Source organism: Zeugodacus cucurbitae, chromosome 4 (assembly GCF_028554725.1).
Source record: "Zeugodacus cucurbitae isolate PBARC_wt_2022May chromosome 4, idZeuCucr1.2, whole genome shotgun sequence".
Classification (NCBI taxonomy): Eukaryota; Metazoa; Arthropoda; class Insecta; order Diptera; family Tephritidae; genus Zeugodacus; species Zeugodacus cucurbitae.
Window position 1 is genome coordinate 39,941,429 of NC_071669.1, and position 119,039 is coordinate 40,060,467.

Consider the following 119,039-nt stretch of genomic DNA (forward strand, 5'->3'; position numbering starts at 1 on the left):
TCACTTGAAACTTTAAAGGAATAGTTAATAGGTTCGAATTAATTTAAAAAAAAAATTAATTTTTTTGGAACCGAGAACGGGATTGATATGTATTTTTCAATTCATTCTATTAACCTAAAAAAAGTACTGTGATATTATTCTACAGACCCAAACCTAGTAAATATATATAGATAGCTTCAAATCGAATTAATACTCTGCGACAAATGTTGCTTCTGCCTTATACAGATGAACGATGGTCTCAATACCATAGGTAAATGAAGCCGTAATTAAAACCCACAACTGACAGAGTGTAAATTGCCGCAGTAAAGAAAATATTTTTAATTTAATTTGATTTTCGACAGATTTTAGCATAAGCGGATACATTTGAGATGATGAGAAATAATTCCACAGTAGCATAAGGACCGCGGAGGATCAGGCCATTAAATTGAAGTTCGTTAAATCGCATGAAAGCATAACTATGTTTTTCTTGTAATCCTAGCCTCTTCACTTAATGGTCATAAGTTGTGGTAGGGACCATCACAATTGACCTTTCGGCCTAAGGTGTGTATACTTTCTGCTAAGCTCACACGTTTACTTGTTTTATTATCACTAGTCGTATTATCTGTTTATTAATTTGTTGGATAAACAGCTACTCCAGCAACAAACTCAATGTACCCATTTAACTACAATGAGCAGCGACACACCCTAATGGGCGGCAACTTTAACGTAGTCAGCGGCTGCAGTCTCACGGACTTCGAGTTCGCGATGAATGAATGAAGAAGTCTGGCGATATGTTGTTTAAAGAGAATGATGGTGGCAACTACTACTGCATTTCGTAGCTGCCACATTTGCCCCGGGCGTAGTGCGTGGTGCAAATTTAATGCAATTTCGGCAGAGAGCTGACATCATAGCCTGATAAATGCAGTACAATCCAATGACTTTTATGCAATAAGCTGCAATACATTCGGCGAGTAATAGTTCAATTTGATCGGCTGTAAAAGATTATAGCTCTGCTCACACACACAAGCGCACACATTTTGATGAATGTAGAAACATGGCCAATGATTGTCTTTGCAAGCCATTATACTTACATATTCGTATTTTACATATCTACGATGTCTGCTAACTGCTTTGCAATTCATTTTCACCGGAGAAAAAACTAGGTTCACTCTAATGTATTCTACTTCTTTATTGAGCGATGCTATTATTATTAACGAGCAAACGGTTAAGTGCGTTTTGAAAACTAGCAGGCAGGTGTGCCGAACGCGACACTAGAAAGAATTAAAGACACTTTACATACAATCAGGCATATGTTCATGTACATGTGTATGAATGAATAATGCAAATGATTCTTTGCAATTAAATTTGATATTTTAATTAAGTTTGAAGTTGTACGCAACTCCATCTCATAGGAATTGAATTATGTATATTGAATCTATAAAACGACTTAGCAGTACCTCATTGCTAAGAAAGACATTAGAATTTGTCTTGATGTGGACATATTTCGCATATTAATATTTGATATTAAGGCCATGAAAATGTTTTTCATTTCTTTTATCTTAGTTTAAAAAATACCTAAAATTCATGCGTCTAGACCAGTATACCCGCTTAGGGCCATTCAATTTGGAAAGGAACAATTAGTAATTAAATAAAAATCACACAAATATATTTTCAGGTTGGGGTCTACTGGCGTTTGTAAAATTGTCCCTGACAAAAGTTAGTTTTACAAGTATAATAACAAATGTATACTCCTTCGCAGTGTGCTTTAACAATAATCAAAAATATTTAGCTGTAAGGCCGGTCGCAGCGGAATCGTTGGTAACTGCAAAGCAGACCAGCTTGCTAGAGAAGGTATGGGAGCTGGTTGGCAGTCTATGGCTCACTTGCGCAAGAGCGCTAGACATACGGACATCGCATGTGCTAGCCAAGCGCTGGACAACAAACAGCACTTGTGCAGTGGCGAGATCCTTTTGACCCACATTGGAAAGTAAGAGGTCCTTCGAACTAGTAAGGGAATAATAAAAAAACAAGTAAGGAAGGGCTAAGTAAGAAATTCTATTAAGTTAATACACAATTTAACCATAAATTCGGCATAAAGTTTAATAGAATAACGAAAATCTTCATATATAGTATATGAGGACTTAGGTATTTCCTGAACCGATTTCATTAATTTTCACCAGCAAGGTGCACTATATCCAATATACGCTCACTTAATTTTGCTAAGATATCTCACATATTAACCAATACATATATGCGAAATAAAGCCCACCGTATTTTTGAAAAACCTATAATTAGATATATGGGAGCTAGGAGATGTTATTATCCGATTTTAATAATATTTGAAACAGAATCACACTATTAGAAGAAAACAATTTCCTCTGAATTACATTAAATTATCTGAGAGATTTACCCATATTTTCGGTTAAAATTTACTCTTAGGCGCTGAGTTCAACATGTTCGATATCTGGGGCATTGAAAGTTATAGTCCTTTTTCGAAAATTTTTCGCAAGTGAAGCCAGAGATGATATGCACTATCTGTGTAAAGTTTTATTCCGCTATCTTCGTTGGTTCCTTATGTATATATTATAAAGTGAAGTAATCTGATGGAATTCAAAATTGAGTTATAAGGAAAGTAGTCGTGGTTGTGAACCGATTTCGCCCATTTTGTCCGTGTTATCAGGGTGTCAAGAAAATATTATATACCGAATTTCATTCGAATTGGTCGAGTAGTTCCTGAGATATGGTTTTAGACCCATAAGTCGGCGATGCCACCCCCATTTTCCATTTTGTAAAAAAATCTGTGTGCAGCTTCCTCCTGCTATTTCTTCTGTAAAATTTAGTGTGTCTGACGTTTTTCGTTAGTGAGTTAACACACTTTTAGTAATTTTCAACCTATCCTTTGTATGGGAGGTGGGCGTGGTTATTATCCGATTTCAATTATATTCATGGTGTGTAGTGGAGTACGTACGATAATCGACGGCAGAAAGTTTGGTTTATATAGCTTCATTGGTTTGCGAGATATATACAAATAACCGATTTGGAAGCGGGGCCATGCCCACTTATCCAAAAAATTACATCCAAATATGCACCTTCGTAGTGCGATCCTTTATTAAATTATCCAGTTTACTGTTTATTTTATTTACTTTTTTATTTAATTTATGGCTTAGTTATGACACTTTATGTGTTTTTAGTTTTCGCCATTTTGTGGGCTTGGCAATGGTCAGATTTTGCCCAACCATGCACGCAACCCTCTCACGGTACCAAGGAACATGTGGTCCAAGTTTCATTAAGATATCCCGTCCCAGACGGACGGACAGACATCCGGATTTCAACTCCACTCGTCATGCTGATCATTTCAGTATATATATACATATAACCTCATATCTAACTCTTTTACTTCTTGATGACACAAACATCCGATATGTGAACAAAACTATAATATTCTCTTTAGCAACTTTGTTGCGAGAGTATAAAAATATATTCCACTGAAGATATCTTTATTGAAATCATTATTTGAGAGTTAATATGAACAAAACTACATATGTGGAATATTAAAAATCTTTACTCTACTACAAAAAAAGACTTGATAAATTTTGATATACCTAGTGCTCATTTAAAAATTATCGAATTTAGACTACAACTTCTCCATACCTCAGATACCGAATTTAAAGACCTAACCCTAAAAATGCCCCGGTGCTAATTAATAAAATCGAGCTAATACTTCATAGAAAATCGTTATCTTACGACCCAAATGCTCTATATTCGTTATTCGAGTGGACATGATGCCGACTATAAACATACATACATGATGAAATTAACAGTCGTTGCTTGATTAAACCGTTAAGTTTGATCGATTTACCAAAAGAATAATCTCATTTTACAACATTAATTTTTAATCGAATACAAATAGAGTTGAGGCGAGAAATTTGGTTGTTGGTGTAAGTAACCAAATCCTATTGCGCAATACACCAACAGGTGGGGCCCTTGTGCCTTACTTCCACTTAAGTAAATGTGTATTTATCGGTGTAAACATATTCGCTTAGCTTTGTTAATCGCTCGTATTAACTACTTAGTTTAGTAGGTTTATGAGTATCAAACTACATGGAAAAATATGTGTGTATGTGAGTTTACTAAAAGTTTTGTTGTGCCTCCATAGGCCGACATGTACAAAGTATCAATTAACTAACTCCACCTTCTTTTTAATTACAGCCGCCGGCCAAACACGACAAACCTCACCAGCAACAGAACGCTACTGGCAACAAAATTTCATATATGTATACTCTATTACATATAAATATATGAAGGGGCTCAGGTGCGTAAACGTTTTAGCGACTTTTTACTTGTGACAAGCTGAAACATTGTACTTGATTTAAATTCATAACGCAAAGTGAACAAAAAGCTAAATTGGTGGCATGGAAAGTTACAATTTATTTAATCATACTAGTTTAAGAGTTGCGACAAATGCTGCGGGCTGCTACACACAGTAAATGCACCTATGGGCGTATGAACGCATTAAAATTCGAGTATGTCGATATATGTGTGTATATACAAAACTTAAATACTGCTGGAATAATTAAGAAGAATTAAGCAATGCACTTAATTGCAGCGAACAAACATTAAGGCAATTAAAACGACAGGCGTATGAAGTCTTAATATCATTTTCGCTCTCCCGCACTTGACTATTTAAATATTTCAGTTGTCTTGTTATTGCAAAAATTTCTAAAATTATAGTTCCTTGCTCCTTACTCTATTTCCAACTGTCTCGAAAGCTTCGAAAAGTAGAGCTTAAATAAGTATTTAAATCACTCATCCAAATCACTTTTATTTATTTTTTTTAATATTAAATTTAAACACGAAATTCCACAACACCAAGCTTCCACATAAGAATTTCATATGTGCGAACTCAAGCCTTTTGTGCAGTGTAAGGTGTGCAAGCAATGTAATTACAAATTTAACCACAACCATTCATAACGCATAAAATACTTCGCCTTCATACATGTATGTACCTCGGCTTTACATGCCATTTATAACTCGTGGAATTAGCGGAATATCCGTCAAAGAGCCCGTGAGCTACCAAATCAACGCCAACAGTTTGGGAAGCCAATCAAGCTGTTACTTGTCATGCGAAAAATATCACGTGAAGTTGCAGTTTTTTACAACAACAACAACAAAGGTTACAACGGTAGCAGTTGCGGGAGCAGGAGGAAATTGCTGCAAATTTTAATTGCAGCATGCAATGCCTCGAGCGTTTCGAAGAGTTATTCATAATAAAATTACCCGTGAGAAATATGTAGGCTGAGCCGAACGAAATCCAATTGTGAACTAAGACGTTTGCAAAACGAGAAAATATCTTCTCTTAAATATAGCGCTGGAACGTGATTCAGCATTTTTCAAATGGTTCTGCTTAAGTGGATTTCTATCTATTGATATACATATATTATTAGTGACATATGAGCCTAGAGATATATATATTGACAATCGGTAAATTTTTTAAATACATTAATAGTGACAGGATTGATTGTTCTCCATTGAGACTAATCAATATATTCTTAATTACATTATTTGCTAAAAATATTCTAAAAACTACCTAATATTTATATGGGAGATCCAAAATGTGAGTTCGTTTTAAGCGTCTAACATCCATACTGTTGTCCAGTAAATTTATTGCACATAAGTTTTCATGGTTAGACAGTCTATCTAGGTATCTTCGACAGGCTTTGCCAATTTCGTCTTTGACAAAGGTATGTATAGGAGCACTTACAATGCTTCTTAAAGTTTTCGTTTGATATCTTTGGAGGATTTCAATGTTCGATGTACTCGCCGTCCCCCATAACTCATACATGTTTCAGAATTGATTTGTACAGTGGTACTTTATTTTCAAGGCTAAGTTGTGATCGCTGACCTAAAAGCCAGTACATTTTTTTAGTTTTAAATTTGAGTTACTTCGTTTTCTCTTTTATATGTGTCTTCCAAGTGAGTCGTCTGTCCAAATAAAGACCAAGGTATTTGACAGTTTCACTTTCAGGTATTGTAGAGCCATTTAATGTTACAGGGGGCATTTCTCAGTCCTTAATATAAACGTTATCTGAACGTATTTCTGTGCATTTATCTCTATCTTCCAATTCTTTAACCATTTTTCGACAATATTAAGTTGTTCTTGTAAGTGAAGTGAGACATCACTAGGATAAAAACATGTGGCAATAAACGTCGTATAAGTTGCTACCTCCAATACCCCTGACAGACGGAGGCGTTATTTCGGAATAACTGCTTTAATCGGGGTTAATTCGAGAGTTATCTCAGTTAACTCCGTTTGCTAACTCCCATTTAATCCTCAAAATTTTAGAGAGTTAGTGGGAATTCGTGGCATTTTTCGTTGGCAACATTGTTAAACATGGCCGCTTTTAACCTATTGTGAATGAAAATATGCAATACTGACAGCTGTTTTACAGTGAAATGTAAACAAAAACATATTCATGCAATGAAATAGCTATTTTTTTCTAAAATGGAGGTTCTAATAATAACGTATTTATGTATATTTTTTTAGTAATTAGTAATTTTGTACTAATTGTGCGGCTAACAACCGCATTATTTGCTTCCTATCCAATTTTATTTGACTCAAATGGAAATATTATTGCCAATCAGCTGTTTATGGGAGTTTATAACTCGCTTTGCTGCCGTCTGTCACCTACATATTTAGAACTGATTAAACTGTTAATCCGAAATAACTTTGTCGTCTCTAGGCTATAAGACGCTCCCTTGGGTAACTCCAATGTCAATCGAATATAATTCAGAAGATGCCCATTTTTCCTGGAACTTACGATTGCTGAAAAATTATTTTATAAGTATATAGTAATGCGCCATATGAATTTAATGAAATGCATAAACAGATGATATATAAGTATGTACATAGATGGTGATATCTTCCAGCAGTGAAACATAACTACAGGAGTGGTTCTGATTTCACAAAGAACTGTCTCGAATAGTCCAAGTGTTATCACCTTTTTAGGTATCAGACGTAAATTCTAATCTGTATATACGCTAATGAGGTTGTGAAATAAAAAAAGTAAATTTATATGTTAGGCTATTTGTTATTTAACTGTATCTTTCTATAGAATATTATCGATACTACAACCTTCGACTGTCCCGCAGGCTCACGCAAAAGCAAGTGCGTAAATCAGTGCAGAAGTGGTAACGCCGATTGGTGCCTAGAGGCATTATTGGTAAGCGATCGAAAAATACATTTCTTTGAATATTTTGGCCTTTGGCTGCTACAAACGTGCGTAAATGAGCCGCTGGAGGAAACAACAGCTGCAACAGGCCGCAACAGCTCCGGTAACAACGAAAAAAGCGCCAAACACATGTTACGATTCTAGTGCGTTGTTGCTTTTGTTGTAGCGCTTTTGTTAGTAAACAGTCATATTTTATGTTCTCCCCGCGCATCGACCCGCGGCAAAGCTGTTGATGTTACGCCTCGGCGAGCCCACCGGTTCTTTCACCGCGTTCACTATATTGGCAATATATGAAATATTGCTGCGCTTGGCCATTATGTCGCAACACAATTTCATATGCACAAGTGTACTACAGACAACATTATAAATTTGCACGTAGGTTTACTTATGCATTTGTCTGGGAAACTGCACACTGTAAGCGCCTCCGGCTGTGGCACGTTGAAGTAATTGTATCGGCGCTGCATTGTAAATCGTTTGTAGTCAATGTAAAGTGTGTTGCATTGCATATTCTCGGTTTCCATTTACACTGAAATATTTATTTATAGCTCTTGTTAGAGTGCCACAATTCGAATATGATGAATATACATTTAAATGCATACTTCATTGTGTTGCAAAACGTTGCGGCAAATGTGACACAATATCGTAACAGTTAATCATAACAGTTAATTTGAACTAGTTTGGAAAACGTTGGTCGAAGGAAAGGACTAAGTTCATGCCTTTGGGCACTCGGTACGGGTATGATGAAAATGAGAAATTCAAATGAAATGCTAGTATATACATATATTTGTTTGTGTACTTGCTAGTATTCATCGATTTTAATTAAAATTACATAATTCAACTATTGGAGCAAAGCGCAAGCCCCTTTTCAATCATTGTACTTTGTTAACTATAACTTTACTGTAACTTAGCTGAGAAACATTTGCGAATTATGAATTTAAATAGGTCAACATAGTTGCCTTTGAGATTGATACATCGTTTATAGCAATATTCCAACTTTCCGAAGGCATCTTGTAGCACTGTCTTGAGATCTAGGCACAAGAGAAGATACTGAAGGTCATATCCACTGAATACGTTATATACAGAAGCATCGGGTCCCAATCCATCCAAATTTGCCATCTATTCATTAGGTTTGCTATACGGGTACCTTGATTTCCTTGATGTAGGTGTAGAAGACAGTACTTCTCCTTCACAAGTTTCCCTGGATTTCGCCCTAATCTTCTGCTAGCTATGAAGCTTATAATAACATTAGCTGCCATCGATTGGTCACTTCTCTGCTCGCTATCTTTGGGCGCTGCTCGTCTGTCAAAAAATTTACATGTGAAAGCAACAACAAAGTTATCTAGTTGAATTCGTACAGGAGAGTATGCATCCGCATATCATTAAAAATGCTATCGCCGCTAGCTGAGTGCTGCCAAATTTTGTTTTACATATGTATACTATTCACAATGGTAAAAACGACTCAAAGTACAAAAACGACAATACATATAAATATGTTTGTTGTTTTTACTTTGAAATACATTTTAATTTATTAAAGAACACGTAAAGGGATACAGAAATATTTTTGTACAGATTCAAGTATTTCTCCACCTAAGCAAATTGTTCAGCACTATTGCGTATGCTTAAGAGGACATTTTTTAATTACTGGATAGTGCGTTCTTTTGGCTTCTCTATAACGCTTAGCCAATCGATGACAGCTATTATGTACAAGTTTATAATTTCATAATAAATATACGCACATCTACTTTCGCTTGAGTTACTTAGTTCGAACATACTTTATTTTGCGATAAGTTAATTAGTACAGTAGTTTTCCGAAATAACGAACACATTAATTGTCAGGCCTGTTCGTTACATCAAATTTTTTGTTAATTCGAGTACTCACTTAGAGATATATTTTTCAATAAAAATGCGTTAAATATCCGTAAATTGCAGTTTAATAAATTGTTTTATTAATTACAGAGTTCGAGTTATGGAGAACTTCGACTTATAGAAATTCGAGTTAGAGAAGGGAATCTGTATGAAATTTGATTGCTAAACGATATTGCCAATTCAAAAGTTTGTTATTTCGGATGATAGAAGAACAGATTACGATAGAGATTTTCAGTGAAAAAACGCGGAAGCAAACAGTCATATAAAACAGTCGAAATTTATAATTCTAAATGAAATACAGTGGAACTTCTCTAACTCGAATCACCATAATCCACAAAAAAACTTCGAGTTAGAGAGACTTCGAGTTATAGAAAATTTCATTGAAACATATACATTTTCAAAAGGCTGTAAAATAAGATTTATACACTGTTTTATTTATATGTGATTGGCGTTGCAACCGTTTAGCCGGTTATAGCCGAATCGACGATAGTGCGCCACCTGTCTCTCTCCTTTGCAGTTCGGCGCCAGTTGGAGATCCCAAGTGTAACCAGGTCGCTCTCCACCTGGTCCCTCCAACGGAGTGGAGGCCTTCCCCTTCCTCGGCTTCCTCCGGCGGGTACTGCATCGAACACTTTCAGGGCTGGAGTGTTTTCGTCCATTCGGACAACATGACCTAGCCAGCGTAGCCGCTGTCTTTTTATTCGCTGAACTATGTCAATGTCGTCGTATAACTCGTACAGCTCATCGTTCCATCGTCTGCGGTATTCGCCGTTGCCAATGTTCTGAGGACCATAAATCTTGCGCAAAATTTTCCTCTCGAAAACTCCTAGTGTCGTCTCATCTGATGTTGACATCGTCCAAGCTTCTGCACCGTAAAGCAGGACGGGAATGATAAGTGACTTGTAGAGCTTGATTTTGGTTCGTCGAGAGAGGACTTTACTGTTCAATTGCCTACTCAGTCCGAAGTAGCACCTGTTGGCAAGAGTTATTCTGCGCTGGATTTCGAGGCTGACATTGTTCGTGTTGTTGATGCTGGTTCCCAGGTATACGAAATTATCTATGACCTCGAAGTTATGACTGTCAACAGTGACGTGGGAGCCAAGACGCGAATGCGCCGACTGTTTGTTTGATGACAGGAGATATTTCGTCTTGTCCTCATTCACCTCCAGACCCATTCGCTTCGCCTCCTTATCCATGCGGGAAAAAGCAGAACAAACGGCGCGGTTGTTGCTTCCGATGATATCAATATCATCGGCGTACGCCAGGAGCTGTACACTCTTGTAGAAGATTGTACCTTCTCGGTTTAGCTCTGCAGCTCTTATAATTTTTTCCAGCATCAGGTTAAAGAAGTCGCACGATAGTGAGTCACCTTGTCTGAAACCTCGTTTGGTATCGAACGGCTCGGAGAGGTCCTTCCCAATCATGACGAAGCTTTCACTGCCATTCAGCAGGTCGGAGAAGTGTTCCCTCCATAATCCCAGTATGCCCTGGACATCGGTTACCAGATTACCACCTTGGTCTCTACATGAGGATGCTCCGGTCTTGAAACCTTCGTTAAGTCGCTTCATTTTTTCATAAAATTTTCGAGCATTCCCTCTGTCTGCCAGCTTCTCAAGCTCTTCGTACTCACACATTTCGGCCTCTTTCTTTTTTTGTCTGCAAATGCGTCTCGCTTCCCTCTTCAGCTCTCGGTATCTATCCCATCCCGCATGTGTTGTGGTCGTTTGCAATGTTGCGAGGTAGGCAGTCTGTTTTCTCTCCGCTGCAAGACGGCACTCCTCATCGTACCAGCTTGTTTTTTGTCGTTGCCGAAAACCAATTGTTTCGGCTGTAGCGGTACGCAGTGAGTTTGAGATGCCGTTCCACAGTTCCCTTATACCGAGATGCTGATGAGTGCTCTCAGAGAGCAGGAGTGCAAGTCGAGTAGAGTATTTCGTGGCTGTCTGTTGCGATTGCAGCTTTTCGACGTCGAACCTTCCTTGTGTTTGTTGACGGGCATTCTTTGCTGCACAGAGGCGGGTGCGTATCTTCGCTGCGACCAGATAATGGTCCGAGTCTATATTTGGTCCTCGGAGCGTACGCACGTCTAAAACACAGGAGACATGTCTTCCGTCTATCACAACGTGATCGATTTGGTTCCGCGTGTTTCGATCAGGAGACAGCCAAGTAGCTTGATGTATTTTCTTATGCTGGAATCTGGTACTACAGACGACCATATTTCGGGCCCCAGCGAAGTCGATCAGCCTCAGGCCGTTTGGCGATGTTTCGTCATGGAGGCTGAATTTTCCGACTGTTGTGCCAAAGACACCTTCTTTACCCACCCTGGCGTTAAAATCACCAAGCACGACTTTTACATCGTGGCGGGGGCAGCGCTCATAGGTGCGTTCTAGGCGCTCATAGAAAGCATCTTTGGTCACATCGTCCTTCTCTTCCGTTGGGGCGTGGGCGCAAATCAGCGATATGTTGAAGAACCTTGCTTTGATGCGGATTGTGGCTAGACGTTCATCCACCGGGGTGAATGCCAGGACTCTGCGACGGAGTCTCTCTCCCACCACAAATCCAACACCAAATTTACGCTCCTTTATATGGCCGCTGTAGTAGATGTCACAAGGACCCACCTTCTTCCGTCCTTGTCCCGTCCATCGCACTTCTTGGATGGCGGTGATGTCAGCCTTAAGTCGTATGAGGACATCAACCAGCTGGGCAGAGGCACCTTCCCAATTAAGGGTCCGGACATTCCAGGTGCATGCCCTTATATCATTATCCTTAAAACGTTTGCAGGGGTCGTCATCAAAAGGGGGGTGTCTCATCCGAGGCTTTCGTAGATTTTTCATTGGGGGGTGTTTTTATGTGGTGGGTCCCAAACCCTACGCACAACCGCATAAGCGGGCTTCGCCTTCTCACTTTAGCTCGCCTTCAAACGGATGTCTGTTGGCTACCCAGAGGATACTTGGTCTAAAACCGGAAGTCGTGAGCTGCTTGAACCATGTGGAGAAGAATCGTTTCTGGCCACTCCCAAGTGAGTGACAATCAAAAACTTTCCTCACTTGCGTGAACTTCTACACATGATCCCATCCTCCTATTATTTATATACTTCGCAAAAATTTTGATGGACATACTTTAAAAGATGTTTTCTGTAATTTTGTTTGTTTGCATTTTGTTATTGTTTGCCTCTTGGTGTCTATATCCTATGCCTTTGTTACAAGATTTATGCAATCTATAAGTGTAATATTAAGGGTATTCGTTTAAACGTGTAATGTTACCCATCGCATAAATTTATGCAAATACGCAGTGTGTTACATGAACGCACTTCAAATTCTTTGTGTAAATGCCACTTATTTATGTATTAAACAGCTGTTTGGGTGTCAAAATATTAAAATGCCGAAAGTTAGCGAAAAAGCAAAATTTATTCAACTTTGCGAAAAATCACTAGTATTTGATTTGTTAATGTTGGAGCTGTTTGGAAAACATGACGGTAATTGTTTTGCGTCAATGCTACATTTTTTAAAGGCGCATATATACATAAATATATAAATGATTTCAGAAATCCAACGCAAAAAGGAAGATGAAATTATGGAAGACTTTAGCTTTGCATTGGCAGCTGCTGCATATTTTAGATATGGATCTACATTTGTTCATCATTCTGTCCCAAAATCACCCAACTTTTTAATAGATGTATTACCGCATTTGGATGAAAACAGGTTTCGAGAAATTGTGCGAGTCAGCAAAACCACATTTGATTTTATCATTGATCTGATAAAGGATGACGAAGTGTTCAATGGTCCACGTTCATGTAAACAGTTTCCTATCCAAATTCAATTGGCTGTAGTAATGTACCGACTGGGTTCATGTGGAGAAGGAGCAACAATTACTAAAATTGCTAGTTTGTTTGGTATTAGCGATGGTGGAGTAATACAGGTGAGCTATTTACATATGTATCGGTTAAAATTTGTGTTTCAGCTGTATTTTAAATTTCTCAATAGGTCATGACCAACAGGGTATTTGATGCAATTATTAAAAGGAAAACTCAGTTTCTGTTTTGGCCGGACCCTGTAGAGCGTAGAGCTTTAGTTGTTCAAACACTCAGTGAGCTACCACATTGTGTTGGCTACGTAGATGGAACGGAGATAAAATTGGCGGAAAAACCCACTGTAGATTGCGAAGCATATTTTTCTCGCAAGCATATATATTCACTTAAGGCTCAATGTGTGTGTGACCACAAACTAGTAATTCGTCATATGGTATTGGGGTATCCCGGTAGTGTTCACGACGCTAGGATATACAACAATTGCGAGCTATCCACAAACGCCACTGAAATGCTAACAGGATCAGAGTGGTTAGCTGCAGACAGTGCATATAAATTAACTTCGACCCTTATTACTCCTTTTAGAATAAACGCAACGGAAGGCACCTTGAATCAACGAATTCTGTTCAACAGAACGTTCAGCCAGTACCGAATAAGAATTGAGCATTGCTTTGGTTTATTGAAAGAACGTTTTAATAGCTTGAAAGAACTCAAAATTCAAATAAAGAGTGATAATTCGGTAAAGTTTGCATGCCGGTGGATATTAGTTTGTGCGATATTGCACAATATTATATTAAAAGAAAACGACGGTGGTTTTGATGTTGACGAAGAAAGCATTAGTGAAAACAGTGAAGTCGACGAGCCTGGGGATCAAAACTTACCAACAGTTGAAGGTGCATCTAAGCGCCTTTCATTGTTATCACTAATGGAAACTTAAAAATAAAGTATTGAAACTCATGTTTACATATCTTTAAAATCCATTAATATATGCTTTTATTTACAGAAAAATAAAAAGTGCTTCTGTGCCTATTAACATTTAGTTACATTCAAATATACATGTATTTTGCTATGAGATCTTTTAAATTTGCGAAAAAAGTACCATGTGAAATCTCTTAAAGTTTCACATTTATTTTGATTTTAACTTTAACTCTATTTCAAACATTTTAATGCGTTCTTCACTAGCAAGTTTCAGTTTTTCAATTTCCAGTTTGGTTTCTTTTTCTGATTCAGTTTCAATTCTTTTCATTTCTAATTGATTATTCAGTTCAATTCTTTTCAACTCGACCTCATTCTTTTCTTTTTCTTTTTCTAATTCTATTTTCTTAACTTCTAATTCCAACCTTTTCTCCTGAATAAAAATCAATTTATTGAACGGGGCTTCACTCTTTCTTTTTGGTTTTTTTGTTGAACTTCTAAAGTCCAACGAACTTTGTGGTGTAGAAGTTGCCGCGGCGGCGGCACTGCAATCGCTACTTATACTTATAGGTAATATTGGGTCAACTAAATCCTCACAATCGAGCGCACACAAGTCGTAGGAATCGATGGTATCGTTTAACGAACTATCAGCACAAGGGGAATCAGCCAGTACTTCAATGCTGTCAGTGCTTTCAAAAATTACTCCGGGATTTACATTTTTGCGTTGCCCGAAGATAACTTCCAGTAAGTCAAAGTTGGGACAAATTTTGTTGACATGCGCTGATACGCTTGACTCGTCACCATTAGCGAGTAGTCCAGACCCAGTTTTGTTTTTCCAGGCTGCCGCGGCAACGTACAACGCTTTGAGATACCTCATTTTGCTTTTCATAGCTACGCAAACGACAGATTGAAGTGCCGGTGTATTTTGCTGCAATTTTTCGTAAAACCTTTGGGAGGTCGGTTTCTGGAAGATATGCGTAAATTCGTGTTAAAACAAACATATGTACCTAAACATTTTCACTTTTCTAAAACCCTTACCTCAAAAGATTCTGGACTGTCTTTAATTGCGTCGGATACTGCTTGCAACAGCTGCAGGGACTGCGACTCTGTCCAGCGATGGGACGGTTTCAGCCGTAGACGCTTTTGCTTTAACTTTTTATCCTGAAATATAAAACAATTGCAACAATTAAATAAAATTTATGTTCCGAGTTTCATTCTTACCTTTTCCATTTTAATTTTCACAATAATATTCATCAGCTGGTCGTTTGGTAGGGTTGCTTTTGCAATATCGTAAATTTACAAGTGTTCTTTACACACTGACATTGGTGCGTAATGTGTTTAAATGAATTTCCATATAAGTTGCTGCCAGATTTTTACGCATTCGTAAATATACACGGTTTAAGAGGTTTACGGGGCTTTTACACGTTTAAACGAATACCCTTATTATATTTTTTGTTCCCCTCCGTAAGATACAGAGTGACTCTTTTAAAATTCTGCCTCGAAAAATGGCAATGAAAATGGGCGTAATCGGACCACTGCCACGCCCAAAAAATGACGAAAACAGAAAACACATAAAGTGTCATAAGTAAGTCATAAATAAAGATATAAAAGTAAAATTTTGTACAAAGGATCGTCCTAGTTAGGGCCATATTTTGATTTTTTTTTTTTTGGGAAAAATAGGATTTTTGTATATATTTCGCAAGCCAATGAAGCTATATTAACCAAACTTTTTGCAGTCAGTTCCTTTACGTACCCTACCATACACCAATTGTTGAAATCGGATAATAACCACGTCCCGTACAAGATTAGGTTGAAAATTACTAAAAGTGAGTTAACTCACTAACGAAAAACGTCAGAAACACTAAATTTCACAGAAGAAATAGCAGCAAAAAGCTGCACTCAGATTTTTTTACAAAATGGAAAATGGGCGTGGCATCGCCCACTTATGGGTCAAAAACCATATCTCAGGAACAACTCGAACATTTCAATGAAATTCGGTACATATAACTCAATTTTGAAGTCCATACTTTCCTTCACTTTATAATATATATATAGAGAACCAATGCAGATAGCAAAATAAAACTTTACACAAATACTGTATATGATCTGTGGCATCACTTGTGAAAAAATTGTCGAAATCGCACTATAACTTTTCAATGCCCCGGATATCGAATATGAAGATCTCAGTGCCCCACGGTAATTTTTCACCGAAAATTTCGGTAAATCTCTCAGGTATCTTAATTTAATTCAGAGGAAACATTTTTCTTCTAATAGTGTGTCTCTGTACCAGAAAAGGTTAAAATCGAGTCATAACTTCCCCTTGCTCTCATATAGCTAATTATAGGATTTTCAAAAATACGATGTGAAATATCTTAGCCAAATTAAGGGGTCATCCATAAATTACGTTACACGAATTTAAGGACTTTTAACCCCTCCCCCCTCCTTGTCACAAGTTGTTACGAATTTTCGCGATAGGTTACAGCTCTTGTTTTTTATGTGATTGTTCGTGTTGATTGGTGGCTTTATATGAAGAAAAATATAGGCCACATATGCTACACGATCTTTTAAATAAGTATGACTCGACGCTAGGGCAATGAGGAACTTGTTTAGATGGGATGATGCTTGGAGATTTAATAATATCTGTAGTCATAATGGAGCAAACTTAGCGTCGTTGTCATCACTCCCTGTGACTCCATAACCTTCTGATGTCTGTTTAATCGATGAATGAAAAATCCTTCTTTTAATAATTTCCTACACTAGAACGTCTTACACCGCAACATGCAATATTTTCACATTTAACTATTTGTAAAAAATATCACGTACATGCTTAGCATACCAAGTTGCATTATTTTTCAAGATCATAGCCTGTTCAATATCCAGTCCAGTAACAGTTGGTGCAACATATTCAGCAACGACTGGAAAATTATCAATGACTAACTTGCTCTTAATCTCAGCCAACACATTGCCCGCACTTTCGAAGTTTCGTTTTTCTAGATCTAAGTCAGTAGTTCGATTAATTGAATCAAGATGTGACCCAAAAGCATCATGTTTTAATAGTTCACCAGTAAGTAATCGGCGTGGTACAGAGCAGTCAGTCGTCTAGCACCCAAGAGCGCAGCAGAGCGGGAAACGATATTGCTCTAAATTTTGAAATATGTCGCAAAGTTATTAACCCCCCTGCCCCTTGTCACACAATGTCACTTCTGAGTGATAACCTCCCCCCCCCCCCCCCTTCAAGGTGTGACGTAATTTATGGATGGCCCCTAAGTGAGCATATAATCTTATATATAATGTATGTTTGTGATGATTTATGCCAAATATATGGGTCAAATTGTGTGTTATCTTAATAAAATATAGCAATAAATTGCGCAAGTATACTAAGTTCGGTTGCACTTGTTTACTTTTATATTTCTTACATTTCCGGTACGTATTTTCGATTTACAATAAATTGAACAACTTTTCATGTTTCATTTTATCATTATAAATTGTGTGACGTTATTCTCTCCTAATCTTGTGTCTATCATTCATTATTTTCAATTGTATTCAATCACTACATCAAACAATCATATGCACACATACTTGGTCTAATTTATACCAGTTAACAAGCTAACTGTTCATCTTCGTTGACATGTTGACATCTTTAATGAAGCACCTAAAAGTATGTGAAGCATATCATTCAAGTCTTCTTATTCGCACATTACGCTCGAATAAACGTAAATGCAAATGCCTATACATGCTCAAGCGAATGAGTGAGTACTGACGAATCATATTTATAAATATAATAAATAAATATTATAGAACTATTAATAATATATATGCATATACTTATATTAACATCATGATTGAATTATTTAAGCAATTTTTTCCTTTATTTATCACAAATCGCCGCCTTATATGATGGACTGTAGAGTTTTTATAGTTTTAACTTTTTTGTTAATATACGGTATACGCAGCCAAGGACAGAGATTCAGGGCACTTTCTGAAAGAAAATACATTATTCTAAAGTTGCTTCATTAAAAACTAAAATACTACAAAAATACACAATTTCTTATTACAAATACAACGTTTGATTCGGTTTTAGCTTGTGATAAAACAATTGAACATTTCACGGACTTTAAAATATCCGTACGAAAAAATAAGTATTATTAATTACAATAGGAAATTCTCTGATATTATAACTTACAAGGTCTATACTTTACATTAATTGTTGAAGATTTGAGTAGCCAAAGCCAAATCCAATTTGTGTGTTTAAATTTAATTTAAAACTGCAGCGTGAAAAACTCCGCCCAAATAATTTCAAGCTAACCTGAACCCAGATATTACATGTGCGTGCACTGTCAGTCATTAAATGCAACAGTAAATTTCAATGAAACACGAGCCTGCAGAGCATACAAATTAAGGCGAGCCGTACTCGCTGGCACACACGCGCATACATATGAATAGAGCTGAGTAGTGAAAACAACAACAAAGCGTAAATGCAGGTGTAAATAATGTTCGCGGAGCCCCATAAATGGAGCGAGGAGAGCTGAGAAGTGTGAAACAGCTTGGAAATTAAGGCATCAACAGAGAATTGGCTTAAATGCGATGTTAGCAGGCGTATGTATATGTGTGTGTGTGCACACTGTATTTGATACTTTGGAATTACATAACTGCTTATCCAAATCAGTCTAGGAGACGCGAAGACAAACATCTACACCTGCTAGACTGACAACGATGTAATGTATATTTTTAACTTTCTAATTCTTTTCGTTAGAATTTTTTAGCCATTCGTAAAAGGATACGAGCTGTAGAATATACAAATATAGAATTATGTCTACATACATATATGCAGGTGTGTGAGTGCTTTCTCTTCTTCTGAAACTTTCTTTCACTTTCACGTTAAAGCATTTTAACAACTAACTACGGTCCTAACTAATGAGGCTGCCGGGCATGCCGTAAACGTGAAATGTAAACCAAACCAGCGCAGATAGATGTACCAGATAATGAAGACCCTTTCCGACAGAAAAAGCGGAACGAAAAACACAGAAAGCTGATTTACTGATACTTTCGTTTGAGTATGACAAATTAGCAATATTTGCCTGGCTTATTCAATTTCCTGATTTATGGCGTTATTGAAACGGGATAAGCCGACGAAGGTGTGCTTTTTACAAAGCGCAAACTCCTTGCTTCATTGCAGTATTCTGCTGCAGTATTCTTAACCTCTTTAAAAGCTAAACAAAAGAACAGTCTCCACAAACTGAATTAAATTACCTAAGACACCGCCCTTCAGCATCGCAACGATCTAATGGAACGTTTGAAATTATTCAATGACAAAACAAATGTTTCGAGGCTATTTTATGTAATCTTCAGGTTCATTTTATTCCGCTTCGCAACATTTGGCGTATCAGTTCTAGAAAACAGAATTCTCCTTAAGCAAGCATCACACGATTTCATATCTATTTGCGGAGCAAAGCAACCGCGGGCGCTGGGGCAGCAACTACTGGAGCAGCGGCATAGGCAGCGGGGAAAGCAGCAGAGTGGGCGATCGAGTGAGCATTGTAGCTGCTGGCATAGGGTGCGACGTAACCAGCATATCCGGCGGTGTAGGCGAGAGGAGCGGAGTAAGCAGCGGCAACTGGAGCGGCATAAGCATGAGCAATGGGAGCAGCAGCTAATGGAGCGGAGTAAGCCAATGGAGCAGCCAACAAACCGGGCTTAGCAGCACCGAAGGCAACAGCGAAGAGAGCCAAGAAGCAAACAGCGAACTGCAGAGAGAAAGAAAGTAATATTTTACAATATAAAAACCTTTCAAAGGCTGTCATTTGCAATGCAGAACTCACCAATTTGAGCATGTTGATTATTTTGGATTGTACTTCGTTACGATTGAAGTGTGGAGTGAATATTGATATTTTCTGTTTAGACTACTGGCTTTTATATGAAGTTCACTTTGCGAACCAAATAATTATTCGCATACTTTGCACGCCCAAGCGAACCTTGAAGTGACCAAAACCAACGGGTCTGTAATAACAATCGGATGCGTCATTGTTTGCTATTGACTTTGATTTTAAATTAGCTCGGAAGTTTCCAAAATGTGCGTGTGTACGATTGTAAGTAATTGACGTTTATTATTGACTTTGAGTATGCAAGTATTTGTAGCAATGAAATTTGCATGCGCTAAGGTTAAATACCAGCAGACACCCAGTTCCTAATGCTAAGCGGGTGTACGCATTTCAATGCTTTACCAAACCATAATATGTAGGTATGTGGACTCATCTCTTAATTAAAAATCACTCGGAGCTAAGTGCATTTAGCACGCCGTGCGTAATTCATAGTTCCAAATCAATAAATTGAAACGAAATTTCGTGCAAACATTAAAAATATGCAGTAGAAATTACTTGATATTACAAATCTTAAGGTATCAAGAGGACGGCTTAAGAATATAAGGTTTACGATTGATATGAAAGTTTTATGACAAAATTCAATCATTAATTTAGCGGTCGGGAATGTTTGACCTCTCACTAGGGCAAAATAACCCTGCTAAATTGTAGCGATAATTATAATTAGCACATGGGGTGGCCTTGCGTAATGATTAAAGGTGGGCACTAACTCTAACAAAAAACTGGGGATTCTACTTAATATATATTTAAAATCCATTTTCCCATTATTGGAATTTTGGTTAATTAAGGATTATTGGTATTGTCTTAGGCAATATAATTCTCTGCCACTAACTTTGGTTCCCTGCTACTAACTTTGGTTCTAACAGATAAATACTCCAAATCTACTAAATACTTAAGACTGTACCTCATTTTTGGACAGACAACTGGGTATTCTGCAGTATAAAATTGGGTGAAATTTTATAATCATAACGCCCAACCCAATAGAAAAGTTATGTTGGAAACTTCTAAAAGTGCTTTAAATAAATATCATAAATTGTCAGAAGCGGAAGTGCTAAACTTCATAGTAAAGATGGCACTGGCAACCACAAGAACAGGATCATAACATTTCAAGGTCAATGTACCGAATATGAGTACCTCAGAGTCGAAAATATTCGTAAATAGATATCAGATATCTTAATGAAACTCAAAGGGTATGTTTTTCCGATAATAATGTTCCCTGGGTATAAGAATAGATAAAATCGGTTCAATAATTCTCCTAACACAAAATACCTTAAAAATTTTCAAACTTTAAATTGGCTATAACATATATACCAGATAATACATATGTAAGATATCTTAACAAAATTATATATAATATATTGGATATAATATAGTTTGGTGCCGTAAATCGATAAAATCATTTTATTAATAAACACAAGCTCATTTACTACATTTAACGATTTTCGTTATTCCAGTAAACTTTATGTGGAATATGAGAGGACGGGTGATGTAGTGAGCTATCTCAATAGCTCCAATATATCCAAAAATGTTAAAATTCGTATAATTACTTTTGTTCATCTAGTAGACTTTAGACGCGTATAGCTAATAAATTGCATATAGTATACTATGTCTGAATAGAAGAAGTCTCACCAAAAATTATGTAAGAACTTTTCGATTAGTATTATGTGATTCAATATTAAAAATTAAGCTAATGTTGTGATCCTTCCTACTACACTATAATCATCAAATCAATATCTCTAGGCAAATATTATGTTTGTTATAAAATACTGATATGAAATTCTAGTGAGTCGTTTTCTTTTACAGATAGGCTGCAAATATACCTCAAAAGAAATGAGTTTCAATAAACACACACCCTTACTGGTTTAATCTAATACCTGGAGTTTAAATAATTTCAGTTGAATTAAAGTTTGGTAAAATGAATATGCACAGGTTTTGAGTTATTTGTTTCTGATCTTCAGCTTTATTTCATCGCAAAGGTCCATATCAGTTTCGGTAAATGCTTCTATTTCTTCAAAAGAGCAACAGCTGGGGCGGCAGCAACTACTGGAGCTGGAGCGGCAACTACTGGAGCAGCATAGGCAGCTGGGAAAGCGGCGGAGTGTGCGATCGAGTGAGCATTGTAGCTGCTGGCGTAGGGTGCAACGTAACCAGCATATCCGGCGGTGTAGGCGAGGGGAGCGGAGTAGGCAGCAGCGACTGGAGCGGCATAAGCATGAGCAATGGGTGCAGCTGCCAATGGAGCGGAGTAAGCCAATGGAGCAGCCAACAAACCGGGTTTAGCAGCGCCGAAGGCAACAGCGAAGAGGGCGAGGAAGCAAACCGAGAACTGTGGAATATAAAGTTATATTAATTTTAATGAATATATTCAAATAATACGATTATATTTTACTTACCAATTTGAACATTTTGATAGGTTGTGGGTTTTGCTGAAGATTAGACTTCTTTACAATTGAAAAGATTAACGAATTGTGATAGCAGTTGTTCAGCAACCATTTGCTTTTATACGAAATCTGTCATTCAAATCAGCACGCAATTAATGCAACGAACGCCCTTACAATTAACCTTGATTACCGTTAGAGGTACGCGTTGGTACTATCAATTAGGTAGCTATGAGTCAATGCTTATTGTAAACATTGAACATATTTGAAAGCAGAGCACCCCTCGTCTTGTGTGTTGGGTAGTCAACGTTTCCATTCATTAACTTGCGCAGAGCACAATCCATTATAGTTTTAATAGTGTGCACCAAATTTGGTAGCAATTTATTGCTGTAGTGATCTATACAAGACTGGTAGCACCTGTAATATTGATATATGTTTGTACTTATGTGGTATTCATTTACACGGGTCTTTCCACGGTTAAAAAAATACAATATTACACTGTAGTCAAATGTCATACAGTCACATTTTCTTACACATACAACGGAAATTTAATTAAAAACGTATTCTAAATTTTCTGACGTATTTAATGCCGGAGCGTTGAACTCTTTTAGGCTGTACGAAATGATTATATGTTCGCATAATTGGGAGGCCGTCTCTAAATTGTCAATCTTATACATCATTATACAACGTAACAAGTCATAAGAGCAGTTCTGAGTTTTACATATGTAAGGCGAGGAGAGAAATACTATATGAACCTATAAGTTGTAGACACCTTTATTTCGTTATTTCCAGATGTAGTATTCTTATTTGAATTAAATTTCGTGAATTTGAATTTGATGAATTTGGGGGGTGATTATCAGGGTGAACAAAATATACTCAATTCATTACTAGATGTAATATAAATCTGCTCCAAATCGAGTCTTTTAAGAAAAATAGCTCTAACAATATTTGAAAAAAATTTATATGAAGTAAAAATTTGAAAATGTCCACGTCACACCTGCTAGTTAATTTTGCATAGGTCGTCTAGTAGGAGAATTTAATTCAAATGTGAATTTGGTCCAAATTGACACATACCATCTCCTCGCCCCCATATACTTAACAAATTGATCTACATGAACATGTTATTTGATACCCAATAAGAACAAATAAGGAAGGGCTAAGTTCGGGTGTAACTGAACATTTTTATACTCTCGCAATTTATTTATTTAATTTTATAAATTTAAAACACAAGCTGGCCCACATTCGGCATATACATATGTATGTATAAGGCAAAAAGTGTACTGAAGGTTTCAAAACCCCAATATTTGGTATATGGGAGCTTGGGAAGTTATGACCCGATTTCACTCATTTTTGCCATTGGGACATATTATTGGAAGAAAAATATTCCCTTAGAATTCTTCAAAATATTTGAGAGACTTACCTATATTTTCGGTAAAAAACTTTATTTGAAGCACTGCAGTGCATATTATTGGAATGCCAGGGAAATATTACGAATCGAATTTCATTGAAATTGTTCGAGTAGTTTTGGAGATATGGTTTTTGACCCATAAGTGGGCGGAACAACGCCCATTTAAAATTTTGTATACCATTTTGAGTGCAGCTCTTGTGTACCATCTTTATAATGAAATTTAAGGTTTCTGGTGGTTTTCCTTACTGAATTAAAGCATTTTTAGTAGTTTTCAACATAACTTTTGTATGGGAGGTAGGCGTGATTGTAATCCGATTTCCTCCTTTTTTGAACTGTATAAGATAGTATCTAAAAGAAACGACTCTAGAAAGTTTCCTTGATATAGCTTTAGTAGTTTGCGAGATATGTACAAAAAACTTAGTCCCCAAATAAAATTACATCCACGTATGTATGTATGTATGTGATTGGCGTTGCAACCGTTTAGCCGGTTATAGCCGAATCGACGATAGTGCGCCACCTCTCTCTCTCCTTCGCAGTTCGGCGCCAGTTGGAGATCCCAAGTGTAACCAGGTCGCTCTCCACCTGGTCCCTCCAACGGAGTGGAGGCCTTCCCCTTCCTCGGCTTCCTCCGGCGGGTACTGCATCGAACACTTTCAGGGCTGGAGTGTTTTCGTCCATTTGGACAACATGACCTAGCCAGCGTAGCCGCTGTCTTTTTATTCGCTGAACTATGTCAATGTCGTCGTATAACTCGTACAGCTCATCGTTCCACCGTCTGCGGTATTCGCCGTTGCCAATGTTCTTAGGACCATAAATCTTACGCAAAATTTTCCTCTCGAAAACTCCTAGTGTCGTCTCATCTGATGTTGACATCGTCCAAGCTTCTGCACCGTAAAGCAGGACGGGAATGATAAGCGACTTGTAGAGCTTGATTTTTGTTCGTCGAGAGAGGACTTTACTGTTCAATTGCCTACTCAGTCCAAAGTAGCACCTGTTGGCAAGAGTTATTCTGCGCTGGATTTCAAGGCTGACATTGTTCGTGTTGTTGATGCTGGTTCCCAGGTATACGAAATTATCTACGACCTCGAAGTTATGACTGTCAACAGTGACGTGGGAGCCAAGACGCGAATGCGCCGACTGTTTGTTTGATGACAGGAGATATTTCGTCTTGTCCTCATTCACCTCCAGACCCATTCGCTTCGCCTCCTTATCCATGCGGGAAAAAGTAGAACAAACGGCGCGGTTGTTGCTTCCGATGATATCAATATCATCGGCGTACGCCAGGAGCTGTACACTCTTGTAGAAGATTGTACCTTCTCGGTTTAGCTCTGCAGCTCTTATAATTTTTTCCAGCATCAGGTTAAAGAAGTCGCACGATAGTGAGTCACCTTGTCTGAAACCTCGTTTGGTATCGAACGGCTCGGAGAGGTCCTTCCCAATCATGACGGAGCTTTTGGTGTTGCTCAACGTCAATTTACACAGCCGTATTAGTTTTGCGGGGATACCAAATTCAGACATCGCGGCGTAAAGGCAACTCCTTTTCGTGCTGTCGAAAGCAGCTTTTAAAATCGACAAAAAGGTGGTGTGTGTCGATCCTCTTTTCTCGGGTCTTTTCCAAGATTTGGCGCATGGTGAATATCTGGTCAGTTGTCGATTTTCCAGGTCTAAAGCCACACTGATAAGGTCCAATCAGTTTGTTGACGGTGGGCTTTAGTCTTTCACACAATACGCTCGATAGAACCTTGTATGCGATATTTAGGAGGCTGATCCCACGGTAATTGGCGCAGATTGTGGGATCTCCCTTTTTATGGATTGGGCAGAGCACACTGAGATTCCAATCGTCAGGCATGCTTTCTTCCGACCATATTCTGCAAAGAAGCTGATGCATGCACCTTATCAGTTCTTCGCCGCCGTATTTGAATAGTTCTGCCGGCAATCTATCGGCCCCCGCTGCTTTGTTGTTCTTCAAGCGGGTAATTGCTATTCGAATTTCTTCATGGTCGGGTAATGGAACATCTGTTCCATCGTCATCGATTGGGGGATCGGGTTCGCCATCTCCTGGTGTTGTACTCTCACTGCCGTTCAGCAGGTCGGAGAAGTGTTCCCTCCATAATCCCAGTATGCCCTGGACATCGGTTACCAGATTACCACCTTGGTCTCTACATGAGGATGCTCCGGTCTTGAAACCTTCGTTAAGTCGCTTCATTTTTTCATAAAATTTTCGAGCATTCCCTCTGTCTGCCAGCTTCTCAAGCTCTTCGTACTCACACATTTCGGCCTCTTTCTTTTTTGTCTGCAGATGCGTCTCGCTTCCCTCTTCAGCTCTCGGTATCTATCCCATCCCGCACGTGTTGTGGTCGTTTGCAACGTTGCGAGGTAGGCAGTCTGTTTTCTCTCCGCTGCGAGACGGCACTCCTCATCGTACCAGCTTGTTTTTTGTCGTTGCCGAAAACCAATTGTTTCGGCTGTAGCGGTACGCAGTGAGATTGAGATGCCATTCCACAGTTCCCTTATACCGAGATGCTGATGAGTGCTCTCAGAGAGCAGGAGTGCAAGTCGAGTAGAGTATTTCGTGGCTGTCTGTTGCGATTGCAGCTTTTCGACGTCGAACCTTCCTTGTGTTTGTTGACGGGCATTCTTTGCTGCACAGAGGCGGGTGCGTATCTTCGCTGCGACCAGATAATGGTCCACGTATGCCTATTCATTTTACTTAAATAGTTTAATCTATGGCTTAGTTATAGCTCTTTATATGTGTTTGGTTATTGCCGTTATGTGGACGTGGCAGTGGTCCGATTACGCCCATCTTCGAACATAACCTTCTTATGGTACCAAAAAATACGTCTTCCAAGTTTCATCAAGATATCTCAATTTTTACTCAAGTTATCCGTTGCACGGACAGACGGACAGACATCCGGATTTCAAATCTATTCGTCACCTTGATCACTTTGGTATATATAACTCCATATCTAACTCTTTTAGTTTTAGGACTTACAACCAACCGTTATGTGAACAGAACTATTATACTCTCGTAGCAACTTTGTTGCGAGAGTATAAAAATAACACCAAATTCCCCTAGTCTTCTGTTTTTCTCGGAAAAGTTATGTGATTAAAGAGCAGGGAGAATGTAGGTGCCAAATAATAGGGCTATGCATAAATTACGGTAAGCTTCGTTGTGTTTACCATATTGAACGTGTCCTCCTTAACAGTCAATGGTATGTAAAATTGTGTTTCTAACAACAATTTTGAAACAGTAACGCTGTTGAAACGTGTTATCCTGATCGGTTTGGTATATATAACTCTATATCTAAATCGTTTAGTTTTTGGTGTTACAAACACTCGTTATGGGAACAAAACTATTATGTGTAACATGTTGCCTCACTATTGAGATCGTATAAAATTGAACGGCTTACGATAAACTATTGAATTTATATGAACCAGATTTAAAAGCAACATTTCTTCCAAGTATTTCTTTAAATGTTATAAAAAATAGCGAAATTCATGTTAGCCTCTCATATAAAGATTATATTCAAACTACTGAAATGCGATATTTATTTAAATATTAGTACAATAAGCATTATATTATTCTACGACGATGTTACGAGAGGTTTGCATGTGAACATTTCTTTATAAAACCTGGGACGTGGTATTGTCCACTTTTTAGGTGAAATCTCCTATCTCTGCAAGTGCCTCTATAAACTTAAACCAAAATTTAGTGAGTTATCAAGATGTCTTTATGTCACAGTTTACCATTGAAGATAGTATGTATTATAACTTTGCACAAATAGTGCAATAAACTAACTAAAAATTTGGGAAATTCGTTAAAATGTCAATGTCAAAGCTTCCAGATACCGAATTTGAAACCTCAGTGTATATACTATGGCAAATACTAATCACTATAGATTTATTATTGTTTTGAATATTTGTTATTTTCTTGGATATCGTTTAGATTGGCTCCGAAATCGGTATATGGACTATCCCAATCTCCTAATTAATGCTTACGAGTATACAGATTTTTCATATTCTTGTTGACTTGATTCTGAATATATCAGCCAATGTGTCAAAAGTAAATGCTATCAATCTAAATATTTCCCTAACCTCGATATGCCAATATAGTGTTTTTCGGTTATCCAGTTCCGAAATGAATATTTTTGCCGTCAAATATGAATAAAATCAGTAAGAATCTTAGTCTATTCCCCATTTTCATAATATAATAATTTAATGAGGGAATCAGCCTTCATTACATTTCGCTCTTTTTTTGAGTTTATATAGGACCTGACGATATTAGCACAATATTTCGATCAATAATTCAACTGTTAATGCAAAACAGTAATATGAATACGTATCTTCCCATAGTACTAATGATAGATAAATGTAGTGATTTATGTAAGTTACCTTGATTTAGATATACATATTCTGGATATAGAATAATATGTAGACAAAAAACTAAGGGAAACTATGACCTATATTATACGTTATAAAGAAACAATTTTCAAATTCGTTGATTATACAGCCACACAACAAAAAATTTGCTATTACCAATATTGAATTCATATGGCTCCCCTGGAAATATTTCCACTCCTCATATTCTTATAAATTGCGAATGTATATAATGGCGCACTTGGATCCATTTATCCTGACATAAACAACCCAGTTATAAAAATACGTTTCAACAAATAAAATTTCAAAGTATCGTTAGTTTTATTTTGTCAGAAGTTCGGTAGACGTGTTCATTTTCTACTTCTTGAGGACAGCGACAGCTGGGGCAGCAACTACTGGAGCAGCATAGGCAGCTGGGAAAGCAGCGGAGTGGGCGATCGAGTGAGCATTGTAGCTGCTGGCGTAGGGTGCGACGTAACCAGCATATCCAGCGGTGTAGGCAAGGGGAGCGGAGTAAGCAGCGGCGACTGGAGCGGCATAAGCGTGCGCAATGGGTGCAGCAGCCAATGGAGCAGCCAAGAGACCGGGCTTAGCAGAACCGAAGGCAACAGCGAAGAGAGCCAAGAAGCAGACAGCGAACTGTAAAAACGAGTAATTCGATATTATATATGTAAGAAATATATGTAAGAAATTGACTTTTAGAAGTTATGCTAAATTATTTGAAACTTACCAATTTGAACATTTTGTTTATTTTCGGTTATTGGTCTTCCTTACAAATGAAGAGGTAAGTGAATTGTGATAACAATGGTTTAGAAGCCCCAGGCTTTTATACACTATTCGGTATTCACGGATAAAAATGGTACAATATTCAAAGCAGCAACGAAAAACGGTTCTGCAATACTAAATAGACACAGGTGTATCACTCTTTGCAGGCGACATTGACTTTAAACGCTTTTGGCCTTCAAGTGTTTTGTTAATATTATATATACATATGTCCATGTATTTGTTTTACCGTTTCAAAGTTGCACAAACCGTTGGAATTTGCTGTAAATGATAATGTGGTGTAAAGAGAAACACATAGCTTTTGTCTTGTATACTTCACAAAATTTAAAATTATACCCAGTACTTTTTATCGGAAATACTAACATTTAAATTCCATATGTAGGAGTAATCGCAGGTCAATTGGATCGTGAGATATATTAATTTGTTTTGTACGGTATGTAATGCTTGTAAAAATATAGACCGATTTCGACATTACACTACATTATGTGTACTAATTTTGATGCTGATATCTTCTCTCATTATTTATCCGTAAACTATATATGGAAAGAATCCGATTAATTTGAAAATTGTGCCAAATCGAAACTAAAGGTAGTTGTAGACCGATTTTGGCCCCGATCAAATATAAATAGTAGTAGGTTTTTGGTTTTATTCAATTTTCAATATTCCGAATCAAATAAGCGCTCTTTACTTTCATATTTAATGATGATATATACGATAAAATCTCCAAATCAAGAGTTTGCTTTTTATGGTTCGTTCTACCAAAAACTCTAATTTTTGTTGGATTTCCACAAAGTACAAGCGAATAATTTCTGGATTTCAAGCTGGATTCAGCAGAAATAGATCCATAGCTATTATTACTGGTTGCCTCTTAATATTTCCTTTCGTTGAAATCACCCCTCCAGTAATTTTCTTTCGGTCAAGTTTATATGTATTAATATTCGGCATAAGGGTTTACAATTTAATGTACAAAAAAATAAAAACTTTATATTTTGAAAAAATGTTGAACCATTTTTGTATAATCTCGCAACAAAATTGCTAAGAGAGTATTATAGTTTTGTTGTTGTTTGTAAGTGTCATAAATAAGCCATAAATAAAGTAAAAATAAAATTTGGTACAAGTGATCGCACTAGGAAGGGGCATGTTTGGATGAAATTTTTTTGGGGAAGTGGTCGTGGCCTGGCCCCCAAATAGTTTTTTTGTATGTATCTCGCAAGCCAATAAAGCTATATAAACCAAACTTTCTGCAGTCGTAACTCTTTAATGAAAAACATCAGAAACTCCAAATTTTACAGAAGAAATGGAAGAATGGCAGCCTTAAAAAAATGAAAATGGGCGTGACGTTGCTCACTTATGGGTAAAAAACCTTATCTCAGGAACTACTCGGGCGATTTCAATGAAATTCGGTATATAATATTTTCTTGACACCCTGATAACACGCATAAAAAATGGGCGAAATCCACGCCTACTTCCCACATATCGCTATTTTGAATTCCATAACTCGAACTCCTATAACTCGAAGATCTCCATAACTCGAACTTTTGAATGGGCAATAGAAGTAAAATTTCATAAAAATTTCCAACTATAAATCGAACTTTTCGACCAGGACATAATACAAAATTTAAAATTTTAGTATCGAGGCACAATTTTAAAAGAGTCCTATGGAAGTATGGAAGCGAACAAAGAATATGATATTACACTAATGGATTTCATAAATCATGTAACAAAGCCATGGGAATAGACGTCAAGAGCCAAACAATAGCAAAGTGCAACGAACAAAACTACAGAATATATGTTTTAATGTATTTAAATAAAACTTTATGCGAAGTAAATAAATACAACTGTGTATAAATCTATATTTTACAGTTTTTTGAAAATTTATGTTTTAATAAAATTGTCTATAACTCGAAGTCTCTCTAACTCGATGTCTCTCTAACTCGAAGTTTTATTGTGGAATATGGTGATTCGAGTTATAGAAGTTCCACTGTATTTCGATTTTGGAAGCTTTATTCGAAAAAAGGAGAATACACTGTTCATTCTCATTTTCCCGGTAAAAAATTCTTTGGTTCAATACCAAAAAAATTGGTTGTCCCGTATGGTGTTATTCAATATTGATCAAATGCCTGTAATCTATACTAATATTATAAAGAGGAAATGTTTGTTTTTTTGTTTGTTTGTCTCGAATAGGCTCCGAAACTACTGAACCGATTTGAAAAATTCTTTCACCGTTGGAAAGCTATACTATCCCTGAGTGACATAGGCTATATTTAGTTAAAAAAAAATTGGGTTCCTTACCAAAACTCCGATAATGTAAAAAAATACCAAAAAAACCTTCTTTAATCGCGAATGCTGCGAAAACGATTAAAGATATAACAAAGTGATGTACTACAATTTTGTAGAACTTATCATTATCTACAAAAAACGTCCCAAAATCATATCTCTAACTATTCTAGTTTTATCACTATAAGCGATTTTATATAAAAAAAATTAATTAAAAAACCACTACTTAAAAAGGCTTTTTATTTGTACCTTAGTATTAATCCTTATCGAAATAAATGATTTTTTATTTAAGATCGCTTCAAAACCTTTATATAACTTTTTGAATTATTAGATTCTGACATTCCATTCAAAAGATATCACAAGTTAAAAATTTTGAAAAGCCGCTCGGCGGCTAACTATGCGTTGTATGTAGATTTGTAGGCGTCACTCGGGCACGGTGGTACGGGAGGGGGTTAAGATCACTCGCGTGGTCGATTCCCTACTGAATGGTCCTGTGCGGAATTAAAAAAAAATTGTCGCTTGATAATAATAATATATAAAAATGAATTGCTGTTCGTTTGTGCCGCAAAAAAACGAGAACGGCCAAACCGATCTGGCTAATTTTAGTCTTGAAATATTCGTGGAAGGCCAGAAAACGATTAGAAAGTGAGTACATATGAAAAAAATTGCGAGGAAGATAATAATAAGAGAATTTTATTCGAGTTCACAAGAAAAATATAAAAAGAGAAAACAAAAAAATAATATTTTGAAGGTTATCATTGTTGCTTTGTTAAAATATCTTTGTTATTGTTCAATTGTATAAGGTTGTGTCGATAGCCCAAAACAATTTGTAACAAATAAGGAAAGGCTAAGTTCGGGTCCAACCGAACATTTTATATTCTCGCAATTCATTGATGTAATTTTATTAAGATAACACACAATTTGACCTATATATTCGGCACAAAGTCCAATAGAAAATCATCATATATAGTATATGAGGGAACCAATTTAACTCATTTTCACCACCAAGGTTAACGGATATAGGGGCAACTTGGCACCTGTTAGTAGGCAAACAAACGGCACATTCAGCCTTGAAATTACTCCTAAATTGCAAATGAACGAAACACCAGTCGGCAAAATCGCCAAAAATAGCGCTATAACGAAGATTTCCGAAATATTCAAGAAGTCGCTGGAGGTACTGCACAGGACTTTAAAAGATCTCGATTGTCGATGAACGTTTTTGGTGGAATCAGGATTCTGTTAGTAGGTGATTTACGCCAGACTCTTCCAATTATTCCTGGATCAACTGTTACTGACGGGCTAATCGCATGCCTAAAATCATTTAATTTGTGGCGACACATAAAGAATCGCCAATTAACAACTAACATATGAGTGTTTTTGCAACAATACCAAATTGCGATTGTAGAAATAGTTGGCAGTTGACACCTCGATGGATTAATAGCATTTTCAACAGATTTCTTTCACTTCATTGACTCGAAAGAGAAGTTTTCCTGACATGAAACCTCAATATGATAACCATAAATTACTGATTGAATGACCTATATTGGTGGTAAAAAAAAATATCGATGATCTTAATGCGACAATTTAGAATTTCGGTCCAAGAGAGTTGACACAGCTACAAACCAGAATGACGTAGTCAATTATCCCAAACTATTTAAAATTGCCTGTACTTTGCAATTAAAAGTAGTGTGAGTTGTAATCATGCTGCGTAACATAAATCAACCTCGAGTAATCAATATCGTCGCCGAAGCCAAGATTGGACCAACTTAATTTAATGTATACCTTAGCCACTACAACGTGTGGCCGGGTCTGCTAGTATAAATAATAAAATTGGGAAAGAAAAGCTGAAATACTCGTGTATGTTCGTGTGTATATATATACACAGTTACCGATATCATATCTGGTATGAAGATATTAAGGGCCAGGGAATTAAGATAGAATTTATCGATAAGCAAAAAAATCCACAAAATAATTCGTTCCTGTTTTTTTATTCAGTTCGCGTTGGATCAGTCCATTATAGTTTCAGTAACAAAATGTTCCTTGTTGAATATCTATTTCTTCAATACAGCAACAGCTGGGGCGGCAGCGACCACTGGGGCTGGGGCGGCGACTACTGGAGCAGCATAGGCAGCTGGGAAAGCGGCGGAGTGAGCGATGGAGTGAGCATTGTAGCTGCTGGCGTAGGGTGCAACGTAACCAGCATATCCGGCGGTGTAGGCGAGGGGAGCGGAGTAAGCAGCAGCGACTGGAGCGGCATAAGCATGAGCAAGAGGGGCAGCAGCCAATGGAGCGGAGTATGCCAATGGGGCAGAGTAAGCCAATGGAGCAGCCAAGAGACCGGGCTTAGCAGCACCGAAAGCAACAGCGAAGAGAGCCAAGAAGCAGACAGCGAACTGTAAATATAACATAGTTAATATTCTGATGTTGCAAAAATTCGAAAAATGTTTTGGACTTACGAGTTTGAACATCTTGATTGTTTTGGGATTTGGACTTCTTTACTAACGAAGCGGTAGACGAGTTGTGATATAAAACACTGGCAAAACGTTTGTTTATATAACTAAGAGGCATGCAGAAATACCGGCATTGGTTCAGACAATATTAACTTTAATGTACAAGTGGTAAGTGAAGGTAAAATACGTGCTTATACTACAAATTATGCATTGATATATCAACATTGGTCGTCACTGTCATTAGTAAACACACTTTTAGTTATTATTTTTATGCAATAGACATAAGTCTACCGGTGATAAAAATTCACAGTGTTGGACTTCTTTATACATACATAGTATATTTACTAAAGGCCCCTTATTTTTTGAGTTGATATAATAATGAAATGATATAACAATTAAAAAAATATTTTATATTTTATTATATTTTTAAGAATGTCAACGAATTATTATAGAACAAATAAATTTCTTCTTAATTCCCAGCAATTTATCAATTTATCACAATTTATTCAACAGTGGACAATGTTCTCATTGTCGTGGCCAGATTTAAAATTAATTTATCTTACTAGAAAGAAAAAAGGTCTTACGATAATGAAAATCAGTTATTCGATAGAATTGTTTTACACCAAACTATGCCACACCCAAAAATATACAGAAATATTTTTTGTTAAAGAAAATTACGACAAACTTAAAATTCTTTTTTTATTCATTAATAAATGTAGAAAAACGGAAAAGCTGAAAACTTTACTAAAAACCTGAAAAGATTTTATGTCCGAAAAAAGAAAATTGAAAACATAAATTTTACTCGCATGTAGAAAATTGCATATTTTCATTATTCTATTCTATTCCTACACAAAATATATACAAAATGTAGGTTTTTATTATACTCTCGTAACATAAGTTGGTAAGAGAGTATTATAGTTTTGATCACATAACGGTTGTTTGAAAGTCCTAAAACTAAACGAGTTAGATATAAGGTTATATATATCAAAATTATCATGATGACGAGTATAGTTGAAATCCGGATGTCTGTCTGTCTGTCCATGCAAGCTGTAACTTGTGTTAAAATTGAGATATCTCGATGAAGCTTGGTACACGTGTTTCTTGGCACCATAAGATGGTTAAGCTCGAAGATGTGCAAAATCGGTTCCAAGTTTCATTAAGATATCTCAATTTTTACTCAAGTTACAGCTTGTCCGAACGGACAGACAGACATCCGGATTTGAACTTTACTCGTCACCCTGATCACTTTGGTATATATAACCTTATATCTAACTCGTTTAGTTTTAGGACTTACAAACAACCGTTATGTGGACAAAACTATAATACTCTCTTAGCAACTTTTGTTTCCGAGAGTATAAAAATAAAAAAATACCATGTGCCCCTCCTTATGCAAATCTCTATCGTATAATAAATATGTATTTTAAAATTATCTTTGTGGCTTAGCAATATCAGTTTATAGCTTACGGGTAATAGGATTTGGTGGGGAATGCAATACAATCCATGGACGGACAGACCTTTCAGTCTTTCTGATATATACTGTATATATGGTTAGGGAACTTATAGTTTGGTGAAATTTAGAACCATAAAGTGGTGAAACGCAACGTTCCCACTAAGCAATTCAGAGATTTTCGGCTGTACTGTGTTATTGTACTTAATATTTTTTAAAGCCGATTAGAGACTAGCCGATAGCATGTATATCAATACCAACCTCCTCAAAGAGCCAAGGAAATCGTAACAAATTTCAGCTTAAAGAGTAGCCGGGCAGACAAACGAATCGATGTGCAAATATACAAATGAAACTCGTCTCGTCTTTCCAATAATTATAACTCCATACACATCCATTTAATCCATATTAAAGGTTATTACTCGATTTTGCATTATAACAACGTATAATGATATGAATAAAACATAATGTGTCCACCTTGATTTGTTAAGAGAGCTACACTGGTGTAAATGTACATTAAACATCCGAAATTGTTCACTCCGAAACCAGACGACTGCTTTTAATCGCTTTAAATACCGAATATGTCACTTCAAAGTAGATGAGATCTTAGGATCATCTAATAAATAGCGTTGGAAATCTGCTCATGTATATTAAGCTAGTGAATATGATGTTACACCAGTACATACAATAATCAACTATGTCAAATAATCCTTTCATTTAAAAATAATAAAAAATAAATTTAGTATTTATCGATTTTCATATTTATTTCATTACAACTCGCATTAGGTCAGTTCATTCCATTACCATTCATACAAAGTTTGTCACTGGTCCTCTATTTCTTCAATACAGCGACTGCTGGGGCGGCAGCGACCACTGGGGCTGGGGCGGCAACTACTGGAGCAGCATAGGCAGCTGGGAAAGCGGCAGAGTGGGCGATCGAGTGAGCATTGTAGCTGCTGGCGTAGGGTGCGACGTAACCAGCATATCCGGCGGTGTAGGCCAGAGGAGCGGAGTAAGCAGCAGCGACTGGAGCGGCATAAGCATGAGCAAGAGGGGCAGCAGCCAATGGAGCGGAGTATGCCAATGGGGCAGAGTAAGCCAATGGAGCAGCCAAGAGACCGGGTTTAGCAGCACCGAAAGCAACAGCGAAGAGAGCCAAGAAGCAGACTGAGAACTACGGATACATAGAATTTAATATTAAAGTTATTTATATATATATTATAAAGGTTATTTATAAATGTAAAGCAAATATGCTTATTGGACTCACCAATTTGAACATTTTGATAGTTTTGGATTTTTGGACTTCTTAACGAATGAAGAGGTAAACGAATTGTGATGTTAATTGTTGAAAATCCATCAGCTTTTATACCATAGTATTCGGATTGCAAATAAGCTAAACCATTAGTAGCCTTGAGTAAACCCACAACCAACCAAAATAACAGTATCGTAATATTAAATAGACTGTAGTGAACATGTGGACTTTTAAACAGTTCAACGGCTCTGCATTTTTAATTTTATTACAATACCCTTTAGGTTGCTTATTGATTTGCATGTAATTATCGAAAAAAAAGTCGATGGGGCCCATTTTAACCTTTTATCTTTACTTATTTGAAATTTTTTAAATGTCGCAATAATCGAGTTGGTTATTTTTTTAGTGCAGTGTATATATTATAATAGCACATTTTTCAAACATTTTTCTTAATTTTGAAATGTTTTTCGCTCTTCGGGAAATGCAACATTTAGATAAAAAAGGATATATTTTGCTATATTTATTTTAAAGGGCTTAAATACGTTTAAAATACATAAAAAAAAATATTTTAGCAGTATCGCATCAGTATAGCATCTGAAAAATAAAAGCTTTGCTTAAAAATACTGTCTTGCCCCAAAAATTGTTACAGACGACATTAAATGTAGACGAATTATTTTTTTTTTCAAAAAGCCAAAATTACTTTTATTTTTGAAACGGCCTTGACGAACAATGTTCCCTTACCGCAAGTTTCCCGGCACTATTTAAAGTAAGGAAAGGTTAAGTTTTTTATTTTATACTCTCGAAGAAATTTTATTAAGATAACACACAATTTGACACATATATTCGGCATAAGGTTTAATATAATAACGAAAATCATCATAGATATGTATATAAGGGCTGAGGTAATTTCTGAACCGATTTCGTATTTTTGAAAAGCATTTAATTAGGTACAGAGACACACTATTAGAAGAAAACAATTTCCTCTGAATACATTAAATTATCTGAGAAATTTACCATATTTTCGGTTCAAATTTACTCTTAATCGCTGAGTTCAACATGTTGATATCAGGGGCCTTGAAAAGTTATAGTCCGTTTTCGACAATTTTTTCACAAGTGAAGCCAGAGATGATATGCACTATTTGTGTAAAGCTTTATTCCGTTATCTTTATTGGTTCCTTATGTATACATTATAAAGTGAAGGAATCAGATGGTATTCAAAATTGAATTATAAGGAAAGTAGTCGTGGTTGTGAACCGATTTCGCCCATTCGTGTGTCCGTGTTATCAGGGTGTCAAGAAAATATTATACACCGAATTCGATTGAAATCTGTCGAGTAGTTCCTGAGATATGGTTTTTGACCCATAAGTCGGCGATGCCACCCCCATTTTCCATTTTGTAAAAAAAATTGAGTGCAGCTTCCTTCTGCTATTTCTTCTGTAAAATGTTTATGTTTCTGATGTTTTTCGTTAGTGAGTTAAAGTGCTTTTAGTCCTTTTCAACCTAACTTTTGTGTGGGAGGTGGGCGTGGTTATTACCCGATTTCAACTATTTTCATGGTGCGTGGTGGGGTACGTAAGGTGACCGACTGCAGAAAGTTTGGTTTAAATAGCTTCATTTGTTTGTGAGATATATACAAATAACCTATACGGGGACGGGACCACGACCACTTCCCCAAAAAAAATTACATCAAAATATGCCCCTTCCTAGTGCGATCCTTTATTTCAAATTTTGCTTTTATAACTCTATTTATGGCTTATTTATGACCCTTTATAGATTTTTGGTTTTCGCCATTTTGTGGGCGTGGCAATGGTCCGAAAACAGCCTCCTCAGGGTGCCAAGGAATACGTGTCCAAGTTTCGTTAAGTTATTTCAAGTTATCCGTTGCACGGACAGACGGACGGACATTCGGATTTCAACTCGTCTCGTCATCCTAATCATTTTGATATATGTAACTCTATATCTTTTTTTTATATATTCGCAACAAAAGTTGCTAAAGAGAGTATTATAGTTTTGTTCACATAATGGTTGTTTGTAACACCCAAAACTAAACGAGTTAGATATAGGGTTATATATACCAAAGTGGTCAGGGTGAAGAGTGGAGTTCAAATCCGAATGTCTGTCTGTCCGTCCGTCCGTCCGTCTGTGCTAGCTGTAACTTGAGTAAAAATTAAGATATCTTGATGAAACATGGCACACTTTTTTCATGGCACCATAGGAAGGTTGCTTTCGAAAATGAGCAAAATCGGACCACTGCCACGCCCACAAAATGGCGAAAACCGTGAACACATAAAGTCCCATAACTAAGCCATAAATAAAGCTATGAAAATAAAATTCGGTATGAAGGATCGCACTATGAAGGGGCATATTTGGATGTACTTTTTTTTGGGGAAGTGGGCGTGGCCCCGCCTCCTACTAAGTATTTTGTACATATCTCGCAAACCAATACAGCTATATAAACCAAACTTTCTGAAGTCGTTTTTTTTTAGCCAATTCCTAATACAGTCCAAAACTGAAAGAAATGGGATCATAACCACGCCCACCTCCCATACAAAAGTTAGGTTGAAAATTACTAAAAGTGGGTTAGGTACGAAGGCTGTTTCCCTATATGGGGAAACCCACTTAGACTATCGAGAGCAGTCTTTTGTGATGCCATAAAAATTCAACCCCATCACTTATTTATGAATCGACAAAGCGCTTGGAGCCTACCACCTAATCTGCAGAGGTTTTTAACTTCTGTATCCGCTAGTTCGCGGGGGTGCCCAATAAAGTGAGATCCAAGGATTTTTTGTCTAGATCTCGCAAAGGCGGGACATTCCAAAAGGAAATGCTGGGAGGATTCTACCTCACCTTCTTCTAGGCAGCTTTTGCAGCTAGCATCCGATAAAATTCTTAATTTGACCGCGTGAGTCCCAATGGGACAATGGCCAGTTAGAACACCTATAACTTGGGAAGGGTTGATCTTGTTTAGGGCAAAGAGTTCCCTTGACCACTTGCGATTTTCTTTGGGCCAGAATGATCTTGCGACAGAACAGGTGCTAGTGACTGTCCAACGCCTGCTCAGTTCGACTGAGACCCATTCATCCAGAAGCAAGTTGCAAGAGGACAGCGGCGCCCCTGTTTGTTCCCATTCCACTGTAAGTGTAACAGAAGTACCTGTCCTAGCAAGCTCATCAGCCTTGCAGTTTCCTGCGATTCCGCTGTGGCCAGGCACCCAAACTAGTATGATAGCAAAGTGCTCCGATGCAACTGATAGCGAGGACTGGCAATCCTTAACCAGCCTGGAGCGCACAGTCATTGAGCTTAAGGCTAATATTGCCGCCCTACTATCAGAGTGGATCGTTACCTTTTTGAAAGCTGCTGCACTCCGCAGCAGTGAATCCGCTGCAACCTTTATGGCCGCCACTTTTGCCTGGAACACGCTACAATGGTCCGGAAGCCTAAAGCTATAGTTAATGAGAAGTTCCGGACTATAAACTCCTCCTCCAACTTTCCCCGCTAACTACAACCCATCCGTAAAGAAGCTTACTGCGTCTCTCCTTCAGCGACTTCTACCCACCCAACCCTCTCTTGAAGGTATGAGAGCAGAGAATACGCCGCCAGGGTAGGGCTCTTCGACAGGAAGGTAGTCCAGTAGCCTCGGAATGAAGTCGAAGCGCCTGAGGATACTAGAGTGCCCAGGCGCGCACTCTGTTAGGTACCCAGCCTCCCTCAGCCTGATAGCGGTTTTCGCGGCCATACACCTTCCGGCTATGTCCACGGGTGCTATATGAAGTAAGGAATTCAGTGCCAAAGTCGGTGTGGTCCGTAGCGCACCGCACATGGATATGAGAGCCGCCCGTTGCACACTCACTAACTTTTTAGCTAGTGAAGTCTTTTCAAGCGCCTCCCACCATACGTGAACCCCGTAAAACATTAAGGGTTTGACTATGGTTTCATATAGCCAAAGAACTACTTTTGGTGAGAGGCCCCATCTACTACCAATGGCTCCCCTACAACAATACAGGGCAACCGATGCCTTTTTTGCTCTTTCCGCAATGTTGGCTTTCCAAGAAAGCTTTCTGTCCAAGACAACACCTAGGTATTTTACACTGTCGGCGGGATGAAGACAGACTCCTCCCATCGACGGCAGAGGCGCATCCGGTATTTTGTATCTCCTGGTGAAAAGAACTAGCTCAGTCTTACTAGGATTTACAGAAAGACCGTTGTCCAGAGCCCAACTTGATACGACATCAAGGTAACTTTGAGTCAAATCATACACGGTATCCAGAAACTTACCTTCAACCATGAGAATCACGTCGTCTGCATAGGCAATCGCCCGGCATCCGATCTCATTAAGCTTTCCCAGAAGGTCGTCTATGACCATGATCCAGAGAAGAGGTGAGAGGAGCCCTCCCTGCGGAGCACCCCTATTTACCTCCCGTCGTACCCGTGTCGTGCCCCATTCTGCCACAATCGTTCTATCGCAGAGAAGAGTGAAAATAAGATGCTTTAGGTTGGACTCAACCTCGAATCTATTCAGGGCCCTTACTACCGCTTCCGGCAGTACGTTGTTGAAAGCCCCCTCAATGTCGAGGAAGGTTCCCACTGCATATTCCTTACGTCCGATAGCTTTCTCTAACCATGAGACGACCACGTGTAAGGCTGTGTCCACTGACCTGCCTTTACAGTAAGCGTGCTGCGCTTTAGAGAGACGGTTTCTGGGAATCCTACCCCTTATAAATCGATCGATCAGTCTCTCCAATGTTTTCAGTAGAAAAGAGGAGAGACTGATAGGCCTGAAGTCTTTCGCCGCGACGTGCGAGCTCTTTCCGGCCTTGGGTATAAACGTCACTCTGACCTGCTTCCAATCCCCCGGAATGTGACCAAGTCTGATGCAGTTTGCATATATTGGTAACAACCAACTACACGAAAGGCTGAGGACCCGCTGCAGCTGCGCCGGTATGATACCATCCGGTCCAGGGTACTTGAACGGTTTGAATGAATTGATCGCCCATACCAGAAGTCTCTCATTCAGAAGGTCCGGGAAGGCCACACAGTCTGTCTGGAGTGCTCCAAGTTGCACTCCTCCAGGGGAGGGATTGCTCGGAAAGTGAGTGTCCAGGAGCAATTTGAGGGTTTCCTCACTACTCAGTGTCCAATTTCCATTTACGTCCTTGAGGTATCCGGAGGACATGGGTTTCTTTGCGAGAATGTGCCTAAATCTAGACGCTTCTTGACACCCCTCTACTTTTTCGCAGAAAGTTTCCAGGACGACCTCTTAGCCCTCCTTATCTCGGACTTGTACACGGCGAGTCCCACCCTGTACAAAGTCCAGTCATTAGCTGACCCGCTTCTATGAGCTTTGTTGAAAAGTCTTCTGACAGATGCCCTTATTTCAGAGAGCTCCAAAGTCCACCAGATCTGTCTCCCTCTGCCCTTCGGCTTCGTTAATGGACACGAGCTCTCCAGGGCATAGTTGCACGCGGAGCTGAAGATTTCTACGTAATTCTCCACCGCATTAGTTGTAAGCAAGGATTTCCCCTCCGGGGTATCTCGGAGACCAAAACGGAGCCTTTTGGAGTAAAGGTTCCAATTTGTTTTCCTAAAGTTCCTATAATATTTGTTGGATGGACGTGTTTCGTCCAGACTAAACCCGATGTACCTATGATCAGAAAAGGAGTGGTCCTCTAGGATCTTCCAGTCTGAGATCAAAGGTGCAATCGAGTTAGAGGTTAAGGTGAGATCGAGGACCTCCTCTCTACCCGCAGTTACAAAAGTTGGGGAGTTTCCCCTATTACAAATACATAGATCTAGATCTACTATAAACTCGAAAAGTGACTCACCTCTCTGATTCGTATCCGTGCTGCCCCAGATTTCAAGCCGCGAATTAGCATCAGAACCAACAATGGCCCCGATGTTCTTTCGCTGCGCCTCCAACAGCGCTTGTCTCAGCAGCATGGGGGGTGGATCCACCTCGTCATCGTGGGACATATAGGCCGAAATCAGCCATATCCCTTCCACGTCGCACTCTAAGTTAGCGGTGACAACGTCTCCGTTGCTGAAATTAGGCAGAAGGAACACATTTAGTTCGTTTCGCACTAACAAACAGGCTCTGTTTCCAGTCCAATATTTTATAACCTCCTCGATTTCACCCGCAGAGGAGGGTTCAACTGGAAGCCAGACGCGAGCCCTAGGACGCAGTGGCAAATCTGCCTTGTCTACAGCCTCCAATCTGGCTCCTTCCCAAACCTCCCCCACGAGAGAAACCGCCTCTTTATAGAGCACTGCCGATCGTTCATCCGCACACCTAATCAGCTTGTGAAGCCCGTAGTGCCAACCAGCACTTTCGCAATCCGGAGGTGGCCCAGGGTTTCCCCTGATCACCTTCAGGAACACGGCAGAGATGGACCCGCCACCCTCTTCCATTCTTCACGGCAGATGGCACCATCCCCCCTACTGCGGTCCAACACGCCGATCTCGATGGAGCCCGCCGACTTAGCGTTATCGCTGAAAGTTGGCGCAGCTCCCGTCCGCGGCCTCTTGACGAGGGAGGATTCACCCTCCAGCGACCTTTATCGCTTGACCGGCGCGGCTGCATATATTTCTTTATTTATTGAATCTGCTGTTTGAAGCCTAACAATAAGTTATAATATCTTAATTTTAATTAAAACTAGACAAGCTCAACCAATTGATTCAGTTGTTTTGGTGAAACGTTACTCCTCAGTGTGCTGGCATATCTCTTATTTTTAGACGTGAGTGATTACAAGAATGTAATAAAGCATTAGCCAATGGGTTTGGGTGATCTCGGAGTTTGGATAAATATTTGTTTCTGCTGTTCTCTACTTCTTTCTTTACCATGAGAATACCAAGATCTTTATGGATATTTTCATTACGCATGTACCACGTGCTCACCGTGATTGTTCTAAGCATTTTTGATTGGAATCTCTAAATTATATCGATATTGGTTGCACAGGTCGTACCCCACAGTTGGATTCCGTACATCCAAATCGGCTTTATGACCGCGTTATATAATAGATCTTTGTTGTCTAGGCTAAGTTTTTTAATTTTTATTTAAAAGCCAATTTAAATTTGCTGCCCTTATCTTCATGCAGGCTATTTTGCTCGATATGTGTTTTCTCCACATGAGCCGTCTATCCAAGTGAATACCAAGATATGTTACTTCAGTCGCTTGGTGTAATAAAATATTGTTAATTTTAACTGCCGGGCACGTTTTTGGTCTTAGGGAAAATGTAACATGCTTGCACTTCTGTTCGTTTACATTTATACGCCAGTTTGCTAGCCATTCTTCGACAAAAATCAAATGCGCTCCTAATACTTTTGATGCTATAATTGGGCATTTGTTTCGGCTCACTAAAGCTGTGTCATCCGTCAAGTTGATGACCTAAAACACTGCCCTGAGGTACACCAGCTCTTATTGGTCGTTCTTCAGATATGAAGTCTCCTACTTTGACAGTAAACTTTCTATTTTTTAAATAAGACTCCAAGGTTTTATGCATTTCGAGAGGTAAGCTTTTTTAATCTTATATAAAAGCCCGTCACGCCACTCTTTATCGAACGCCTGAGCCACATCTAGAAATATAGCAGAACAGTACTCTCTATACTCGAACGCCCTTCTGATTTCGTTAGTGATTCTATTTACTTGTTCTACAGTGCCATGTTTTGCACGAAAACCGAATTGGTGCGTTGGTATTACATTATTTTCATGGAGACATCTTTGATAGTAACACTTGTTCAAATATTTTAGAAAGACAGGGTAGAAGACTGATTGGTCTGTATGAAGACGGCTGTGTCAAGTCTTTACCTGGTTTCTTTACTCTATATCTAACTCGTTAGCAACTTTTGTTGCGAGAGCATAATAATAATAAACTCTTGTAATCAATAACCGTACAAAGTTGACATCAAGGGATCATATAGCTCTTCGATTTCACTGCCATAAACAAAAATATCATCGCCGACACATATTGATCTTTTCTAATTTTCTAAAGAGAAAGTACTACAAGATTGTAAATTTCTCTTGCGGTAAGTCTCTATGCATTTATTCATATATGCTGAAGGTGCTAAACTATTCGAGAAAAGTTTAAGCGAACGAACTTGATTGTAAGCTGTTCAACAGTACTTGCTAAAATTAGGTGCAAATGTTTCTTTTAACATAAATAAATGCGTTCAAATTGGTAAGTGTGAGGCTATTTTCTAAATATAGTGAGAATATACCATATCTCAGAAACTACTTAATCAATATCGACTAGGAAAAAACATTTACAGCCAGCTCCACAAATCCCTCTACAACTAATTCATGTTACTCATATCAATAAAGAAAACATAATTTTATAGATTATTTTATATATTTGTTATATCGTATTCTTAGTTTCATCACAGTCTCTCAGCTTAAAGTTTCTGCAGATTCAGTTTATTTGCGCAAGACAGCGACAGCTGGGGCAGCAGCGACGACTGGGGCTGGGGCGGCAACTACTGGAGCAGCATAGGCAGCTGGGAAAGCGGCGGAGTGGGCGATCGAGTGAGCATTGTAACTGCTGGCGTAGGGAGCGACGTAACCAGCATATCCGGCGGTGTAGGCGAGGGGAGCGGAGTAAGCAGCGGCGACTGGAGCGGCATAAGCGTGAGCAATGGGGGCAGCAGCTAATGGCGCGGAGTATGCCAATGGAGCAGCCAAGAGACCGGGCTTAGCAGCACCAAAGGCAACAGCGAAGAGAGCCAAGAAGCAGACAGCAAACTGTAAAAATAAAATAGAGTAATATATTACTTAGGAATGGTTTCGAAAATCCTTTTTCGGACTTACCAATTTGAACATTTTGTTAGTTTTGAGTTTTGGACTTCTTTGCAAGCGAAGAGGTAAACGAATTGTGATATCTATAGACAAGCTGTCGCCAGCTTATATACGAAATTCAGTATTCATACTAACACTGAATGAATTACTGAAAAGTATGGTAAATTAACGGAATTGTAATACTAAGTAGACATTGGTGCGTCACTCTTTTCAGTTGACATTGATTTTTAAACACCGCAAACCTCAATACTTCTTGCGTTTAGTACTTTGTTGACAGTGGGCAATTAACATTATTGAAATGGGCATTTGAACCCAGCGATTATGTATGATACATACCAAAAACTTTACATGGTTAATTCGTTTAGGTAATTGGCAATATCTGAATTCGATCCAATTCGATCCATTTTTCCTAAAAATTATTTCCGGAATAACTAAAATAATTATATTACATATATGTTTACAGTTGGCTGAGGTAATTCCTGGACCAATTGTACTCATTTTCGCCACTAAACTACATCTTATCCAAGATTATCCGTTCACACCATTTTACTAAGAAAATCCAACACATTAACCGATATATACTATATAAAGCCCACCGGAAGATAGGAAATCTAATATTGGTATATGGAACTAGAAAAAGTATTTAGAAGAAGATATTTCCTCTGAATTTTTTTTTAGAATATATGAAAGATTTAACGATATTTTTGGCAAATAATTACCCTCAGGTATTGAGTTGTACCCGATTTCGCAAATTTTTAGACAAGCGAAGGTTATTCCATTGACATCATTACGTTACAGTTTAAAAAATTGAGAAAGAGTAATACAAGAGCCAATGAAGATATCCGAAGCGTCAGTAAAAATTGTGTTACTACTGTGTGTCGAAGTAAAACTATGATACAACGTTTTTTTTTAATCGGGTCAGAGTAAGCTTCCTTACACACGTTTTAATTTTGAAAATATGAGTGTCCCATTTCTATTTTGGTTGATTTTACACCTAATTAATTGTTAAATTTGCGAAATGTCTTTAACCCATTAATTCCCAAGGGTAAAAATAAATGCATATTTTATGGTTTTATTGTTTATTACGTTTAAAAATACATAAAAAAAGAGAAAATCATTAAAAAAAAAATATTGATTAATTATTTTTCATTCAGTGAAATGTTGCGCCTACGCAACGTTGGGATTACTGAACTTATATTATACAAGCAAGTCATAAAAATACATTTAAAATATTTCACTTACGCTAATACTATAGCGATTTTTTACACATATAAATTGTTATACTTCTACACTATCTACATCTTCTTCGACATTTATTTTCGTGCTCCTCTATGACATGACCAATATTATCGAAGCGAATATTGGAAGGTAATGCGTTTTTGGATGGTCTTCCTAAATTTCTATTTGAATTACCCAAAAAGTGAGAATTATTTGCAACTTGGGCTTCTTCGGTTTTCATCAAACTAACAGCAACGTAAGATTTAAATTCTAATTGAGTCATAGATCGCTCATTTGCCAGATTGTAAAACTTCCACGATTTTACTAAAACACTATCTATCAAATTAAGGAACAGTGGCCACCACAACTTTTTCCCTCTTACTCGAATCCTATAATTGGCAATTCCATTATCATGCAGATCGACGCCTCCCATATTTTTATTATAATCTGCTATAACCTGGGGCTGAGGCACATTCACCATTTTTTTTAGTTTTCTATCGTAACGTTTTGCTGTAACCAATGGTTCAAATTTTTTTTTCATGTTTTTGGTCAAAGCTGAAATCAAATGACCCTCTCTCTTTTTTCTTAAGAGTTTTCGTATTTATCATGGTTTTATTCATTGTTCTATTTTCTCGAATAGTACCACTGGCAAAATAGTCTCGTATCAAGTTATCTATGCTATTAGCTCAACGTTCTAGAACCAACTGAATAATAAAAACAAAACAGAACTACTCCTTTAATAGCGAGAACCCATTATTGACAATACATTTCTAACATAAATGGCATGCTGAGTAACAATAACAACTGACTATTGTTACTCCCAACGTTGCGTATACGCAATGTTTCCAAGAAATGTAAGATAAACAACACGTGTAGGTAGTTTTGCCCACCAAAATGGTTTATATCACAAATAAGATATTATTAAAGCTTGGTACAGTGTAAAAAGTAAAGCTTTATTTAAATTAATATTTTTTATGATTGGATGAATATTTCGATCCCGAGATGACTCAAAATTTTGTCTATCTGTTAGTTCTTCTTTTTGAGAGTGGCTTAGATTTCATAAATTTATTTCCTTATTTTAGAAATAGCAAAAAAAAAACAAATTTGAAATGTTGCGCTTGCGCAACGATGGGTAAAGATGGGTTAAGAAACCAAGCGAATGCCTTTATCAGATAACAATGTTGTCTGATCTTCCTCTGGCACCAGTGTACCTAACATAATGTTTTTTATACTCTCGCAACAAAAGTTGCTAAAGAGAGTATTATAGTTTTGTCCACATAACGGTTGTTTGTAAGTCCTAAAACTAAACGAGTTAGATATAGGGTTATATATACAAAGTGATCAGGATGACGAGTAAAGTTCAAATCCGGATGTCTGTCTGTCCGTCCGTCTGTCCGTCCGTGCAAGCTGTAACTTGAGTAAAAATTTAGATATCTTATACCTGAGACAGACATGTAGTACCTATTGTAGTATGCTTCAGGAACCATATGTGCATCACCGGTTTTCCCAATTTTGTTTAAAAGCAAATGGTGTTCCAAACTACAATAGAGTTCTAGAAACCATTAAAATTTTGTGATGTTGTAAAATGTACTACAATGGATTGCATTGAACACACCGAAAGCTTTAAGCTCTTCTGCCACAATCATATGTTTTCTGACATTTTGACATACAGAAAATAAATTAAATTCAAAATTAATTGAAATCATAAAACAAAATTTGAAAAAAATTATGTGAAAAATATGTAATATGTATGTAATAATATGTAATATGTAATAATTATATTTGATAATAATATTTTAAGATTGCTTGAAGTTATAACTAAGTCAGGATCAATTTCCCTGCCTGTTATTCATAATTACATTTTGCTTGAATTTATTTGTATCAGGTGATGAATGTAAACATAGTACAATATCCTATATGTGTGTCACTATGCTGGTTCATGGTTTCTAGAGCTTTTATTGTAGTACCTATTATAGTATGGAAACCATATGTCTGTCTTAGGTACTAATGAAACTTGGCACAAATATTCCATTGCACCATAAGAAGGTTAAGTTCGAAAATGGGCGGAATCGGACCATTGCCACGCCCACAAAATGGCGAAAACCAAAAACCTATAACATAGGATCTCATTAGAGAGGGGCACATTTTAATGTAATTTTTTTGGAAAAGTGGGCGTGACCATGCCCCCAAATTGTTTTTTTGTATATATCTTACAAACCAAGAAAGCTATATAAACCAAACTTTTTGCAGTCGTGTCTTTTAGCCGTTTCCTTATACAGTCCAAAAATGAAAGAAATCACAACTACGGCTACTTCCCATATAACTCAATTTTGAATCCTTCTGATTCTTTCACTTTATAATGTATACATAAGGAACCGATAAAGATAGTGAAATAAAACTTTACACAAATACTGTATTTGAGCTGTGGCATCACTTGTGGAAAAATTGTCAAAATCGGACCATGACTTTTCAAGGCCCCTGAAATCAAACATGAAGAACCTACTGCCTAAGGGAAATTTTTCACCGAAAATATAGGTAAATATCTAAATAAATTGCGAGAGTATAAAATGTTCGGTTGCACCCGAACTTAGCCTTTCCTTACTTGTTGTTATTCCGATTAAGTAAGTATAAAGTACTTACTTACTTAATATCAACACACTTTTTCTAATATGTCAAAGAATTTCACACTATATTCTCGCATTCCGGTGGCCAGAAAGTTTTGTAGTTTTGTTCACCTAACGCTTAATTTTAACAACTGAATGGACATGTATATGGATCAACATTATCGGTGCGAAACGAACGAATACAAAACAATTTTAATTACATTCACTTCAACGGCACAGAAATAATGACAATATAATATATAAATAGTAAGGCCAATCTCAAGTCAATCATATGTTTCCGTTACCAGCCATGATTGATAATGAGGACTTACATGTGAATCAATTACAAGCAATATTCCATTACTCCATTTGAACTTAAAGGTACTACCGACATTAGATGCCGAACAAGATATCATGACAATAATAGGACTCACTTACTGTAAACCACAGCAAACATTATGTTTCAGCGATTAATACAAACGAAAATAAGACTAGACATATGTATCCCATCCAATATCTGAGTACAACCTCCTTACTTTTTTTCTATTATTACAAAATAATTGCTATTATGCCCTTATAGCAAAAGCTCAGCCTGCTCATATTATGTAGAGCTCATATGATCAAAAAATAAAGAAAGCAGGAAGTTCTAGTTTTCCTTTACGTTATTTTATATATTTAGTATATCGTGTTTTCAGTTTTAATTTCATCACAGTCTCAAAAATTATAGTTTCAACATATGCAGTCTATTTGCGCAGGACAGCGACAGCTGGAGCAGCAGCGACTAATGGAGCTGAGGCGGCAACTACTGGAGCAGCATATGCAGCTGGGAAAGCGGCGGAGTGGGCGATCGAGTGAGCATTGTAGCTGCTGGCGTAGGGTGCAACGTAACCAGCATATCCGGCGGTGTAGGCCAGAGGAGCGGAGTAAGCAGCGGCGACTGGAGCGGCATAGGCAGCAGCAAGAGGAGCAGCAGCTAACGGAGCGGAGTAAGCCAATGGAGCAGCCAACAAACCGGGCTTAGCAGCACCGAAGGCAACAGCGAAGAGAGCCAAGAAGCAGACAGCGAACTGTTAAAATATCAATATATATATTATAAGTTACATAATTTTATTAAAGAAACAATTAATTAAGATTTCAAACTCACCAATTTGAACATTTTGATAGTTTTGTGTTTTGGACTTCTTTGCAAGCGAAGAGGTAAACGAATTGTGATATCTATAGTAAGAAAGTCACGAGCTTTTATACCAACTTCGCTATTCACTCAATAAAATGAATTAATTAAAAGTTCGATGAAATAACGGTTTTGTAATACTAAGTAGACATTGGTGTGCCACTCTTTGCAATTGACATTGACTGTTAAACATTGTTCCAATTCCAATTCCAATGTTTTTAGCACATGTTTTGATAATTGGGAATATTTGCTTTTAAACCTTGTCTTTACTAAGACTAGCAGTAATTAGAGAAAAAAGAAAATCTAACAAAATTTTAATATTATACTTAAGGCCTGTCCATATATTTTTATACAGTGTAGTTCTTCAAAGCGGACAGTCCTCACAACCGCACAAGTTCCATTAACATATTACTTGCGTTAATATTTTCATACAAAAACAATTCCTATAACCGTTCGCTTCATTAACTGTCGCTAGACTGGGCTGAGACACTAAATTTAAAAATATTTCCTTCTAATCAACTCTAATAAACGGTCAAAAATAAATTCAACGTACATTTTTTGTTTAATTCTTAGTAAAATATAGTGCGATATTCTTATTCGAGATCTATTTCATTGTGGATAAAAGGAGCTGCTTTTAGTGATAGGAAAATGAGTCCGACCTCGAGCATTTAAACAGATTACTTTCTTTTGTTGAATGGAAATGAAACAAAGAGATTAGAATGACTTGGGAAATAATGACTGAGTGGCTATAATAGTTTCTATATTTAATTATATATTTCGATTACAGCATAACATCCAAGTCAAATAAAATTTACAAACATTAAACTATTCATTTGCCTCTTCCAAATACAACCGCAGTTGGGCAAGACTCCGTCAGAAGAAAAGCGATTTGCAAGTGGTCGTCCGATTTTTTTGAAACTTTGGGAAATAATAGTCTTATATAAATAACTTTTAACCCCAAAAAGAATTTTGAAAAATTTTCAAAATGGCGGCCGCTACGCCATGTTGAAAAAGAGTGCAGTGTTTTTTTCAGAAATTAATATCTCCGAAACTTCTTAATCGATTTTAATGAAATTTACAGGCGATATAATTAATAGTACGTAGTTTAATGTTATATTATGACCAAAAACAATTTCCAAATTTTGACCAAACAAATGTCAAAAAAATATTTTGAGTTAATTTTTAGTTAATTTGGCCACTTTTTTAAACTTTCTAATAAAAATTTTCGATTCCTTATGATTTCACCTTTCTTTTAAAAAAAAAAAAAGTTTGGAGACTTGAATAGTTTTCGAGATATTGAGATTTTAGTGGGAGCGCGCACCGCGATTTCTATGTACTGCGTTCCCGTAAACGTTAAACGTGCACGAACCTGCATTAGCTACCCTGCACATTGAACGCGTATAACATAACGCTGTTTGGCTCGCACCTACATCGTTGGAGATTTATAAAAAATAGGTAAGTTTAAATAGATTTTAAGTTGAACGGCACCTAAAGCAAGATTTGGGTTTCCACAATGCCACGATATAAATGCTTTAATCCTTCTAAAAAACAGCGACATGCTTTAGTTGATAAAACAAATGTCCGCCCTGTTTCAAAAGAAATAGTTGAAACATTTTCAATTGAAAAATTTTTATTAGAAAGTTAAAAAAGTGGCCAAATTAACTAAAAATTAACTCAAAAATTTTTTTTGACATTTGTTTGGTCAAAATTTGGAAATTTTTTTGGTCATAATATAACATTAAACTACGTACTATTAATTAGATCGCCTGTAAATTTCATTAAAATCGATTAAGAAGTTTCGGAGATATTAATTTCTGAAAAAAACACTGCACTTTTTTTCAACATGGCGTAGCAGCCGCCATTTTGAAAATTTTTCAAAATTCTTTTTGGGGTTAAAAGTTACTTATATAAGACTATTATTTCCCAAAGTTTCAAAAAAATCAAAAGACCACTTGCAAATCGCTTTTCTTCTGACGGAGTCTTTCCCAGTTTACAAACTTCTTGATAAAGACATAATTCAATATTTTAAAGTTTTTTAGAAGCTCAAAATTGCAACACTTGCTACCAAAAATCAATACACCGAGTTTGTCAGAGTTGTCAAAATTTATTAATGGTCATAAACCTTCATACTTTAAAAGCCTCTCCCATCAAAAACTGCTTTCTTAAAACTAGTCACTTACAAAAATTTAAATTCCTTCTGAAATCTTTGATGACTTTTTTACGAAGATTTTGAAGAAATTGCTGAGCCAATAGCATCGTTTAACGACGCAATGAAATACGTTGTTCTATTAAATAATTTTTGCCAGACATGATTTTGTTACATTCAATCTCTTAAAGAAACTAATTTTAAAGCTTAACTTATTAAGTTCAACCAATATATTTGCTAGATAGTTTTAGATAATTTTTTTGTGCTATAGTTACTAAAAAGGTGTCCGTGGTTATTTCAGATTTCGCTCGAATATAAGAACAATCGAGATAGGTATCTGCCAGCCTCGGTGAAATATATTTTAAGTAAAAACGTTGAAAAAAATATAACAAATTTTATTAAATAACCTGCTGATTAAATAAGCCTGCTGAAATTTTAATACACCTATGTATATAAATTAAGTTGCAACGGTTATAAAATTGGTAAATCTTATTTCTCACATAACGCTCTTTACACTTAATAATTCAGCTCTGAAATTAGATAAATTATTTCTATTTTAATAAATCTATGTTCTGTCCGAGTTCTTACAATAACTACCTTCGTATTATAAAGACATTACTACGGATATTTACGATCAAAACAATCTGACAAATTTTGGCTCCACATTGCCGCTCGATTAAAATACTAAAACTCAATTGCTACCTATTAGCTCTTCTAAGTAAGAATATGGAGGATGGGATCATGTGTAGAAGTTCACGTAAGTGAGGAAAGTTTTTGATTGTCATTCACTTGGGATTCACGACTTCCGGTTTTAGACCAAGTATCCTCTGGGTAGCTAACAAACATCCGTTTGAAGGCGAGCTAAAGTGAGAAGGCGAACCCGCTTCTGCGGTTGTGCGTAGGGCTTGGGACCCACCACATAAAAACGGAGTACCAATGAAAAATCGAAAAAGGTTCAGCGAATAAAAAGACAGCGGCTACGCTGGCTAGGCCATGTTGTTCGAATGGACGAAAACACTCCAGCTCTGAAAGTGTTCGATGCAGTACCCGCCGGAGGAAGCCGAGGAAGGGGAAGGCCTCCACTCCGTTGGAGGGACCAGGTAGAGAGCGACCTGGTTACACTTGGAATCTCCAACTGGCGAAGAACTGCGAAGGAAAGAGAAGAGAGGCGCGCTCTCATCGATTCGGCTATAACCGGCTAAACGGTTGAACGCCAATCACATACATACAAGTACGAATATAAACATGCAAACCACTTTGGTAGAATGTTTTTCCCTTTTTTTCGTAGACAAATTTGCCTTTTGATCTTTTAGAAAATCGTCAGCAGATCTGCAGATGGAAATTACAGTTTCTAGTAGTACTAATTCAAATAATAGAAAGAAAGTTCTAACATATAGGATTGGTTTACGTTAACGCATATATTTGTTATATCGTGTTTTCAGTGTTAGTTTTATCACAGTCCGAAGAATTGAAATTTCGGCAAATTCAGCCTATTTGCGCAAGACAGCGACAGCTGGTGCGGCAGCGACCACTGGGGCTGGGGCAGCAACTACTGGAGCAGCATAGGCAGCTGGGAAAGCGGCGGAGTGTGCGATCGAGTGAGCATTGTAGCTGCTGGCATAGGGTGCAACGTAACCAGCATATCCGGCGGTGTAGGCAAGGGGAGCAGAGTAAGCAGCGGCGACTGGAGCAGCATAAGCATGAGCAATGGGGGCAGCAGCTAATGGAGCAGAGTAAGCCAATGGAGCAGCCAACAAACCGGGCTTAGCAGCACCGAAGGCAACAGCGAAGAGAGCCAAGAAGCAGACAGCGAACTGTAAAAATAAAATAGAGTAATTACTTAGGAATGTTTTCGAAAATCCTTTTTCAGACTTACCAATTTGAACATTTTTCTAGGTTTGAGTTTTGAACTTCTTTGTAAGCGAAGAGGTAAACGAATTGTGATATCTATAGTAGGGAAGGCACCAGCTTATATACGAAATTCATACCAAAACTGCATTAACTGCTTAGATGTGCGATGAAGTAACGGTTTTGTAATACTAAGTAGGCATTGGTACGTCACTCTTTGCGGTTGACATTGATTGTTAAACGTTGTGAACTTCTTTTTTAGTTAAATACTTTTTTGAATACAGATAGCTTGAAGCCGACATGGTATACATACATCAACTATATTGTCTTGTGAAATCCCGTCATAATTTTTTTTTGTTGAATACATTTCTTGAATACGTGTTAAGACTATTTATAGTTTTTGTAAAACCATCTTTGATGATATTTGAAAATTGGAAGAAAACAGAGTCATTTCAACAAGGGGTAAGGAAAATTTTATTTTTTGGAAGGCGATCTCTGTAAATGAACTATTATTAAATTGTGTAAGCAAGCCAGATAAAAAGTGCGAGTACAACTGTGTGGTAATGACATTGATACCATGATAATGAACAACCAAACCCTACCAACGCAATCCATACTGAAATATAGAATGGTTGTAGATTCGATTAAAAACACAAAAAGATCAATGATCAATGCTAATTGCTATCCCTTAATGATAGCTGCTATCGATTGGTCACTTATCTGCTCGCTATCTTTGGGCGCCGCTCGCCTGTCAAAAATTTTACATGTGAAAGCAACAACAAAGTTATCTAGTTGAATTCGTGCAGGAGAGTATGCGGATACCTCATTAAAAATTCAATCGCCGCTTGCTGAGTGCTGCCAAATTTTGATTTACATATGTAGACTATTCACAATGGTTAGAACAACTAAACGGACACATTTTTGATAAAAATGACAATACAAATATATATTTTTGTTGAAATAGATTTTAATTGATTAAATAAAACGTAAGGCATAAACGCAGCTCGAAACAAAAGGAATAACAATAATATTTTTGGGCAGATTTAAGTATTTCTTCATCTAAAAAAATGGTACAACACCATTACACTTGATTGAGAGGACATTTTAGCGCAGGCTTGCACCATAAGTGCTACCTGTCTGTTTGAATTACGGGATAGTGCATTCTATTGGCTTCCCTATAACGCTTAGCCAATCGATGACAGCTAATATATAAATATAAAATATCCGATATTTCAACAATCTCTTTTTGATAAATCAACAACGAAAGATTTCTAGCACGTCAAATAAACTTTTTAACCTTTAATTATACCTACTTTCTCAACATAGTATTCTCGTATCGAATAAAATAGTTTTGTTCACCGTTAAGTGAAAATCTGTAAAGGGCTATAATTAAGAAACAAAGTAATATCTGTTGTTTTCGAAAAGTTTCGGATACTCCCTCCTCTAATGGATTTAATGTATATATCTCACAAAACTGTTATATGAACTAAACTCACTGAAAACATTTCCCTTAAGCAACTCGTCATAGAGTGGGAGAATATGTGAATAATAACCATGCCCACCCTCCAAACAAAAGTTAAGTTGAAAACTACTGAACATATGTACATATATATGAATATATATCGGTGAAAAACTATACTTTAGCAACTACTAGACCAATTCCACTGAAATTTGATATTTTATATTTCCTCCACTACTCCAAAGATAACATTATTTCATACTCCATCTGATTCGTTCAATCAATTCAAATTATAACTATATAAACCAAGTGGCAATAAAAATTTTGAAATAAAAATTTTCCACAAAAGGTTTTGTTGAAAACTACTAAATTCTACTCTGTAAATTGGAGGTGTGGCAGCGTTTATTTAAAAAATTGTCGAAATTGGTACTTAACTTTGCGTGGCCCCACATACCGAACAAGAACACCTCAGTACCTGTGGATAATTTTGTACCGTAAATATATGAAAATCTGTCAGATGTTTTGAGTGCGCTTCTGTTCCAAAATAGGGTAAAATCGGTTAGTATGTGATATATCTTAGCAAAATTAAGTGAACTTAGAATCTTGGATAAAATTTAGCGAAATTTAGAGATAATAGTAACTTCTTGACATTTTAGACAAAGGTCAAAACCAGAAACACTTATAATAATCACTCATATTAAATAAAGAGAGCATTTATCATACTTTATGTTTCAATTTGTCATATATGTACATATATTTGTTATACCGAGTTTCTATTCTTAATTTAATCACAGACCGAAAAATTAAAGTTTTTTCGATTAAAGCTTATTTGCGCAAGACAGCGACAGCTGGAGCAGCAGCGACCACTGGGGCTGGGGCGGCAACTACTGGAGCAGCATAGGCAGCTGGGAAAGCGGCGGAGTGGGCGATCGAGTGAGCATTGTAGCTGCTGGCGTAGGGTGCGACGTAACCGGCATATCCGGTGGTGTAGGCCAGAGGAGCGGAGTAAGCAGCGGCGACTGGAGCAGCATAAGCATGAGCAATGGGGGCAGCAGCCAATGGAGCGGAGTATGCCAATGGAGCAGCCAACAAACCGGGCTTAGCAGCACCGAAGGCAACAGCGAAGAGAGCCAAGAAGCAGACAGCGAACTGTAAAAATGAAATAGAGTAATACAGTACTTAGAAATGGTTTCGACAATCCTTTTTCAGACTTACCAATTTGAACATTTTGATAGGTTTGAGTTTTGGACTTCTTTGGAAGCGAAGAGGTAAACGAATTTGATATCTATAGTTAAGTTGTCACCACCTTATATACCAAATTCAGTATTCATACCAAAAATGCTTGAACTACTTGAAAGTGCGATAAAATAACGGTTTGGTAATACTAAGTAGATATTGATGCGTCACTATTGGAAGTTGTCATTTGATATTAAACACCGTGCACTTCCAATTTTTTTCAGTTAAATACTTTGTTGAATACATTATTGAAATTGGCATGCACTCAGATTGGTCGTAAAGCGGTGGATAGCATAATGATAATTTACGAGTAAATGGTGCAAACCAATTATATTGTCAACTTATTCGGCTTCTACCGAAGACATGTTAATTAGATGAAGTTGTGGGTGATGGCCAAGCTATTCTCTCACCAAACAGTTAAATTCGAAAGTACATGATCTCTTTGTGTGCTTATCAAGGTGATAAGGTGCACGAAGGACAGCAGACAAATTCCAAAAATACTTCACCTACATATTTGGCATTTTAGATTATGTGAATCGATTCTGATTCTCATTATATAATTTCCTTAAGCTCTAAAATGATTTTAAGATTAAAGGTTTCTTGACATCCAGCCAGCTGATACGGGTTGCTTTCCATACTGCTTCTAATTATACCCTGAACAGGGTATATTAAGTTTGTCACGAAGTTTGTAACACCCAGAAGGAAGCGTCGGAGGCCCTGTAATGTATATATATAAATGATCAGTATGTTGAACTGAGTCGATTTTGCCATGTCCGTCTATCTGTATGTCCGCCCGTCCGTTTGTCTGTCTGTATATATACGAACTAGTCCTCCAGTTTTTAAGATATCGTTTTGAAATTTTGCAGATGTTATTTTCTCTTCAAGAAACTGCTCATTTGTCGGAACTGCCGATATCGGACCACTATATCATATAGCTGCCATACAAACTGAACGATCGGAATCAATGGCTTGTATGGAAAATTTTCGCACTTGACGTGGTATCTTCACGAAATTTGACATGGATTACTGCTTAAGGTAATAATATAATGTCCGAAGAAATTGTTCAGATCGGTTAACTATATAACCTTAATGTTTCTAGCAAACAACCCGGCTAAAAAGAATTAGTAAATGTTTTCTTTCTTATACTTACTTTTTCTTACGTCTTTAGATTTGCTTAAACATATAGTTACTAAAAGAAATGCACCTGTGAAGCGTATATTAGCTTCGGTAGAGACGAAGTTAACGTTTTTATACTCTCGCAACAAAGTTGCTAAAGGGAGTATTATAGTTTTGTTCACATAACGGTTGTTTGTAACACCCAAAACTAAACGAGTTAGATATAGGGTTATATATACCAAAGTGATCAGGGTGAAGAGTGGAGTTCAAATCCGAATGCCTGTCTGTCTTGATGAAACTTGGTACAGTTAATTCCACCAAAGGAAGGTTGCTTTCGAAAATGAGCAAAATCGGACCACTGCCACGCCCACAAAATGGCGAAAACTGAAAACACATAAAGTGCCATAACTAAGCCATAAAAAAAGCTATAGAAATAAATTTTGGTATGAAGGATCGCACTATGAAGGGGCATATTTGGATGTAATTTTTTGGGGAATGGGGCGTGGCCCCGCCACACTAAATTTATAGTGTGGCAGCCACATTCTAAAAATCGCCGAAATCGGACTATAGATTTTTAAGGCCCCATATATCGAACACGAGGACCTCGGTGCTTCTAACCTAATATTATGGTTTCCAACTTTCAATGGACTTTATACAATATATATGACGAATATGTGATTAAAATTTTTATACTCTCGCAACATGTTGCGCAGAGTATCATAGTTTTGTTCACATAACGGTTGTTTGTGTCACCAAGAAATAAAAGAGTTAGATATGGGGTTATATATATATAAATGATCAGAATGACGAGTGGATTTGAAATCCGGATGTCTGTCCGTCCGTCTGTCAGTCTGTCCGTATGTCTGTCTGTCTGTCTGTCCGTCTGTCCGTCTGTCCGTGCAAGCGATAACTTGAGTAAAAATTAAGATATCTTAATGAAATTTGGAACACATATTCCTTGGCACCCTGAGGAGGTTGCTTTCGGAAATGGGCAAAATCGGTCCACTGCCACGCCCACAAAATGGCGGAAACTGAAAAACTATACAGTATCATAACTAAGCCATAAATAAAGTAATTAAAATAAAATTTGGAACACAGGATCGCATTATGGAGGGGCACATTTGGATGTAATTTTTTTGAAGAAGTGGGCGTTACCCCGCCCTCAAATACGTTTTTTGTATTTATCTCGCAAATCAATAAAGCTATATAAACCAAACTTTCTGCAGTCGTTTCTTTTAGCCACTTCTTAATTGCATCCCAATGATATGTTGTGAAAAGTAGGTCAAATCTGTTTACAACCACACCTACTTCCTATATACCAGAACTTTGAAGACGATCTGAATCCTTTACTTTACAATATATAAATCGGTGCAGAACTTTGCACAAATACTACGTTTATAGTGTGGGAGCCCCATTCTAAAAATCGACGAAATCGGACCTTAGGTGCTTCTAACCTAATATTAGGGTGTCCAACTTTCAATGGACTTTATACAATATATATTACGAATATGTAGGTCAAATTGTGTATTATATAATATTAAGTTAAATAAATAAATTGCGAGAGTATAAAATGTTCGGTTACACCCGAACTTAGCCCTTCCTTACTTGTTTAATTCACATTCTGTTAAAAAAATTTTATTGGGATATAATTAAATACATTATATTGATGTATCTTACTTTAATATTATTGATTCTTCATTTATACACCCCATTGGACCACAGCATGTTAAGTTCGTCGCATTGATAATCGTTTGTGCCATCTAAATTACAAGTTTGATGGAAGAGTCCACAAACGCTCATATCAGACTTCTGCAATTGATGACGATACCTAGAAATGAACTAATTTGGACTGTCGTAATGACAAGGAGAAGAAGATAGACATAACCAATTCTCGATGCCCATACCTTTAGCTTATTATCTAGATAATGGGTTGTTTCGAAATCTTATCATCATCTTTCTTTGATGTCTCACAGATCATTCACCCATCAATTTTTATGGTGGTAGGAGGAGGTACTTATCTGTAAATAATATCCTAAATGAAAGCATGGCTCTATAATAAATAATAATATAATTAGGGGTAGCACACAAACCACCGACACTCATAATATAATAACTCAAGTTTCGACTAAAATACATTCGGCCCTATTCCCGTTGTCGTTGTCGTTTTAATAGTCGTTTCTAAGTCGTTGTCGTTCTTATCGTCGTTTCATTCCTAAATTGGTATTCTTGAAGTATATCGTAACGCCTAAGAAAAGTTATCGAAATTTGTGTACATATTTTATATAGTATACTTTAAGGCGCTCTTTTCCCATATAAAAATTTTTTCTTATGTAACGAGACACATTTTTAAAGCAATTTTTTATAGACTCTAAACAACGTTATCACTGTAATTATTGTACTTACGTACAACAATGATAGTCTTCCATCTTTATTTGATTTTTTAAAAGAAGTAGTGGTGACATCTGCGTCCTCCAAACTTTTTTCTAAAATATGTTATACTTCCAGCGTCTCATGCTCCTTGCTTCTGGCTAATCCGACTACTCTAACTAGTGGTCCAGCCAAAGGAGACATGGGTATCTGTTTATTAACTCCTCCTCTTGTTGGAGTACTATTTTTTTCTTCGTTTTGAATTTTAAGATCTTTCATATCTTAAATATATTCTTAGATATAAAAATGCAATTTTATTAATGCCAACAATTTCCGACGAGAGATGGCGGTGGAATGGATTTATTTATTTTTTTTTTTTTTTTGAGAAAAAAATATCTCTCCCAAAAAATCGAAATTTAAAGGATTTATCCCTTTTCTAAAGTCTTTGGCATATGCAGGATATTTTTCCATTTTAGAAATTAAAATTTCAAACTGTTTCCGATTTGGAATTTTCATCTTCACTTCAAATATTCCTTCAAACAACCGCGTCGTTTCTATGTCGCTCACAATTATAGCAACGACAAAAAACGACTGTTTCTATGTCGTTTCTATAGTCGTTTCAAATTGGGGAATCTCAATTTATTTTCGATAAATGTCGTTAACGCCAACAGGAATGCCAAATAGGCGTTCTTAAGTCGTTTTAAAACGATAACGACAACGGGAATAGGGGCGATTAATACATAAGACATTGCACATTTTAATAACATGAGCTCAAAATTATATTTATACATAGCATAAAGTGTATCAAAAGTGCCAAAAATTGGTAAATTTGTGTTAACCCTAAATGCATATATGATGCAATTTACGGTTCTACTCACACTATGTTTTAATACACATTTAAGTAAATTTCCTTCAATTCTATAGCTCAAACCGCAAGTCCTAGTACTTTATATCAATTAATATTATTTTGACGTCATAAAGGAACACTTAGTTATTGTTTTCATTTACGTTATCGCATATATTTGTTATATCGAGATTTCATTTTCAATTCAATCACAGTCTCAAAAATTATATATTCAGAATATGCAGCCTATTTGCGCAAGACAGCGACAGCTGGGGCAGCAGCGACCACTGGGGCTGGGGCAGCAACTACTGGAGCAGCATATGCAGCTGGGAAAGCGGCGGAGTGGGCGATCGAGTGAGCATTGTAGCTGCTGGCGTAGGGTGCGACGTAACCAGCATATCCGGCGGTGTAGGCGAGGGGAGCTGAGTAAGCAGCGGCGACTGGAGCGGCATAAGCATGAGCAAGAGGGGCAGCAGCCAATGGAGCGGAGTATGCCAATGGAGCAGCCAACAAACCGGGCTTAGCAGCACCGAAGGCAACAGCGAAGATAGCCAAGAAGCAGACAGCGAACTGTTATAAAAAATAATGTTATATTATAAGTTACATAATTTTATTTAAAAATATATTATATTTTTAAACTTACCAATTTGAACATTTTGATAGGTTTGAGTTTTTGACTTCTTTGCAAGCGAAGAGGTAAACGTTTTGTGATATCTGTAGTTAAGAAGGCACTAGCTTATATACGAAATTCAGTATTCATACCACAAATCCATAAATTACTTAAGCGTGCGATAAAATAACGGTTTTGTAATACTAAGTAGACATTGGCGCGTTACTCTCTGCAATTGACATTGACTGTTTAACATTATGCACTTCCAATGCGTTTAGTACTTTGTTGGCTTCGGACTATTTGCATTAAGTAATGCGTCGGTCAGGCAGTTTGGAAGCCATCAAATAACCTAATTATGTATGGTACATTGTAATTGTGTTATCAAATATACATATGTACATGGATTATTAGAAAAATATGAAGATGTTATTGTCTATAAAATTTAGAAATTTTTTAAAGTGCTGCGAGAAATTTTTTGATGATCACAGTTATTATATTAAAAACCCCGAATGAAAATTCCCTATATATGTATATGTATGTATATACATATATAGATATAATTATAATTAATTATTTAGAAAACCTTTTATAGTAATAAATTTATATGTAGAGGAGGACTTGTCCTTCGGCCGTCTTAGAAAATTATTTTCAAACCCCAGCTAATATGTTAAATGTGCATATAACATAAATTATTAAAGCTAAAGTACCCAAACTAGGTGGAAACTTTTAGATTTAGAAATGGAAATTTAATACCCCACACAACGGTTAAGACGTATAAATTACTTACACCGCCAGAAGCATTAAATATGAAACACAGTACGATAAGGTTGCATGATAATTTAATTATAAATTGGACAATGGGCTTAATCTTTTCAACTACTCGAACAAGTTTAATTTAGTTAGTACACAGCAACATGTGGTCTGACACGCCTACTCCCCACATAATATTCTTTTAAATTCCATAAGATACTTTCACTGGTATTAAAATGAGCGTAATCGGACCACTGCCACGCCCACAAAATGGCGAAAACCGAAAAACCATAAAGCGTAATATCTAAGCCATAAATAAAGTTATAACAAGTAAGGAAGGGCTAAGTTCGGGTGTAACCGAACATTTTATACTCTCGCAATTTATTTATTTAACTTTATTTATATTAGTTTTTGTGTGAATGCAGCTTCCATCTGCCACTTCTTATGTGAAATTTAGTTTTCTGATGTTTTTAGTTAGTGAGTAAACCCAATTTTAGTAACTTTCAACCTAACCTTTGTATGGGAGGTAGGCGTGGTTATTATTCGATTTCAACTATTTTCATGTTGTGTGGTGGAGTACGTAAGAGAATCGACTGCAGAAAGTTTGGATTATATAGCTTCATTGGTTTGCGAGATATATACAAATAATCGATTTGGAAGCGGGGCCATGCCCACTTCCCCAAAAAAATTACATCCAAATATGCATTTGCCTAGTGCGATCCTTTATTCCAAATTTTACTTTTATAACTTTATTTATAGCTTAGTTATGACACTTTATGTGTTTTTGGTTTCCGCCATTTTGTGGGCGTGGCAGTGGACCGATTTCGCCCATTTTAGAAAGCAACCCTCTCACGGTCCCAAGAGGAACATATGTTCCAAGTTTAATTAAGATATCCCAATTTTCACTCAAGTTATCGCTTGCACGGACGGACAGACGGACGGACAGACATCCGGATTTCAACTCCACTCGTCATCCTGATCATTTATATATATATAACCCCATATCTAACTCTTTTATTTCTTGGTGACACAAACAACCGTTATGTGAACAAAACTATAATACTCTGTGCAACATAGGTGCAACCTAGGTGGTGAAAATCAGCTAATTACTCGAATTGCATTGGAATGATTGCATTTTGCAAAATTTGAGAAATTATCTTTTCCGACTTTTTAAGCGGACTCCGCAGACTGAAGATATTGTTGCAGCCTGGTTTTTTCCCATAACAAGAGACCAAAATAGGGACTTTTAAGGAATATACCCTTGGCATATGAATAAACTTATATTTTTCGGCCCGGCCTAATATCCAGCCTTTGTTCCTTGCAAGTTGCGAGAGTTTACAATCGAAGCTTAGCCCTTCTTTAAGCGTAATTTTAAACACAGCTTTTATATATTTTTAAATGAATAAAGAGAATAATTTTAGTTTGTTTTGCTAGTGTGTTATCACATATATTTGCTATACCGAGTTTCTATTTTTAATATAATCACAGACCGAAAATTAAAGTTTCTTCGATTAAAGCTTATTTGCGCAAGACAGCGACAGCTGGAGCAGCAGCGACCACTGGGGCTGGGGCAGCAACTACTGGAGCAGCATAGGCAGCTGGAAAAGCGGCGGAGTGGGCGACCGAGTGAGCATTGTAGCTGCTGGCGTAGGGTGCGACGTAACCAGCATATCCGGCGGTGTAGGCGAGGGGAGCGGAGTAAGCAGCGGCGACTGGAGTGGCGTAAGCATGAGCAAGAGGGGCAGCAGCTAATGGGGCAGAATAAGCCAATGGAGCAGCCAACAAACCGGGCTTAGCAGCACCGAAGGCAACAGCGAAGATAGACAAGAAGCAGACAGCGAACTGTAAAAATACAATAGTTAATATATTACTTGAAATAGTTTCGAAAATCATTTTCCAACTTACCAATTTGAACATTTTGATAATTTTGAGTTTTTGACTTCTTTGCAAGCGAAGAGGTAAACGAATTGTGATATCGATAGTTTGGAGGGCACTTGCTTTTATACCAAATTCCATGTTCACACACACTGTATAAATTATTTATAAGCTCGATAAAATAACGGATTTGTAATACTAAGTAGACATTGGTGCGTCACTCTTTGCTACATATTGACTATGATAACTCTGGACAATACTGGTCAAGCCACCCAAACTCTGATAGTTAAAAATGTTTTATCTACCTACATTCATTAACACATTTCAGTATATCGATTGGCCTCAGATTTTTGTGATGTATTGATAAGTATAATAATACTTATAATTATAGTTTTGTTCGCATAACGGTTGTTTGTAAGTCATAAAACAAAACGAGTGAGATATAGGGTTATATATACCAAAGTGTTTAGGGTGACGAGTAGATTTGAATTTCGGATGTTTGTCAGTCCATGCGTCGGTCCATGCAAGGGATAACTTGGATAAAAATTAAGATACCTTGACGAATTGACATGTTTCTTGGAACTGTGGCGGGTTACTATTGAAAATGCGTAAATCGAACCAGGCCACGCCCACAAATGGCGAAAACCAAAAACCTTTAAAAAGTCATAAATAAGCCATAAATAATGTAATGAAAGTGGTATTTGGTACAGAGGATCACACTAGAGGTGGACATATTACGGTGAAGTTTTTTTCTATGAGTGAAACACTCAATTTTATAGAAGAAATTACAGAAAAAAAGGGTCAGGTTTAAAAAAAAAGGAAATGACCGTTGGCGTCGCCCATTTATACGTCAAAAACCATATCTCAGAAACTACTCAAACGCTTTCAATTGTAAATGGACGAAATCGGTTCACAACCACGTCTACTTCCCATATACCCGAACTTTGAAGTCGGTCTGAATTGTTTAGTTTACAATATATAAAGTTAGTACTAGTGAAGATATCGGCACAGAACTTTGCAAAAATACTGTATTTAAAGAGTGGCATCGCCCTTCTAAAAATCGTCGAAATTGGTCCATAAGTTTTCAAGACGCTATACATCGAATATGAAGACCTCAGTACTTCTAACAAATCTTTTACCGAAATTTTAGTTAAGTCTCTCAGATATTTTGAAGACATTTTGAGAGAATATGTTTCTTCTTATAATATGTCTCCGTGCCAACAATGAGTGAAATCGGGTCATAACTTCATCTATCTCCCATATACTTAATATTAGGGTTTTCAAACTCTCAATGGACTTTATGCCATATATATGGAAAATTGGTCAAAAACCATATCTCAGGTACTACTCGACAGATTTCAATGAAATTCGGTATATAATATTTTCTTGACACCCCGATGACATGTGTGAGATGAAATCGGTTCACAACCACGACAACTCCCCATATAACTCAATTTTGAAATCCACCTGATTCATTCACTTTATAATATATATATATGGAAACAATAAAGATAGCGAAATAAAACTTTATACAAATACTGTATATGATCCGTGGCATCACTTGTGAAAAAACTTTTCAATGCCCCGGATATCGAATATGAAGAACTCAGTGCCTTATGGTAATTTTTCACTGACAATATCGGTAAATCTCTCAGATATCTCAATTTAATTTAGAGGAAATCGTTTTCTTCTAATAGTATATCTCTGTACCAGAAGTGGTTAAAATCGGGTCATAACTTCCCCTAGCTCTCATATAGCAATTATAAGATTTTCAAAAATACTATAGCTTATAAATCGGTTAATATGTGAAATATCTTAGCCAAATTACGTGAGCATATACTCAAAGACTAGAGGACTATGAAAAACTAAATCTTTTCTTTTCAGGTTTAAATTTTTATTTAATTTTTTTCGTATTGCCTAAGTTCATCACAGTTTCCAAAATGCTATTCGTTCCTGATCTATTTCTTCAATACAGCGACTGCTGGGGCAGCAGCGACCACTGGGGCTGGGGCGGCGACTACTGGAGCAGCATAGGCAGCTGGGAAAGCGGCGGAGTGAGCGATCGAGTGAGCATTGTAGCTGCTGGCGTAGGGTGCAACGTAACCAGCATATCCGGTGGTGTAGGCCAGAGGAGCGGAGTAAGCAGCGGCGACTGGAGCGGCATAAGCGTGAGCAATGGGAGCAGCAGCTAATGGAGCAGAGTAAGCCAATGGAGCAGCCAACAAACCGGGCTTAGCAGCACCGAAGGCAACAGCGAAGAGGGCCAAGAAGCAGACAGCGAACTGTAAAAATACAATAGTTAATATACATATTACTTGAAATAGTTTCGAAAATCCTCATCCAACTTACCAATTTGAACATTTTGTTAATTTTGAGTATTGGACTTCTTTACAAGCGTAGATGTAAACGAATTGTGATATGAACCATGAACAAAACGCTTGTTTTTATATCTGCAGACAAGTGTTGGGCATAGATTAGCATTAATAGTGTAGGTAAAGTTGGAGGGACGTGCTCACAGTACAAATTAGGCATTAATACGTCACATTTTATCGTTGACTTCATGAGTAACATATTTTTTTTTTATAATGAAAACTATTTCATGCACTTTGTTAGAATTCTATGCATTATGGGGGTGTGACAAGTGTAAGAGTGATTTTTCATACCAATTTAACGACGGCGTTAAAAAATTGGGCATTATGTCTTAATCAGGTTGGTTATGTGAGAAGTGGATTAGTGGATGTACATAGCGACAGATATGAGGAATCATTTCACCTTATTATTATCCATATTACAAATAAAAATTGTGGCATGTAAAGATGAAATTGCAGCACTTTAAGTAAGAACAAAAGATACTTATACTTATATATACACTTATACTTAAACTTATTATAAGTAGATTATATTACTTTTCATTACTATACAAAGAGTATTTCATGGAAATCTGAACTCTTAAAAAGCTATTCAATTTTAAATTCTCTATATATTATCTGTAGTATGTACATATACATAGATACCATAAAGTATGTTGTGACGTGCATTTTCTGATACTAAATTCCATCCAATTGGGAAATTAATTTCAATTCAACAATTGATAGAACGCTCTAATTTAAACGTGCCCACACTTTTAAGCTCTACTAAATAGAAGTACAGCGCTGTTGAACACATGAATGTTATCAGCCGGTGCGTAGGCTTTGCACTTTGTCACGTGACCGGCGTACCGAAACCATAAGCTCAGACATATTTCATGGTACGCTTCACTTGTCAAAACAAAGGTAAAAAGTTAAACAGTGTTAAATGTCCAAAAAACCGATTGCAATAACAACGAGCATAAAAATGCTATTCGCAAATGGGTAATGAAGTGGTGATTTGCATAAAAATTGTATTGGCGCATGCGCGACTGTCGGCTAGCAAAGTCGTTGCCATCCTCAACACGACAGATGGCCGTGAATATTAGCGTCAACACACATCAGGCACACATGCTGATAGCTAAGTACGTGATCTGCTTTGATTACCATTGCATTTCTGGCTCTATGCTCTTCACTTGAGCACTGGAATTTTGGCAATTTACCTTTGAAATTAGCTAAATGCTCACAATTGTGGGGAATTCGAGTGGCGAAATGATTTTTGAATATGCAACTAGCTTCTGCTACATTTGCTAATGCTATAAAAAATCAGAAGGAATTTTTGAATTCACTTCTTACTTTATTTATTTATTAATCGGCTCATTTGCCACTAGCTGGCAAAATCTCATGCGGCGCGTATAAAAGGCCCAGCCAAGGCAACCGACTCAACATAATCGTCTACAGCCGCACTGTAAGCACACAAAGAATTTCAGTCTTTGCAAAGGAATCACTCCAAAAAAAAACAAATCAAAATGTTCAAATTGGTAAGTGGCAAAGGTGAAAAGTACACTGCTGAGCAGTATCTTTAATATAGAAATCATTTTAAATTTTTCCTTACAGTTCGCTGTCTGCTTTGTAGCTCTCTTCGCCTGTGCTTTCGGTGCGGCCAAACCCGCGTTCCTGGCTTCACCATTGGCCTACTCCGCACCACTGGCCGCCGCTCCTGTTGCCGCTGCTTACCACGCCGGTTATGCACCCTACATCGCTCCCTACGCTAGCAGCTACACCGCTCACGGCGTCGCCCACGCTGCTGCCTTCCCCGCTGCCTACGCTGCCGCTCCATATGTAGCCTCATATGCTGCTCCAGCTGTAGTTCCCGCCGCACGTTTCGTCGCCCCAGCTGCTCATGTAGTTGCCGCCGCTCCCGCTCCCGTCGTTGCCGCTGCCCCCGCAGTTGCCGCAGCCCCAGCTGTCGCTGCTGTTCCAGTTGTGAAGAAATAAGTTCTGTAATTAGATATTGAACTATTGCATTAGAAATGATGAGGATAAAGTAAAAATAATAAAAAAATGTTAACGACTCACTTAGTTTTTTATTCAAATATACAACTTAAAGTGTGGTATGAAGGAATTATGAGGACTGGATCTCGTCAGTGATACACAAATAATTCAATTTGCTTTATCAGCGGTTTTATCAGCTTGGTCGACACTTTTACCTTACCAATTTGCGGTGCGTTACTTGGAAATAAAACTACAGAATCTTCAATTCTCCTAAGATCCAATTTAATGATGTAATGAGCCTATAATGCTCACTAAGAAATCAGGATCAGGATTCGGATATCGTATATAATATATACTCTAAATAACTCCGTTATAAATGATTTCTTGAGAAAAAATAATGCCGATCCATTCATTGCCCTAACCCTAAATATCGAATATGATAACTACCGTCATTCAATCGTAGACTCTTACTAAGCATATATTTAATGAGGTATATGTCTCCGAAAAAATTATAATATTAGATATTCATATCTGAATTAGAATTCCTTACTATTTGTCAGGTTAATGATTTTGTATACAAAGCATGGAGAAACTAAGTAAAATCATAATCTATATGAATAGGTTCATATAATTTCGCTTGCATTTTCATTTTGTTATAAACATTGAATGTTTATATGTTTTGTTTTTTAAGATACAAAGCAGAATATGTATGTAGTTATCATTGTGTTCGACAGAAGGGATATTATTCGAAAGTCATCCAGCTCCATTCCCGAGCATCCAAAATAAAAGAAAAATGTATCCTAGAAACAAGTGTGTAAAAACACTTTGCACGTAAATTTTCACGACTGTAATTTGGGCCCAAAAACATAAGCTTGGCGAGGAATTAAGACAATGTGACATTTTTCGGTTGTAAGAAGTATAACTTAGACGGTCCAGATGATTACAACTGTCACTAAGAAGAGCACTTCCTGAGTAGTTTTCACACGTCTGAAGAAATACACTCAATGACACGTGCGACCTTAAGTTTGTGACTTCCAAATTGAACGCGGAAACCTATAAAACTATAATTCAGAAGAAGTCATACTGATAGGGTGGTAAAATAATGGATTGTGGCTCATACGGTTGACTTTTTTAAGTGATATATTTGAAACTTTTTGACTTCTTCTGAATTATAGTTTTATAGGTTTCCGCGTTCAATTTGGAAGTCACAAACTTAAGGTCGCACGTGTCATTGAGTGTATTTCTTCAGACGTGTGAAAACTACTCAGGAAGTGCTCTTCTTAGTGACAGTTGTAATCATCTGGACCGTCTAAGTTATACTTCTTACAACCGAAAAATGTCACATTGTCTTAATTCCTCGCCAAGCTTATGTTTTTGGGCCCAAATTACAGTCGTGAAAATTTACGTGCAAAGTGTTTTTACACACTTGTTTCTAGGATACATTTTTCTTTTATTTTGGATGCTCGGGAATGGAGCTGGATGACTTTCGAATAATATCCCTTCTGTCGAACACAATGATAACTACATACATATTCTGCTTTGTATCTTAAAAAACAAAACATATAAACATTCAATGTTTATAACAAAATGAAAATGCAAGCGAAATTATATGAACCTATTCATATAGATTATGATTTTACTTAGTTTCTCCATGCTTTGTATACAAAATCATTAACCTGACAAATAGTAAGGAATTCTAATTCAGATATGAATATCTAATATTATAATTTTTTCGGAGACATATACCTCATTAAATATATGCTTAGTAAGAGTCTACGATTGAATGACGGTAGTTATCATATTCGATATTTAGGGTTAGGGCAATGAATGGATCGGCATTATTTTTTCTCAAGAAATCATTTATAACGGAGTTATTTAGAGTATATATTATATACGATATCCGAATCCTGATCCTGATTTCTTAGTGAGCATTATAGGCTCATTACATCATTAAATTGGATCTTAGGAGAATTGAAGATTCTGTAGTTTTATTTCCAAGTAACGCACCGCAAATTGGTAAGGTAAAAGTGTCGACCAAGCTGATAAAACCGCTGATAAAGCAAATTGAATTATTTGTGTATCACTGACGAGATCCAGTCCTCATAATTCCTTCATACCACACTTTAAGTTGTATATTTGAATAAAAAACTAAGTGAGTCGTTAACATTTTTTTATTATTTTTACTTTATCCTCATCATTTCTAATGCAATAGTTCAATATCTAATTACAGAACTTATTTCTTCACAACTGGAACAGCAGCGACAGCTGGGGCTGCGGCAACTGCGGGGGCAGCGGCAACGACGGGAGCGGGAGCGGCGGCAACTACATGAGCAGCTGGGGCGACGAAACGTGCGGCGGGAACTACAGCTGGAGCAGCATATGAGGCTACATATGGAGCGGCAGCGTAGGCAGCGGGGAAGGCAGCAGCGTGGGCGACGCCGTGAGCGGTGTAGCTGCTAGCGTAGGGAGCGATGTAGGGTGCATAACCGGCGTGGTAAGCAGCGGCAACAGGAGCGGCGGCCAGTGGTGCGGAGTAGGCCAATGGTGAAGCCAGGAACGCGGGTTTGGCCGCACCGAAAGCACAGGCGAAGAGAGCTACAAAGCAGACAGCGAACTGTAAGGAAAAATTTAAAATGATTTCTATATTAAAGATACTGCTCAGCAGTGTACTTTTCACCTTTGCCACTTACCAATTTGAACATTTTGATTTGTTTTTTTTGGAGTGATTCCTTTGCAAAGACTGAAATTCTTTGTGTGCTTACAGTGCGGCTGTAGACGATTATGTTGAGTCGGTTGCCTTGGCTGGGCCTTTTATACGCGCCGCATGAGATTTTGCCAGCTAGTGGCAAATGAGCCGATTAATAAATAAATAAAGTAAGAAGTGAATTCAAAAATTCCTTCTGATTTTTTATAGCATTAGCAAATGTAGCAGAAGCTAGTTGCATATTCAAAAATCATTTCGCCACTCGAATTCCCCACAATTGTGAGCATTTAGCTAATTTCAAAGGTAAATTGCCAAAATTCCAGTGCTCAAGTGAAGAGCATAGAGCCAGAAATGCAATGGTAATCAAAGCAGATCACGTACTTAGCTATCAGCATGTGTGCCTGATGTGTGTTGACGCTAATATTCACGGCCATCTGTCGTGTTGAGGATGGCAACGACTTTGCTAGCCGACAGTCGCGCATGCGCCAATACAATTTTTATGCAAATCACCACTTCATTACCCATTTGCGAATAGCATTTTTATGCTCGTTGTTATTGCAATCGGTTTTTTGGACATTTAACACTGTTTAACTTTTTACCTTTGTTTTGACAAGTGAAGCGTACCATGAAATATGTCTGAGCTTATGGTTTCGGTACGCCGGTCACGTGACAAAGTGCAAAGCCTACGCACCGGCTGATAACATTCATGTGTTCAACAGCGCTGTACTTCTATTTAGTAGAGCTTAAAAGTGTGGGCACGTTTAAATTAGAGCGTTCTATCAATTGTTGAATTGAAATTAATTTCCCAATTGGATGGAATTTAGTATCAGAAAATGCACGTCACAACATACTTTATGGTATCTATGTATATGTACATACTACAGATAATATATAGAGAATTTAAAATTGAATAGCTTTTTAAGAGTTCAGATTTCCATGAAATACTCTTTGTATAGTAATGAAAAGTAATATAATCTACTTATAATAAGTTTAAGTATAAGTGTATATATAAGTATAAGTATCTTTTGTTCTTACTTAAAGTGCTGCAATTTCATCTTTACATGCCACAATTTTTATTTGTAATATGGATAATAATAAGGTGAAATGATTCCTCATATCTGTCGCTATGTACATCCACTAATCCACTTCTCACATAACCAACCTGATTAAGACATAATGCCCAATTTTTTAACGCCGTCGTTAAATTGGTATGAAAAATCACTCTTACACTTGTCACACCCCCATAATGCATAGAATTCTAACAAAGTGCATGAAATAGTTTTCATTATAAAAAAAAAATATGTTACTCATGAAGTCAACGATAAAATGTGACGTATTAATGCCTAATTTGTACTGTGAGCACGTCCCTCCAACTTTACCTACACTATTAATGCTAATCTATGCCCAACACTTGTCTGCAGATATAAAAACAAGCGTTTTGTTCATGGTTCATATCACAATTCGTTTACATCTACGCTTGTAAAGAAGTCCAATACTCAAAATTAACAAAATGTTCAAATTGGTAAGTTGGATGAGGATTTTCGAAACTATTTCAAGTAATATGTATATTAACTATTGTATTTTTACAGTTCGCTGTCTGCTTCTTGGCCCTCTTCGCTGTTGCCTTCGGTGCTGCTAAGCCCGGTTTGTTGGCTGCTCCATTGGCTTACTCTGCTCCATTAGCTGCTGCTCCCATTGCTCACGCTTATGCCGCTCCAGTCGCCGCTGCTTACTCCGCTCCTCTGGCCTACACCACCGGATATGCTGGTTACGTTGCACCCTACGCCAGCAGCTACAATGCTCACTCGATCGCTCACTCCGCCGCTTTCCCAGCTGCCTATGCTGCTCCAGTAGTCGCCGCCCCAGCCCCAGTGGTCGCTGCTGCCCCAGCAGTCGCTGTATTGAAGAAATAGATCAGGAACGAATAGCATTTTGGAAACTGTGATGAACTTAGGCAATACGAAAAAAATTAAATAAAAATTTAAACCTGAAAAGAAAAGATTTAGTTTTTCATAGTCCTCTAGTCTTTGAGTATATGCTCACGTAATTTGGCTAAGATATTTCACATATTAACCGATTTATAAGCTATAGTATTTTTGAAAATCTTATAATTGCTATATGAGAGCTAGGGGAAGTTATGACCCGATTTTAACCACTTCTGGTACAGAGATATACTATTAGAAGAAAACGATTTCCTCTAAATTAAATTGAGATATCTGAGAGATTTACCGATATTGTCAGTGAAAAATTACCATAAGGCACTGAGTTCTTCATATTCGATATCCGGGGCATTGAAAAGTTTTTTCACAAGTGATGCCACGGATCATATACAGTATTTGTATAAAGTTTTATTTCGCTATCTTTATTGTTTCCATATATATATATTATAAAGTGAATGAATCAGGTGGATTTCAAAATTGAGTTATATGGGGAGTTGTCGTGGTTGTGAACCGATTTCATCTCACACATGTCATCGGGGTGTCAAGAAAATATTATATACCGAATTTCATTGAAATCTGTCGAGTAGTACCTGAGATATGGTTTTTGACCAATTTTCCATATATATGGCATAAAGTCCATTGAGAGTTTGAAAACCCTAATATTAAGTATATGGGAGATAGATGAAGTTATGACCCGATTTCACTCATTGTTGGCACGGAGACATATTATAAGAAGAAACATATTCTCTCAAAATGTCTTCAAAATATCTGAGAGACTTAACTAAAATTTCGGTAAAAGATTTGTTAGAAGTACTGAGGTCTTCATATTCGATGTATAGCGTCTTGAAAACTTATGGACCAATTTCGACGATTTTTAGAAGGGCGATGCCACTCTTTAAATACAGTATTTTTGCAAAGTTCTGTGCCGATATCTTCACTAGTACTAACTTTATATATTGTAAACTAAACAATTCAGACCGACTTCAAAGTTCGGGTATATGGGAAGTAGACGTGGTTGTGAACCGATTTCGTCCATTTACAATTGAAAGCGTTTGAGTAGTTTCTGAGATATGGTTTTTGACGTATAAATGGGCGACGCCAACGGTCATTTCCTTTTTTTTTAAACCTGACCCTTTTTTTCTGTAATTTCTTCTATAAAATTGAGTGTTTCACTCATAGAAAAAAACTTCACCGTAATATGTCCACCTCTAGTGTGATCCTCTGTACCAAATACCACTTTCATTACATTATTTATGGCTTATTTATGACTTTTTAAAGGTTTTTGGTTTTCGCCATTTGTGGGCGTGGCCTGGTTCGATTTACGCATTTTCAATAGTAACCCGCCACAGTTCCAAGAAACATGTCAATTCGTCAAGGTATCTTAATTTTTATCCAAGTTATCCCTTGCATGGACCGACGCATGGACTGACAAACATCCGAAATTCAAATCTACTCGTCACCCTAAACACTTTGGTATATATAACCCTATATCTCACTCGTTTTGTTTTATGACTTACAAACAACCGTTATGCGAACAAAACTATAATTATAAGTATTATTATACTTATCAATACATCACAAAAATCTGAGGCCAATCGATATACTGAAATGTGTTAATGAATGTAGGTAGATAAAACATTTTTAACTATCAGAGTTTGGGTGGCTTGACCAGTATTGTCCAGAGTTATCATAGTCAATATGTAGCAAAGAGTGACGCACCAATGTCTACTTAGTATTACAAATCCGTTATTTTATCGAGCTTATAAATAATTTATACAGTGTGTGTGAACATGGAATTTGGTATAAAAGCAAGTGCCCTCCAAACTATCGATATCACAATTCGTTTACCTCTTCGCTTGCAAAGAAGTCAAAAACTCAAAATTATCAAAATGTTCAAATTGGTAAGTTGGAAAATGATTTTCGAAACTATTTCAAGTAATATATTAACTATTGTATTTTTACAGTTCGCTGTCTGCTTCTTGTCTATCTTCGCTGTTGCCTTCGGTGCTGCTAAGCCCGGTTTGTTGGCTGCTCCATTGGCTTATTCTGCCCCATTAGCTGCTGCCCCTCTTGCTCATGCTTACGCCACTCCAGTCGCCGCTGCTTACTCCGCTCCCCTCGCCTACACCGCCGGATATGCTGGTTACGTCGCACCCTACGCCAGCAGCTACAATGCTCACTCGGTCGCCCACTCCGCCGCTTTTCCAGCTGCCTATGCTGCTCCAGTAGTTGCTGCCCCAGCCCCAGTGGTCGCTGCTGCTCCAGCTGTCGCTGTCTTGCGCAAATAAGCTTTAATCGAAGAAACTTTAATTTTCGGTCTGTGATTATATTAAAAATAGAAACTCGGTATAGCAAATATATGTGATAACACACTAGCAAAACAAACTAAAATTATTCTCTTTATTCATTTAAAAATATATAAAAGCTGTGTTTAAAATTACGCTTAAAGAAGGGCTAAGCTTCGATTGTAAACTCTCGCAACTTGCAAGGAACAAAGGCTGGATATTAGGCCGGGCCGAAAAATATAAGTTTATTCATATGCCAAGGGTATATTCCTTAAAAGTCCCTATTTTGGTCTCTTGTTATGGGAAAAAACCAGGCTGCAACAATATCTTCAGTCTGCGGAGTCCGCTTAAAAAGTCGGAAAAGATAATTTCTCAAATTTTGCAAAATGCAATCATTCCAATGCAATTCGAGTAATTAGCTGATTTTCACCACCTAGGTTGCACCTATGTTGCACAGAGTATTATAGTTTTGTTCACATAACGGTTGTTTGTGTCACCAAGAAATAAAAGAGTTAGATATGGGGTTATATATATATAAATGATCAGGATGACGAGTGGAGTTGAAATCCGGATGTCTGTCCGTCCGTCTGTCCGTCCGTGCAAGCGATAACTTGAGTGAAAATTGGGATATCTTAATTAAACTTGGAACATATGTTATAAGTAAAATCATAATCTATATGAATAGGTTCATATAATTTCGCTTGCATTTTCATTTTGTTATAAACATTGAATGTTTATATGTTTTGTTTTTTAAGATACAAAGCAGAATATGTATGTAGTTATCATTGTGTTCGACAGAAGGGATATTATTCGAAAGTCATCCAGCTCCATTCCCGAGCATCCAAAATAAAAGAAAAATGTATCCTAGAAACAAGTGTGTAAAAACACTTTGCACGTAAATTTTCACGACTGTAATTTGGGCCCAAAAACATAAGCTTGGCGAGGAATTAAGACAATGTGACATTTTTCGGTTGTAAGAAGTATAACTTAGACGGTCCAGATGATTACAACTGTCACTAAGAAGAGCACTTCCTGAGTAGTTTTCACACGTCTGAAGAAATACACTCAATGACACGTGCGACCTTAAGTTTGTGACTTCCAAATTGAACGCGGAAACCTATAAAACTATAATTCAGAAGAAGTCATACTGATAGGGTGGTAAAATAATGGATTGTGGCTCATACGGTTGACTTTTTTAAGTGATATATTTGAAACTTTTCAAAAACGGGAGGATTAAATTTAAAAAACATTCACTAAACTATAAGTTACAATATATGTAAATGAGTTTCAACTTTTAATTTATTTCAGTTTTATGTTGAACCTCTTCTGATGGCTAAAGAAATAACACATTGAATAAATATTATTATCATACTTTGGTGTCTAATAAATAAAATAATTGAGAAATAATAATTGGCAATACAGATATTGGATTACAGAATACAAATTCAAAAAAGTGTGTACATTTATTTTAATCTTTAACTTTTGAAAACGACGTTTCTAATAGTCTTTTCTCACAGCCTAATTAATTTAATACATTAAGCTCCAGTTACCGATGCTTGACTTGACTCAGCTTCGAAAAATTTGGCTTGGAAAACTTAGATGCAGTTATACTTCACACAACTTCAACTTCAGCTGTTATTATTATAGTTTCTGGGTAAAGTTGCCAGATGTGCAGATTTAGCTTTAAAATTAAGTTTTTTAAATTAAAATATAACCAAGATTGAAGATTTTAAAACTAGTATATAAAAAAATCTTCACTATTAGGAAATCTGTGAACACGTGAAGATTTTCTGTTTGAAAGAAAACTCTTTAATAAATACATATATGAATATAGCTTTGAGCAGAATAGCACAAAAGAAACGTGCACGCGTAGTTCAGTTTTCGATATTTAAAATTGTTAGAAGATGTAATAAATTGGAGCCAGCCAAGCGTATAAATGATAGGTGAATAAATAAATTATTCAAATTGTATTTGAACATTTACATTCAATTTTTCATTACATAAATTCGCAAAATATTTTTTTCTGAGCAGATCACCACAAATTCTTGCAGAGATTCGCAATAGTTATGTTTCTGTTGCAAAAATTACCCCCATATCATACCAATTTGATGGGATTTGTTTATTGCACTTAAAGTTAAACAAGTATTTGCGTTATAAATACAATAAAATATTTTTTTATTAACAACATTAAAAAATAATTGTTGTGAAAAAGGTATTTTCCTCTGAATTATCTTATTTTTTCTTTATTTGAAGATCTACAAATATTAAAGATTAGAATTTTAACATATTTAATTTTAAACGAAAACATTCAGGCAACACTGGAATGGTGTCATAATGAGAATGAAAAGAGAAGCAGTGAGAGAGGGAGAGCAGTACAAATGTCAACGTAACTTAGAGTTCTAAATTCAACAGACTTTCAAGTCAAGTCATGCGTTCGGTAATCAAATACATGCAAGGCCCATTAAACGGATCTTTTATGTGACAGTTCTCAAGTCTCTCTAGGTCAAGTCAATCATCGGTAACTGGAGCTTTAAGATTATAATTGAGAAACCAGTATTTTCCCTTCGCACTGCCGGCTACCCGATTAACGATCAGCAATTATACATTTTTGTGTTTGTTCTCCATAAGTTTCATCAGCTGATTGCTATTTTATCAATAGCAACAACCATTATTTCCAACAGCGACATCTAACGTAGAGTTGAATTATTTAACCAACCAAATTCACAACGTGGATAATAACCCGCAGAGATGCATAGGATTTTCACTCGATTTGTATTCAATTAAGAATTAATGTATAAAAGTGAGATCTTTATTTTGTTTGATACATCGATCTAAATCAACGTTTTAATTGAGCTGTGTGTCCGAGACTAATTCAAAGGAAAATTTAATTTTAAGTATACGATAAAGTAATCAGAAGTCCCTGAATATGACTATGACTGCTGATCAATTACTATCGCGTCAAAGAACAATATTAAATCTTTTTTGCACAAACTTGTGTCATATAATTCCCACATATGGATTAATGGAAAATTTTAATTAAAAGTAAGTAAAGTAAAAAAAAGCAACTACTTATAAATTGTGACGGTTTATTTATTTTATACGTTTTTTTTAGTTTTTTTCTGCATATTATTTTATTAACATAAAAGAAAAAAAAGGGGGAAGTAAACAAAGATAAGATAAAAGCTGATAACCTTTCTATACAGTGTAAAATTGGAAAGGTAAAATAGAGTAATAATTTAAAATTCAACAAAATAACATTTCATATGTGTATGCGTGTATATACTTATGCATGTTAACAAATAAGTCAGGAAACAACATTAAAATCCATAATCGTTTATCCAGAGCGTTCGCCAAATATTGTCCCTCACGCGAAGTGATTTAACGCAGGAAAGCGGTGGCATAAGGATAACTGTATGCAGCATATGGATAGGAGTAGGCGGCGGCGTAGGGCGACGTGTAAGCGGCCGTGTAAGCAGCGGTGTAGGGGGAGGCTGCCACTACTGGAGCCGAATAAGCGGCTGTATAGGCCACTGGAGCAGCAATCACTTGCGGTTTGGCGGCAACACAAGCGATCACGGCGAACAGGCAGAGGGCGAACTACATGGAAAGACAAAATAAATTAATTTTAGTTACAGAGCAAATTTAATAATATTATATAAAAAGGTAAACGCTACGAATTATCCTTAGCACTTACGAATTTGAACATTGTGATATTTTTGTTTGTTGTCTGTGTTAAGAATTAACTACTTCAAGTTGTTCTAGTGCAACTGATGACACTGCCGTCGAATTCCGCGCAATTTATACTCGAAAATTCTCAATTTCCATTTCGGAACCCTTTGTAAGCAATTGCAGCCCACTACTGCTGGGGACGGTGTCACGTTTGTGGAACTAGTCATTACAGCAATTAAAAATTCATAGCGAGTCCTAATAATATAGAATAATGAAACATAATAAAAATATAAATATGTAAGTATGTAAGTATATATCGGGAGCACAGCTGACTGTTTACTTGAATTTGTGCCAATTCTGTCACAAACGCCTAAAATACGCGCCAATGCCGGGCCAACGCCCAGAGTTTTGAGCTGGAGCCAATATTTAGTATGCTCAAGGGAATTGTTTTGGAATAATTACGAACGCACACATTTCTACTTTTTTATGTTTTTTACAAAAGTGTAACAAAACAAAGTATTCAAGCATTGTAACATCAACACTTTTGTTTTCAATGTGGAAATGCTGTGTGCTATTTGTGTACGTATGTATATGAAGGTATTTCGTCTATGTGTCACTGAATCAATCAGTCAATCGGTCACTTGCCAGTTCATTGCTGCCCCTTTTGCGTGCATACGTGTCTTCTCATGCGTTATAAAAAGACTATTGAGTAATCGCAGCGGTTGATGTCGTGCATACCAAATTAACGGATCGTGTTTATTATAAAAATATTCATTAGTTCTAGACAATAAAGCTTCTTCGATTGATATCTACATTACGAAATTTACTAACTACGTAAACAAGCTGTCAAATGCTCTAAGACAGAGCTATTACAACACCAATTCGATTTGCAGATAAAGTAGTTAACCCTTTATATATTGATTATTAGATGATAATATATATTTGATCTATAAAACATTAGGTAAGATATGATCACAAAGGACAGTCGAATATGTCCAAGTGAGATTCTCTGCAGTATGCGGAGATCTACCCCTTAACCAAACCTAACCTAAGTATGGATAGAATAACGATCAAAGATAATGTTTTAATACACGATAGTAGATCATTTCAGTTACAATTTTAATGAGTAAGAAAATTAGAAATGAAGAAGAGCAGGAAAAATGGTAAGAAACATTGACTAACTTGAATTCATCTATGAATGCGTTTCTTAGTAACTATAAAATGAATTTCATAATTGTTGCGTTTACCCCTTGATAATCGCACCTTCGACAATTGTTAGCAATTAAAATGTATCCTATGTTCAGAACCCAGTAAAGCGTCAATGTGAAAAAATAAAAGTGAATTTTGAACTGAACTAAAATATGAATTCGTCTCCTCAGGTCCATGATTTTCAAAACATCGGTAACGAAATAAGATTACATACATAAGATTACAGTCCAAAATAATTATATATTAAATAATTCTAATATTTTGTCCATATAAACATGGTAAAAGATTCATTAGATTTTGCTAAAAATGGTCGAATGTGTGGGCGAAATAATTAAGTAAGTTTAGTATGTCGCATATACTAAGGTTCGAATATGTTTCAGCTTTAAAAAGACGAAACCAATAAGATGTTGCTTGATAATTTTGTTTATGAAGGACATGCGTCGAATTGGATCCCAAATATTACACCCAAATTTGTTCCATATAAAAAAACAGATAGCTTATTGATTCAATGTAACTGTATGGTCAACGATAGGAACAACGAGAACAACGTTTAAAAACTTATGGTCAACATAATCGGCCTACTGAGTATACTATTCGCAAAACCATCATCCATCTTGAGACCCAACTTTCATTATTGGATAATCTTCGACCGAATAGACCACGTCCAACACGCAGTGAAGAAAATATAGCAGCCGTAGCTGAGGGTGTAAACGAAAACCGTGGAGAGTCGATTCGGCGTAGTTCGCAGCAACTCAGACTGACGTGACTGAGACAAATTGAAAGCGTACAAAATAAGCGTAATAATAAAGTTCCAAGATGATCCTTCCTTTTCGAGCCGAATTCTGTTCAGCGATGAGGCATATTTCTGGCTCTAAGGGTATGTATGTACCTGAAGAGATTCAAGAGCTGCCATTTTATCCAGAAAATAAAACGGTTGGTGGGGTTTGTAGGCCGGTGGGATAATCGGTCCATATTTCTTCAAAAATGATGCCGGTGAGAATGTAACCGTCAATGGCGACCGTATGGAAAATTAAGCTCATGATCTCGACGACATTTGGTTTCAACAAGACAGCGCCACTTCCCACATCGCATCAATCAATGGATTTATTGAGAGAACACTTCGGGGAGCAGGTAATTTCAAGATCGTGTGATATCACAGCGTTTTAACTGTGTAGATATGTAAAATCTAAAGTATATGTGGCCTTGGAGGAATACATCGTGCGTTCCAGTCCAGTGCATGCAGTTCCCAGTCGAAATGATCGAACAAGTCGTCGAAAATTGGACTCAACGGATTTTGAGACGAACACGCGTCCAACATTTGAAAGAGATAATCTTTAAAATATAAATGCCAAACAATGTTTTTCGTTTGATAATAAACATTCTCCATTAATTTTGAATATTTTGTATTTTTTATTTGTCTTTAAAAAAGAGGGAACCTAGAAATGGATCACCCTTTCGTAGGAACGGTGTGGGCCCCGCAAGTAGGAATACATATGTTATTCGTGAAAGTGAAATATTACTGAAATAAATGAAGTTATTTCAAGATATGACTTTATTGTCATTGTATGGAAGATCTAAAAACATAAAATGAAAGAGATGTATTCACATATATGAAGAGATATTTGGAATTTCAACCATACTACTATACTTGAACTGCATCAGTCTGGCCCAGTATGAATATTCCGGTTTGAAAGTATATTTCTTGGTTACAAATTATGTGAAAGCTCAATAATAATAAATGAAGATATGTAGATTTGCTTTAAAATAAAATATAAATCGTGGTATAATCACCCCCACTTCGAATAGACTATACTCGTTCTCACGCATGAGGACATGTGAAATACAGGGTTCAAGAGTAAAATAAGCAGTGTGCACTCGATTAGCTATTTTGTTCAGCTAATTGTTAAACGTAAAGTCAAAGTGTTATTGTAACAATGTCACCCAAAAAACTATTTATATATGTATTCTAAATGTATACCGAAGCTTGTGCGTTGATTAAAAGAACCTTAAAAACAGCCTCGAATGGGTTAAATAAAAAGAAAAGTTGAAAATCATAAACTTATAAGCAGAGGAACGCGCACAGAATATTGATTTGTGAAAACAGAGCCGAGTAGTAATGGGCATCAGTATGTACTCGTATGCACATAATTCCTCTAATTACATATGTACACGCACACACACGTATGTGTAAATGTAGATATTATAACAGTATGGTTTGAGTATCGATATGAGTATTACGTATAAATTCTATAAGCCGATATCAACATTTGCATATATGTTTGTAAGTAAAAAATGCTTACAAAACACATTTATTTGCGTTTTTTTTTTGTGTTCAATTTCATTTTGTTTTGATTGAATGCTGGCGCATTTATTGGCTGGCAAAAGGTTTTCTGATTTACTATATTCGCATTGAATTCCAGTCGCACGGAAAGCGTAGAGTGAACAAAACCGTATAAAAAATGCTTAAATTTGTAAGTTTTTTACATTTACAAAGTCGTCACGAGAAGCACACGAAAATCGACGATAACCACTATAAATGCCAAACTAATCACAACCACAACAACAATACGCATAGGAACATTAAGAGAATTCTGCATAAAACCAGTGACGCCAAAGAGCAGCCGCCACTAGTGAGCTACTTGAAATTCGACAATGCCGAGTACCATGATGCTGCAGATCGTCCTGCTGATGCCGCTCCTGCTGCTACTGCAGCGTGGTGTTGCAGCCAATCCGGCGCCAGGCAACTTTGCGGATGCAGCGGAGACGATCGATGTGCCGCCGGAACACCGTGCGCCTCCACCCGGTGCTGCCGCTGCTGCGCCGCCCAGTGCACCAGTGCCCGGCTTTGGCGTACGCCCACCCTTCTTGGCTGCTGCTGCGCCACAGCCGCGCGGCGCTTTCCCTTCTGTCGTCTATCGTCCGGCATTTGTCCCATTCGCCAGCAGCTTCAATGGGCTCATGGTGCAGCATTTAGCCGCGAATCCGCGCCTGATTGCCCCGACTGCCGTTTACCAGCAGGCTTAACCGATTGCCAACCAGCGAGGACTTCGTGCATCTCCACCTGCTGCACCGCCGCATCATCCGTCAAATCCCGAAATTCAGCGCGCAACAACACCTGCTACGAATGTTGCCACGCCGAGGCGTTGCCATCAGTGCTCACAAAGCAGCTTCCAACTACCACTACATCTAAATTATCATCCAACAAACTAACGTCGCTGACACCATTCCAAACGAAATTAAAACTATTGACCGGCGCCGCCACGAATTGTTGTTAGTCAAGCAAAGTGAAGCGATCTTGCTTCTCAACTATTAAATTACATCTGTTATCTCATTTAAAGTGAAATAAAATTTATCATATTTTTGTTGTTGCCAAGTGTCTGTGTCCTCATTTGCGTGCTGTCGTGCAAGTAATTTCTTCTGTGTATTTTAATTTGCAATTTTCGTACCGCAAATTTAATAGCCTCACTTTATTCGGCTCGCAGTTATGCTAACTGCTGCTAACTGTGTGTAAATATGTGTCGATAATTATATATATCTGCGCCTGTATCTCCGCAATTTTGATTTGTTGCACGTCACGAGTAATTTTAAATATTACGTTTTTATCTCCTTACTGGATTTTCCATAAGCCATTTCGATTTCATTATCATTATTTTCGCAAAGTTCGTAAACAACGTATATGTATTGGGAACGTATTCGCATTCCAGACACATTCGCGCCATTCGCCTGAAACGTATTTTGATTTGCAATTGACGGTTGGTGTTCTCCTAAGTTCTTCCGGGTCAGTATGATGCTAATTTATACGCCACATAATTGTATTTGTATTGATAAACTAGTAAGGATTTGTTTATAATATTTGCAATTGTAGTATTGAAAACTTACTAGAAATTTAAGTTCTTAATGTCTATTTATATTGAACATAAAATATAGAGCTTGGCCGAAAAGTCTATTCCAACATCAAGAAACCATACACTGAAGCTGCATTCAACAATAAAAGAGATCTATCGATTACAATTTTAAGATTAATAAAATTCGAGAGGACAGATTTAACAATGAACCTAGAGCAGGTCTAGATTTCAAGGTATCATGCAGGCGTCGATCATCGAAGAGCGTGCTTAACGCTCACTATTTTCTCAAAAGCAATCTAATATATAGTGTGTTTCGCAAGCTCAAAATTAATTTAACAGTTCCAGTTCCCTAACAAAATGCAAAGTATATATTATATACTCGTGTATATATTATTGAAGTGAAGATAGTACAATCTTAAGACCTGAAACCTCTATGTTTTCCACATGGATGATTTTAATAATGAGTTGCATTAATTCATAATTTATTAGCAGTTATAAAGAGCAGAATAATCTCAATCCTTTTTGACAGTAAAAGTACATATCTGCAGCAATAGAGCGTGTGTAGTAAGCGATATTTTATATACATATAGGTATATAGACACATATATATGTATGTGTAGGGACCGCTTTCGCGATTGTAGCTGATTTTATAACATCTCCTTCTTTCTTCTTTTTATTCGCTAAGCTTCGTCAATGTCGTCCTAGAACTCGCCGCAGAGCCATTGACAAATCTCAGAGGTCCATAAATCTTCCATAAAATGCAAATTAGCACCTATAGGCAAAAGTGATTCTGCGTTGCATTTCGAGGCTGACAATGTTGGTGTTGTTGATGCTGGTTCCCAAGTAGACGAAACTATCTAGGACTTCAAAGTTATGACTGTCAACAATGACGTGGGGGCCAAGGCGCGAATGTGCTGATGTTTGATGACAGGAAATATTTCGTCTTTTCCTCATTCACCACTAGACCCATACGCTTCCCGCTCCACTTCGGGAAAAGGCAGAACTAACATTTTTAAATATATACAATCATATATGTATTTCATTTAAACAATTCAGCGTATCAAAGATACATGTTTACCTAACCACCACCGTTTAGTTCCTGGGTAATGGAATCTATCGTGCTATAGCTAACAAAATAAAAAAGACAAGTATAGTGAATAAGTCAAACCACTTGTGAATCTTGTTGCTTGTATTCGGAATTATCCTTTCAAAATCATGAAGAATATTCAGTTCCGAATATAATATTGTTAAGGTTGATCAATTAGTGTTCATATTCTGCAATCTAACTACTTTCGAACATACATGGTTCAAAAACAATTCAGTCACCGAGGGACTCGTTTGGTAAAGGCAGAGTTCTCATCAATTACATACAAAAGCTGAGGACTCCACGATGCTTAAAACCTTTTCGTTGGTGGGGCGATGGTTCGTGAATTGGGTAAATTTAAAAGTACCAAGTGTTTGCAATGTTTCGTTACACCATTTCAATTCTTACTGATTACCAATTCGTCCCGTAATTATGATAACTTTGATTTACATATGTACATGTCAAAATTGTTCATTATCGTTAACATTTAGAACCATCAAAAATTAATTGGATTAATCACACAAGATTTTAATTTCAATTTATTTTTTATCAAGAAGAACCGAATACCCCGAGCAAAAGATTTTTCTAAAGTTTACGCGCCTTCTTCAATACTTTAAATATTCATCCAAGTGTTTGGATATAAATATTTCAAATGAAATTGAATAAAAATTTGAAATAGAAATTAATATAATCAGTATAATCCTATTAGAAAATTTGAACTACAGCAACTAACTGATCTATAAAAAATACTTTTAAGACAATATTGTATGTCTAAAAAAAATCACAAAAATTAGAATATCTCATTAGCTGAAGCTGTCTGTCAGCAAAAGCTCGATTTATTGGTAAACTTTCGATTATTTGGCACAAAAGAGTGCCAACTAGTCGAAGAACAAAGCAACCCGCACTTATCGATTTCTGAGTATATCAACTGCAGTAGTTCACCTGTCTCTTTCTCTCTCAATTTAGTATTTATAACGAAATTAATGTGATTAAAAGAAACACAAATTTTTTGGTCAACAATTTTGGGGTATTTATGTTATTTCATTTATAAACGATTTAACAGTGTACATATGTAGATGTGCCGCCAAGAAAACATGGCTACACATTTGTAATCCGTAGTTCTTTCTTAACAAGAGTCCAATTTATATGCATTATTCAGCTTTTGTCCATTTAGTATTAGCCCTGAGTCACATTACAGATTCTTTTTTCACAATCCATCCACCATTTAGAAGGCTACGGTGTAAGCGGCGTTGTAGGGGTAGTACGAAGCGTATGAGGAGTATGCAGCGACTGGAGCGCTGTAAGCAGCAGCAACGGGGGCACTGTAAGCAGCAGCAACTGGGGCACTGTATGCGGCGGCAACGGGAGCGGCAGCTACAGCGGGTGCGGTGTAAGCGGCGGCGACGACTGGGGCGGCAGCAACGCCATTGTAATTGCGTGCAATGTACTGTGAGCTCTGAGCGGTCACCACACCCGGAGCGCTGTAGGCGACCACGGCGGGCTTAGCGGAGGCGCAGGCGACCAAAGCGAGAACGGCGACAAGAACACACTGTAAGCGAGCAATGTAAAACACATGTTAGATGATATTATTTTTCAATTTGTCAGCTTAGAATATTTACCGATTTGAACATTTTGATTGTTGTTTGTTTTGCTGTAGAAGTTACTAACTTGCGAAGTGCTGAAGTTGTACTACCATTCTACAAAAAAATCTAGCCAGCTTATATACCAGGCCGCATTGATGTCAACGCCTGCCAGTAAATGGAATGTGAGCAGTATCCATCTGCCCGCCAAAATATTTAAATTTAATGCTTCAGTATATTTTATTTTTTGAATATTTATTTGTATCTAGATCTGGTAATATTACACACACATTCCTGATTGTATTTAGTACCATTTTAATTACAATTGCCTTAATAAACACACAACCACATAGAAACATATGTAGGAGTTGCCAACGTCATTGGTTAATTTTGCATTTTTACTCTTCGGACATTTTGCAAATAATTTCAGTCGCCGATTTGGTTTGCCAAAAATTAATATGCACGCATACAGACATAGCCAGAGCACTAATGCGCCCTACGCCTGAGGTATGGCGGCGTACGGGTTGAACGCCAGGCAAGTCTGAGCGCGGTGTTTAGCCGGCGTACGTGTTTGCAAATACAAATTGTCGGGCAACGATGAGTGCCGAACAGATCGTTAGCATTGCTGACTGATTTATAGCTGAAACTAAGGGGCGTAATCAGGCGGAGGGCGTAATGTATTGTGGTTGCTACCGTCCATTGTTCGCTTCTGCCGTTTCAATGTCGAATTTCCAGCAGGTATCGAATATTATTGCGAACACGTACTCGAAAGTATAGCAAAAGCAAGAACAATTTCGAAGTAATTTCACAATGTTTGTAAATGCACGCCGGTGAATATCGTTCAGCAGGCGAATGCATTAAAAAACAAGTAAGGAAGGGCTAAGTTCGGGTGTAACCGAACATTTTATACTCTCGCAATTTATTTATTTACATAATACACAATTTGACCCACATATTCGTCATATATACTGTATAAAGTTCATTGAAAGTTGGAAACCATAATATTAGGTTAGAAGCACCGAAGTCCTCGTGTTCGATATATGGGGCCTTAAAAACCTATGGTCCAATTTCGGCGATTTTTAGAATGGAGCTGACACACTATAAACATAGTATTTGTGCAAAGTTCTGCACCGATATCTTCACTAGTTCTTATTTTATACATTGTAATGTAAACGATTCAGATCGTCTTCAAAGTTCTGGTATATAGGAAGTAGGAGTGGTTGTGAAGCGATTTGGCTTATTTTCACAACATATCATTGGGATGTAAGGAAACTATTACAAACCAAGTTTCATTGAAATCGGTCATGTAGTTCCTGAGTTATGGTTTTTGACCCATAAGTGGGCGACGCCACGCCCATTTTCCATTTTGTAAAAAAATCTGAGTGCAACTTTCATCTGCCATTTCTTATGTGAAATTTAGTGCTTCTGACGTTTTTCGTTAGTGAGTTAACCCACTTTTAGTAATTTTCAACCTAACTTTTGTATGGAACTTTGACTGTATTAGGAAGTGGCTAAAAACAACGAATGCAGAAAGTTTGGTTAGAAAGTTAGGTTTATATATTATTGGTTTGCGAGATATGTACAAAAAACTAAGTAGGGAGTGGGGCCACGCCCACTTTCCCAAAAAAATTACATCCAAATATGCCCCTTAATAGTACGATCCTTCATACCATAGCTTTATTTATGGCTTAGTTATGGCACTTTATGTGTTTTCGGTTTTCGCCATTTTGTAGGCGTGGCAGTGGTCCGATTTTGCTCATTTTCGAAAGCAACCTTCCTATGGTGCCAAGAAATAAGTGCGCCAAGTTTCATCAAGATATCTTAATTTTTACTCAAGTTACAGCTTGCACAGACGGACGGACGGACAGACAGACATTCGGATTTGAACTCCACTCTTCACCCTGATAACTTTGATATATATAACCTTATATTTAACTCGTTTAGTTTTGCGTGTTACAAACAACCGTTATGTGAACAAAACTATAATACTCTCTTTAGCAACATTTGTTGCGAGAGTATAAAAAAAAAAACAAAAGTTTCAGAAGACATTTGCGGTTAGTGTCAATAAAGATTCAGAGAGCTTCTGTTGTTCAACCACATCTGGCTTGGCGAATAATCTGTAACATTTTGTCATTAAACCTCGAAATAAGCACAGTGTTCACAGTAATATTTGCTAAGTAACGAGGATGGACTTCTAATATGTTTAAAATGCATATCTCACAAACTATATATGGAACTACCAAAACTGACTGGGACACGTCTTGGGAGATGAGGTATCAACAGCTGAGTTTTCGGAATTTTGAAATAGTAATTTCTCAAAATACTGTTTAAATATGTATACATTAAAAAAATGTAAAAGTTCCCTTATTTCAAGCCTCTGAAACCCACCTAACACCTTAACCGATCGTGCAGTTCCGTTTAAGTTAATATTAAGATTATTAGCGGCTTCAAATAAAAATTCATTCATATTGTTTTTGATCACTCATTATCTTCTGCGGTTACCGTCTCCTGTTGCTCTCCTGAACAAACAGTTGCGACAAAATTCCAATACGTGGCCATTAAATATGCTGGACCAAAGATTTTTTAGCCTATATCCAAAGTCCCCAGTTGAATATACACATATGTATGATATTGTTTGTCCCTTGTTGGAATATAGATCCGACTGATTGTAACTACTATATCTGTGAAAAATATTAATTTTTAAGAACATTTTTAATTAGAATAACATAAATATACCCAGAATTTACTTTAACTACTAGGTCGAAAGAAATAGGAATATCATAGGTTTGGGTGAGAGAACTATTTAATGTTCGACGAAGTCTAAGTCCACTGTGGAGGTTTGTGATTTGCTCGAGAGAGAAATTCTTGACATACTATTGTTTCCAATTCTACAATATAGATGGCCGGATTTAACCTTGAAGCAGTTTTTGCCAGGACATATCCAGAATCCGAAAGGATGCCAATACACATTATAGTTTTTGAGTTATAGCAATTTAATGAGCAGCCGCTCGGTAACAGTGAAAACGATCATTTTATCTTTAAACGCGTTTTTCTCGAAACAGCAATTTCCGAAATTGCTGCAGTGATTACTCAAAAACAAATGATCCGATCACTAACGATTTTTTTTTACATGTTCTATATATGTATAGTTCTCCGTACAATGACCTATCGATTTTTGATCTGATCAAAAAATCGAATTTTGGCAGGCCAAAAACGACCAAAATTTTGGGTAAAATTCGACTATTTTTTTTAAAACGCCGCCATATTGTCAATTTTTGATCATTCTTTTTATCGTAGATCATTGTACAGACAATATTATCTAGTTTAAGGAGAATTTCACTGCAGCAGTGAAGGACCTTTTTTTCGCGCCGTTGGAGATCGACTATAACTTAAAAAATATTTAATTTTTTTCTTCAAAAATTTCACTGTATATTCTTGAAATATGTATAAATATATTCTTCAAATTTTGAAATAATTGATGAAGTATTTTTTTTAATAAAAATTCCCAAAAATCACTTTTGTTTAGGCCATTACACTAGGTGTGCTCCTCAATTAAGAGGCTATCGTTTCTTTATTGTATTATTCAATTATACAACATCACTAGAATATAGTCCTAAAATGCCAAGTTGATCCGAGTAATAGTTTTGGAGATGTAGATCTGGCACGCTCCAGGATAACGCTACTGTCACTCAAAACTTGGAATTTACAAGAACTTTCACGAACGATTTTTTTGGAAACCCATCTGTCAAAACTCCAATTTAAATATTTTTCCTACGTCCAAAGCCTTCAAAGTCGTAACTAAACATATAGTTTTTATTTCCACTTCGGATGATCCTGCTAGAAGTTATGCTGTCAACGCGGACGGAATGGCACAGTTTTTGATAATTATAAAAATGTCTTTAATCTCTAATTTAATTTGCATCTTTGGGACAATAAAAAGTTTGAATTAAATACTTAATTTGTTATATAAATTCACTTTAGAGCTATACATACATATATCAGGAGTATGCAGTACCAACACTTTTGAAAAATGCAAATTAACATGTTTTAAATGTTTTTTTTGTATATTTTATTCATTATGTTTTATTTATTCACTTTTTAACCGCAGCTCGTATTTTCAGCACATGTTTCCTTAATATAGTTTCCTTATTTTATACGTGTACATCTTACATAGTTTTATTCGCATTATTTATGGAGAGTATTTTTGGCTTAACTACTTGAAGTTTCGCTTAATGGCTTTGACATTGTTCCTCAGCCACATCACTTATACATCTCAATGCTCTATATTTGAATTAACCGTTGCACTGGAGTGGAAAACAATACTCGCTCCCCGTCTCGTGAAATAATCGCGTCTTTTAATTTTCCACGCATAAACGACCACTACGCCGACCAAAAGCACGATCATCGCCAGCAAAGCGATCTTCATCAGCAACAAATACAACTCCAGACGTTTCTCGTGCAGACGCAATGTGTTCATCGATTGTTGCAACACTTTTTGTAATGTATTCATGTCGTTCAGCTCATGCTCGACCTCTAGTAGCGCAGCCTTATCCACCGCCTTCGAACTGCTGATGCAAGACACATCGCGTATGTGCGAGCGCTCGGCCGCATTCTCCTCTGGCTCGATGTGCAGCATCACCGAAGTGGAGAGTTGTGGAGGAACGAGCAGAGTATGCAAATACGTGCAGTTGAACTGATTGCGCGACAAACCGAGTTTGGAGAGATTCGGGAAGACATAGGAGAAGCCGCCTTTACCATGTACTTCGGTCAAATTATTGCCATCAACATACAGATAACGTAGATTGGATAGATAAGGCACAAAAATATCCAGGTTGAGTTCGGTTAGGTTGTTATATGATAAGTCGAGATTCTCCAAGGCCACCTGCTTGGAAAACATGCCAAATGTGAGTTGGCGCAATCCGGTAGCCCGTAGTGTAAGCTGACGCAGGCGTCTCAAGCGATCGAACGTCGTGATGTTGACGGGTCCAATAGGGTTGTTGGTCAAGTCCAGCTGCAGCAGTCCAGTGATATTAGTGATATTTTTAATATCGCTCAAATTATTAGAACCAAGTATCAATGTTTCCAAGAACTGTGTATTGATCATTTGCACTTCGATAATGCGATTATGATCGGCGCGCAGATGCTTTGTGCCGTTAACGAAAATACGCGTTAAGTTATTATAATCCACTTGGAGCTGAGTTAGAATGCTCTTATCGCCCATCTCGAACTCCGTCAGATTATTGTGGGTTAACAATAGATTCTCTAAGCCATACGCCGACTGAAAGCTATCCGGATGTAAGCGATAGATATGATTGTAGGACAAATTGACATCGGCAATGCGCCGCAAACTACTGAAAACTTCAGGTTCAATATACTCTAAGTGATTATTATTAAACGCTATTGTCGATAAATACTCATTCTCCAACAGTAGATTTTTCGGCAACGTGCGTATTGAATTGAATGAGAGCTGCAGCTTATCCAAGCTACTTAAGCCTTTGAATGAATTCTCATTCAGCACCTCGATACGATTGTGACTCAGATCGAGCCGCATCAAATTCCAAGCTCCCATGAAAACGGATGTGGTTATTTGCGTAATGTTGTTGTTGCTCATGTTGAGTACAGTCAAATTGCCTGCAGCGCCGAAAGTATTCCGGGGCACATCCAAAATTTCCGTAAAAGACACGTCCAGCGTCTTCAGATAGGCGAAGACATCGAACAATTTGAAGGGTATGTATAGTAGACGCGAATCGTAGAATTTCATAAATTTCGTATTATTCGCTTTGGGATATTTTTGTAATTTAACGATTTGACTGTGTGACACAACGAAACCGGAAACCGTGCAGTAAGGTTCAGTGATGGACGCCTCAAACATGTGCTCGAATTCATCGCATTTCAAAGTGATGTCCTCGATGGCGGCGATACCATTTAGCATTACTTGCAGGATAAATAGTAGTTGAATATTTCTACGAAGTCGTGTCATTTTCGCGAACGCAACAAACTGATCAGGCGACGGCTGTAAATCAACTAAATCCCTATAGCAAACTGAAGTCAACTCAGATGAAAGTCTGCATATGTCTCAAGCGATTAAGGAAGTGGTTGCTAGTCTGCTGATATGCATATTTGTAATAACATATGCCGTATGCCCCGGCATTGCATATCTATACATTTAGCAAAATATATTTACTATAAACATGCATCCTTATCAAGTACTACCCAGCGTTTCGAGCGGGAATATAGTTAAATACAGCAAATAAAACGCCATATAAATTTGCAAACAAATATAATACATAGCTTTTACAGCACAAAAACATTTATAAATTTAAACAGTTGGGCCTGTTGTGAAGATCAATGACTTCTAGGGAATGTCGCCGCCTCGAATGACAAAATAATATGTAGAACATCGGAAATGTTGAACAAGTATTGTTGTTTTGTTTTTATTATATATATTTTTCATATGGACCGTGTCTTCTAACGATCTCGAAAATTAATAATTTAAAGCCCTTTTGGAATTGTTCTAATAATTTATTTCTGATTTCTAATTTGACTCGAGGTCTAAAGAAAATAATGAAATATTCTTTGATAACAAGTAAGGAAAGGCTAAGATCGGGTGCCACCCGAACATTTTATACTCTTGCAATTTTTTGCTATATTATTATTAAGATAACACACAATTTGACTCACATATTCGGAATACACATACAGAGGTAGTCAAAATTATTTACACATCGAACGTTTTTTTACAAGTTTTGGTTTGTTGTTGTTGTTGTTGTTGTTGTTGTCAGGGTAACAAAATGCTATGTTGTTGTAAACCTTGATCTATTCCCGAGCGAATGAAGTCGGTTTGGCAAGAATAGCTAGAAATATAGAAATACAATAGAAATACAATTTTTATATTTTAACGCTGAGTTAGGTTTTTATGAATGCAATAAAATCCAATTACTACTCTTGCTCAAACCAAATTCAAGGATAAAGGCTAAATTGCCGTGTGTAAATACTTTTGACTACTGCGAGTCTTCAGTTCATTTTCTTATTTCTCCGCCATATTTCTAGCTATTCTTGCCAAACTGACTTCATTCTCTCAGAATAGATCAAAGTTTACAACAACATAGCATTTTGTTACCCTGCGACAACAACCCCCTTTTAGTAATTTTCAACCTAACCCTTGTATGTGAGGTGGGCGTGGTTATTATCCGATTTCAACTATTTGCATGGTGTGTGGTGGAGTACGTAAGAGAACAGACTGCAGAAAGATGGTTTATATAGCTTCATTGGTTTGCGAGATATATACAAATAACCGATTTGAGGGCGGGGCCACGCCCACTTTCCCAAAAATATTACATCCAAATATGCCCCTTGCTACGGCGATCCTTTGTACTAAATTTTTCTTTAAGAACTTTATCCATGGCTTAGTTATGATATGTTTCGGTTTTCGACATTTTGTGGGCGTGGCAGTAGTCCGATTTTGAAAACTAACTCTCTCACGGTCCCATGGAACATGTGTTCCAGGTTTCATTAGGATATCTCAATTTTTACTCAAGTTATCCGTTGTACGGACGGACGGACAGACAGACGGATTTTGTCTCGTCAGCCTGATCATTTTGATATATATAACCCTATAACTAACTTGTTTAGTGACTTACAAACAACCGTTATGTGAACAAAACTATAATACTATCTTAGCAACTTTTGTTGCGAGAGTATAAAAAGATAGCCTAACTAATTGAAAAATTAAGGGAATTTTAAATTCCCAGCCTATTTGCAAGACTCTCAAAAAATTAGGGACTGGTTTACATAAGCTCTACTCCCGTGGATTAGATCCAACCACACGATCAAAGGTCTTTTACCAGCTCTATATATGGTATGAATGGTATATCAGAGTACTAGTGCACTCATTCGCTAGAGCATATTTTCTGATAACTAACTGATAAAGAAATTACATCTTTACATAATTTGTTCAACGAAGTATCTCTACTTCATTTGTATTCGAAATAGCTCTGAGGCACTTATGAGCGACCAGACGCTTATGAACACTCTTAGTAAAATGATGAATGCTCCTATTTATTCAACACAATTAATCTGTAAATAGCTTCTGTGCAGGAAGATTGTTCATATCACTTATTATGTGCTTTAGAAACGAATGGCACATATGCAAACACACTTAAAACAGGCTTAAAAGAAAAAGTAGTACTTCCGCTGCGGCGACAACATAGCGGTGATAAACACAGAGACCTTGAGGAAGGGCAATGATTACAACTGAATTTAATGCGAGTAACTTCACGATGTTTGAGCAAAAATAACTGTTTGTTTATATAGAAAGCGGACAGTAAGGAATACAAGCAGAGTCGTACATTAATATATAATAACAAAATTTTACCGCCGCAATGGAAATAAGTGGCGCTATATGTGCTGAAACCACTATCCAAAACAACACAATTCATTTTAAGTTTCCCTCGAAAAATCACATTTATTTAGCAACAATATCGTAAATCGTAAAACAATAAAGCAGCAGGCTAACGCAATTACTTCTTCAACAAAAGCGGCGCGGTGTAGGCAGGAGCGTAAGGCGCAGCGAAGTACGGTGAAGCTACGTAGGGCGAGGCGAGGTAAGGTGAGTAGGGTGCAGCTACGTAGGGCGCAGCAAAGTTGCCGTGGTACTCGCGGGTCCACACGGCAGCTGAAGGTGCGGCGGCGACCACGGGTGCTGTGTAGGCGAAGACACTGGGCTTAGGCTCGGCATGGGCGACGGCGGCGAGGACCAAAAGGACGAAGGCGAAGTACTTGAGCATTTTGTTAATTTTTATTTGTGTGGTTACTGAGCTTATGCTGAATAGTATGCGCGATTGGCGAGTAGTTAAACTGCTTTTCTGACGATTGGTTGGGCTTGCGGTGGTTTATATATGAACGGCATTAAATCACAAACATTAACAATAGTCAAGAACCTTGAGCGCCAAATTCGACTAGCTGGTACTTGGTTTTTACCAGTCCTAGTGACAGTTGAAAGCAGAAGCGCACGTGGTAGCCGTGACTGCTATTAGCCACAGCGCATTCCTTTTGTGGCTCGGAAGCACAGAAACATACTTACAAGTGTACAAACGAATATGTTGAAGCCGCATAGCAGTCAAGCGTTTGTCGAGTTAGTGACAGCTCTTTAAGGAATTGTCAAAATTATGCAATTTCTCCAAAGCGTCATTACGCTCGTAAGTCTATATGTGTTCATATATGTTGGCTCTTTTATTTTAATAGCTTGTTATTTTACGTCGCTTTGTTTGCGCGCTTTTCATAGTCGGCAGCGGTGCAACGTGACTGCCTTGCTGATTAAGTTTGTAAATAATATCGCGCAAGCGGCTGTCCGCCGACGCAGCGCAGAAAACACGAGTAAGTAAATCTTAAGTAAATCTGCCAAAGTGAAACTGAAACAAGTATTCATTCTGTCTGCGCAATCTGTGTTTATGAAATTATATTCTTTATTTCTTTTTTTGAATGCATTCAGTAGAAGTTATATGTTGTTTTTTTTTTTTTATATTTTTTAATGAAACTGTTTTCATGTGTGTTGTATAAAAGAAAGTGGTTCTGAGTTTCACGGTCTTTACAAATATGGCATTAAAATGCTATAAAGAAGGAATAAGCGCTGCACTCAGATTGGTATAGAAAATTTAAGATGGGCTCACTTTGGGCTCAAAGACCATAGCTCAGGACTAATTGGCCAATTTCAACTAAATTTGGTACCAAATATTCTTTGACATCCTAATATTATGATTTACGAAAATCGGTTTACAACCAATCCTACTTCTCATATAACACAATTATAATTGGCGTCGCTCATCTAGAAATTGTTCAAATCGGACAATATCAGTCCAAAGCACCAGTTACCGAACATGAGGGCCGCCTGGGTAATTTTTGCCCTGTATCAAAAATGGGTAAATTCATTTAATTCCTCTGCAGAATTAAGTGAATGTATAGGCTAGGATATGGTTTAGCTTGGAAGTGAAACTGAGTGAATTCGGTCACATCCCTTTGAAACAAATTGCAAAGAGTATAACATTTGAGCTATCTTGATGAAATTGTGTACACTGAGAATGAACTCTGTACTCTGATGTGAATCGCGCCAATTCCATGCATACCACATTCAAAACTAAATCGTACAAAAATTATCACATTTTGATTCCTACTTTACAATAGAGATATGAAGCGTTTCGAATAGCGAAAAAATACAACTGATATGTGGTAACTCTAGTATCATAAACCGGTGCATATTACCCTATTGACTCATACACTGCTGGTCATAAGTTAGATGCACAAATTTTTTGCTTAAAAACCCGTTGTATTTACTACCAAGTATGTTTTAGTTGAGCAAAACCTTTTTCTAATGAAAGTTCAAACCATTCGATTAAAAACTGCTCATAATTGTTGCATTTGAAAACTTCAGAAACTTCGATTAATCCACATGCGCTTTCAGTTGGTCATTGAATTAGACACATTTAACGTTTTTGTTTTGGCTTGTGTGAAAAGGATCAATTATTTTGATTAATAAAAAACTTAATATTAAGAAATAAATTGCTTTTTTAGCAATATTTGGAAAAACAAAATAGGAATAGGTAATATATTGAAACGCATAAAAATATTTCCTCACAAGGACTATTGTATCGAAATATTGCCAAAAAAATAAAATGCCGTTCCAGAACTGTTGATAAAAGATCCAGAGTTGTTGATGGTGATCCCGATGGCTTTCAATACAATTTTCATGATTTACGAAAAGAAGAAGTGAGTTTGAGTCGCCATCATAATTGGGTAATGATACTGGATACTATCATGTTTTATAGAACAATTGATGTTATTTTTATTGATCTGAAAATGATCTGGAAGCGCTTCAAAACAAAATTAGAGTCAGTTTTTCTATTGTCAAAAGATCTCTGCAGATCTATCCCATGGATTTTTCAACAAGATAATGCCCCGATTCTTAACGCTCAATTATTTAAGTCATTTATTTCAAGCCAAAACGTTGATATCATGACCTAGCCACCATAATCTCCGGATCTTAAGGGGATATTCTGGTGTAGAAGCGTAAATTTTAGGTAATTTTTGAAAGGTCGTAAAAAAAAGGCAATTAATATTTTTACTATCCATTTTTTTATTGGTTGTTTATTCACATTCAAAAAATAAAGAAAAAATTAAAAACTAAAAACAGTGAAAAATTGAATAAATTATGAGCTGACGGAGTGGGGGCTTTTGAAAAATTTTCACGTGACCGTACCCATGATTTCGACCCTCCTAGCACTCTGAAATCAAAAAAAAAAAATTATTAATCAAGAATAATGTCGCACTATCCGGAACTAGGAAAAAGTTTGAAAAAAGTTTTATAACATAATGGCGACTGTTTAAAAAAAAAAATTTTTTTCGACCACTTTTTTTGACTGTTTTGAATTTTTTAAAAATAGTAAAAATGAAAATTTGGGGATGGGCCAAGTTCCAGTTCTAGAAAAGCCAATAAAGAAGAGTGCATAAAAATTTCAAGTAAATCGGTCCAGTAGAATCTGGAAAATCGTGGGTATCGTACCGAAAAACACAGTTTTGAGAAAAACGCGTTTAAAGTTTCGGGTAAAGTTATTTATAGTCTAAGTTCCGGCCGAACCAGTTTATGCCAGGTCAGAAAAATGCTTATATCTCCGAAAATAATTTAAATTTTCAAAAATCCTCTCGTATACATATTCTTGAATAGTTAAACTTTGAAAATATGAAAAAAAAATTTTCGATTTTTTGGAATTTCTAAAAATAATTTCACTAAAAATAAAAGTTTAAAATAAGCTATTTTTCTTCGAATAAAATAATTAGTTGACCTTATATTGCCTTATTTATATGGTACACTCCCCATTTTCTCTTACTGCCAACGTAACTTTTGCATTTATTTGACGTTTTCCCCATCAATTCATCGCGGCAAGAAAACTAAGATTTCTCACCACACTTAATATGTACGACGGCACTGTCATCAAATCACTGCCATAATCGCATGCGCCTAAATGCGCGCTGCAATTTCAAATCAATAAATTTAAATACTTGCTCGACCCAGTAGGAAAACGTTAACCAACGCATGTACTAAATAAACATATCCAAACATTTCAAATGGTTCATTATTAGTTTTTTTTTCTCTAAATTAAGCATTTATTTGCTGCCAAATGGCTGTTTAAAAACAATTCAAGTAAAATTTACACTTCCGCTTGTTCCAAAATTGAAAGTGAAACCAAAATCGATTGAGAAATTACCAACTGGCTTAAATATCATGTGATACCCAGTCTGCATTGGCTTTCCCTGCAATAAAGCCTTTTTAATCACTTTATATAGCGAGTATCCTTTACGCTGTAGTAATACATAGTAGTATTTTATATGCTGATTAAGTCCGTCGAATATATTTACGGGTAAATACTTCGAGTCCACTTCCGCTGCTGTCAATAAAATAACTACAGATCCGTCAGCTGACCAATTGGCATACATTTGCTCTAGAATCGCCGTTACATTTTCATAATCTCCAACAAAGCTACTGATTTGGCGACCACTGCTTAAATCCACTGAGCTTTCTGACGACACTGCTGGAAATATTGGTGAAGGAGAATGAGGAAATACCGGCGTTACCCAAAAGAAGGGCCAACTGGCAACAATGATAATTCTGCATGATGTTATGATTAGCACTACACCTGCGAAATTTAAAAATACGTATTTCAATTAGTTTGTTCACGCCACCTTATGCCAAGTGCCGCATGCGCACCTTTACCGGCGTTCATATTTTGACTGCGAGAAGTAGTGCGCGTGCGTAGGATTAGTGATTATAACCAATTATCCAGAATCTGCATCTTTTATACCAAACTCCACTTCATATACGAGCGCTGGCGGCTACAATCCCTAATTAACATCATGCCAGTCAACAGAGTACAGAGACAGTGATGCTGACGGGTATTTAGTACCAAAAGATGAGCATGAATTCCTGAATATGAGAATATATACATATTTGCATGCTGTAGCATTTCGACATTTAGAAATACATTGTAGCAACATTGTTTTGTCTGCTTCCACATTCGTATATTATTGAAGGTATTATTTTACAAAAAAAATGGAATAAGTGCACATGAAGCCTCGTTGTATCGACCGGAAAATAAATTAATTTGGACAGCTGTTTTTCTAGACGTATTTCGGGCATTCGATAGAGTGTAGCACAATGGTTTACTTTATAAACTAAGACTTTTCTTACCACATTATTACATTGCAACCAATAAAAACAGGTGTACCCCAAGGAAGTATCCTGGAACCACTCTTGTATATCTTGTTTACTTGCGATTTGCCAACCCCGGGTAACTGCACAATTGTCACATTTGCATATGACACCTGTATCAAACTACAAGCAAAAATGAAGTAGAGTGGAATGGTCACAGAGATGGTGCATTACTTTAAACGAGACGAAATCTATACATATAAACTACACTAACAAAAATGCTAGATATATCCCCTTATTTATTGGAAATAAACTTATTCCGTACTCCACCTATGCGAAATATCTAGGGATAACGCTGAATGCAAAGCTGAAATGGAAGGAGCACATACAAAAAAAAAGTTGTAGAATTAAAACAAAGATATAGACTAGATATAGAACTAGGCGTATGGAATTCAAAGGTTCCAAAATAAAGCTCTACCAAAATTTGTAAATGCCCCGTGATCTACACCTAAAAATGATCTTCATATAAAAATGGTCCAGAAAGTTATTCACGAAGTAGCATAGAAACATTCAGCCAGGTTGCAGAATCACGTAAGCGCCGAAGCCCGACGACTAGGAGAGACTAGAAGTTGCAGGCGTAAATGAAATGTAAAACCATATTTTATTAGGTTTCAATAATAAAAATTGAAACAAATATTTTTCTGGAGTGAAGTCTCATATGGATGGAGAGACACACATGCGGATTTCAACACTTTGGAGATGTATAATTTTTGTTCTTCATATAACACAAAAATGTAAGTTGTATTGCAATATTGTGAAAAATTAGCGGACATCATTTATATAACTATGATCATCACAGATTTAATTAAGGTGTTGTAAAAGTTTGTTGCAAAGAAGGCGAGTTTTGGAAATAATGTCCAAAATTTTTTAACGTATTCCCTTGATAGTAAAACTGAGATATGAAATTTAGCATCAATAAACTTTGTATAATATCTTAGAATAAAATTCCTTCCACATTTTAAAAGAAGTAAAGTCGAAAGATCTTACTTCTAGTGACTATTTACGGGTTTAAAACAAGGAAGCGTTCCTCCCGATTTCTCATTTTTGGTTGCATAAATATCATTTTCTAATAATATTAACAGGTAAAATATATATTTATTTATACATTAAATTCTTCGTGTGGCGAGACACGAATGATGAAGATATTATTATATTTCTGAAGACAACATTTCTTTCTTTCGTTTGATGGTCAAACTTCCTAGTATCACTTCACTCTCATTGCCCAAATGCTTGATGCGATTCTTTATTGTTGATATAGATCAAAGGTATTTATCATCTTGCTAGTAGTAGTCTGGACATTTACATTTTTTCACTGAACTTTTCAGATTCGGCAATTTCTGAGACACTTATGTTTATTTAACCCCCTATGTGACGAATTATGCACTGGCTAAGGGACAGATAAACATAGTATAAAGATAAATAAGCTAATCACTACAATTTGAAAATTTTAATATCTATATCTGCCTCGAATTCACTAAAAATACGACGCAAATGGTGCCTCTAACTTCACAAAAAGCGAAGACAAAACGGCGCATTATTTGAAATGATACCAAAATGAAAATGGCATTCTAATAAAGTAACTTGAGTACTCCGTCTACTGATGTATGTATCTATGCACAGCCGCCAACCATGCTTCCAAACTGATGGAATAAAACATGATATTTCTTTTGATTTTGCAACTTTTGACCAAAAACTGTCAGCGGCTGAACTTCAAAAACCCATGTACTGTTATAGAATTACAACTTATTCAATTGCCACTAGCAACAAAGATGGAAGACACAAAAGTGCAGCAAACATATGCGCCAGAGCCACAAACATTTCAAATCTGTATATAAACACCAGCTGACAGCTTATTGAACAACATTAACTCAACGAGTGTGCATCTCAATACTTACAGTTCTTTACTTGCAAACAAATAATCACAATGTTTAAGTTGGTAAGCAGCAGATATACAGTTATACAAGCAAACCATTTAGTCAAAATACCATCACTAACCGTTACAACTTTCTTTCAGTTCGTTTTGTTCTCCTTCTTCGCAATGGCTTTCGCCCGTCCCGGATTTCTGCACTCGGCTCCAATCCTAACCACTTACCAGGAGGAACCTCACTTGGCCACTCTGCCCGCTTCGGTACATATCGTCGAGCCATTGCTCACAACGCATCAAATTGTAACACCTCTGCTTCATGGTACCATACTTAATCGCGGCTTGCACTGAGTACCGCACAGGAACTGGAGACCGGCAGCCTCAATACAATACATACATACATATATACGATGAATTTTGATTTATTACCAATAAAGCGCTGCAATGAAAAGTAATAAAAGTTTCTTATATATGAGTGTACAGATTTGGCAATCCTCAACATATATTATAATTACCCCTAACATATAGAAACCAATAAGTGCTCTTTATGAAAGATACTACAATCTTTAGAACCCTCAGAAGGTCTGATGGATTTGAACAAACACTTTAAGGTTCTGTAGTATGTCGAGTTGTGTTTCATATATTAAAGGTGCATTTTAGTTTGCCTTATTATCAATTATCAATTTTGAAGATACTTATACTGGTATAGCGATATTATAGAAAAGGGTAATACAATTTGTACTATATTGCTTTGAATTTGACTGGGAAACTTTGATGTTGCTTTCACATGTAAATCTTTGACAAGAAGGTAGAGTTGTAACATACTAAGCAGTGGTTAATCGATCGCTGCTATTTGGGAACAGTTCAGATAGAAAGGCCTATAAAGGGTTAGAATTACCGACGAGAGATAGGGTTACTCAATCTAAAATACTGATTTCTCTCCTATGAACAAGTATTCCTCCGGATCTTTTGTTTTTAGTCATATTGTTGATTAAGTTGTATTCCATGTTTCAATTCATTCTACGCTTCCTTCAGTAACGAATACTCCATCATTTTAGTTTTAAAGTCTACAGATTTTGTTTTGCGAAAGATATAGCGAAGGAGACCGTTGATGAAGCATTAATGATAAATATCATTTGATTTACGATCAATTTATATTTTTAATAAACCCATTTCACCGCAAAATATTTCTTTTACCTAAAACAGATCAGTGCCCATTACTGAAAACGTAACTATCAAACCAAAAATACAAAAAATCTAAAACATTTACATTTTAGTTGTCTTTATTAGAAATCATTTCAATTTTCATGCGAGTTCTTTCCGGCAATCAGTGTATGAATTCATATGTGACCGGTTTGTAATCAGAGCGATATTGTTGTTGGAACGAATCGGGTGTCTGCACGCTGTTGTACGTCTCCACTGCCGGCACCGGCACTGTTGCTTGAATCCGTGAATAAGCCAGTGGCACAATTGCAGCCGCACGTGCTGCCGGCACTGCGATGGGCAGTGGCGCATAATAAGCTGCGGCAGAGCTGGCGGCGGGCGCATAGTAAATCTCGGTGGCCCATGCAACAGTCCCCAAGAGACAGGCGAAGATCAACTAAAAAGGGAAAATATGTATACCGATTGCAGCACTTCGGTTTCTCATTTTATAATTTCATTATATTTTACCACTTTCTGCATAGTTCTTTTGTTAACGCAATTTATCCGCTTCCTCGAAACACTTCTTTATCTAGCTGCTGCAGGCGCACTGATGTGTCCATCGCCACTGCATTGGCACTTTTATATAAGCCAACCACCGTCTGCTGGCCAACAACAGACATGCAACAGCAGCAATCAGACTGCAATGCCAAGGACAATCGGATAAGGTCACTGCATTGCCAGAGGTTCACTTGTTGTCACGTTGGATGTACGAGCGTTGGCGCATTCTTGCAACACCCGTAATTACCCATATAAGTTAATATGTAAATGGTAGAGAAGAGCGCAAACCTTTGGTTTGTTGGAAATAAATAGTCTTTGTACTAGCTCGTTGTCTACTCCGGAATGTCGGTATCACAAAACTAAAATTAATTTAAATGTTGATTCGCGGGGGATTTCGATCAAGCAGTTTTGTAAGTATATAACAGAGGTAGATTCAGTTAATTAGAGTATATAATAATAGTCACTATACTACATATATAAGGTTGCAGTCACTGCAATTGGAAATTTAGAAAGAATCTTTAAATCGACCTTAAAAACTGATAATCAAATATGAAGGAAAGAGTTCGATATACATATATAAATGATATTTCAAAAAAGTACGCGTTATTGGACGAAACTGTGCCCATTTTTTTTGAAATACTATAGATAACAATTGTGAAATAATTGTGTACATCGAAAATATATCGATCATATTCGATTAGATCTACGAACTATTTATCCAATTGGACCAGGAGATCCGTTTAAACATATATTTACAACCCAAATGTCTTAGGCTATAGTTGTATAGTTGCCGGTATACTTACCCTAGCTATTAGTACAACGGGACGGCTTCTGATGTCAGTATACTTAAAACACAAATAATATCCCAAAGTTTACATTCTTTAAAACAACATTGTTTCTGCAGACAAGAGAAATGGTTCGTTTTTATACTCTCGCAACCTGTTGCACAGAGTATAATAGTTTTGTTCACATAACGGTTGTTTGTGTCACCAAGAAATATAAGAATTAGATATGGGGTTATATATACATAAATGATCAGGATGACGAGTGGATTTGAAATCCGGATGTCTGTCCGTCCGTCTGTCCGTCTGTCCGTGCAAGCGATAACTTGAGAAAAAATTAAAATGAAACTTGGAACACATGTTCCTTGGTACCCTGAGGAGGTTGCTTTCGAAAATGGGCAAAATCGGTCTACTGCCACGCCCACAAAATGGCTGAAACCGAAAACCTATACAGTGTCATAACTAAGCCATAAATAAAGTTATGAAAATGAAATTTGGAAAATAGGATCCCATTAGGGAGGGGCATATTTGGATGCAATTTTTTTGGGGAGGTGGGAGTGGTCCCGCCCTCAAATTGGTTTTTTGTACATATCTCGGAAACCAATAGAGCTATATAAACCAAACTTTCTGCAGTCGTTTTGTTTAGCCACTTCTTAGTACAGTCCAAAAATGAAAGAAATCGGATAATATCCACGCCCACCTCCCATACAAAGGTTGGGTTGAAAATTACTAAAAGTGGGTTAACTCGCTAACGAAAAACGGCAGAAACACTAAATTTAACATAAGAAATGGCAGATGGAAGCTGCACTCAGATTTTTTTACAAAATGAAAAATGGGAGTGGCGTCGCCCACTTATGGGTCAAAAACCATATCTCAGGAACTACTCGACCGATTTCAATGAAACTTGGTTTGTATAAGTTTCCTTACATCCCAATTATATGTGTGAAAATCGCTTCACAACCACGCCTACTTCCTATATACCAGAACTTTGAAGACGATCTGAATCGTTTACATTACAATATATAAAGTAAGCACTAGTGAAGATATCGGTGCAGAACTTTGCACAAATAGACTTTATACAATATATATGACGAATATGTGGGTCAAATTGTGTATTACATAATATAAATAAAGTCAAATAAATAAATTGCGAGAGTATAAAATGTTCGGTTACACCCGAACTTAGCCCTTCCTTACTTGTTTTGGTTAAAATTCTGTCAAAAACTCAAATTTCAATACTCTATTTTTTCCATCATTCATTAACTAGATTTATCCATCAATTATCGAAAAAAAGGTTTATTGATTTTAGATAAATCAATAATGAGTTATGCTGTCCAGGGCAAGACTTTTTTCTGACACGTCATGATAAATGAGGTACCAACGGCTGAATAAATAAATATGTATCTTTGATATGATAAATTATTTAAATGAAATACATATATGTTTATATATTTAAAAACAATTGTAAAAATACCCTTGTTTTCAACCTATGAAACTCACTTAACCTCTTAACTACTTCATGGGCGTAACAACACAGTTTATACTAGTACCACTGCAATCTCTTAACCCAACTTTAATATGGACGAAATTACATAACTATTGAATATATTTCAACATTAACCCGTCGTAACACCCAATTAATAGATTTTCGAAAATCTAATAATTGGTTTCGTCTAAACGTGGTTGTGCCTTACCTGCCCGAACCAAATTTGAATTTACTCATGAAGATTTCATTAATAATTACTTTAAAGTGAGAAACTTGATGTGATAAGAATGTGTAGATAAATGAACTTGTGTTTGTCGTCATATATTTTGGATAAGCCAATCTAGCTAAAATACTAATCCGCTGACATAGTCTCTACAAAATCTACAAAAAGGTTAGCCAAAGCATTGACGTTTTATCTATTTGTAAATGCTATTATCTCTCTGGCTGTTGGCGCTTAACAAACATATTTCAGTGCTTTCGACGAACTTAAGAAAATGCTTTTCTGGAGCATGATTCAGTAAAACATTAAGCCAGTATGGCGTGATCTAAGTAAAATATAGTTTTCTTGGAAAATACGTTCATTCTTTCTGACGAAACTATTTTCTACGGATTACTAATATACATATAAGTATATATCTATATCAATTATAAATATATATATGCTCACCTCTAAAATACACATTGGAATTCTTGAGAGTTCAGTGCATCTTCATTCATGCCTGCAATATTTATTTATTTTTAATTTTCCCGCTGGTTTTCATAACACTTGTGTTTGACTTGTTTACATTGCAATGCATTATCAGTTCATTAGACTGCAAGTCAACGAATTTGAGTAACAACAGTCAGGTGAATAAACGCATTCCAAGCATGCACAGCGCTAGCCTTATGCCAATACTGGCGTCCAAAATTACTGTTCATACACAAAGCTTTTGAACCGGACATTCTCGCTTTGAACGCTTATCAAAGCTCACAGACACATAGACAGTGTACTTTGGGCGATGAACTGAATGCGCCCGTACACATCACATGTAACTCCTGCAATTCGCGCGGAATGCCATGACAATGGATGCATTAAATGCGAGTCGAGTTCAAACGCGATAGACATGTATGTACATCATCGCCGCTGCCAGCAAACACATCCTTGAATAACAAAACAATGTCGTACGCGAGCAATAGCCAAACGTACACACAGAACAAAGCTTTAAATTGAAACTCAATATTTGACGAAGCCCCACACAATGGCGTGTTCTATTCGCGCGTAAACAAAAGCAGAAAGGCAGACACTTAACCATAATGCGCGCATAATAGGTAAACCAAACCAAACGCTGAAGAGATCCGCTTGACCCCAGCCAGCGCCGTGTATTCTTTAGGAGGTGATGAACTCAAAAACAGCAAGACATCTGGAATATTTTTCAAAATATATGTACATGTTGTACACATGTTCATGGCTAGACAAGAACAACACTAAGAAGCATTATAAATACCATTGAGCTTCTAATATATCTAGAAACGTTTGTTTTGTGTGTGTGGGGCTCCCAATTTGGTAGGGGAGAGCTGCCAGAGTCATTAAACGACGCCAATTAAAAGGATATATACTTTTAGTATATTATATATGAATATAGCTAGATAGATAGGAGGATAGTCTATCGATAACATACTAGGTAATGGAAATTAGGGAACTTATCATGTTCCGATATCATTTTCTCTACAAAAATAACAACTTTACATATCAGAAATGTTCAAGACTTCAGAGTTACTTTTTGTATTAATTAGGAGACCTTGTGGAGACAGAAACGGATAAAAAATTGGCCAGTGACTTGGCTACCTTAGTTATGCGTTATAACTTCGTTGAAGTTGGGAATTAACAGCCTACGAGATAAGGTCAGATATGCAATAAAAGGTCATGTTATATACTTTTCAGTCTTTGTATTTAATATTGATTGCTTCCTGCTTTAAGATCGTAGTACATTCAAATACTTGAGCCTAAGTAAGTCTCCTTACATTCATATGTACATTCATATATAATTCATTGTTATGTAAAAATACCCTGTACGACGTTTGAGGCAATATATGATGATAATGTGACTCCATAAGGAACTAAGGTCTATTATGCTCTCTCCTATTATCATAATATAAAATCCAATTCCGTCGCGTTAAGAAAGCTTAATAGTGTCCAATAGCTGATGGCGATACAGTGCCCCCATTATCTGACTCCTTCCCCTCGCTATCGCTGGACAGTTAAGGATAAGATGTTCAGTTGTCTCCGCTACTAGATCACAGAATCGCCACTGATCCGATGAGCAGATTCCTAGTATATGCAGATGGTACCTTAATCTGCAGTGGCCGGTGTAAAGCGACTTTAAATCTTTGACCTGAGACACAGTTTGGGGTGGTGAAGTCCCTGCAATTCCAGCCAGCAGTGGTTCCTACTTCCCCGTTCCTCTTCTAGTATACGATTTCTGAGATGATGTCGACAAACTGCAATGAAGGGCTTCGGCCCTACCGACCTGGCAGCCGCGGCCAGTTGTTCCGCAAGTTCGTTGTCTTGTATGTCTTTGTCTCCTGGTACCCAGCTCAAGGTTGTGCCGTAGTTGTTACAAACTCTGTTAGATTTTTCAATGCAGTCCAAAACCCACCCCAAATCTATTTATCACTGATGATGGATATCCATTCACCGTGGTAGTTCCTGTCCAATATGACCTCCGCACATTTGCTAATGGCTAATGGCTTATGGCGTGATCCCGTTTACCCGCCACCTATACCATCTGCTGTTATAGACCCGTCCGTATACCATTTGCTTCATATCATTTACCATCCATAGAAAAAATTAAACCAGTAAAACACGCACAACAGCACTCAGCACTTTGACACTAAGGCTTGTGTATTTCTAATCTTAGAACTCGCTCTAGAAAACATCTCTGAAAAGACTGAGATATAATAAATCGACATGTCTATCTAGGCTACTCACCCACAGCTCGCAGAGCACAGCACAGAAAATACGTTTAGTCAGGTGTAAAGGTGTAATAACGAAATCCAACACGACACATACGGATATCCATTTGTGTATGTGTCTGTTGCTTTTACTCTCGGCTCGCTGCCTTCCCTTTTAGTTGACAAAGCAAAATCTTAGACTTTTGTTGGCTAAAATAATAGCTAGCCACACGACAGAATGTTCGTGATTCGTGAACAAATATATTGTATGTATATAGTTATTATTGTGTCTGTTAGACGCGTAGCAACTGTAAAAAGCACTTGTTGACGCGTCGCATCGCAAACTCAGTGGAGAGGATGATTGTTGGTATTTGCACTTGCGGTTGCAATGTGACCGAATTGTTGTAATTGAACGGAAGCAAATACACACAATAATAACCACAAACCGAACGCATCATCATCATCACAACTGACTGCTTGCAATTTCCAGCATTTCGCTTTCATTCCATTTTGACGGAGTGGCATTTCATTTGGCTGACTTTTACCTGGGCGGCAAGGCGTTGATAGTTTCTGATTCCTGATATATTGCCAAGGCACACTTGCAACCGCACACACACTTCAAATTCAAGTGTTGCACTCGTTCCAAAAACGTGACCATAGTCACATGGACCATTTCATTTGTTTTAACAACGTCAGCGCCCTAACGTTGCAATCAAGTTTACTCACACACATACGTAGTTGGAAAATCTAATTTCGCTTATAAAGAAAGTACTTATTCTGTGTAGGTGTTGCAGAACCAGATGTCAAAGTGTAGAAATTACAATGCGTTAATGATGTTGGCGGTTATGATGATACCTATACCGAGGCGGTTAGGAAAAAAGTAGGGTTTAGTCCAATGAGAATAACACTCTACATAGAAAGGGTACATAGTATCCAGAAATTCCATATATTAAGCGAAGATTAAGTGACAAACGACCACGTGCTCTATCAATTGACGGGGCGCGAGATAGCTGAGACAGTAATCATCTCAAAAGCCCATTGAAAGCTAGAAGTCTGTAACTCAATTCGAACAACTAAATTATTGCCTAGGTATGACCGCTTTTCGAAAGCGTCTGTTTTTAGATTTCTTCGAACTATTTGATTTCATTTTGAGTTAACTAAATGAGTTCACCTATATCCAATTAGAATTAGAATTCAACAAAAAAATAGTTTTAACCCATTTTATTTAAGCAAATGTCTTCAAAATATAAACGGTGTAATGCTGAATGAGCCAAAACCATAGCCATACGAGTATCCAAAGGGGTACGGATTGACCGGGTAAAGCGGTGGCAGTGGTGGCGTATCCTGGTAATATGGCGAACCAAAGTGTGGTGGATAGTACGGGCCACGATATGCCAAGCCCGCTGTGATGATTGGCGCAGCAAGGGCCAGCTCAATGGCACACAGAAGGCCGAAAAATAACAAAAGCTGTGAAATGGAATTTAATTAATTACTAAAAGCATTAAAAATTTACATCAGCGCTGCAAAACACTTTGCATTTTAAGCACACTCACCAATTGCATGAAGAAACGCATTTTAAACTGCGTGAAGCGGATGTCTTTATATACTCGACGCTCTCATCTCGTTGTATGGTAGGTCAGGCCCATTCAGTTGAGCAAAAATTAAAACAAGAACGGCTACAACTGGAACTTGTTACTAATGTAGTAGTTTTTTAATTGGCTCCCAATCTGGTGTTTTCTTATGAAACTCGTTTTCAATCGCGTTGATATCGATATTAACTCTCTTGCATGAGATATTTTCAATGCGGGACTCAGTTTGCATACCTTACGTCATGATTATGTACTTGGCCTTGAACTTCTTGTATGTAAGTCGCACTTTGTAGAGTTCAGAAAAAAATAAATTAAATGGAGTTTCAACAGTAGAGTGAAGTAAAACTTACACAATTGAGTCAAAACATCAATTTTTCTTAGATATTTTTCCTAATTTTTTTTTTTATGTAGAAGTATATTTTAAATATAATAGATTTGAAATATAGTAATAACTGACTAAAATCAATTTATAAAGTTCTATGACTAAATCATACCTACAAGTATAAAAAAATGTGGTATAGAGGATCAAACTAAGGTAAACCTAGTAGGTTTTTTGAATAAAACTTGCAAACAAATAAAGATGATGGTATAAAATGGATAATAAGCACACCCACCTCCCAAACGAAGTGTACTTTAAAAACTACTAAAAGCACGTTAACTCACGAAAACCGTCAGTAGCACTAAATATAACGGTATAAAAAGTACAGAAGAGTTGCACTCAGGTCGGTATAAACTTGTAAGAAAGGGTATGTTCCGGTATAACCGAAGAATTCATACTCTCGCAATTTATTTATGTAATTTTGTTAAGATAACGCACAATTTGACCCACATATTCGGAATAAATTCCACTAGAAAACAAAAACCATCCCATATTTAGTATATGGGAACTGGGGTTATTCCTGGACCGATTTCAATTTGCCACCATGCTACATTATATCCAAGGTTATACGCTCCCTTTGTTTTGCTAAGATATCTCAAATAGGCAGGAACTAGCTAGCTCATAACTCCCGACCCGATTTTAACCATTTAACATTTTTACTATAGAGACAAATTATTAGAAGAAGAAGATTCCCTCTGAATAACATTAGACTTACTAATATTTTCGGTAAAAAATTATTCATATGCACTGAATTCTTCTTGTTCGATATCTGTGGCCTTGAAAAGTTATAGTCCTATTTTGACAATTTTCCAATAAGTGACGCCACACCTCAAATGCAGTATTTATGTAAAGTTAATTTCTGTTAGCTTCATTGGTTTTTGATGTATATTTTGTAAAGTGAACGAATCAAATGGAATTCAGAATTGACTTATATGGGAACTATGTTGTGAACCGATTTCCATCAAATATCAAAGATAATTTAGCCTACCAAATTTCATAGAAATCGGATGAGTAGGCTCAGATATGGTTTTTGACCCATAAGTAGGCGGCGCCACGCTCATCTTCCATTTTTCATTCCATCTTAGTCTAGATTTTTTGTAACATCTTGACCATAAATGTTTAGGTTTTTTTTAGGTATTTTTTCGACCAGTGCTTGACCCTATTGGGAAACGGCGGAAGCAAAGTTGTAGACCTAATACTTAATTCCTTATATCTCCCAAGTTTCTTTATCAGCAAGTTGTTTTTATAATAATGTATTTAGTACTAGCAGACCCGGCCACACGTTTTTGTGGCTAAGGTATACATTAAATTAAGTTGATCCAATCTTGGCTTCGGCGACGATATTGATTACTGGAGGTTGATTTATGTTACGCAGCATGATTACAACTCGCACTACCATTAATTGCAAAGTGAATGGTGATAATGCAGGCAATTTTATATAGTTTGGGATAATTGACTACGTCATTCTGGTTTGTAGCTGTGTCAACTCTCTTGGACCGAAATTCTAAATTGTCGCATTAAGATCATCGATATATTTTTTTTACCACCAATATAGGTCATTCAATCAGTTATTGTTGAAAAAACACTCATATGTTAGTTGTTAATTGGCGATTCTTTATGTGTCGCCACAAATTAAATGATTTTAGGCATGCGATTAGCCCGTCAGTAACAGTTGATCCAGGAATAATTGGAAGAGTCTGGCGTAAATCACCTACTAACAGAATCCTGGTTCCACCAAAAACGTTCATCGACAATCGAGATCTTTTAAAGTCCTGTGCAGTACCTCCAGCGACTTCTTGAATATTTGGAAAATCTTCGTTATGGCGATTTTGCCGACTGGTGTTTCGTTCATTTGCAATTTAGGAGTAATTTCAAGGCTGAATGTGCCGTTTGTTTGCCTACTAACAGGTGCCAAGTTGCCCCTATACCCGTTAACCTTGGTGGTGAAAATGAGTTAAATTGGTTCCCTCATATACTATATATGATGATTTTCTATTGGACTTTGTGCCGAATATATAGGTCAAATTGTGTGTTATCTTAATAAAATTACATCAATAAAAGGCGAGAGTATAAAATGTTCGGTTGGACCCGAACTTAGCCTTTCCTTATTTGTTACAAATTGTTTTGGGCTATCGACACAACCTTATACAATTGAACAATAACAAAAATATTTTAACAAACCAACAATGATAACCTTCAAAATATTGTTTTTTTGTTTTCTCTTTTTATATTTTCCTTGTCAACTCGAATAAAATTCTCTTATTATTATCTTCCTCGCAATTTTTCCATATTTACTCACTTTCTAATCTTTTTCTGGCCTTCCACGAATATTTCAAGACTAAAAATAGCCAAACCGAACGTTCTCGTTTTTTTTTCGGCACAAACGAAAAGCAATTCATTTTTATACTCTCGCAACAAAGTTGCTATCAACAAAGTTGCTACAAGAGTATAATAGTTTTGTTCACATGACAGTTGTTTGTAACACATAAAACTAGACGAGTTAGATATAGAGTCATATATACCAAAGTGATCAGGGTGACGAGTAGATGTGAAATCCGGATGTCTGTTCGTCTGTCCGTCTGTGCAAGCTATAACTTGAGTAAAAATTAAGATATCTTATTGAAACTTGGAACACATGTTCCTTGGGGCAATGAGAGGGTTGATTTCGAAATCGGACCATTGCCACGCCCACAAAATGGCGAAAGCCAAAAACATATAAAGTGTCATAACTAAGCCATAAATAAAGTTATAAAAGCCATAAAATTTGGAATCAAGGATCGCACTAGGAAGGGGCATATTTGGATGTAATTTTTTTGGGGAAGTGGACGTGGCCCCGCCCACAAACCCGTTATTTATATATAACTCGCAAAGCAATAAAGCTATATAAACCAGTCGGTTCTCTTACTTACCCCACCACACACCATGAAAATGGTTAAAATCGGATAATAACCTCGCCCACCTCCCATACAAATGTCAGGTTGAAAATTACTTAAAGTGGGTTAATTCACTAACGAAAAACGACAGAAACACTAAATTTCACAGAAATAATAGTAAATGGGCGTGACATCACCCACTTATGGGTCATAAACCATATCTCAGGAACTACTTGACAGATTTTAATAAAATTCGGTATATAATATTTTCTTTACACCCTGATAACACGGATAAAAAATGGGCGAAATCGGTTTACAACCAAGACTACTTTCCTTGTAACTCAAATTTGAGCTCCATCTGATTCCTTCACTTTATCATGTATACATAAGGATCCAATGAAGATAGTGGAATAAAACTTTACATAAATAGTACATATCATCTCTGACTTCACTTGTGAAAAAATTGTAGAAAACGGACTATATCTTTTCAAGGCCCCAGATATCGAACATGTTGAACTCAGCGCCTAAGGATACATTTTAACCGAAAATATGGGTAAATCTCCCAGATAATTTAATGTAATTCAGAGGAAACTGTTTTCTTCTAAAAGTGTGTCTCTGTTCTAAAAATTATTAAAATCGGGTCATGACATCTCCTATCTCCCATATACCTAATTATAGGTTTTTCAAAAATACGGTGGGCTTTATTCCGCATATGCATGTATTGGTTAATATGTGAGATATCTTAGCAAAATTAAGTGAGCGCATAGTCTTGGATATAGTGTGAAAATTAAATAATTTCCTCAGCACTCATATAGTATATATTACAATTTTCGTTATTTTATTAAACTTTATGCCGAAAATTTACCCATTTGTATGTTTATAAGTTTCTTCACTAAATTGCGAGAGTATAAAATGTTCGGTTGCATCCGAACTTAGCCTTTCCTTACTTATTATATTATATTATTATCAAGCGACAATTTTTTTTAATTCCGCACACGACCATTCAGTAGGGAGCCGACCGCGAGTGATCTTAACCCCCTTTCCGTACCTCCGTGCCCGAGTGACTACAACACTACAACGTGATATCTTTTGAATGGAATGTCAGAATCTAACAATTCAAAAAGTTATATAAAGGCTTTGAAGCGATCTTAAATAATTAATCATTTATTTCGATAAGGATTAATACTAAGGTACAAATAAAGAGCCTTTTCAAGTAGTGGTATTTTAATTAATTTTTTTTTTTTTATAAAATCGTTTATTGTGAAAAACTATAATAGTTAGAGATATGATGTCGCGACGTTTTTTGTAGATAATGATAAGTTCTACAAAATTGTAGTACATCACTTTGTTATATCTTTAATCGTTTTCGCAGCATTCGCGATTAAAGAAGGTTTTTTGGTATTTTTTTACATTATCGGAGTTTTGGTAAGGAACCCAATTTTTTTTTTAACTAAATATAGCCTATGTCACTCAGGGATAGTATAGCTTTCCAACGGTGAAAGAATTTTTCAAATCGGTTCAGTAGTTTCGGAGCCTATTCGAGACAAACAAACAAAAAACACACATTTCCTATTTATAATATTAGGATAGATTTATAGTAGCTAATTTCAGTCAAGAATTTTAACTTTAGAATAATGCGTATTTAAATTGATTATGTGTAATACTCAAACGTGTGCTGTCAATACACCCCACACCACATATAACCATAATCATAACTAATCATTAAACTCCCATTTATTTGTACCTGTATTAATGGACGGAAAATTATTTACTACATATATACATACCTATAATGTATTTACAATGAAAACATGAAGCATATGCAAAACCGTGACTGACTGAGAGCGCTTACTCACACCAAGCCAACTTTGTTCGAAAAGAAAATACACATGTATATGTATATGTATGTATGTATGTGTGTAGGTTAGCGCGCGCATGAAAATGCGCCGCTAGAAAAATGTGACAACATTCATAATCAAAACTGTGGCACGTTGCCAGCAACGCACGCTCTGTATTTGCATAAAACGGATATTTATTTGCTCTCATTTTACTGACAAAACAAATATCTATTTTCGCTAAGTTACGAAAGTTGCTTTCATTCCGTTGTTTAAATATAGCCACAGGCGATCTAAAAATATAGTCGAAGCATTCGGGCGACTGAATTTCTGATATGCTAATGATTCAATGGAATCAATGTGTCTGTTGCAACTCTCCTGCCCGATGTAGCTGCAAGAGTCCTGCCGAAGTAAATATTTGTGTGTATGTGCAGAGGCGTAAGAATGGATGAGTGGACTCCTTGTGCGCTCAAGATTTGCTAATTAAGTTCATCGCAGAAGATTTCCGCGCAGATAATTGAAATTTTCTTGTTTACTTATTATACGCTGATTCACTTTATCGATTATGCGAAAGGCGATGTGGATGGAGAATAGTACATATTGCATAATTTTTGTGATTTGTTGTTGCAATAGCTGCTATTATTAGTTAAATGTTTAGTAAACGGCATGTGTGATTGTTGGCAAGGGACTCTTAAAAGTCAAATTGAAACCAAAAACTCGCAAAATATATAAAAAAGCTCAGTCATTAGTAAAGGAAAGCTACAGTTTGTGTCTAACTTTATAAACTTTAAGGGGTTAAATGGGTTTCAAAATATCAAAAATTAAAAAAAAAAACTGTATTGTCTTATTAAACAGTGCAATATGTATAAAATATTATCCAAAAATATCAAAGCAATCCGAGTAATAACCTAAGAGATATACCCTGTGGAAGTTCTGCCCACCAGGCCACGTCAGTACGAATATAAAATATTAAACGCATTTATCTCAAAACTCAATTTTTCAAGCCAATTTTGCACACATCTTTGGAATAACATTATCTAGTTAATATACGAAGGACCTTTTATATTGTTATGATAACTATTTTTTCGGAGCCAATATATGCCGACAATTTGACCAAAAAAGTGAGCTTTTGGTTTTCAAAAATTCAAATTTCAATATTTTCTTTTTTCCTTCGTTCATAACTAGATTTATCCACATACTATCGAAAAATTGTTGGTTTATTGATTTTAGAGGAACCAATCATGAGTTATGATGTCCACCACAAGACCTTTTTTTTTGACACGTCATGGGAGATGAGGTGCCAACGGCCGAGTTTTCGGCTGAATTGTTAAATGAAATATATGATTGTATAAATAAAAAAAATTAAAAAATACCCTTGTTTTTAGCCTCTGAAACCCACCTAACCCCTTAAGTACACATGCCTTCTACTTATAACCGCTAAGTAAACAAAGTTACACACACAGGGTGTATGTGCAACTGGCTGCATAGTTCAGGGAATGTTGGGCCAGTACAAAGCATGTTGTATGTGCGAACGCGATTTTTTAACACGTTTGTCTAACACGAGTTGCATCTCTGCTTTTGACAGTTAGAGAATTCTGCTCGCCCACGAAATGATACATTTAAAGTCGATGGCGTATGAAAAGTGTTTAGGTGGTAAACGGCACACATATGAGTATTGAATTGTGTATAAGTACGTGCATGAGTCGTTACATGAATAATCAGCAGCAGTATAACGGGACTTCAGAGTAAATAAAATAATGCAAAGCTCCCTTGGTACATTATTTACAAACCATATACAAAATTCAATTTACCCTTAAGAAATAACAAAATCTTATTTTTTTTATTTCTAAATTAAATTCTGCGTTTTCTAGTTATTTTGATGAAACTTGGTACACATATTCCATGCACCATGATACGGCAGGTATTGCAGATAGTCGAAATCAAACCATTGCCGCGCCAACAAAATGGCGTTAATCGAAAACTTATAGTGGGCGTTTTTTCTATATATCTCGTAAACTCAGTATACCAACCAACATAGCCATTTCATTTAGCTACTTTTATCCACAGTTTAAAAATGGAGGAAATCGGGTTATACCACGTCTACCTCCCATACAAAGGTTAAGTTGAATACTACTACAAATGCTTTAATTCAGTAGGGAAATACACCAGAAACCTTAAATTTCATGGTAAAGATGGCACATTTAGGGCTGCATTCAAATTAGTATAAAACATTTTAAATGGGCATGGCTCCGCCCACTTATGGGTCAAAACCCATATCTCCGAAACTACTCGTAATTCGGTTCATGGTATTTTCTTGGCATCCTAATTATATATTTTGATGATGTACGAAATCGATTCACTAAGTTTTATTTTTTCGTGGTTGTTTGGTTGAGCAGCAGAATATGTGGCATTTTCTCCTTTCGTTATTCTTTAGGTTGATCCTCTTCTCGTCGTTGGGCTATTCGTCTACCGTCGTTTATTAGGTTGAGCCTCTTCCGTTCCTTAAGTTGAGCCTGCTCTCGTCGTTGTTTAGCTTAAGACTCCTGTCGTCATTTTTTAGGTTGAGCCACAAAAGCTATTCGTCTATCGTCGTTTTTTGGTTGATGCTCCTCTCGACATTCCTTAGACTGAACCTCCATGTCTTTCTTTATAAGTTTCAACATCTCGTAATTTTTAATGGTGAGTCTCTTCGTTGTTCTTTAGGTTGAGCCCAAAAATGTTGGTTGTCCTCCAATCGTCTTTCCACAAAATATATAGGCGATTCGTCTATCTTCGATTTTTGGTTGACACTCCTCTCGTTATTCCTTAGTTTAATCCTCCACGTCGTATTTTATGTAGAGCCCACAAAATGTGTGGGATTTGGTTTCCCATACGTTGTAAAATGTTCCGAATATTTAAAAACGGATTTATTTTATATTCGGCCCTATTCGCGTTGTCGTTGTCGTTTTAATAGTCGTTTCTAAGTCGTCGTCGTTCTTATCGTCGTTTCGTTCCTAAATTGGTATTCTTGAAGTATATCGTAACGCCTAAGAAAAGTTATCGAAATTTGTGTACATATTATACTTTAAGGCGCTCTTTTCCCATATAAACATTTTTTCTTATGTAACGAGACACATTTTTAAAGCAATTTTTTATAGACTCTAAACAACGTTATCACTGTAATTATTGTACTTACGTACAACAATGATAGTCTTCCATCTTTATTTGATTTTTTTAAAGAAGTAGTGGTGACATCTGTGTCCTCCAAACTTTCTTCTAAAATATGTTATACTTCCAGCGTCTCATGTTCCTTGCTTCTGGATAATCCGCCTACTCTGCCTAGTGGTCCAGCCAAAGGAGACATATGGGTATATGTTATTTAACTCCTCGTCTTGTTGGAGTACTGTTTTTTCTTCGTTTTGAATTTTAAGACCTTTCATATCTTAAATATACTCTGAGATATAAAAATGCAATCTTATTAATGCCAACAATTTCCGATGCGAGATGGCGGTGGATTGGATTTAGTTTTTTTTTTTTTAGAAGAATCGAAATTTAAAGGATTTATCCCTTTTCTAAAGTCCTTGGCATATGCAGGATATTTTTACATTTCAGAAATTAAAATTTCAAACTGTTTCCGATTTG

The 119,039-nt window shown here is 36.8% G+C and overlaps 24 protein-coding genes across 26 annotated transcripts; 5 read left to right on the top strand and 19 right to left on the bottom strand.

Moving 5' to 3' along the window:
• The first annotated feature begins 12,288 nt into the window (after positions 1-12,288).
• On the top strand, positions 12,289-13,863 carry LOC128921498 (putative nuclease HARBI1). Of its 2 annotated transcripts, XM_054229304.1 has the most exons (3): positions 12,289-12,549; positions 12,619-12,992; positions 13,058-13,863. In XM_054229304.1, exons 1-3 carry the CDS (start codon positions 12,375-12,377, stop codon positions 13,814-13,816), a joined length of 1,308 nt encoding a protein of 435 aa, XP_054085279.1. In that variant the 5' UTR covers positions 12,289-12,374; the 3' UTR covers positions 13,817-13,863. The 2 variants fall into 2 exon arrangements, with proteins under 2 accessions (XP_054085279.1, XP_054085280.1); XM_054229305.1 differs by having other exon boundaries at positions 12,289-12,992.
• On the bottom strand, positions 13,845-15,232 carry LOC128921499 (uncharacterized). The gene is made up of 3 exons (XM_054229306.1): positions 15,016-15,232; positions 14,833-14,955; positions 13,845-14,758 (listed from the first exon to the last, which is right to left on the bottom strand). Exons 1-3 carry the CDS (start codon positions 15,046-15,048, stop codon positions 14,006-14,008), a joined length of 909 nt encoding a protein of 302 aa, XP_054085281.1. The 5' UTR covers positions 15,049-15,232; the 3' UTR covers positions 13,845-14,005.
• Positions 15,233-19,115: 3,883 nt separating this feature from the next.
• Positions 19,116-19,765, bottom strand: LOC105214465 (pupal cuticle protein C1B-like). The gene is made up of 2 exons (XM_011187905.3): positions 19,614-19,765; positions 19,116-19,538 (listed from the first exon to the last, which is right to left on the bottom strand). The coding sequence occupies exons 1-2, from the start codon at positions 19,623-19,625 to the stop codon at positions 19,230-19,232; spliced, it is 321 nt and encodes a 106-aa protein (XP_011186207.1). The 5' UTR covers positions 19,626-19,765; the 3' UTR covers positions 19,116-19,229.
• Positions 19,766-21,600: 1,835 nt separating this feature from the next.
• LOC128919720 (vitelline membrane protein Vm26Ab-like) lies at positions 21,601-22,202 on the bottom strand. Its single transcript, XM_011187904.3, has 2 exons — positions 22,064-22,202; positions 21,601-21,996 (listed from the first exon to the last, which is right to left on the bottom strand). Exons 1-2 carry the CDS (start codon positions 22,073-22,075, stop codon positions 21,673-21,675), a joined length of 336 nt encoding a protein of 111 aa, XP_011186206.1. The 5' UTR covers positions 22,076-22,202; the 3' UTR covers positions 21,601-21,672.
• Positions 22,203-28,130: 5,928 nt separating this feature from the next.
• LOC128921575 (pupal cuticle protein C1B-like) lies at positions 28,131-28,711 on the bottom strand. Its single transcript, XM_054229572.1, has 2 exons — positions 28,564-28,711; positions 28,131-28,472 (listed from the first exon to the last, which is right to left on the bottom strand). Exons 1-2 carry the CDS (start codon positions 28,573-28,575, stop codon positions 28,191-28,193), a joined length of 294 nt encoding a protein of 97 aa, XP_054085547.1. The 5' UTR covers positions 28,576-28,711; the 3' UTR covers positions 28,131-28,190.
• A 4,154-nt stretch (positions 28,712-32,865) lies between these two features.
• Positions 32,866-33,485, bottom strand: LOC128921574 (vitelline membrane protein Vm26Ab-like). Its single transcript, XM_054229571.1, has 2 exons — positions 33,350-33,485; positions 32,866-33,286 (listed from the first exon to the last, which is right to left on the bottom strand). The coding sequence occupies exons 1-2, from the start codon at positions 33,359-33,361 to the stop codon at positions 32,945-32,947; spliced, it is 354 nt and encodes a 117-aa protein (XP_054085546.1). The 5' UTR covers positions 33,362-33,485; the 3' UTR covers positions 32,866-32,944.
• Positions 33,486-35,525: 2,040 nt separating this feature from the next.
• LOC128921595 (vitelline membrane protein Vm26Ab-like) lies at positions 35,526-36,210 on the bottom strand. The gene is made up of 2 exons (XM_054229659.1): positions 36,055-36,210; positions 35,526-35,961 (listed from the first exon to the last, which is right to left on the bottom strand). The coding sequence occupies exons 1-2, from the start codon at positions 36,064-36,066 to the stop codon at positions 35,620-35,622; spliced, it is 354 nt and encodes a 117-aa protein (XP_054085634.1). The 5' UTR covers positions 36,067-36,210; the 3' UTR covers positions 35,526-35,619.
• Positions 36,211-44,359: 8,149 nt separating this feature from the next.
• On the bottom strand, positions 44,360-44,953 carry LOC105214464 (pupal cuticle protein C1B-like). Its single transcript, XM_029041786.2, has 2 exons — positions 44,834-44,953; positions 44,360-44,767 (listed from the first exon to the last, which is right to left on the bottom strand). The coding sequence occupies exons 1-2, from the start codon at positions 44,843-44,845 to the stop codon at positions 44,444-44,446; spliced, it is 336 nt and encodes a 111-aa protein (XP_028897619.1). The 5' UTR covers positions 44,846-44,953; the 3' UTR covers positions 44,360-44,443.
• A 4,333-nt stretch (positions 44,954-49,286) lies between these two features.
• Positions 49,287-49,935, bottom strand: LOC105214462 (vitelline membrane protein Vm26Ab-like). The gene is made up of 2 exons (XM_011187902.3): positions 49,787-49,935; positions 49,287-49,709 (listed from the first exon to the last, which is right to left on the bottom strand). Exons 1-2 carry the CDS (start codon positions 49,796-49,798, stop codon positions 49,386-49,388), a joined length of 336 nt encoding a protein of 111 aa, XP_011186204.1. The 5' UTR covers positions 49,799-49,935; the 3' UTR covers positions 49,287-49,385.
• Positions 49,936-53,358: 3,423 nt separating this feature from the next.
• LOC105214461 (pupal cuticle protein C1B-like) lies at positions 53,359-53,994 on the bottom strand. The gene is made up of 2 exons (XM_011187901.3): positions 53,836-53,994; positions 53,359-53,773 (listed from the first exon to the last, which is right to left on the bottom strand). Exons 1-2 carry the CDS (start codon positions 53,845-53,847, stop codon positions 53,450-53,452), a joined length of 336 nt encoding a protein of 111 aa, XP_011186203.1. The 5' UTR covers positions 53,848-53,994; the 3' UTR covers positions 53,359-53,449.
• A 1,974-nt stretch (positions 53,995-55,968) lies between these two features.
• On the bottom strand, positions 55,969-56,626 carry LOC105214460 (pupal cuticle protein C1B-like). Its single transcript, XM_011187898.3, has 2 exons — positions 56,482-56,626; positions 55,969-56,415 (listed from the first exon to the last, which is right to left on the bottom strand). Exons 1-2 carry the CDS (start codon positions 56,491-56,493, stop codon positions 56,092-56,094), a joined length of 336 nt encoding a protein of 111 aa, XP_011186200.1. The 5' UTR covers positions 56,494-56,626; the 3' UTR covers positions 55,969-56,091.
• Positions 56,627-60,976: 4,350 nt separating this feature from the next.
• LOC114804250 (pupal cuticle protein C1B-like) lies at positions 60,977-61,631 on the bottom strand. Its single transcript, XM_029041788.2, has 2 exons — positions 61,473-61,631; positions 60,977-61,399 (listed from the first exon to the last, which is right to left on the bottom strand). Exons 1-2 carry the CDS (start codon positions 61,482-61,484, stop codon positions 61,076-61,078), a joined length of 336 nt encoding a protein of 111 aa, XP_028897621.1. The 5' UTR covers positions 61,485-61,631; the 3' UTR covers positions 60,977-61,075.
• A 1,973-nt stretch (positions 61,632-63,604) lies between these two features.
• On the bottom strand, positions 63,605-64,242 carry LOC128921562 (cuticle protein 38-like). Its single transcript, XM_054229544.1, has 2 exons — positions 64,095-64,242; positions 63,605-64,031 (listed from the first exon to the last, which is right to left on the bottom strand). The coding sequence occupies exons 1-2, from the start codon at positions 64,203-64,205 to the stop codon at positions 63,708-63,710; spliced, it is 435 nt and encodes a 144-aa protein (XP_054085519.1). The 5' UTR covers positions 64,206-64,242; the 3' UTR covers positions 63,605-63,707.
• Positions 64,243-65,949: 1,707 nt separating this feature from the next.
• LOC128921565 (vitelline membrane protein Vm26Ab-like) lies at positions 65,950-66,573 on the bottom strand. The gene is made up of 2 exons (XM_054229546.1): positions 66,414-66,573; positions 65,950-66,346 (listed from the first exon to the last, which is right to left on the bottom strand). The coding sequence occupies exons 1-2, from the start codon at positions 66,423-66,425 to the stop codon at positions 66,023-66,025; spliced, it is 336 nt and encodes a 111-aa protein (XP_054085521.1). The 5' UTR covers positions 66,426-66,573; the 3' UTR covers positions 65,950-66,022.
• Positions 66,574-67,789: 1,216 nt separating this feature from the next.
• On the top strand, positions 67,790-68,487 carry LOC105214925 (cuticle protein 16.5). Its single transcript, XM_011188632.3, has 2 exons — positions 67,790-67,950; positions 68,027-68,487. Exons 1-2 carry the CDS (start codon positions 67,939-67,941, stop codon positions 68,405-68,407), a joined length of 393 nt encoding a protein of 130 aa, XP_011186934.1. The 5' UTR covers positions 67,790-67,938; the 3' UTR covers positions 68,408-68,487.
• A 2,070-nt stretch (positions 68,488-70,557) lies between these two features.
• Positions 70,558-71,256, bottom strand: LOC128921564 (cuticle protein 16.5-like). Its single transcript, XM_054229545.1, has 2 exons — positions 71,095-71,256; positions 70,558-71,018 (listed from the first exon to the last, which is right to left on the bottom strand). Exons 1-2 carry the CDS (start codon positions 71,104-71,106, stop codon positions 70,638-70,640), a joined length of 393 nt encoding a protein of 130 aa, XP_054085520.1. The 5' UTR covers positions 71,107-71,256; the 3' UTR covers positions 70,558-70,637.
• A 1,214-nt stretch (positions 71,257-72,470) lies between these two features.
• Positions 72,471-73,094, top strand: LOC105214924 (vitelline membrane protein Vm26Ab). The gene is made up of 2 exons (XM_011188631.3): positions 72,471-72,630; positions 72,698-73,094. Exons 1-2 carry the CDS (start codon positions 72,619-72,621, stop codon positions 73,019-73,021), a joined length of 336 nt encoding a protein of 111 aa, XP_011186933.1. The 5' UTR covers positions 72,471-72,618; the 3' UTR covers positions 73,022-73,094.
• A 1,707-nt stretch (positions 73,095-74,801) lies between these two features.
• LOC128919744 (cuticle protein 38-like) lies at positions 74,802-75,439 on the top strand. Its single transcript, XM_011187900.2, has 2 exons — positions 74,802-74,949; positions 75,013-75,439. The coding sequence occupies exons 1-2, from the start codon at positions 74,839-74,841 to the stop codon at positions 75,334-75,336; spliced, it is 435 nt and encodes a 144-aa protein (XP_011186202.2). The 5' UTR covers positions 74,802-74,838; the 3' UTR covers positions 75,337-75,439.
• Positions 75,440-78,402: 2,963 nt separating this feature from the next.
• LOC105214926 (uncharacterized) lies at positions 78,403-79,189 on the bottom strand. The gene is made up of 2 exons (XM_011188633.3): positions 79,028-79,189; positions 78,403-78,930 (listed from the first exon to the last, which is right to left on the bottom strand). The coding sequence occupies exons 1-2, from the start codon at positions 79,037-79,039 to the stop codon at positions 78,712-78,714; spliced, it is 231 nt and encodes a 76-aa protein (XP_011186935.1). The 5' UTR covers positions 79,040-79,189; the 3' UTR covers positions 78,403-78,711.
• A 7,098-nt stretch (positions 79,190-86,287) lies between these two features.
• On the bottom strand, positions 86,288-95,600 carry LOC105214928 (cuticle protein 16.5). Of its 2 annotated transcripts, none has more exons than XM_029042064.2 (2): positions 95,388-95,600; positions 86,288-86,621 (listed from the first exon to the last, which is right to left on the bottom strand). In XM_029042064.2, the coding sequence occupies exons 1-2, from the start codon at positions 95,504-95,506 to the stop codon at positions 86,366-86,368; spliced, it is 375 nt and encodes a 124-aa protein (XP_028897897.1). In that variant the 5' UTR covers positions 95,507-95,600; the 3' UTR covers positions 86,288-86,365. The 2 variants fall into 2 exon arrangements, with proteins under 2 accessions (XP_028897897.1, XP_028897896.1); XM_029042063.2 differs by lacking the exon at positions 95,388-95,600 and adding an exon at positions 86,760-86,919 and having other exon boundaries at positions 86,288-86,689.
• LOC105214927 (insulin-like growth factor-binding protein complex acid labile subunit) lies at positions 90,766-92,775 on the bottom strand. Its single transcript, XM_011188634.3, has one exon. The coding sequence runs from the start codon at positions 92,698-92,700 to the stop codon at positions 90,994-90,996; it is 1,707 nt and encodes a 568-aa protein (XP_011186936.1). The 5' UTR covers positions 92,701-92,775; the 3' UTR covers positions 90,766-90,993.
• Positions 95,601-98,867: 3,267 nt separating the features above from the next.
• LOC105214937 (uncharacterized) lies at positions 98,868-99,663 on the bottom strand. Its single transcript, XM_011188643.3, has 2 exons — positions 99,478-99,663; positions 98,868-99,406 (listed from the first exon to the last, which is right to left on the bottom strand). Exons 1-2 carry the CDS (start codon positions 99,491-99,493, stop codon positions 98,910-98,912), a joined length of 513 nt encoding a protein of 170 aa, XP_011186945.2. The 5' UTR covers positions 99,494-99,663; the 3' UTR covers positions 98,868-98,909.
• A 2,107-nt stretch (positions 99,664-101,770) lies between these two features.
• LOC105214922 (uncharacterized) lies at positions 101,771-102,322 on the top strand. Its single transcript, XM_011188627.3, has 2 exons — positions 101,771-101,914; positions 101,993-102,322. Exons 1-2 carry the CDS (start codon positions 101,903-101,905, stop codon positions 102,191-102,193), a joined length of 213 nt encoding a protein of 70 aa, XP_011186929.1. The 5' UTR covers positions 101,771-101,902; the 3' UTR covers positions 102,194-102,322.
• Positions 102,323-103,113: 791 nt separating this feature from the next.
• Positions 103,114-103,654, bottom strand: LOC105214923 (uncharacterized). The gene is made up of 2 exons (XM_011188628.2): positions 103,514-103,654; positions 103,114-103,442 (listed from the first exon to the last, which is right to left on the bottom strand). Exons 1-2 carry the CDS (start codon positions 103,523-103,525, stop codon positions 103,170-103,172), a joined length of 285 nt encoding a protein of 94 aa, XP_011186930.1. The 5' UTR covers positions 103,526-103,654; the 3' UTR covers positions 103,114-103,169.
• Positions 103,655-119,039: the final 15,385 nt, after the last annotated feature.

Bases quoted from the DNA above. Each gene is read 5' to 3' on its own strand.
- LOC105214928 (XM_029042064.2), bottom strand. From the start codon at position 95,506: ATGCTCAAGTACTTCGCCTTCGTCCTTTTGGTCCTCGCCGCCGTCGCC. The intron at 86,622-95,387 runs GTGGACCCGCGA...GGTCGCCTACAG, and splicing joins GCCGCACCTTCAGCTGCCGT to CGCTCCGGGTGTGGTGACCG.
- LOC128919744 (XM_011187900.2), top strand. From the start codon at position 74,839: ATGGAATTTGGTATAAAAGCAAGTGCCCTCCAAACTATCGATATCACA. The intron at 74,950-75,012 runs GTAAGTTGGAAA...GTATTTTTACAG, and splicing joins TTATCAAAATGTTCAAATTG to TTCGCTGTCTGCTTCTTGTC.
- LOC105214927 (XM_011188634.3), bottom strand. From the start codon at position 92,700: ATGACACGACTTCGTAGAAATATTCAACTACTATTTATCCTGCAAGTA.
- LOC128921499 (XM_054229306.1), bottom strand. From the start codon at position 15,048: ATGAATATTATTGTGAAAATTAAAATGGAAAAG. The intron at 14,956-15,015 runs GTAAGAATGAAA...TTTATATTTCAG, and splicing joins TGAAAATTAAAATGGAAAAG to GATAAAAAGTTAAAGCAAAA. The intron at 14,759-14,832 runs GTAAGGGTTTTA...CATATCTTCCAG, and splicing joins ACAGTCCAGAATCTTTTGAG to AAACCGACCTCCCAAAGGTT.
- LOC128921498 (XM_054229304.1), top strand. From the start codon at position 12,375: ATGAACGCACTTCAAATTCTTTGTGTAAATGCCACTTATTTATGTATT. The intron at 12,550-12,618 runs GTAATTGTTTTG...AAATGATTTCAG, and splicing joins GCTGTTTGGAAAACATGACG to AAATCCAACGCAAAAAGGAA. The intron at 12,993-13,057 runs GTGAGCTATTTA...ATTTCTCAATAG, and splicing joins GCGATGGTGGAGTAATACAG to GTCATGACCAACAGGGTATT.
- LOC128921562 (XM_054229544.1), bottom strand. From the start codon at position 64,205: ATGGAATTTGGTATAAAAGCAAGTGCCCTCCAAACTATCGATATCACA. The intron at 64,032-64,094 runs GTAAGTTGGAAA...GTATTTTTACAG, and splicing joins TTATCAAAATGTTCAAATTG to TTCGCTGTCTGCTTCTTGTC.